At 35.1% G+C, this 144,179-nt stretch overlaps 4 protein-coding genes, 1 long non-coding RNA gene and 1 pseudogene across 14 annotated transcripts; 3 read left to right on the forward strand and 3 right to left on the reverse strand.

The window, feature by feature from the left end:
- The first annotated feature begins 228 nt into the window (after positions 1-228).
- LOC116168172 lies at positions 229-3,894 on the forward strand (annotated as a pseudogene).
- Positions 3,895-11,541: 7,647 nt separating this feature from the next.
- Positions 11,542-47,489, reverse strand: LOC116167779 (tubulin-specific chaperone cofactor E-like protein). Of its 4 annotated transcripts, XR_004144644.1 has the most exons (7): positions 26,297-26,478; positions 13,263-13,524; positions 12,521-13,210; positions 12,286-12,470; positions 12,162-12,234; positions 12,003-12,112; positions 11,542-11,953 (listed from the first exon to the last, which is right to left on the reverse strand). XR_004144644.1 is itself a non-coding variant. In XM_031483292.1 (6 exons), exons 2-6 carry the CDS (start codon positions 13,515-13,517, stop codon positions 11,843-11,845), a joined length of 1,473 nt encoding a protein of 490 aa, XP_031339152.1. In that variant the 5' UTR covers positions 13,518-13,524; positions 47,344-47,489; the 3' UTR covers positions 11,542-11,842. The 4 variants fall into 4 exon arrangements, 3 of the variants coding, with proteins under 3 accessions (XP_031339152.1, XP_031339150.1, XP_031339151.1); XM_031483292.1 differs by lacking the exon at positions 26,297-26,478 and adding an exon at positions 47,344-47,489 and having other exon boundaries at positions 12,003-12,234; XM_031483290.1 differs by having other exon boundaries at positions 12,003-12,234; positions 26,297-26,477.
- LOC116167780 (gastric triacylglycerol lipase-like) lies at positions 36,866-42,280 on the forward strand. Of its 7 annotated transcripts, XM_031483294.1 has the most exons (9): positions 38,184-38,946; positions 39,003-39,156; positions 40,238-40,519; positions 40,591-40,783; positions 40,836-41,185; positions 41,241-41,399; positions 41,446-41,673; positions 41,727-41,918; positions 41,970-42,280. In XM_031483294.1, the coding sequence occupies exons 3-8, from the start codon at positions 40,349-40,351 to the stop codon at positions 41,898-41,900; spliced, it is 1,275 nt and encodes a 424-aa protein (XP_031339154.1). In that variant the 5' UTR covers positions 38,184-38,946; positions 39,003-39,156; positions 40,238-40,348; the 3' UTR covers positions 41,901-41,918; positions 41,970-42,280. The 7 variants fall into 7 exon arrangements, with proteins under 7 accessions (XP_031339156.1, XP_031339159.1, XP_031339158.1 ...); XM_031483296.1 differs by lacking the exons at positions 38,184-38,946; positions 39,003-39,156 and adding an exon at positions 36,866-36,919; XM_031483299.1 differs by having other exon boundaries at positions 38,182-39,156; positions 41,727-41,924; positions 41,982-42,280.
- A 3,706-nt stretch (positions 47,490-51,195) lies between the features above and the next one.
- Positions 51,196-67,633, forward strand: LOC116168343 (persulfide dioxygenase ETHE1, mitochondrial). Its single transcript, XM_031484117.1, has 5 exons — positions 51,196-51,364; positions 51,418-51,562; positions 57,262-57,473; positions 66,406-66,676; positions 67,355-67,633. Exons 1-5 carry the CDS (start codon positions 51,269-51,271, stop codon positions 67,408-67,410), a joined length of 780 nt encoding a protein of 259 aa, XP_031339977.1. The 5' UTR covers positions 51,196-51,268; the 3' UTR covers positions 67,411-67,633.
- A 14,793-nt stretch (positions 67,634-82,426) lies between these two features.
- LOC116168177 lies at positions 82,427-83,302 on the reverse strand. Its single transcript, XR_004144725.1, has 2 exons — positions 82,842-83,302; positions 82,427-82,759 (listed from the first exon to the last, which is right to left on the reverse strand). It is a non-coding gene; the product is annotated as an uncharacterized LOC116168177 (long non-coding RNA).
- A 9,429-nt stretch (positions 83,303-92,731) lies between these two features.
- Positions 92,732-96,442, reverse strand: LOC116168178 (ankyrin-1-like). Its single transcript, XM_031483858.1, has 3 exons — positions 96,374-96,442; positions 95,124-95,331; positions 92,732-95,074 (listed from the first exon to the last, which is right to left on the reverse strand). The coding sequence occupies exons 1-3, from the start codon at positions 96,374-96,376 to the stop codon at positions 93,081-93,083; spliced, it is 2,205 nt and encodes a 734-aa protein (XP_031339718.1). The 5' UTR covers positions 96,377-96,442; the 3' UTR covers positions 92,732-93,080.
- Between the last annotated feature and the right edge of the window lie 47,737 nt (positions 96,443-144,179).

Below are 144,179 nucleotides of genomic sequence, written 5' to 3' on the forward strand. Positions count from 1 at the left end.
GTGAAATAAAGGTCTTTGTTTGTGCACATTTTTACCTACCTTTATGGGTTTTTAAGTACGAATACAAATTATAACAGAAATGTTTAAATTAATCCCGGAACAATTAGCGACATCTACAAGACAGTAGCTCGACTACAGCAACACATTTGACAGGTTTCATTTGCATGCTGTAGAAATTTAGAATTCACCCGGAGAATGCTGTAATAAATTCACCCAACGAACCAATCGTATTCAGCCACACGATTATCGCGAAATAATCAGCCGGTTAAACGTCAACAGCTGTAAAAACACATGGCTTGACGTGGTTTTCTTGACCAATAAAGTGTGCTTTTGCTTACCAATAATTTACCAATTCTTTTCTATTACCTGACACCAAACTTGTGGTAACTGTAAGTATGCTTTTTTACCCCAATTGTTATCTGTTTGAACACTGGAAGAATTTACAATTTCTAACCTCTTGAGTTTGATGCTATTTTGATGCAATTTCTTTTTTAGGAGCAGCATGAATTTTGTATTGATAGTTTCGGTGTTGGCTACAACACTGTTAACGGTTACACAAGTAAATGGGATTGCTGTCATGTCGATTGACTTCGGTGCTGAATGGATGAAAATTGGAATTGTGTCTCCGGGTGTGCCAATGGAAATTGTGCTAAATAAGGAATCAAAGAGGAAAACACCGGCTGTTGTAAGTTTCAAAGATAACACTAGAACTTTCGGTGAAGATGCTCAGACGATCGGTATTAGGTTCCCTAGCAATAGTTATTCTTATTTAATAGATTTGTTAGCTAAAGACATTAATCACCCCATTGTGAAATTATATCGGTCTCGGTTTCCTTATTATAACATTGTGGAAGATACACAACGTGGAACAATATTGTTTCAACACGATGATGAAACATTGTACAGTCCTGAAGAATTGATTGCTCAACTTTTGCACCGTGCAAAGGAGTTTGCAGAACAAAGTGCACAACAACCGATTAAGGAATGTGTGCTAACAGTACCAGGGTATTTTAATCAAGCGGAACGAAAAGCCCTAATTCAGGCAGCGGAGTTAGCTAATCTCAAAGTATTACAATTAATAAACGATTATACAGCTGTAGCACTTAACTACGGTATATTTAGGATTAAGGATTTCAATGAAACCGCACAGTATGTTATGTTTTTTGATATGGGGGCGACTTCTACAACTGCGACCATTGTCGGTTACCAGACAATCAAAACAAAAGAACGTGGATACGTGGAAACCCATCCACAGCTTACTGTAATTGGGGTGGGATACGATCGCACGTTGGGTGGGTTAGATATTCAGTTAAGGCTGCGCGATTATTTAGCTACCAAATTTAACGAAATGAAGAAAACTTCCAATGACGTCTATAAAAACCCACGGGCCATGGCCAAATTATTTAAAGAAGCGGGGCGCGTTAAGAATATTCTGTCGGCTAACGCGGATCATTTCGCACAAATCGAGGGGTTGTTGGACGAAGTTGACTTTAAATTGCAAGTGACTAGGGACCAACTTGAAAGTCTCTGCGGGGATCTGTACGGTCGCGTGGCTGCACCTGTGAAACAAGCTTTGAAAATGGCCGGTTTGTCTACAAGCGTGATCGGTCAAGTCATCCTCTTTGGGGCCGGTACCAGAAGTCCAAAGGTTCAAAAACTATTGCATGATATCGTTGGGCAAGAACTCGCTAAGAATATTAACACGGATGAAGCAGCTGCAATGGGCGCAGTGTACAAAGCAGCCGATTTAAGTACAGGCTTCCAAGTGAAGAAATTCATAACCAGAGATGCTGTTCTGTTTCCCGTCCAAGTCGTATTTGAACGTGAAACGGAAGGCAGCACTAAGCAAGTCAAACGTACACTCTTCAGCTTGATGAATCCGTATCCGCAGAAAAAGATCATCACCTTCAACAAACACACCAGCGATTTCAGCTTTAGCGTGAATTACGCAGAATTGGATCACTTACCAGAAACCGAAATTTTGAGCATAGGCGCCCTAAATTTAACATCAATCAGTTTAGACGGAGTCGCCGAGGCTATCAATCGAAACAAGGGCGAGAATCGCGAGAGTAAAGGAATTAAAGCGCATTTCGCCTTCGACGAGTCGGGCATTCTCAAGTTGGTGAATGTCGAATTGGTAATCGAGAAAACGGTCAACCCGGAAGCCGAAAACGACGAAGAGGGCACACTGTCAAAGCTCGGAAGTACAATCAGCAAACTGTTCACCGGCGAAAGCGATACCCCCGAAGCCGAGAAACCCGTAGAGGAAGCTAAACCTGAAGAACCCAAGGAAGAATCTTCCAATGCTACTAGCAAAAATGAAACGGCTCAAGCGAAAAACGCGACGGAAAAAGAACCAAAAGAAGCAAAACCGAAAATTGTCACAATAAAAGATCCAATCAAAGCGTTTGAGAAGACGCTTTATATTAACAAGCTCACCAAACAACAAATGGAGGAGTCCGCCAACAAGTTAGAAAAATTAAACGTAGTAGAACGCGAATTAAACCGAAGGGCCACCGCCTTAAACAACCTGGAAAGTTACGTCATTGACGCCCAAAACAAGCTCTACGAGGACGAGTACTCCGGAGCATGCACCGAGGAAGAATTGGAAAAAATTCGGACATCGTGCAGCGAAATTTCCGATTGGCTTTACGAGGACGGATCGGAAGCGGACGCCGAGACGTACGAATCCAAACTAGGCGAACTGAAACAGCTCACCAAAGACCTGTATTTGCGCGTTTTGGAACACAGAGAAAGGCCCGAGGCAATCAACGCCCTAAAATCAATGCTGAACGGTTCCGTTCACTTTCTCGCGTCCGCCAAAAACCTAACCAAAGAAACAAACCCCGAGAAGGACGTCTTTACGGAAGTGGAGATCGAAACTCTCCAACGCGTCATTAACGAAACGCAAGAGTGGATGGACAAAAAGGTTGCCGAGCAAGACCAATTGAAAAAATCCGAGCCCGTTAAATTAACCGTTAGGCTGTTGTCAGAGAAGATGGCGTTGTTAGACAGGGAGGTGAAATACTTGGTGAATAAGATTAAAATCTGGAAACCGAAGAAGACTGAGAAACCTAAGGAAGAGAACGTGACGGCTGAACGTGAAAGTAACGTCGAAGCGGAGGCACCAGAGGAAACGATTGAAAAACCTGAAGGCGAAGCGGAAGTGACTGACGAAACTGAAGAGTCTGAGAAATTATCGGATGAAGAAAATCATGTAGAATTATAAATTTTTAGTGCAATTATAGACTGAATTTTTTAAATTTTTTTACCCCGTTCATTTTTTGGTAGTGTAGTAGGTAATCATATTTGACATTATTTCAGTGCATTTACTGTTATTAATTTGATTGCAAAAAGTGCACAATTTTTCAGAATTATGATTGACAGTATGAGGCGTGTACATTTTTTATCATAAGTAATTGTTTGTCAAATTAAAGTTAGTTTGGGAACTTGTGGAGTGCGTAGTAATTGGCATTTATTTATATAATTTAATGCAAACCAGAATTCTTGGCGTGTGATGTTCTCAAATTCATCCAGTGTGTTTATATACCTAATTAGATAGTTTCAAACACTGCACTAGTATGAAATAATTTGTACCCAAAAGTTAATGAATCAAAATAGTATAATGTAATACTTTCTATTTTTGTATTTTGTCTGTTATAGTGCTAGATCTTAATTCCCAGCTAATGCTTACTGCAATTGTTTGCGTTGTGTGACAGTACTTTTGTTATCATAGGTAGAAATCGTTAATGTCATTTGGATTAATTACTACGTTTTTCGTTGTACTTGTTTTCGTGATTTTTTATGATTAAGAAATTGCAGCAATGTATAAAATTCATTCCAATAACTTAAATTATTTATTGCAAAACGTTTGAAATATATTTATTGAATATATGTTTCATTATTTGAAGAAGAACCAGCAGAGTGACTCCAACTAATATACTTTGAGTATAGAAATAATTAGAAAAGGTAATAGGTATAAAATAGGTAAGTAGGTAATACAAAAATATAATGTAATATATTGTGCTTCATTTTTATTTTACTATAGCCAGCAGTTAGAATTTGCCTAGCTGTGGGTATATTTATAAATATTTATATTACAAATACCGTAAGGGCTTAAACACGTGTCGATTTTTTCTTAATAATGTCCGCGAAAATTCATTTGCCAATTTTAAGATCAATTTCAAGAAAATAACATTGAAGGAAGTTGAACAAATTCTATTTCTGAGTCACAATTTACTGTCATATGATTATGATTGTTATATCACTTTATCAGATTCACATGCAGTAGAAATTGTGTGAAAGGTGGAAGACGGTTTATATAAATTGACAAGAAAAAGTAGTAAATAGAACTTGTTTCAATTTTAGGTACCTACTTGAAGAAAAGAGTTATACGTGCAATTTAATTTCGGAATGCGTAAAGAAAAAGTAGCAGAACTGTGAAAGCTCTCATAACAATAGTTATTTATGCAACAAGTGAGTAAAGTATATCTTTTTTTCACGAGAAGGAGTGCAAAAACATACTTTACTCACGAATTGCATACAAAACTTTTTTCACGTTCGTACCTAAAAAAATTAAAGCAATAGAATAACAAAATACTGATGGATTTTATTTATAATTTATAAATATTAATATTAAATGTGCAATTAGTGGGATTAACAATTTGAATCTTTGAAGCTGATGCTGGATTTACATCCATTAAGAGTCCTCTTTACCTAAGCGCAACTTTTTTACATTATAGTGTATAGACGATTATAGCTGCAAGAGATAAGATGATATTCTTGCTTTGTCAAGTCCTGTCTTGGTCCTTAGTTAGTTCCCACCGACACTGTGCAGCGGCGCCACTTGTTACACTCAAATTGTTGATTTAACGCCCGCCAAGATACAGACTTTATTTACAAAAATTATGACTTCATTTTTTGGGGTCATGTTTAGAAGTAACTTATCTAAAAAACTGTCGGTTTACTTTTTCCATAAATCGTCTTGATCGAGAGTAAAAAAATAAAACAGATTAGCGCAATAATCGATGCGAAACATCTAATCTTTAAACAATCGGTATTCAGTTGGTATAAACTTTAAAAAGAAAAAATATTCCGAACATTTTGTAGATAAAGGTCTAAATTTATAAAATAGTTCTTTAAAAAAATTGTTTTTTGAAAAACAACTATAGTTTTTATGGCGGGCGCGCTTATGGAAATTTACATTGGATGCAGTGGGTACAGAAGACTCTTAAATTTGTATTTGTATATTGCCAGTACATTCAGTACAGAGATGTATGTGCAATATTTGTCATAAATTATAACAGCAGAAATTACATAGAAAAGAATAACAACTAACAAGATTGACAAATTACCAATATAACATAATGTAAATATAAATATAATGAAACAATATAAATAAAAATAAAATTATCTACAGATATACTAACATGCCAACATAACTACGGAAAGCGTTTTCTTTTTATTTCGATAACGAGATGTAGTCACTTAAGCAATAAAATGTGTATTGGAGTAAAAACTGTTTGAGTTTTAACCTAAACTGTCTAAAGGTAGGGATATTTTTAATTGCGTCTGGTAATACATTAAAAATTTTGCAGCAGTGGTAAATTAAATTATTCTGGAATAATGCTGTCCTATGTTTACCAGGGTTTAGATTAGTTTTATGTCGGGTGCTATAATTATGTACAGGTTGAATAAAGCGAGTCTTATTTTTATACCCGAAGCAGCATATTTCCAAAATGTACGTGTCTACAACTGTTAATATATTTAATTCTTTAAAATATGATCGGCAGGAAGTTCTGAAGGGTAAATTGCAAATGGTTCTAATCGCCCGTTTTTGTAGTATCAGCACGCGTTGTACTTGAGCACTACCACCCCAGTTTACTATATTGTACTTAATGTGCGAGTGAAAGTTCGAATGATACAGGGTGAGAAGCGTAGATCTAGTGCAAAGATTTTTTAAAGCATTTAGCGAATAGCAACAATTTCGCAATTTTTTACATACGTTATCAATATGCAAGGACCATGTAACATCCTGACAAACAGTCAGGCCAAGTATTTTTGTCGACTCTAGACAGGTTAAGCCTCCAACTCCAAGATCTTTTGTATTACAGATACTACGTACGTGTACTTCCAAAAGGAACCAACACAGTTTTGTCCAAGTTAATAATCACTTTATTATTAGTGCACCATCGGTGTAGTTTATCCAGCGTATGTTTTATTATAAAAGTAAGATCAGACGTTGTTTTTGCCTTAATTAAAATGTTAGTGTCGTCAGCGTATGAAATGACGGTTATATTCTTACTATTGTTATTTTCCACAAGATACGGTACAAGGTCATTGCTATATATTATAAACAATGTAGGGCCTAAAATTGAACCCTGTGGTACCCCTGACTGTATAGTTAACGCGTCACCACGTTCACCACTTGACACTGACAGATTCGTCAACCTATTTAAGAATATCATCATTATGCACAGTGGAGATTATTGGGTTGGAAATATTTCGGTAAGTTTGATTTGTAACAATTTTACTTGCGCTGTCTATTTTAGTTTGAAAAGATTCATCGACGTATCCTTCTGCAACGGCGCTCGACTTCCAACCGCCGTGTTTCTTTAGTTGAATTAGGTGTCCTCCAGAATCAACTAATAAACACGCAGACGATCGTCTAAATGCGTGTCCGGTATAATTGTCGGGATTTGGTAAATTGAGGTACTTAGGTAGCAATAATTGATGGAATTTTAGAAAAGGTATTTATACCGACAACTTGGGTTTTGTAATTGCCGTTTCGATATTGTAAGAAAAAGTGTTTTATATTTTTTGGTCTTTGAGATTTATACTTCCGGTAAATATCGATTAAATTGAGGTTTTTCTGATTTGTTTCGCCAATTACGGTAATTCGACGTTGAATATGTGTTTTTGAATCCGGAATAGTAATGATAAGCACATGTCCGGTATCATTAATATCTTCCACAGTCATCTTGTATAGTTCTTCACGGCGGAGGGCACCCGCGATTCCAAAAATGAGAGCAAGCTGTAAACGACAATACATCATGAATCGTATAATGGTCAAATTGTTAATACCTTGTGCATAAGAAACTGTTCATCGGGAGCATTGTGAAGGAACTTGTACATTTCATCTCGAGAAAATGTCCTTGATTTCTTGGGTTTGTGGCCAACGGACTTGTTCTTCAAATAAGCAATTAGCTTTGTGTATTTCCGTATATCCACATTATTATTGATTAACAGTGTAACCTTTAGTTTAGAATAGGTCGACCAAAGTGTTGGCGGCGTCCATTGTTTTGATTTTTCTTCAAAATAACATAATAACACCCTTTCACTAAAACTTCTAACGTGTTTTTCGGTTCCCCATTTCATAAATAAATCATATTCCTTCAAATATTGGTCCTTGGACTTTTCGGGTAACAGATTGGAGGTGGCGATACCTGCCGCGTTCACAATTTCTTCGGGGGTGCATGAAAAACTCGCATCACTGTCCATTTCCATCGTTCAAGCACACAAATTACCCAAAACACAACGAGATGAACTTAATACGTACTTGTAATTTTAACAAATGTCAGCGAGTATCATAGCAACGGCGGCCTCCTATGTTTCTTGTCTAAATAGTTTGCGTTAAAAAAATGACACGTTACGTTACTTTTTGCGCGATCGGTCATTTCTGACTATTTACCATGGGTGTTTCCATGACAGTACGTAGAATTTACCAGTTGCTATGATTACGACGACGCCAAAATTACTTACCGATCTAAAAACAGAACAGCAAAAATACTTACCGACTCCTTTTTAAAAATCAACAGTCTTACATTACATTTAATCTTTAATTATTGTTAGGTACATTAAACGTACAATTTGTGCTGTTGTTTCCTATAGCAAGACGCTCATAAAGTCATAAAGGAAGTGCAAAGGTAGTAAACTACATCAGACACATGCACATTTTTCTGAAATTATTAATTTCAATTTTGACATTTAAACTGGTTGCCTAGTGATGTACACCAGACCACTTCGAACATTTCGATTTATTCTGCTCGTTAATTTCTTAGTGCATAGTTATATATTGGTTGGATAATTTTAATTTCGATCGCGCAAAAAAAGTTATAAGCACGTCGAACGTTAAGGGTTACCGTTCTCAGACAATAATTGGAGTCGTCACTTCGCTCCTCCTCCAAACAATTGTCTTCGAACGGTAAAAATCCCTTACCGTTCTCCATACTTAATATACTATTTTTCACTCAAATGCGTTAAAAAATGAACCGCTACGGCACTTTTTTTCACGCTACTAAGCGGACGAAACAAACGCATCCTTTATGAACGCAAATTGATGGAAAATGTTGTACTTTATTTTATGTCTTACCACAGCCGTCTATAATTACAAGCCATGCTGAGAAGTTTGGCAACGTTGTCCGAAAGTCAATCGGTGGGCCGATGTAAGTTTTAATGGCGTTTTGTTGCTCTTGAAAAATTGCATCTTTCCTCTCTCCTGTGTTTCGCCTTGGTGGTTTTAATACAGAAGAAAGATACTTAGACAGCTTACAATTGTACATATATTTTATTCATTTACAAAAATGGATAATAACATTTTTATTTGACTTTAAATTTCGAAACGCTGTAAATCGGTAACTGCATCATAATGTGTTTTCCATCGAGATCTCCAAAATTGGTGAACTTTTTACGAAAGAGGTCCAGGTGAAGCACACGTTTGAGCACTTAATTTCGGCAAAAGGATAGTAAATCACTGTGTATCAGAGAAGTTTTATCAACGACCAGGTGCGATTCGGAATGGAAGATTTTAAGCCAGTCGCTACTCCAGTGGGTCTAGTCTAGGTAAGAAGCTTTTAAAGTGGGGAGCCCCGTAGACTTCAAATTCCCGTACCGTGAACTCCTGGGCATAAGTCGGAAGGTTCCTTCATAAAATCGACTTGACATGTCCGTGCTAGAATACCTTAAATTCAAACTAATTGTGTTTTTTCACAATAAACACTTACCGTACTTACGTACCACGTACTGTGTAGGTCATATTTGAGCTTGTACAGGTACTTCGAACAAATACAAGTGCTTGTAAAGGATCCAGTAAGGAGTAGCCTGCTTTACAGGTTATGACAACAAATCGATATATTTCGTTTAGCAACTTACCTGAATAATAATTTCTGTTCATTCCGTACGGAGTAACACAAATTGTCGCAATCTCGTTCTATTAAAACAGGTAAATAGGAATATTACACCCAAAACACATATAAAATACACCTGAAATCTGTCAAGTTGAATTAGGAAATCGGCCTACCATGCAGTGTTGCCATAATTCTCAGCACGGCTTGTAATTATAGACGGCTGTGGTCTTACTAACCTATCATAGCACATTTTATATCTGTGATACTTTATGCCCTAGGGCAATAAGTATCACCATAGTAACTCATTTATACTTGACAAAACAAACAAATATTTGCAGGTCATTGAAAATTAGAAACGTCAATTATTAATTGTCAATATCTACTAAATCACAAGATTGGCCTTATTTCGTATAGTTTCTGAAACTTCTTCCTCATTCACGATGAATTGAATTATTTAAAATTACGTTTGACGTTTGGATGGTTTCAATCACATTAACAAATTTGAACGCATACTCGATCAAACATAATGAATTATTTTGTAAACGAATTTTGACGAAGAGAACTATTTGTAAAACATAAAATTGTGTATGCACCACGGGCATAAACTGATGTTTATACTCTCGGGGAGTTCCCAATGTTATTGCTATAATGGTATTATTGAATTTGCATCTTAAAATGTAAGGGAAAACCGCAGTTCTACGGTCGAAAGTTGTTTAATACAATCCTTACGCAGTGGCGGATTTATACTTTTGCCGCCCAGGGGCTTTGGGAAACTTGCCGCCCCTAGATCACTCTTACCACAAAAATAGCCCACAACTTCATAAATCCTATGGCTAAAAAATAAAATCGCAATCTAAGGGAGTTTATTGGTTCGTGGACTATTCGACTACAGAACAAAATGCTTATAAGTAATAAGTATTTTTATTAGATTATTCAACAATTTATTGGATTAATCAAAACAATTTTCTCCGTGAACTTTCTTCAGAAAATGAACGTATCACATCATCGAAATCTAATTTTCTGGTTATTTCCGATTCGATCGTTAGGATTGCCAGGTAATTTGCCGCCCCCCAAAATTTGCCGCCATCATGGGCCCGTGCCCTTAGTGCCCCCCTCTAAATCCGCCTCTGTCCTTACGGCTTGTTTAAATGAATAGTATGATTGGTATCTATTGTTCTATTCATTTAAACAAGCCGTACCTAAGGATTGTATTGAACAACTTTCGACCGTAAGAGTGCGGTTTTCCCTTACATTTAAGTCAATGCATTTAAGATTCAAATTCAATAATATCATTTATCGCAATAACATTGGGAACTCCCCTAAGAAATGTTAACTTTTTCCCTGAATCCACATTATTTCAGAATAGAAACTATTAAAAGTATTGCAGTTTAATTCTGTGCTGTCCCTTTGAGTAGACTGTCATCGTGATTAGGGTCTCACTCCCAGACGAAGACATATGTCATAGAGTAAATATATTATTTACTCTATGCCTGTATATTATTTATGCTGGTAATAGGACTGTAATAACTAAAAAAACATATCTTCAGGGCGCATTTAAATTGAGTGGGATAGCAGTTGATTCGTTGGCCATAAGTACTATATGAATTGGGAATGCAGCAAAAGACACGATTGTCCACAAGTTTACAAATAAAAAATGACCGTTTGCACCATCAAGTGAAAACTGAGTTTGAGGCTGCCATAAATTGATTAGATTAAATTTGATGGTGGAATCGGTCATTAGGTAATAATGAACAAACTCAGTTGTATAAGGCAATTGGAATCTTCACTGGAGCGGTGCGAACGCCTACTTCCATTGTACTTAAGGTCGCCGCGGTGAAGCGGCTTTTTTGCTCACATTGATTTAAGGAGGCAAACACTCAGTTGCAGGCGCAGTGTTTTGAAATCAATGTTAGCGAAAAACGCGCTTCGCCGCGCCGCGGATTAGTGTGCGACGACCTTTAATGCGCATTACGTTCAAACATAGACCAAAGAATACTTCTTTGCATAGACCAAAAATACCTAGTGTAAGTAGACCATGGTTCAAGTAAATGCATCCTCATACAATATCATTTAAAAATATTTTCCTCGGCGAGTCCCGCTACGTTTCAGTGAACGCTTACCTTTAGACTGATTTGTCTCCCTTCTTTTTTATTTTTATATATAATTGAACACAGCTTCTGAGCATTTGGAAAGGTTAAAAATACTTTAGATTTCAAATTTATTGTATGACTTTTCTCTAACAACTAAATCAGCACATTCAATTCTTTCTCTAAATTTTAAAAGAATAATTCTCACTAATACTGCTAAGCAGTATTTCACATCAGTTTGAAGTTTACATCTTCAAATCTCACTAGAATCTATACCACAAATTATCACTAAAACCTAAATGTTATATCACAAAAATAGTGTACAACAGTTCATCATCATGATGTTACTACTATATTTCACTTTCATCACAACAAAGAAGCGTATCAGTTTCATAGAACTAAAACTGATCGACTTCGATTCCCAAAAATTAATTGGTAATAAACACGTATATCCAACTAATACATAAACGCACTTATATAATGTTATGTAGGTATACTTAGGTATATTTACATTAAAGTATTAAGATATTTAATTTTACAATACTCTTTATATTTGACAGAATATAAAAGTGGCAGTTAGTGGTTAATTGCGTAATATTTCAATAGGTGTAAATATTAAAAAATAAATATCTATACCTTTTCCCGTTTATTTTTTACTTTATAGTCTATGATGATTTCATCGCCTGATTGAATGTTGTAACTGTACAGTTGTTTATGTGGATATCGCATTTCCTCTGGTCCCTGAATGAGAAGAGGATAATTAAAATTAGTTAATTTACTAAGTACCCACCTGATGATCACGTAAATCCTTATCAACATAAAATAATCGCATATTTGAAGCAGAAAAACCTGCAAACGCCTCCAGTTTTAATTTGAGATCACTGACTGTTCTATAGACATCTAAGGATCGAATCTCACTGTTATTACCGCATGTGAATGTAACTTTTACCCTTTTCTCTGGACGTAAATCAACATTTACCAAAGGATCTAGTTTTCCATGTACTGCCACTAAATCGAAGTATCTGCAAGTAATTATTACACTCACAAAATATTTCCAAATTAATATCAATTACCTTTCAGGCCGCTCACTTTCGGGTTTATCCATGTAATAACGTATAAAGGCCCTCTCTGCGTCTTCTCTCTCATCTGCCTCAATTATTCCACCACCATTCAAGATTTCAACATTAGGCAATCGGGCTATTAGCAGTTGCCGCCGCTCGTGTTCCGTGTACTCGTGGCTCTCCCATAAGCGACAGCCCTGGAAAAGAGTTTGGTTAAAAGAATAATTACAGAACTCATATACGTTACCTGAATACGTAAATAATGAAGATTTGGAAATTTGGCTAATCGTTCTATATCGTCCCATGTTGATATAGAAGTGGAATTTAGATTAAGAACTTTTAAGTTTCTGAAACTGTCATGTGGCGACTCCGCTCGCTCACCAGACTCGCACTCACTTTCGCTCCTGACGAAGTTTGGGTTGGTTTCTGAATTTTCCTCGCCGTTTTCTATATCTAGTGATTCAATAGGACAGTCTGCCACAACTAGCAATTCCAAATTGGGGAACCCATAACCGAGTTTGCATACTTCATTCCATTTCGATATGGGGTTTCCAGTGAAGTGAACTTTTTTAATTCCAGTGTGTGTATGTTTTTTTTTATAATCAACTTGGGGACAGCTACACTTTAGTATATCATCGTTGGCACGGTCCTCTTCGACATCATCAGCACCATAATTGTTGCATTCGCAACAACATTCTGAACACAAATTGACGTGGTCGTATTCGTTTAGACTTAAATGTAGTTCCTCCAGTCGCGGTAAGTGATTAAGGATATGCTGCACGTTTCGCCACGGCACTTGCGTTGAATTTAAAACAAGATTACGCAAATTTTGCCATTGCGTATCCTCTAATAGTTCCGACTTCAAGGGCGACGACAATTGATTGAAACTCAAATTAACAAATTTCAACTGGGGCATTTGTTTGAGTATCGAAAAGACCTGCGAATCACAAAAATACGCTAGAGGCTTCATTTGACAACGGCACGCTTACCTCGGGCCAGTGTTCCAGTTTATTTTTCGCCAAGTCCAATTCTTCTACGCCGGAACATTTGTCGACCAACGCTTGCCTATCGCCAGCCGAAGCGATGTTGCAGTCGTTTAGTACCAGTAATGATGGAACAATCATGCGGGGTGGTTTTCTTGGCACGTATATCGCAACGGAAATGCCCTCCTCCTCTTCTGAACCTTCCGAATCGGTACTGCTCTCCCCATACTTCTGCTCCAGGGCCTCTAACAAAGTCGGCATGTTCACCCTAGAAAATTATAAACGTTAAGTACTACCAGTCCGTAATATTAATTTTGTGAGTTACATTTATCCTCCAATTTGTAGGTGTACAAATTCGTAAATATAAAGTATGTATATGCAATGACGGGACCTACAAATGTCGCGAATTCATGACAGGTAACGACTTGAAAACAAATCGTATCGTGGCAACCACGATTACCGAGTGTTTAGTGTTACGAATTAAATTGCAATGCTAGTTATGTATTCAATCAAATAGACAAAGCAATCCAAATTTGGTATAATTTATTACTATACATAATGCATAGGTAGTAAGACTTAAAGAGAGAGATCAGTTACACAAATGCGGTGTCAAAATTGTAATTCAACGGCTGATTTCAAAATGATGTAGGTAATGTATGAAAAGTTCGCGTTGGTATGTAGCTGTTATTTAAACAAAAAAAGTAGCTAATAAATATTGTTTTTCTATTTCGGTGTCACAATGATGATTTTGTACAACTGTTTTCGGCCGAAAACAGTTATACAAAGACAGTGATTATAGTCGTTTTTTTTGGTAACTCATCTCTTAAGTTGGCAGTTACTAGTTAGTACAAGTAGGTACTTCGTTGGGTACTTCCATGTTTGAACTTCAAAATGTCAGTCTTACTACGCTGCCAACCTAAAACTTAACGGCATAAAAAGTGTTCCCAACATAAAACATGTTAGTTCTAATGTTCCCTATAGTTTCTGATAATGATTTTTTTTAATTAAATTAAAGCACCGAAATAGAAAAAATAGTATGAAAAACGCGTGTTACAATGCTTTATTGTAATACTCCTATCTTGCGGACACTCGTGGCTACGCTTCGCATCGCCACTCGTGCCACAAGATAGTCGTATTACAATAGGTCGCATTGTAACACTTGTCTTTCAATATACTATTTTGTGCAATTGAACGCGAAACAACAACTTCGCGTTCGCCATGGCGGCCGCGAAATTCACTTTCGCGGCCGCTGTCATAGCGACGGCCGTTAAAGTAAAACAATGTCACATATATTTTGACAATCAGCATGTAGGTAATTACAAATCTTTTGGATAAATGTTAATATTAATCGTACAGTTCGTATTGTTACTTATACTTACTCCTGAAAGAAAGTCTAAAGTGTTAGAAGCGTTATACTTTGAAACTGTAACATTTTGATTTTCATTAGAACTCAAACCGACAGGTACACTTTTTTATACACTCGTTTATATTAAGCATGCACTTTAGCATCGAATACACACTCCATAAGCTTGAACTTTTTAAGGTCTTCGATTTTTCCATAAGGTAAGCTAATAGTACATTTTCAGACAAGGTTCCGGATATCGAAGAATCACTTTCGGAGGCACACATTTTGACTTTTCTTTCACGAAAAATTATTCATTGCTTATCTAATTTCCATGGTAAAATGAAAACTGGCCGTCTTTCTATTTGCGACGAAAATTATTATTTTTGAATTCTCATTTTTATTTATTGACCATTCTACACAATTGCACAAAAAATGTTGTGTATACCACGGCCGCGTCATTCTTTAACATCCTCAAAGTTGCCTTGCCTCGGCCGCAAGCGGCCTCGGCGCCAATCTTTTCGGTACGTTAAAGAATGACTTCGCGGCCTAAGTATACAAATAACTATTTGTGTACTTAAACATTGTCAGTGAGCCTTTGTGTACTTGTAAAAATCTCCGAGGTACCAAGGTGAACGAAGATGATAAATTGTAGTTTTAATTGTTTACAAGATGGGTGAAAATTACAATTTTTGAAGCAATAAAGACACCTTATAGATTATGACTAACAGAAGGAGAAAACGCGGCGATATCTATAGTTCTCCTTTCGCCCATGCAAGGTTTGTAAGCGAATCACAATTATTTACCTAAATATACGAAAATAAGAGATGATATTACATTTTAACCTTCATATTCTTAATATGAACAGTGAAGGTAACGAAATTATCTAAAAAATCATCAACAAAGCGCAATTAATTATAACAAATATGCTATAATTGACGTAATTCCCTTGAATCACGATAAAAACTTTCATACTTCAGGAAATTATATTTCGTACTTCATTCGAAGAGAAATGCGGCTTTTGCAATTACTAGCAATTAAATACAAGAAAACCTTCCAAGACGGATCTAAAAATTGAGCGATGATTTAAGAAAGATTTTGTAACAATTTCATATAGGTAAAAAAAAAGGCGTTAGCTCCCTCTGCGCCCAAATGCATATTGCGCTCCGGGCGGTTACCTGGGTCCGATTATCCCAAGGAAAATGGGATCCTTGATACTTGATACTTTGATATATGCCTGGCGTCACCGTCTCTCCCTACAGGATTTAGTTAACTGGAGTGGGGATGCGTCTCTAGGGAATAAAAACAATTGCATGTTGCAAGAAGTAGGTACTTTTTAATCATTCAATTGTTTATGTTTTTAGGCACCTAACATTGGTCCGATTTTCCCTCGGATTTTCCGTAAATTTTTCGAATATAGGTGACACTATAAGAATATCCATCCTAGTTATTGCCAAATGTTACCGGTTACAGGTTTTCTCGTGCAAATCACGTTCTGGTTGTCGACAGTGCAATCTGCTGTATCAAGTACAACAAAGGTAATAAGCATTTCTATATTGTCAAGTTTAAATCCGCATCCGTAACTTAACACAATGCTTTAATTTTTGTTGCCTAAAAATTGAAGTGAAAAATTATAGTTTCAATCAAAATTTCACGTATAAGTTGTCTAACTTTAATTGTATCTCAATCAATCTTTATTAGCGACATTTGGTAAAAACTTTTTACAATCAATCAACTCCAAATACATTAGACATCCGTTTTAGATTAATTAAAAAAATTAAATTATATAAGTTAACGATTAGAGTGCATCTCAACTGTTTTTAAAGATAGAGCCTTACGGTTTTCGTGACCCAGGTCAGTTTTTGTGAAACTTTTAATACCACAAACAGACTCAATCCAGCTAGAATTCTCAGATACAGAGTGAAAGCGATAAGTTTGCCTTTTTTGGGATTTTACCATATCTGTATAGCACCCCTGTAAGATAAAAAAAAAGGTGAAAGGTGTCTATTTTAGATATTTTTAGGTAGAATCCAGTGGCGTAGTAAATAATGTTTGGACCACCGTTTCTGAGCCTAAAAAATAAAGTTATTATTTTTGCCTCATGGCTAAAATTTAAAAAAAATATTGCAAAAAATTGACGTAAAAATATACAAGGTGTTGTTGCATTTAAAAATTATCAACTTTGGGTCACAAAGTTTTGTTTGCATTCTTTTTCCTGATTACACTGATCCATCATAACGTATATTTTTTTAAATTTTAGCCATGAACCAAAAATAAAAACCTTATTTTTTATGATTTTTAAATGACTATGCTATTTAACTACGCCACTGAGTCCCCCTACATCTAAGAACCAAACGTAGTTTCACAAAAAAGTGGCACAGGGTCACGAAAAACGCAAGTCTCTATCTTTAAAAACTGCTGAGATACACTGCAGTCTCAACCAAAATGACACACGGTACAACATCACTTTTAATTGCTTTTCTTGACTTTGTTAATTTAGTTCGTGTATTTGCGTGGGCTATGCCAGGGTTTTTGTCCCGACGGAGGTTTTCCTTTCCTTTCCCATTTATGTAGAAAAAGAACAGCCAGTTTTAATATGACTGCTACCCAGATTCGAAAGTGCTGCGAAACGTCCGTCGTTTTGACATGAAAGTAACGGTAGCTCTGCTTGTGAGTATGGACCAAGTCAAGATTGTTATTACGAACAAACAGTTAAACTTATTTTTTTTTTAATTTTTTCTTAGGTCCAAATAATGTCCACCTTGTTAGTAAAAGATCGCGATAACCGGTTACAAACAACTACCGAAACTTTTTTAAGTATTTGGTCAATAAAAGTCGTCGATGTAATTGGTATTCTACCTACAATGCAGCACTGTCCGTATGACTGCCTACATACGTATTCTCTTCCATTGATTGCATGATGCTATGTAAACATAGTTAGTGATGACGTCATAATATCCAGACTAAGGAAAATCCGAGGGAAAATCTATATAAAGGTTCCTAATGATACAAGATCTTTTCGTTCTGTTGTTCGTCCATCTGCTCCTCGTCTAACTCGAGAACGAAGAGACAGCGATGTCAATCAATTTCTAAGAGTTCAGAAATGAGTGCGATTGAATATGAGCCGGATTAAAAGTCTTGTTTCCCAATGCGAACTGAGGGTCAAAAAATTCCCCTACTTGTAAATCGTATGCGATTCTTCGTATCTTGTTTTATCTTGTGATTAGATAGTATGTCGTAGCTTTGTCAACATTTTCGATTTGTGTATTAATCACTTAGGTAAATAAAATAAAGGAGTCGCATACACGACGATCTTAGTCTATTGCCACGATTGTAAACTCATTAGAAGAGTCGATGGAGAATAATATAAATAATTGAGTGATAGATGTAGCTAGTGTTCAATATTGGTTGTAGTTTCACACTTATTTCTTTTATTAGAAAAAAGAAAGAATCTTATTAGCTAGATTTCGCCTAGCCACTCAGCTTATAGAAGAATCAAGAATGCGTCTTATTTTATAAATTTTATTAAACTTTATTACGTGGGTTTATAAGGACTTCACCCTGAGTAAATTTAATAGATACAGTGGGTGCATTAAACTAAAACAATAGCGATTGTCATTTCATTTGTGTGATATGTAGAACTGCTACAGTGCAGTAGCCTCCTTTTTCCGTTGGTTTGAAAACCAACATGGGGGAGTTAGTCAGAACCTCTCAAACATGATAGGCAAAAGAGGAAATATGAACAAAATCACGTGCAGATTTAGAAATAGACAACTTAAATAACACTTTTTGCATTACGTAATCGGAATAGAAGAATGTGTGAGAAGAAGGCATGCCAATTTGTTACATTCAAGTGAGTTGTTGGCACCAAATCTTGGCAGTAATGTCTAAATTTCTAGATCACTCGTCCGCTTATAAATATTAACAATGTATGGGTCAGTAAATCTCCACGTACCTTTCAATTTTCTTACTGATTTAATTAGGGGATAATCCAACCACTATAAAACTAAAGCTTCTACATGAATTGATATTGACTCCACTTTAAAGATAGATATATTAATTCAATTAAGCCGGATGATTCATAAGGTGACCGTGAACGACGTTCAAACCGACAAAGACACACACCCTGATCCTGATACACCTTTTATTGTTGTGACTTTACGGAGGTCAACAACTTCGAGCCCAGGTAGAAGTTGTTTCTACATATATGCGCATAAAAGCCGTTATCATTTAAATTCCACTTCTAAAAGTTATAAACGTACTGGCATAAAAAGTCTATCAGGATATTACTGAAACGCAATTTCCTCCGCTTCTATTGATTATTGATTTGCATAATAGATAAGATAATAGCGTTGCTTAAGTTTATAATAAGGAACATTTTACATTTATAAGGCATTGGATCAGTACCGGATTCGCGACTTACTTAATTGTTATAAATGCAGGAAATAATTAATAATTAGAGAAAACCGCTACGGGTTGATTGGTATTTCTCTCGGTATTTCTACTTATTCACTACCTATACATGCGCATATATCATTGATTAATTTTTTTGAAGACTATAACTTCGATCTGCAGGCAATATGGCATTTAAATAAATCGTGTAAACATATCTCACACGAAACAATAATAGGTGCATTCCCTTCGTCGAACAATAGAGCTATTGTTAACAAAATTATTATACAATGACTACAAATTGCGACAAAGTGAAAAATTTCTACCAATTTAAAGGTTCTTGCTACAATTGTTGGGGCATTCTAATTTTTTGAGTCGCAACAATCCAGATTTTCGTGAAAAACGTGTGGCAGAGGCGTGATAACAGAAAAACCGATATTGTTCCATCTCAGTAGTTTTTGATAACAGCTGAAAAACTGCGCCCACCATAATTTTTTTAAAGCACAAATGCCACATTTTGCGAATACCAAAAAAGATGAACCATCTCAAACCATTTCGAAGGCTGTTATTCGCCAAAAAAGATATACTATCTGTTTGGTGGGATTTCAAGGGGATCGTTCTTTTTGAGCTTCTATCAGACATTACTACGATTAATTATCAAGTGGTCAACTGGACCAATTGAGTGATTCAATCAAACAGAAAAGACCAGAATTGATCAATAGAAAGGCATCACTATAATCCGCAAGTAACTCACTAAAAGCTTTTACACCTTGAATGAGATGTACATCCACACCCATTTATATTCTCCAGAATTGGCATCTTCGCACTATTAGGTACTTGGACGGGAAAACCTTCACTTCAAATCAGGACGGCAAATATCACTTGAACCAGTTTTTTGCTAGCAAAGACCAGAAGTTTTATGAACGTGAAATCAATCTCCTCCCCACAGTGGTACACTCTCGGCGACCCTGGAAGATACACAACCAGGCCCATCAAGAGTCCCTCAACTCTGATTAATTATATTGGGAATTTAACTGTGGTAACTTTGTTCTCATTTCATTTCAATGTTAGCAGTGTGTTTTATAATTCTCATTTCATTTTATAGTATGCATTTAATTGTATTATCTTATATTAGTTCATTAATCTTTTTATTTTTTTATTATAGTTTAAAGTTCAAGTTTGAATTATATATACAATTATTTAACTGGATACCTCCAAGGAAAAGAAAGTGCCCAAAACGTTCGTGAAATAAAGGAATAAGGTAAAATAGATATGCGCATCTTCGAATGGATTTATCATATGATTCTGAACAGCAGCATCAGCAAAATGATTCCCCTACCAAGGTGTTGTCAAAAGGATTAAAATAAAGATGAACTTAGTTCTGATAGTATTCGAGCTGAAGATTTAGCGTTCATTAATGTATTTCATTCTGTAAATATTCCATTTGTTCGTTCAGTGAATTAGTGGAGCAACCGACCTTGTCGTTGTCGGCCAATCGTTCTGTGAAATAGCATTTTGACTGTTGTATAACTATTTCTTGCCAATGTATACTTGCCCCATTAAAGTTAATTAACTTTTATGTTTATTTCCTTTTCACGAAATAGGCCAAATTAACAAAGTGGACATCCTGACCTTTGTTAATTTGGCGCAATTCCCATTTTTATGGTGAAAAGTCAAATCGTACGGTTTAATATCAATATGAACTTATAAACTCACTCTGAGCGATGCTGTCAGCGTCGTCCTTCTGGATATTGACCTCAACTATTTCCTTTTGAATGAATGAAATGGGGTGTTTCACTATTTCCAACGAAACTGTACCTCTTATCAAAAAAGCGAAATGTACAAGTTATACATCACAAAAAGATTGTATATAACTGCAACTCGTTTCAGTATGGAGTGCTGCAAAAGGAGTGCAATTAAAAAAATTAGCTCCTTAGACTTTAGAGTCATTATTTTGATTCATGAAACTTTGTATGATTATATTAACAATCATAATTTTTATGAGAGATTCTTCTGAAATATTTTAATGAAATACCTATGTGCATGTTTAAATAATATTGAGAAAAGTACCAAATTTATCACTACACTACAAATTTTGTAACTTGTAAATTACAACTTTTTTTAGTCAATTATTCGTAAGAGAAAAACAATTTTCAGTATCCAAAGGTCAAGATTTTTAAATTCTCTCTTATAAATTTCTTCATTTTTTCATCCCCTGCTGCACACTTTTCGCATTTGTTCTTGACGTTCTTCAAAATATTAAGGATCTTCGGATTACACCGTTTCTTCAAACTATTCAAATTCTAAAGTTTCTTCGGAATTTTCAGTCTGGGAATTCTTCCGACTTTTCCCATTCTACAAATTACACTTCCGTTCTTAGTATACCGGGTACTTCAGCTTCTGCAAAATTTTTCTCGTTTTATTTTTTGATTTTGATTTCATCTTCTTAGATTCCTTGAATGCTTCAGACTCAGACTGTGTGATAAATCTACCTTCCGCGTGTGTCTAGATAAGAATCGAAAACGAAAAGCGAATCGAAATCAATGTAACCCAATCGAATTGTAAACCAAAATAGTGAAAATGGAACTAAGTTCTATCAAATTGAAAATTTCCAACAGTTTTCCATAGGGATATGCGGTGAAAATTTAAAGCATTACAGAGATGGTGTATATAAAAGATGTGTCTAAAAATTCTTTTGTTGCTTCGTGCTTTTCAGGCCAAAAGGCAAAAATCGTTAAAACCCGTCTCGGCGCTGCGTCTCGTTGAAGATTTTTTGATATAAGTCAACAACCCTTTCAGCTCGATTGCAACCTTTTGTTCTGCGAATTGTGGAAATCTGTAAATTAAATTTTGAACAGGGCAAATTATTCTATGATTGCATCAGGTCGAGTGAATCATTTAGTCGTACAATAAATTGGAGCAAATCCGCAATCTGTGTATTATTATTAGATCCCGTGTATTGCAAAATATCTTCTCGTTGGGAAAGTTAAATTACATCACTGACGTAGCAGATGACTGCTTTTTATTTATATCGTGCAATTACCCACATGTACGAGTTTGAGAGTAAAATCATATGTGAGGATAAATAAATTAATTAAATTTACTTCGTTTGCACGAAACGTTTTTACTTACGCTAGTTATATGCGCTATAAGGAAGTAATCTACTGACCGCAAACGGAAGTACACAATTGTACAGTTTTTCTATAGTAAAATATTCCTTTGCATCTGCATTAGCGATTATACCGAAAGTTTTATCGAAAAAATTCTTCTAAAGCCTATGCTGTACATTAAATGTGAAAAATGAGTAACCCGAAATGCCATAATTATTTGTTGCTAATTGATGACACAAATCGAGACGAACTATGGATGTCTCATTTGGTGTACATGATGGAGCAAAGTGGATAAAGTTGAATAATACAATGAAAGCTCTTTTGAACTAAAGCTCTTTGGGGTGGTTTTCCGTTTCTTTAATATAAAGGATCTAATTACTCAATTTCAAAAATCGTTAGGAGCCAAAAACGACTGTGAATCATATGCAACTTCTAAGCTTTACACCATGTAACAGAATTAGATTTTTGTCAAAGGGCACGCGAGAAAACTGAGCTTTAGCCAATCGGTTAACACGGGTTTACACTTCTCTTCGTTTTCGAATAAGAGATATACATATTGGGCTGTTTATTTAGTTTAATTTTAATTCCTTCAAAAAGTTATTTATAAAGTAGGTACTTCGGTAGGTATTGTTGTTTTTCAGGAAGATACGTATATCTGCCCATAATGATAATGTATTTAACACTGGCAGATGCCGATACCGTTAAGAAGGGCGATATTGCCGATATACCGCTATCAGTCGTTTCCTATTTAAATAATTTTTAAAGTTCATTTTGGCGACCGTTTCTATCAAATTATATTTAAGTTATCCTCAACTTCTTCTGATGTTTCCTTCAAGTTAATCTCAAGTAAAGTAGGTACTAGTTTTCAAATCCTGTTCATGTGAGCTTTATTCAATATCTCCCAGGTTTTAAAAATCCCTCGTTATGACGGCAAGTCACTTTCTAATTTCCTGCAAGTTTATATCAAATTCTTCTTATTGGTCATATCAACGTTTCCCCTCCCCTCCATGTTTCCTTCAACTGACTTTTGAGTTTCTCTCAAATTCTTCGCAAGTTTTCCTCAAATTACCATCATGCTTACCCTAAAGCCTCTCTGAATTTCATCATAAGCGGCTCTCAAGTTCCCCTCAAATCCCTTTACAGCTTTCCCCACATTCCCGTCACATTTTCATCAAACTCCCTCAAATATTCAATGTTCCTCCCATAAGTCCCATATTCATATTTTTCTCAAGTGCCCATTAATTCCCCTTCAACTTCTTCTCAAATACCTATTCAGCTTCATTCAGTTTCCTCATAATTCCCCAAAATTCTTCGCCTTCAAAAACGACATAATCTGTAATCTCAAAAATAGACAACCTTGCAGGGAATATTTTTAACTCGATTTTTAATTCCCTACCTTCTACAAAAAAGAAGATCGGAAAAACGAAAAATTACCACGTTAGTATAACACGCTTGGAGATGGCGCCTAGGTGTCGCCGACCCCACATCATGTAGTCCCGTCCCTAAAATGTTGTTAATTACACGGCTCCAATAGGTGCATGTACTTATTGTACACACCTCGTCTTTATAAAAACGGGCTCGCATTTTCTGCCAGCCAACCAGCCAGCCAGGCGGCCAAAGTGAGAAACAAAAATTCTGGTTCCTGTACGAACAACAAAGGGTGCCTAGAATTTCATGCTTTTAAGAATAAAATTAAAAAGTTTTATTTTTGTATTGTCGAAATCGCGTGCATGTATTGGCATGCCTTCGCCTCACTCAAAAGTGAGTGAAAACTAAAGAGACGCAAATTTTGGGGTTGCAGCTCCTATACATGAAACATTTTGGATCCTTATAGTATATTAAGAAAGGAATGTTTGTTTTGAAGCCCTCTACCTAAAACAAATATAGTGCAAAAAAATGCCGCCCTCTAAAGCTACCGTTTTTTGAAACTGCCGTATATCCTTTACCAACTGCCCTTTTGGTCCTTGTAGAATCCAGTAGCCAAAGAAAAAATGTTTTACCTCAGTTTTCACCTTGGTTTTCACAGAGGTTGTCACATTTTAAAAACTGTTGTTCCACATCATGTAAAGCACAGATTTTGTTTAAAAAATGAACCTGTTTCATTTGCTTTAAAAAATGTTTTTAATTTTGTAGGTACTTTTAAAAATCTAGAAAAGTTTCACATAATCCTCGAACTCGTCCTCGAAATAATCTAAAAACCGTTTGGTTTAGGCGTTTGGTCTCTAATGTTACATTTGTTCCAATTTAGGGTACACTTTGGGGAATATATAAAAACTAAGGGATGTGTTTAATATAGGGAAGTCTGAGGTAACCTGCGATAAAACTGAGGATTTAAACTCATGGTCGTATATCCAAGAAAACGAATCAGTTCGTCGCTGAAAACCCTGTAGATCTGGAAATGCAGATATAGGTGCGCTAATTGTTTAACTTGCTCTCTAATGGACCAGGGATTCTACCAGTTTTTAATAAGAAATTAAAAATATATAAAAAAAATGTAGAAATGGAGGCTTTCGCAAAAGAGAGGTTAAATTGATTTTCGCAAATCAAAATTTTTCAAAATATGTAGTTTCGAGGGATGTTTTAAAGTTACTGTATTCTGTATATTGAGAGTCTTGTATTGATTTGTATCTCGATTTGTATCTTTTTTGTTATAATAAATTAATTAATTAAAAAACACAAATTTTGCGACCATTTTGAACCCTCGGTTGGCCTGGAAAAATTTTGATATTTTACAAAATTCTTTTACGTACTAAATGTAATGTTACACCCTGTGTAACAGCAGTGAACAGAATGTTCTAAACCTAAGCCATTTTACACTACATGAAATGCCATAAATATGCTACCTATTTTAATCTGATGAAACTCCGGAGTAGTAGAATTACAATTTGCATTCCCAGATTACTTGGAATTCTTCAAACTACATTTATAATTACTTGAAAATGACGAGAATTATTAGAATTATTTATTGTCAAAATTGACAGTACTTACGTATTTAAAAGAACAATTTTAAAAGTGAATCCGAGAGTGAATCCCTCGCAAAAATAATTTTGCAAAAATAATTTTGCTTATTAAAAATTTTAGCATTTAAACCCAAGGTTTATGGAGTAATCGAGTGTGCAATAATTTCTTTAGATGAAGATAGGGTAGGAACAATATTGCTTTAAGCATAAGCCTTTAAAGTGAGCCTTATTACACTTGATAGGGTAGAACTGAGTCGATTTATGGTACATTCCATTTCCAAGAAATAATTAATGCAGGGATGATATCGTAAATTATAGGTACGATTTAATGTTTCCAATACCAATCATTTGAAGGAATTCTCTCGATTGACATTCTGTTTAGTATCAGGAACCTAGCGGTTATTGGTCCATTAGTATAGGTAATTATTATTGAAATGTCGATAAAAATGGAAATACGGTCATTACACCTTTGCAACTAAGACAAAGAAATTCTTTTAGAACAAGGTAACAGGAAAATTACGTTTTCTTGTTAAATTCAAAGGTTTACGAGTGAAGAATTTTTCTGTTAAAAACGTTTTGTGTACCCACCTACGTACAATATGTAAACATCGCTGCCTTTAATAATGGCATAAGCTAAATTTAAACTGCTGTGCTCTAACACTAATGTAGGTCGAACAAATTACAGACATCGCTTTTTAGCTACGACTAAGAATATATTTGGCCACATCTCTCGAGATAAAAAAAGAGAATGTTCCTTATCTATTTGTGTCAAGGTCAGTTTACTATAAAGGCTACAACCCAGATGAGACAAACTGATCAATATCTGCAGGTCAACAAAACAAGGAAGATTCAGCTTGAAATGCTGGAGCTCCTAAGAAAAAAGCCATCGCTGCGTTACCCAATCGCCAGCAGTAGAAAGTTCTCTTCTTGCAGCTTGACGTGAAAATTGTAATTTTTTAGACTAAATAAAAGCAATACTTCCGCAAATTATTTGAGCATAAAATGAAGTTGGTTTACATAATAACCGATTTCGAAAACGCCAACGCGTTATCCAAAATGATGTTGATTCGAACAAATTTTTGCGCAATAGATATTTTTTCATTTGAAAAAAAATTCAAGGTTTTGTGGAAAAATAGAATTCGGTGTTTACATAACAACCGATGTAAATCGACCGCATTCGTACCTCGTCGACTATCCTCAATATGAAAACAAAGAACGTAAAGGTGAAATACTTACATTAAATTGTATTAATCCTTAGTTTCTCCGCATAAATAAATAATCACCTAACAGAACTGTACGAGAGGAAATAAAGGGTGTATCCAAAATGTGTAAATTGGGTTACAAAAAAGGTTACAGCTACTTATACGATAACAAAACAGAGTGACAGTTCGACGCGAACTGAATACGATTGGTGTTTGTTATTGCGATCAGCTGGGTAGGAACTTTCAGGCGTCAGCTGATCTGGTATACACATACACTAATCTCCCTCCTACTTACGCAATTAAAACAACTTGCCCGACTTCAGTTTTGACTACGAACTCGTAAATTTGCGTCTTTAAATTGGATATACGATGGCGTTCCAAATGTAACGCAGATTGTTTGAATTTCGCCGGGTATAGTTTCCCCTATAATGGTGGAGGCTGAAAATCAATAAGGCGAAAAGAGGGTGGGAGTTTCCACAATGTACAAAGGGTCTCATCGCGGTACAGTGTTGTGCAAACATTGCGATACGATGATAAACTTGAATTGCGCTGCACGCATGCCCGTTTTTCCTTGATCTTGAGGTCTCTTTGATTTGTTCCAAAACATGTCTGATGGAAAGGATTTAGACACCCCTCAAATTCCTATAAACCGCTTCTTCCAAATTGTTTGGAAATACTTAACCAACGTTACTATTCAGTATTCACTGAAGGGTAAATGATGTATGTACTTCAGGAATATCGAGCAGTGCAATATTGGCCGTTTTATTGGGAGTGGACGACAATAAGTAAAAACTTCAATAAAATGTCACTTAGGGCATAACAGCGTCTACTAATTGACACCGATTCCAAAAAAAACCCTACAACCCTTAGCCACTGAAGGGCAATAAGTTAGATGGATGAATGGAAGTTAGGTTTTATTTTTACATGTTTAGGGCGAAAGTGGAAATTATTTCTTTTTAAGGGCAGAATGTGTTCCGCTCAACAACTGTATAAGGCGAATTACAACGGCATAACGCAAACGACCGTAAATGGAAATATTGCTCCTTGAAATCCAAAATGAGGAATTTAACTGGATAATGAAATTCCTTCATCTGCTAAGTCGCTTTACTCCACAATAAAATCGAAAAGTGCTTAATTTAATTTATACGCGAAGGCCATAAATATACACTCATGTAGCGACTATTTATTAAACGGCATTCATCAATAACATTTGAATTTGATTTAAAATTCAGAATGAATTCTCCCGTCACACGCTGTATTAATCAATAGTCACTTACTTTGTGTTCATTCATACCATAATAACTACAACAAGTGCTAATACATTTTATGCTACGAAATTTATCCACCCTAATGCACCTGCTCTAGTTAAATGAACCATAGGCAGTAGCGTAACATGGAACTTGGAACTCAGGCGCCTCGGATCAAAAGAATCATCGTTTTGTTTTTCTGTATATTCCAAAGACAGTGTTTTTTATTTACACAAACTAAGTTTGGTTACATTATTTAATTATTTTCATGTTGAAAGATACCAATAAGTATACCAATTATCGTCGAGTTCGGAATTTTTCCTGCACGTTCGTGGGTGGGAATTTTTTGAAATTGAACAAGGAAAGGAAAATGTACAAAAACCTATCCAAATCGGTTAAATGCATTCCTCTATGTTAAAAGAAAACCACGCTGGATCTAGCCCTCCCTTTCCCCCTCCCACTATTGTGAATCAATTAACGAATTGCATCCATTTTATGAGGTGTTTAGGAGTTGCTTTTAGAAACTAAGAATCCATCCTTCCAAAATTTATTATGGGGTGGTCGAGTCTGCTTAGATCATGGAAAATCTAAGAAGACTTCGCCACCCCATATTATAGTTTCAATCCCTTATAGTGACTACAAAATTTAATCCTTATGATATCAAGCCTCTGGATTCTGGCAATGATGGTTACATCCAGTAAGGAAATTAAAAAAAGAACGCACGTTTTGTAACTTTTAGGGAGAACGAATCGCTCTGTATTAAGATGTCATGAATAGAGACCGGATTTCATGCTTTTATGCATTACGTAAATATTGTATGCAGCTCAAAATAAAAGAATAATTTACACGAAGTAACAAAAATGAATCACATTGGCGCAAAGAAAATAGTGCATATTTTGCATTTTTGGGGTTTTTGTGCATATTTAAGATAGATTAGCATTTTATTAACTTTTTTAACCATTTTATTACAAAACAAGCTTCCAGGGGTAGTAATTGCAACAATTATATTTTTATTTATAAATTATAAAGATGAACGAATAATAAATCAAATAAACTAAAAATTATAAAATAGAAACGGAACAAAAGAAAACAATAAAAATAGAATAAGAAAAAAAGAATAAAAAAATAAATGAAATACAAAAAAAATATGGCGCCCAAGTTTGTCAAATTATAAAACGTCAGCGGTGTTCAATTCAGCATTAATTGGCTGAACATGTTACCCTTTGGGCTTGTACCAATAAATGTATTATTATTATGGTCGGTGTTTCTTGTGAGAACTCAGGTCTAGCCTGGTTAACTAATCGCACGGATTAAAAAAGTAACGATTAGTGTCTGTGTCTGTGTCTGGTGAAGTTATGTAGGGTCCTCAAAAAAAAAAAAAAAATTATCACACACGTACATTGGAAATCTAGGGATAGTATATAATTCATACTTACCAACATACCTATTGATGGGCACAATAGCCAACGCTATCAGGAAAGAGGAAATCAAACCAAAAAAAAAATCATTATAATAATTCCTGTAGGAAAACAAAACAAAAAAAATCATTATAATCATTATTAGTATTATTATTATTAATTTATAATGCAAGCTGGAGATAATTTAAATGTAAAACCTCCGCTGATACCTCAATTAAAGTACGCTCCACTTGGTAGTGTCGATGTGGAAAGACGTTTCTCTGTACATAACCACGTACTAAGTAATAGGCGCATAAATTTTAAGATGGTTTTAAACAGCTTATGTTTAAATAGTTTGAATTAAAGAAACTTCAATAATTGTTTGTGCATTATTTAATTTTTCATGCATATCTTGATGCTTTTTTGCCATATTTGTTGTGCATATATATGTGCATTTTTGATGTGTTTTCATGCATATCAGTCCGGTCTCTAGTCATGAACCTTAAAATGTACGATTCTGCGGATTCTGTCATTTTTGGTTGTCGTTAATTGTTTTCGCACATGCAGCGGTAAATGCCGAAGTTATAAAATTACTTAGCGAAATTCATCTTCATCTCTTAGTCTAAGATTTACCGTATCGAAGCCCATTTAGATACCTTCTGAACTGAAAGATTTCCCCCAATATATTAAACTCTCTGTGAACAATGGTACGGAATTTTCTTCTGCTCGATTCTTTTGTCCGATGGGTTCTAGGGGAACACGGCATGATGTCTTTAATTGCATTCTGTCTAAATTTGTAGGTATACTCTTTCGGCATTTTGATTCGGTTTGCACTTTTGATAATTATTCAATAAATACCTACCTTGAACTGTAGTTGTAGAAAAGGTGGGTTTAGCACTTTGTCGCAATTGTCACGGTCAGGGTTGTTTAAATGTACCTATCACCCGATACATTTAATGATCTTAATAATGATTAGTGACATCATTTAAGAAATTAACAATTGAAATTAACAATCTAAACACAATTGCAAATATTCAGATCACTTTAAAGCAGTAATGGTACCTTTTACATTTACCCAACTCTTGATTTGCACAACGGTAATTTCGATATACAATGTTGCATAATACAATCGTTTTGGCTGTGCAACTGTAAGTGGTAATTATCTTCCCATGCATAAAAGTGGAAAATTATGGGTTATAGCCAAACACAAAAACTCGCAATTATTTTTGATTTAATTTCAATTTGTCTAGTTCAAAGTGAGAACTGACTTAATTCGCGTAATGTAAGTGTAAAGCGTTGGTTTCTTATCACAGTGTGTAGAAGGCACTTGCGATTTGCAGATATTTTGATTTGATTATCTCGTATGGAAAATGAAACAATAGGGCTAAATGAAAAATTGATTTATTTCTAAATTCTGGATCATTATAAATAGAGAATCGATCACATTCTATGATAAACTTGAAAAAAAACCTTCACCAAAATCCAACAAAACAAATTTGAACTTGACATTGACTAAGGATTAAATGCTTCCGTATTGTAAGTTCTACATAGCATAGTATTTTTATCAGAGAATATTTATCAAATTTTCCCCCAACTTTTTCTTTTTTCCGTTATAGAACACGGCGTTTTTAAGCGGAAGTTCCGATAAGTGCACTCACTGCTCGAATAGGAAGTTTATTTCTATTGTGATAGGATAGGATGTATTAATTTGCTTAGAGTGGAAACTATTCCACGCGTTCGCTTTCTATTAACGTTTGTTAATGGAATTTGCGTTGTAGCTACCTACTATAACGCTGTTGCTATGTTTCGTAATCAAGGATAATACATAGCCGCATATATGCAGGTTATCGTCTGTTATTACTTTCAAATTTATAAACCGTATCCGAGTACGGTTATGCCTGACATTTAACAAAATGTTAATAATATATAGGTCGGCCGGTTTAGTGTAATTGAAATTATAGGTCAAGAGAGAGCTATTTTCAGTTGCGGCCGATGTGAAGATTTTATTTACCGAAGAACTATTTCTAAAAATAATATTATTTAGATCATGTTCACTTATGCAATTCTTAAATAGACAATGGGTTAAATTTGTGTATACGGTATGATTTTGAGAATCGTTCACTATTATTTTAACTGACGACTTTATTTTATTTTACGTATTGTTGCACGACTTGTAAATTAATCGCAGTAATTTCAAATACATCTCCATCTCCTTTCGTAAGTCAATATTAACCGAGCCTCGGTAACACTTTCCGAGCAATTTCTCAGCACGCTAAATTTTTCACTGGACCTTACCCCTGTAGCGGCACCCCTGAGCATCTCCGGTCAAATTCGAACACAGATATGATATAATGTTTATAATTTTGCAAACAATTGTGCAATAATACATACATAAATGGCTCAACCAGTATTGTACATTGTACATTTTTTGGAAGAGTCATTAATTGATACTCTCGTGCTCCAGATTAAAACAAATCAACAGAACACGAGCACAAATTAAATTATTGTTAAGGGCATTTCTGTTTTTGAATGCGGGGAGAACAACTTATTGCAGTATTGAATGCGTGTCAAAACGTTGACCAAAATGGTTTTATTCGCAAACCATACTACAATATTTCTAGTTAAGAATACTAGTGTAGTGATAGTATATAGGGATCTCTAAAGAACCTTTGAGGAATCTTGGAAAAATCTCACAATCTCTGAAAAATGTGTATGGAAAGAAAAAAACATAAGCTGACTTTCGAATACAAATATGCCCGCAAAAAGTCTGGACAAATTTATCTAAAATCGGTTCTGATCAATCTTGGAAATGCTTGGACAACCTTCCTTGGAAAATCTTTAGAGGATCTCGAAAAACTACTCCTCTTCGAAAGAATGTCTTTCAAACGATGTAGAGAACGATTAAAAACAAATCTTTGAATAGGTAGTTTCTGAAGAATTTCCGCTCCCATGGATTGGATTGGATTAATGAATATATACTAGGTACATATTTTCCAAACTTAAATCCGTTATTTTACTCTAATACATTTTTGTTGTTATGTGCGGTGTGAATTATTTATCAATCAGTAATAAATTCTCTTATGCTGTATCCTAAGGAATTCGGTTTTGCCAATAAGCTACAAGCTAACTATCTATTAATAAATAATCATTTATTTTACATAACATTGTGGGCAGGTACCTAATTATATAATTATATTAGAATATAGTAATATTTACAATGATAAATTAGAATATTGAACGATCTCATTAGCCAGAGGCGCTCGGATTTTTGAATATTATAATTTCGAAACTGCAACTCGAATATCTATGACGCTGATATGATTTGAATTTTTCAATTGTATTCTAGACATCGAAACCACAACGTGATCAAATCTTCATCACGAAACATGAGGAAATACATGCATTAACCTTGGTATCGGAAAGTGCACGAATTGGTCCTTGAATCGCTGGAGAAAATGTTATACGAGAAATGACGTAGACATTTTGCAAGTATTCTCCTTTTTTAAAGTATAGATTATATTAAACGGAAATAATTTAATTATCTACCTAACTAAGGATATCAGCTGCCTCTAAATTTTTACGCCGCCGTTTAATTGTAATGGTAACCCGATTACGTCTCTTTATTAGGCGGCTTAATTTGAAAGGAAGTAAGTGGGTCACTGATAATGCCAGTGAAAGTCAGCAAACGAAACAATAGTCACAATAATTTATACTTATAGTTGTAATGAACAATTTAAGTTGTCTGATCACATTACAAGCGTTCTCTTCAAGTTTGTTTCAAATATGTTATTTGGCTGCCAGTTTATAGTACGAAGACAAAGGACCTGTGTGAATAGTGTATAGGTTTGGTCGCATTATCAAGCATATGCCATGCATTGAAATTTTTAGTCTATGGGTTTGTTGCGCCAAGCCATTGATTAAATATAATTCATTTTTTTTATCAAAGGTCAAGCCACGGCGAGGTTAACTACAAACATTTGCTTCGGAAGATCCCCATAAAGTGCCAAAGTTGTTGATAATTGTGTGTTCCTCGCGTTCCTACATAAAAAATTATGGGATGGGGTTTAGAGGATTGAACCCTGCTTCTGTTCAGTATTCAGTATTCTGTTACAAGTCAACTTGTTCTAAGTTATGAAAAGACCGTCAGTAGTTAAAATAAACATACGCAAAGGCTCTAGGAGGTTAGCTCCCGAAGCCCAAAATTGCAAAATATAATCATTTCTGTCCCAAGTCATGATCTATCTGTGTACCCAACTTCAGCTTCATATGTGAAAGCGTTTTTGAATTATCCATAGAGCTTATCCGAATAATAAAGTTATTGGAAGGTGGAAAAACTTTAGCGAGTGGTTTCAGGATAATCTTTAAAAATGACTTTGGATCTAAAAACATTTAAGGATTTTTTGAAAAAATTTTGACTAATACCTATGGAATTTTTGAAGAATCTTTGGGATCTCTAAAAACCACTTAAAAGTAAAAGTTTAAAATGTAACGGAATATACTATAAGTAATTACAGAATACAGATTACAAAAAAAAAACCCGGTTGAAGGGTACAAAAATTGTCTTGTAACAAAAAAAAAGCAAAATAAAATTATCATATAAACTTGGCCGCCATTTCAAAATAAACGAATTAAATGTTTTCAAATTCGAAGGTTAAATTAATCATAAAAAGAGTATCAAAATAAACTTTCAGATGGCCTAAATATGCCATAGAAGTTGTAGGAAAAATTCATTCATTAACGATGTGCCATACAAGGTAATTAAAATTTTAATATCGTTTCAGGTTACATTTTAGAGTCGCTGAAAGCACTGTCAGAGTCAGAGTTGTACGTTGATTAATCGTGAAGACTTTCTTGGCTTAGGTGTCTGAGCTATAACATAACCTACCAAATACAAAAAGAACCATCTAAAATAAAAACGCCCTATTATAAACTAAGTACTAAGGTCTAAAAATAACAGTCTAAGGGTCGACTTATACAATATCGTTCCTGATTGTATCAAAAAAAGTCGTTAAGGCGCACTATTAAGTCATTCTTTTTATAACGTTACTGAATATTTACTTGCTTGGAGAAATATTCATTAATTGTAATGATATTTATTTATTTCATTGTTTGTTTACTTTAATTTTGTGTACCTATGTAGTAGCATTATCTTTAGTCATTTTTACCTTTCTTGTTTATATTTGATCTCTGTTTTGTCCTTTTTAACTAAAATTTTAAATTGTTTATAATCTATATTATTCTGTTTTAGCCACATGGTTTGCCTAGCTTTTATTTATTTGATATATTAAACTGTTTTTATTATTCTTTTTATATATATGCATTGCACTAATTTAATATTTACTATATTTACTGACGTGTCAAAACCTATGGTATACGGACAAATAAAGATTGATTGATTGATTTATTGAAAACTGTAGGAGTAGGTAAGGCTTCTTCGTACCTTGTTTAGCACAGGTACGGTTTACTCAGAAAGAACCGCACGTTTGTATGTCGACCTAATCCTTTGTGCTCACATAACTTGCACTGGAAAGAGGATAATTCACTCCGCAGAAAACAGCCCAAAACCTTTGGCAAAAGGGAGTAAGCGGTCGGCGTGTCACTTTAATAATATTTGTGGGAACGGTTTGAATCATTAATAATAAATTCGACCAATGCAAGAAGAAAACTAATTCATTTAATTTAATAAAAGCGCATTAGACTTACTTGACCGTTGGTGGGTCAACATTCGCGCTACAGAAGGCGTAGGAAGGATTCTGATCCTTGTAACGGTCATTCTAAGAAATGACCGTCGTTTGTCGGCGGGAAATGTCCGCAGCATGAAAAAGAATGTGGATAGGATACGAGTATGTTTAACAGCTTTAACTAGAAACGCGCGGAGAAAGACGGACGCTGGACAAGGTTGTATCAAACGACGCATTTTTTTTGTTTTTTATTAAGCAAAGGAAAATGCGGATACTAAGGACATAGATAGCTTCAAAGTCAAGGCTGAGATTGTAAATAATTTGATGTTGTTTGTTAGCAATCTGCTTAAAACGCAAAAGATGATGGTAATCGTGATTAAGTACTTACATATTCATGGTTAAAGTTCAAGTGGAGACAATGGTTTTATAAGTTACGTAGTTAGGCTAATTACAGCAATCTGAATCTCGCAATGTATCATGCAATTAAATGACAATTATTAGAAGATTTTGTTCCTGTATACTCTGTACTGTATAGTCGCGCATTTTACCAAAGATAAGCGTTATCTATTGTTTTAATTATACTATACACATATGCTGCGAAAATTAAGTGAAACGTAATTACGCCTGCACGTGTAAGGCGCGTTTGGATCAACTCTATTAATATTAAAATATTTACAAAAATTATCACTGTACTATTAGAACATTATGATGCTAAAAGTTTTCTCTGCGATTGCCATTTGGCAATATGCAAAGTGTTGATGTTTGATGTATATTGACGTAACACTATCGAGTACCTGTTGTATGTTTTGAATTTGACTCGGAAATATTGAAATATTCATTTGTAGGCAAATGTAAACATATGCAAGGACACGAAGATCGCCACGCTACGCGAGTAACTACCTATAGTTTTTTACGTGTAATCTTTGACATAGAAACGTTAATGATGTATAGGACTACATTTTTACCTACTAAGCATTGAATAAAGATCCAAATTGTTTATTCAATGCTGGTCGGAGCATGTGCAACCCTTAGATCATACATACATATACCTATGATCTAAGGTGCAACCCCTATTCTTAAGTATGTGAACAAACCAATAAGTAAAATGACCCTTCAAATTACTATCGACCCATTCCATATGAAATCAACAAGTTTGAATAAAAAAGTGGACAGCGCGATTAAAAGTTGTATGTACCTACCTATTCAGCCTCACTGGTCCTCGGCCCTCTTAAGCCTTGAGGGTGATGCAAATAAACAACTCCATCCCAAAGAACCCTCGGATCAACGATCGTCGTCTTTGCCTCTCATTGCCCTCCCTGAGTCCCTGCATCACCTTCAGGTCAAGTTCACCCTCTAACTCTAACTCTCTAAGGATAATTCACCGACCTCCATATACATGGGTGCCTATAGTATACTCATAGGTATTGCAGAGTTATTACAGCAAATCCACTAATAACCCCGATATCTAGTAGCTTAACAACCCTACGATTTGAATGCGAATCCCACGAGGAAGGAAAAAAAATCTGATATTTTCATCAAATATACCTATACAGATTATACATTCATAACACTGCATTATCTTTGACGCCCCGATTAGCAGAATAATTATTGCATTTATTTGAAAAATCCATCCACAAGAACAGTTTGGCCACACGCAACAAACCCTCTTGCGGCATCGGGTAAACTAGCTAATTTCTGAATATCGTTATAAGAAATTACATAATTACCTAAAGTTTACCACGATATTCGACATAAATTTAACGACCCTTTAAAATTCCTAAAAAGATCGTCACTGCAAAATTATTAAGGGACCTTATTACTTATTAACTTCGCACGCGGGAACATCCTGATTGTCTTACACCCTCGAGCTGGGTTGGTAGGTAGGTATTGTTCAGCGGAGGTTACCCAGAGGACCCTCTCTAACGACACGAGAGGACATAGAACCCAATTAATATACGAATATACAGGTTGTAAGATAACTAAATTCGATCGTCGCAACCAACACATACACACATTGGATGTCACTTGTGAAATTCCCATTCAAATCCTCATAACGAGATACGTGCAGTGCAGTGCAAATCGAAACAAACCCAATTTCGAAATCACAACTATGGGTGAATCGTTAGATAGAAAAGCTTCTTATTTAAAAGTTCAATCCACCTTAAGGCGATTAACACGCCATTAGTTTTCGACCAACGTGCCGAACGAAAAGTTAACGGAACAAGAAGGAATGGAAGTGCCTTATTACACCATATTAGTCCTGCGCGCGCTAGCGTGAAAGAAAGCCGACAAACGGCATTAGTTAAACTTTAATAAAACCAGCGAATCCCAAGTAGGTATACCTTTATCTATAAAATTCAAAAAAATAAATCCAAATTTAAAGCTACCGGTACAGTGTTGCAAAAAAAGTAATAAATCTGAATTTTAATTATTGTTGTGTACCTATAGATATTGCTAGAAACATAAAAAATTTAAGCTAAGAAAAGCGACAGAACCTTCCGCATATGAAACTATACCTATCCCTACTATTGCTGCTGGCAGCTACGAAAACTTTCTATTTTTTCAATTTACAAAACAAGAATTTTGAAGTTAAAAGAACTTCCCAATACCTATACAAAAAGAATTGTATGCTACCATGACGATGAATTTTGGATTACAAGCAGCGCAGCTCTTAGCTACTTGTCATAGCAATACTTAAACCTTGTGTGTGCTGGAGACAATCCCACGAATTAGGTATTAAAAACTCCAGCTTGCAACGGACCACAGGTAATTATATTTTAAGTCCTCGACTAATGTTCCTATGCTTTTTTGTGAAAAGAAGATTCCAGGTTTTAAATTGTTTTGTATCAAAAACACATGTGCCGAATCGCACTTATCAGATCGATTTAATTTGCTAACAAATGTGGGACGAATTGAATTTATCCATAGGTACGTTTACAATCGGATTTGAAGGTTTTATCTATGATTATGTAACTAAAAACCATTTGTTTTGAACAATTTTCAAATTTATCAATTTTCATTTTTTTTCATATAAATTCTATAGGATAATGATAGTTACGTCACATCAATCTTTAATGTGCAATAGGATAGGAGGGTTGACACAGAATCCACAGTCACCATTTTGTTGCTAATTGATGCGTAAAAAATACCTACGAGTAAAGTAAATAAATACCTTTTGTAGTTACTTTTACTTAATGCTGTGTTTCTTTTTAAATAACGAATAATGATGCAGTATTGCAGTTGCCTAAAGTTAGAATACTCTTAGTATAGTTTCTATAATCAGTAAATATTGGAAAACGTACTCTGAAATATTGATAGTGATTAGTGAACTTAAATGGCCAATGAGGAATTTTGAATCAGTGTTTTATCATTGGATATACAATCGTATGCCTGTTATAGGTTAAAAATTATATACCTATTTTAATTATCTAACACGCCTTGCAGGAACACTTGTGCCTGGGATATTGATAGGGAGCAGCCAATAGAGAATTTTAAATGTGTTTTATTTTAAAGAAATGTATATAATATATTCGTTCGGTATTTCCATTGGCTGATGCCTTTACCGAAACCAACATTTCACTTTACTAGTAGGTATATTGCCAATACCTATTCATTGTTTAGCAAAAATTGTGAACCGGTCATGTAATTTGATGTCGTCCGTACTCTTTGTCACATCTCACATGTATCCTATCCCCACGTTCCTCTCTGCGATTACAAAAAGCAAATTCATTTTCCCTATTTTCTAGATGTGCATTTCCTTTTTTTTTTCGATCGCATGTTTCGAATCGGCTCATACTGGTTCGGGCTAAGGCTAATGCTAAACAACGTTTTGCAGCAATACGGGTGCAGTCTTACACACTTATACCACAGATTTAAATATTTAAATCTGTGCTTATAAGATGTGTTTTTAATACCTATAGAGATTGGGAATTTCCGTATCTTACTTCGCACGATTCTATTCGTAAATAACGCTTTAAATATGTTAATTAATGTTTATTGGGACTACGAAAACACATGCCAGACACCAAAACTTGCATTATTACAATACACGCTCAAACCGAGTTCTGTAGACTGTCGACAAAGTCGCGTTTATAATAATATACCTAATATTTAATCCGAGATTTAATCTTTGATGGTCTTTAAAAATCTCCAAAAGATTTCTATTCACCAAGAGACTTTTAAGACCTTTAAACGTGAAACTATGAAGAGGTCTCTTAAGAGTTCTTAAGAGTCGCCTACAATCTCGAAAAGTCCCCAGGGCCTTTATTGTTTTTACCAGTTTTATAAAGTTCAAGGATCTTTAAGAGCCGACTCGCTGAATATTTCGTATAGTGCGTTCTCTCGTGTAGACACGTGTAGGTATAGGTACCGCTCAAAACTGACGGCATATTGCTTAAAGTTACTTTGTCGCATAGGTATCATTCTGCATATGATATGATGATATGATAACGTGAGTCGAGCAACCTCTACTACTATATTACCAAATGCAACCGTGTGCGTCATATTGGAGAACCAAAATTTGTGACGACTAAAAATGGATAATCATTTGTGTCAATGACGATTCTGCAGGTATATACAGGGTGACAATTTGAAAACTTACCACCCCTCATATATCTTAGTAAATAAACGAGATATTTAAAAAAATCAAAATCCGTTTCGGTAATTCGGAGGGGGAATCACAATGACATAGTTGGCAACGCACCCCCTCCAACCCCCTGCGCCCCAGCCACACCAACTTTTAAATCTTAAATAGTGACCCCCCATGTGTGATACGTCGTTGGAAAGCTCTGAAAAAATGCTTTCCAACCATACCAAATAGCATTACATTTAGGTTAGTAATGATCGTGCAAATCAAAAAATAAACATGGAAAATCGTATTTAACTTGAACTTCCAAAGCCGACTTGACAGCAACTCATTTTTGATCGCCAGTTATAATCTATTCTCAAACTCTTGTCGAACCTTTTCAAATGTTGGTTTTACAATATTTCGACATTCTTGAATTATTCTCTGTCTTAGTTCGTCTATGTTCGCCGGTTGCGTTTTAAATACGACAGATTTCAAATGTATCATATTAGTTTATTTTTTGATTTGCACGATAATTACTAACCTAAATGTAATGCTATAATGGTATGGTTGGAAAGCATTTTTTCAGAGCTTTCCAAAGACGTATCACACATGGGGGGTCACTATTTAAGATTTAAAAGTTGGGGTGGCTGGGGCGCAGGGGGTTGGAGGGGGTGCGTCGCCAACTAGTTCATTGTGATTCCCCCTCCAAATTACCGAAACGGATTTTGATTTTTTTAAATATCTCGTTTATTTACTAAGATATGGGGGGGTGGTAAGTTTTCAAATTGTCACCCTGTATACCTATATCAATTTTGTTAACAAAAAGGTCAAACTTGTTGGGCAGGGTAAAAAATCGACAGATTACTATGCTGGTCATTATTTAGTAATACCTAGGTATGTTTATCTGCTGCATTTAATGTAGTATTGTTTGTTGTTATATTTATCTGCTGCCCTTCGCCCATTAAATCTCAGCTTTGCTCGCTTATGCTGAGATATTATATTATATATAATTTTCAACTGAGTTATGTAATATGACGTCTCGTTTTGGTGTTATCGTATAGTAGGTCTAATAAATTGTTGCAGGATCAAAGTACATTGTCGTTTTGTGATTTCAAAAATTAGTGAACGGCTGAGATTTGTGCAGCTCAGCACTAATGATTTTGTAAAAAAGTTCCGAAAACGAAAATCTGAGCCATGACTGCCATAAGATGGAGATTGCTCATTACCGCTTGTGTTATAGCAATAGCCGCCTTTCTAATAGTAAAGTCTAACAAAAATAACGTTTGCACAACGTTTGAGGACTATTACTCGGATAGAGATAAAAATCCAAACTGCTACTATAATCCTGATCACGAATTAGAAGTTGTAAGTATTAATGCAACATGACCTAATACTGAGAGTGTTTTCCATACTCACCCACTGTAATATGCTTTCAGCCTGATATCGCAAGACGACATGGATATCCAATAGAAATCTATAACGTAACAACATCCGACGGTTATATACTAACGGTATTTCGTATTCCTCACGGACGATTGAGTAACAAAACTTCCAAAAAACCACTCTTTTTGCAACATGGCATAACATTAAATGCGGGTTCTTTTCTAATAATCGGAAAAAAATCCCTAGGTCTGTGTCTGTAATACATAAACATTATTTCTGTACCTACTAATGCTTGTAGGTTTTATGCTAGCCGATGCAGGGTACGATGTTTGGTTAGGGAATTTTAGAGGATCTAGATACTCAAACAATCATACCCACTTAGACCACCGAAGTGAGTCTTACTGGAATTTTAGTTTTCATGAAAATGGAGTGTTCGACTTAGACGCGCAAATAAACCTCATCAGCACAGTCACTAGGCGAAAAATTATTTATGTTGGATTTTCAATGGGCACTACGGCCGCCTACATTTACTTTAGCACCTATCCGGATCAAGATAAGCTGAAATTCTTCGTGGGATTAGCTCCCGTAACATATGTAGAAGATGTATGGGTGATGAAAGTTCTTTTGAGACCTTGGACATTAGTTGCCGTAAGTGCAGTTAAATTGAAAAAGCAAAATCATACTACCTATATCTGCTCCACAGGGTTTCGTGCAGCGTCTCACCCATGGTAGGATGTACCCGAGACCTTTCATGCCATTTTACTTATACAAACTGATCTGTTTTCCGTATCCATTTCAAATCAAGATGTGTCAAATGATTGATATGCTCATCATGGGGTTGAATTACGAGGAAAATGATCCCGTAAGAGTGATACCGCTATGATTTCTGTTCTACGGTAGTATTTTAGGAAACGTTACCTGTCTCTTTGCTATACAACTCTGATGCGGTTAGTGTAAACACTTTCTGGCATTTTTACCAACTAGTCCATGCCAATAAATTTCAATACTTCGACTATGGAGAGTCGGGCAATCTTGAAAAGTATAATAGGTCCACACCCCCATTGTATGATCTGTCGAAGGTAAATGTCGAAAATCACTTATTTTACGCGGAGAATGACAAACTGGCACCGGTTAAGGTAGGTACATGCAACGTTCTTTTGCCCTGGATAATGATACACTTTTTTTCCAGAATGTCAAAAGACTTTTCGGTGATTTACCGAAAACCCATATCCATAAGTTCTATCAGGTGAAAGACGAGCGTTTCAATCACATAGATTTCGTTTCTGGGAAAAATGCGGATCGCCTCGTGTACCGACCTGTAATAAATTTGCTGAACGCTATCAAAGAGGCAGAAAATCCGTAACAGTGCTGCATTTAGAAGGTGGAGGTAGGTACTAACATGTAGCGTATTATGTTGGAAATTTTTCAGCAGAATATGATTTAGTGGTGACAATTGGTACCTAGTAAGTAGATAAAGGAAGTGCGTCAGCAGCCATCCCAGGCATTCAATACACAACCCAAGTTTGGAAACACTAACCATCGGTGTCGATGGGTCAAATATATACGCACGCATGTGTATAGTGTTATGACGTCGGTCTCATGGGCAAAAGTTGTAGTTATAACCAAAATATGAAATTTGTAGAAATTGTATACAATTTGTATTAATAATGTAATGTAAGTAATGTATATTTTAGTCGTAATATCACATTAAATGCCTGCGACACGTCCAACTACAGCAAAAATAAGCAGTTTACAATAAAAAAAAAGTACAAAGTACAAACAGACAGAGAAATTCATATAAAACTAACTAACAATATTAAAAATAAAAATAAGTCAAGTTAAAATCACAAATTAAAAACAATAAGTGTACTGAGGTATTTCTCGATGGAGTAAAAGCAATATAGGTACGTTAAAAAATGACCGAAAGAATATCTTAACTTCCATGGTGTCGCAGTGAATATGTTATGTATGTATTTATTTATACAGGGTGACACTTTTAAAACTTTCAATGAGCGATATCGTTTTTTATATTAGAGGTATCACAAAATATGGCCAAAACCGTTTCGGTAGAATCAAGGGGGAAGCAAAATGGTCGTATAAAGAAGGAACCAACTTCAACCTCGTACCCCCCGCCACCCCCATGCCTAAATTTTGAATTGTGACATATCACTTGTGATACATCATTGGAAAAGCTCTTAAAAAATGCTTTTCAGAAATACCATACACTGGTGCATTTAAACTGCCCATTCACAATTTATGTAATAAAAATGAGTAATTTGAGTATTTGATGAATTTGTCAGTTTGAAATAAAAAAAAATTTCTTAGATCTAGTGATGCTTCGGAAAAACATTGACAGCAATTTTTAGTAAATAATAATTTTCTATTGCTTTATTTGTTGATCGGTTATTATTATTTTAGTCTCGTTTTTAGTATTTCTTGGCAAGAAAATTACAAATTTTGAATTTAACTAAAGATTTCATAATGGTGTACACGTTAGCCGAAAGAGTTGAAATTATTTTCATCTATGGTTCTGAAGCGCGATCTGCATTTAGAACAGCAGCTGTTTTTAATGCCCGACACCCAGAACGACGTGTCAGTCACACTTATGTTGCTTATGTTAGTGACTAAATTTGAAGAAACTGGGTCAGTGGAAAATAAGAAAAGAGACGGACCAAGAATAATGGATGAAGCTACTCAGATTGAAGTTTTAGGTCATTTTGGTGCAAACCCAACATCATCTATTCGAAAAGCAGCGACTATGACCGGACTTTCGCGAGAAACTGTACGACGAACTCTTAAGGTGCACAAATTCTACCCTTATAAGATGCAGATTGTACAGGAACTAACCGAAGACGACTCCGATCGAAGAATCCAATTTTGTGAAATAATGACCGAGAATATTCAAAATAATCCGGAACTGGTGAAAAACATTTGTTTTAGTGATGAATGTACATTCTTTTTAAATGGAAATGTGAACAAACATAACTGCCGGTATTGGGACGATAAAAATCCTCATCTTTTTCGCGAGGGGCATACTCAACGGCCCCAAAAAATTAACGTCTGGGCAGGTATCTTAGGTGATAGCATTATTGGTCCTCTGTTTATCGAAGGAAATTTAACTGGAGATACTTACCTAAACATGCTACAAAATACCGTCGAGCCTTTCATCACTCATGAAATAGAGAATCAAATAAATCCAATTGACGGAAACATGAATTTGATTGAAGAGATTTCATACATTTTCAACAAGATGGGGCTCCTCCTCATTATTCTGGCTGTTCGTGAATTTTTAGATGAGAAATTTCCGGGACAGTGGATAGGACGAAGAGGTCCTATAGAACAAAACGGTGAACATTTTATTAAATAAAAGTTGTTTATTTGCGGAGTTCAAATTTTAGTGTAATAAATTGTGAATGGGCAGTTTAAATGTACCAGTGTATGGTATTTCTGAAAAGCATTTTTTAAGAGCTTTCCAATGATGTATCACAAGTGATACGTCACAATTCAAAATTTAGGCATGGGGGTGGCGGGGGGTACGAGGTTGAAGTTGGTTCCTTCTTTATACGACCATTTTGCTTCCCCCTCGATTCTACCGAAACGGTTTTGGCCATTTTGTGATACCTCTAATATAAAAAACGATATCGCCCATTGAAAGTTTTAAAAGTGTCACCCTGTATATTATCCCTCTCTTGGATTTTTGCATGTAGCAGATTTCGCCACCGAACCAGCGAATTTTAAATAAGCAAACAAACTCTAGCAATAAATGCTCCTACGGTTGTTACATCTATGGGGTGTAATTTCACCCTAATATTCTTTTATTGTGGGTGATTTAATTTAGGCTCGATCAAACAAAAAACTAACCATTTACAGATGAAACAAATTTATTCGACATAAATCTATCAAATAAGCTGAAAGAAAAATAGGCACTCAGGGACAGAAAAACAAATACTACGCAACAATTGCAATCGATAGAACAAATTAATTAAATAGGTTAGGAAACGAAGATCAAAAAATCCCTCAATTCGGAAATAAATAGTGCTCTTTTAAGTTGTAGGATTGACCCTTAGAAATACCATAGCAAAAGCAAAATTTTGCAACGAACCTAAGAATTGGGTGCCAGAAACATTGTCCTCGTTTATGGAAATCTTGTTGTCGAAAGAAAGGGCCAAAAGGGAGGATAGAACAAAGATCAATAGCCATTTCTCATTCACTTACTGCTGCCAGTCGTTCTCGCATCACCCATTCAATTCACCGAAGATTTGGGTCACCTTTCAAATTTGGGATTTTCTGGAACATATGATGTCACCCAACTGAAAATATCAATACTCAATCATCCTGTGCAGGCTATTCCAAATTCACAAAATACGTATATATGACCAACTACAACACCTCGAAGGTTGATGAGTACAATACAGTCCACAGTCTAATCTTTTAACATGTAATAAAATTGAACAAATAATTGAAATACAAGGTGATTATTTAAACAAAATTAACAACTAATAATTCTGATACAAAACAAAATTGACCTCGAATTCAACTAATATGCTAGAATCTTGTGTCCAATCTGAAATTACAATCAACTTTTAACGTTCAAAATAATGGAAAGGCACATACAGGGTGTTACCATCGTTATTGCAGATGCAGAAGCCAAATAAAACGTCCGCATGGCGTAGTTTACCCAACAATGTTTGAAAATTTCTACTTTTAAGCCGAAAAATTTTCGGGTTTTGATGACTCATTCTTTTGCCTTCATTCTCATAACCAAAAGGGTATCTTTTTGCGAGTGCACATCTCAAAAATCATCAGATTAAAAAAAATGGTATCAAGTTGAAAGTTGGGATAGATAAAAAGGTAAAAGAGTCCTTGTGTGTGGACCACTTGGGAATCAATCTGACCCCTAAGGACCCGCTTTGCTTCTTCTCGGTTAGGAGGATGATGCGCGCTCGAGGAAAAGCACGTGTGATTAAACAGTGCCATTTTCAGAGTGAGGAAAGTAACTGTATATGAAACGAAAAATGTGCTAAACTCAGGCTCTTGTAGAGATATTGACGTGGTATCAGTATATACATCAGTAAATAAGCAAGATGGATATATCGATGCATAATCCCCAAAAAGTCCTTGTGGATTATAGTGAACAAAAACTTAATCCACTCAATTTCCTTAACTGCTGCCCTACCCGATTCTGTATAATTCATTCACCAATTACGTGTAATATCGTTGATAAGCGTAATTGAGATCATTAAATTGAAATCGGCGAACAATGTTTTCAATATTATGTGATGATTGAATCACAATTGATTTATACGCTGGTTGCGCTTTATAAAAAGAAACTCCATTCTGTTTTTTATTATTATTATTTTTGGGAAAAGGTGGGTAGGTAAGGCTTTATTTAAATACCAATAACCTTCAAATAAATTAGACAATATTTGATTAAAGTGCAGTGATCCCCAAAGTGACATCAGGGTCGATAGTACTTAACTCAATATTTTAAAAAATGCATTCAATGATTTAACCAATCATAAATAGGAAGTTGCAAGTATACGTACTTGATAGAGTAATCTAATTTGATACATTAAAGAATTGATTTTCATTATCGCTTTAGTCACTGAAATTAATTTTAAACGATTCTTTGCATTTAATTTATTATACAGTGCTTTAGGCCCCACCCAACAAAATGTTATCTTAACAAGGGCAGATACAGTGGTTTTTCCTTGATTTTATCTACAATCACTTGACGTTACAGAAAAGGGATGTGCATGTTCAAAAGCCAAAATTCGACCACGTTCACGTCAGCATCCTTTAAGTGATCTAAGTTGTATCCCCCACATCGAACATTGTACAGATTTCTGTTCAAATTCAAAATATTTTAGATTGCAAATGGTACATAGTGGTCATGCATGCCTTTTCATCTTCAAGACGGGGAGCAAAAGCTCTTTCAGTTCGAACCTCAGCCGCTGGTTTGGAATATTTTATTGGCAATTTAGGGAAAGTAATATGGATTAAAAGCGGTTGAAACTCCTACAAGAGCAAATTGGCCTTAAATGTGTTGCCAAAGGATATTCTGTTAATTTTATTGAAAAAGGTCAACTGTTACTCTCCAATCACTGGGGCAAACTAAAAGCAACAAAAATGAACATAATTCAAACACAATCCAGCACCTTTTATGTCCCCTTTGACTCCACCTGTTTCCAAAGAACGAGTTTCAATTGATATGGGCGATACTTTAAGTATTTGTTTAATTTTTGTTGTATAATTTGAGACTTAAATTGCAGGTTACGTTTGTTGCGAACCAAACTAGTCGCACACTTGCAGGTGACCCCGGCGGAAATTACATTTGTTCGACAAGGATCTTCTGCAGGTAAATTAAAGATGCTCAGTATACGGATATTAGACCGTTATCTAATACAAACCGTTATAAAACATACTGGTATTTTTACGTAAAAAATACTAAACCCGAGTTCTAGACAAATTCTCCCATTCATAATTTGGAAGTTGTTAAATAATTTATATGAGATCAACTGAAGAATGCACTGCTGAAGGCACTTCAATCAATCCCATTAAGGAGCGTAACGACGTACTCTTAATAAAATTCGCAACATTCGCCTTGTGTTAAATATTAACAACGTGGAAAGATGCGCAAAATATCCAGACGAAATCCCACTCAGCGAATACGTCAAACTCGTTTTACCAAATTCGGAAGAACCACTTGTAAATCGGTGTTACTGCCTTTGTTCTCTATTAGAAGGAGTTTGGGGAACTGGCCTCCTTGTACAATTTCTACGTCCGTTAAATATAAAAAAACTTACCTTTTTTTCGTAAACGAGTTCTTGCAAATTTTCAAATTAGACGCGCAAAGATATCCAATACGTGGGTGAATAATTGCGCCGGAACGTATCTTACACTGTAATTTAAATTATTAATCACTAAAATTTTGAAATACTGCACAATTTTGAGACGTCAAAATTTGGACATTTGTAATTTAGTAATAAAATTCTAGTTAGTGTATTTTCCGCAGCTCACAATACACGGCATTTCGAAGGTGAGTATAGCTGTCGGTTTTTTCTGAAAGCAAAAATGTCCTAATGTTGCGGTTTTCAATAGATTTGGTTTGTAGCTCGAAATTATCTACTTAGTTACGCAGACATTAATTTTTCATATACGACACTGCAATGTTTATAGTTACATACCTGTACCACATACTGTCTGTGCCTGTACAAAAGACCAATTTACTTGTTATCACATAATTTCCACCATTACGGTTGCTATATACGGCTAAAAATAAAGACCTCTAGGTTTTTATGTCATGCTCACCCTCAAAGTTTCATCGAAATTTGAAACTACCCTTAATCAAATTTCGAAACCGTCACATGGGGTTGAATCTCGAGGCTGACCCGGAAGAGACTACTCTTTCTGAGGAGAAGGCACCCCCATATGGTAAATATGTGTTCATTGGTAATTTTGGTAGTTAATCTTTATACCAAAAACAATATTTTTAAATTTTGAATTCACATAAAAGTACGGTTTTGATTAGAAGTAATGTCTCTCGATTACCTACCTCAAGTGTAGCACATAATGAACGTACCAGATCTTCTGTGAGTTCTGAGCTTGTTTTCCAAATGAGGAAAGTCCCTAAGAATGAAATTGAACTAGATCACGGAGGAACTAACATGTTAGTACTGTTTCTACATCTACAATTGAGGTATCTGAGAGAGAACATTACTTCTGACTACGACTCTATATTCAGGAACAATATGAACTCAACTTTAGGCCGGAGACAACGTCTAACCAACCAGATAGGTGTTTGGTAGTTCTGAATACTCTCCAATAGAGCCTTTCCCGGTGCATCCGTTGGAAGTTTTAAGGAACGAGAGTGGTTTCTAATTTATTCATAACGGTTCAGTGGCGAATTATCAATGATGCACAATATTCTATAGCCTATAGGAGCTCAGAGAGGTGGAGAAGCCCTAAATGTACTTTCCCTACATTAATAGCCGTTTGAACTAAAAAATGTAATATAATTTTTCTTAATTGTAGCTCAAAATCTATGGGAACCCTTGCGATGATCCTAGCTTTAAACTACCATGGAGAAAATACCAACCTCTCCTCCTCTTCATTACATTCATATGAATATCTACTGATTTGTGCTGTTTTTTTTTTTTGAAAACGTAACGTGATTTATTTATTTACAATTAATTAACAATAATGCATTATATTTTTTGAATGCTCTTAAATTAAGCTTTCCAGAAATATGGGGGAGACTGTGGCTGAAAGTAACAGATTTTAAATTATTACCAATAACTCCAAAAATACTAAGAAATGCAGTTCCCGTAATCCACAACCGCGCATAATGTGTACTCCCGTTACTTTCAGCTCCAGCTCCCTTAACATATGCCCCGTGTGGCCCTCGAAACCCAAAATCTTCCTTAAGTCATGACCTCTGTCACTGTACACCAAATTTGAGCTTCATATATTATATGCGTTCTAAATAATAATTTGTACACAATCATCAGCTTCTTAAATTGACATCTATTTCATATTTGTATACTTAGGCATCGTAACAATAATGAAACGTTTATTGGTGTTAGACGAATGTGTGGCTCAGTTCGACTACGGTTCTAAAGTCCCTGGTCTGAATCCGGCCTCGGACATGTATATCTGTAAGTTTATAGCGGGTTGGATTGGTAAAGTAACCTTGGTTGAAACTCCGCCCTCTTAAAAAAAGGTCAAATAAAATAAAATAAATAAATTCAAGCATAATAGGAAATTAACGAAAATTTAGGATCAATTTACCAATTACGGCGTATTCGCTTTACACTGACGCGTCTTTTAATTATTGGCGATTAACATCTACGGAGTATGACTTCGATTCATTTATTGTAATGCGATCTTTGTCAATAATTCTTATTAATTTTGACGTTACGATACAATACTGACATTAACTAGTATCTTGATCATACAAGCAAAAGTCTTGATGAGAAATTTGCACTATCGCTAAGTAGTTAACAGAGTTAGCGTACTGGTACCATAGGACCAAAAGTTGGAATTAAAACATGCACTTTGGTCCCTTAATTGTCTATGAAAAATTGGGCACTCGTGCTTTTGTTTTTTGATAGCAACTCTTTGTAATATCACTATACTACTAAAATAATTAGCAGGATGCTATTTCTCTAATAAAATAATTGTTAACTCTCAGAGAGTAGATATGTGTGTAGTCTATATTATTATCTAAGTACATTCAAAAGTTTAACTAAGAGCTTAACAATCACGCCTCTCAGAAACCCACTTCGTTTTGATCAAAAGATGAATGCAGCCAATGAGAAATTTCTTAGATTTGTTACATATATAGAAACTATATAGAGAATCTATCCAAATTCGCCATTGTTTCCATTGCATAGCATTCGTATATTACTGGTTGTCTGCATGGGCAACATTTGACATGGTATAGGGAGGGATACAGTCAATTCGCTTTTTAGAAACGATTGGTCAATGAGAAAATAATCGTTCATTATTATACGTCTTTAGTGTATAATTTGTGGCTAATGTTAAAAGTGTGTCCACTATCCCGTCTGTAACGATTTCTCAGATTCTTTTCATATAATATATGCGTTGAATGGTTCTTTTTTGCATCTCATAAGATAAAATTTGAGAAAAAACCTTTGTTATTAGAAAGTAGCGTGAACATTGTGAGCAGTTACTTATTAACAATGTGGCAAAGTCTGAACATTCGGTCGGCCGGCTGTACATCCGTCCGTACGACCGTTCGCATAAATATAAAAAACGCTTTGACACATACAGGGTGATTCCTATAGTACCTGCCACCGTTTGGGAGCGTGTAGGTGGTGCGTAGGGGAGTATTTTGATATAGGACACTTGGGGTCGGAAATCTAAAATAAGGGTGCCAGAGCCAAATTTACCTTCTGGAATTTCGCGCCTGTAGGTAGGCAACCCAACCGGCCGGCGGTGCACACGGAGCGATCTCAGGCGGCGATGTGTGGCTGACACTTGATCAGAATTTTGTTTAAACCCACGAAATCCCGTCTGCAACGACGCGTATCAAGTGAATAAACACTATGGCAATAGTATAATAATAGTTGGCTAGATGTAGGAAGTGCATTGAGAACAACGGTGGCCACGTTGAACACTTGTAAACGTTATTGCTTTTGACTGTCGTTTTCCCTCCTTCCCTCCCATGTCGCTTCCTCGCGCTAACTCGCTCTGCATCGCTCCGCGCGAAACGTCGGTCGGTTGGGTTGCCTACATACAGGCGTGAAATTCCAGAAGATAAATTTGGTTCTGGCGCCTTTATTTTAGATTTCCGACCCCAAGTGTCCTATATCAAAATACTCCCCTAGGCACCCCCTATACGCTCCCAAACGGTGGCAGGTACTATAGGAATCACCCTGTATACCTCGCTCAAATTTGGTGAATAATATCATTTTGATTCAAATTTGGCGATAAGAAACAACAACTGCAATTGTCTTATCTTAATAGTTAATAGAAACTCCACATTGGTTAAATATTGCAATCTCACTGCAAAAAGTCTTTGAATATAAAATTAATTTTATATTCAAAGAAAAAGTAGCGTGTCGAAACTGATTAGATTAAAATAAGGATACGCGCGACATCTGTGCGGTACTTAACGAACTGCATGCCTTATAAACAACGTAATTATTCAAACGAAAGTGTCAGTGCAAGGAGATCAGATAGGAAACGGTACTTTTGCTAGACAATATGTTTGCAATTCGTAATACGCTTCATTTTTGCAATATTTCGCCTATTCGTCACCTATCAACAATTCCATTTTCTAGTGACTTCATTTTTCGACAGGTCATTTGGTTCCAACTGTAAGGTCTGTACGTTTTAATTTAATTTAATTGCAGTTATTCGACGCGACGAGCAGCACGTACACTTATTTACTTGCGGATACGACGACGCGGGAAGCCGTCCTTATCGATCCGGTGTTTGAACATGCCGGGCGGGACGCCCAACTTTGTAAGGATTTAAATTTAAACCTGAAATATGCAAGTAAGTTTCATTTAATGCCCGTATTATAAGCTCATTTTAACACGATTTCGCCAGGCTCAATAAAATTTGTAATAAATGGCTACTTGACCTTAACCCATTGGTGATACTGATAAGTGGTTTATTCGTTGATATCCATAAAGAAAATTTTATTTCTTTCGCTTTTCATTTCTTATTAGTAATTATCTAAATCAACTGCACGAATCGGAAAGGAAAACGGTCATTAAATAATAGAGCAGTAATACAAGTACAAGCTGACAGTGTCTCGAATTTTGTTCAGCTCGGTAAATGCATTTTTGAAAAATTCGTATATGGGAAATTTAAACGTCACGACTAGCACTTTTTTAAGAAGCTTTTTAGATTTTCTATTCTACTTCTCAATCAGGCAGGAGTAACGGCTCCATTCTCTTCCTGTGAATTCGATTTGTACTATGACGTTATAAGTGGCGCACTGGGGATATTTGGCCCACAAGAAAAGCCAATTGAAGAAGACATTCATCAAACACCTCGAAATTGGAATAAAATTAGAAATGAAAAATTTGGACCTTAGTCAGCGGATGTTTCGGTGGTGAATTTTACTGAAGAGATCTTAGTTGGTCTTTACTATTTCCAATTTTCCTCATCCTCATTTGTTGTAGGTAGTAGGTAGTTATTTTGGTTGCACAAAATTAAGCGTCTTTCAGGAGACTTTTATGTAAAAGTAAACAGGAAATTCCTATAGGAAATCCATATGTGTACTTCTACATTGAATATCACTGTATACAGGGTGGTGACTTGCGGAAAATTGGAAAAATAAATCCCGCATCTTTTTCAATAATCTGTGATGCCATGTAATTTTATAATACAAAACCTACACCAATATCCGTCATGCCATGGAATGTCTGCTATAAAACAAATCAAATTCTATCAAAAAGTATTATATTTGGAACTCGATTTGGAACAGCGAATTCAACATAAAGAGAGACCTAATTACTAAAAACGGTTTCCTTTATATAACAATTTACAATAAATGTTCGAATAAGTCACCATTAAGTGCAAGACAGTAGTCGATCATAAAATCCATTTCGAACTGCTGCTAATTGATAACTGGATATCTTTTTGTTTTAGAAAATTCCATGGCATCGTAGATTATTGAAAAAGATGCGGGTTTTATTTTTCCAATTTTCCGTCTTTATTATGCAAAAAATTGAAACATTAGACGTCAAAAATTTTTTTTCTTCAAAAAACCGTAATACATTTTTGCTCTAAAATAATTTGGGGAGCCGATAATCGCATGTTATGAATTTTACATTGAAATCCCTATGATGCGTTACGCAAGTCACCGCCCTGTATAGGAAAGACAGCATTCGGACAGGTGAATGCCAATAAAAAATGGATCCAGCAGTGCATTAGTTAGATATCTAAATCAACCATGCGAAGTCCGAGGGGTTGTTTTTATATTTCTGGACTAAGCTGTTTTGAATCTTGATGCAATTTTCCATTATGCTGTTTTTTTTATCACATATACCATGGTGTGGAGATTTACAAAACAATTGCAGCATTATTAATATTATTATCTGTCAGTTTCTGTCGTCGAACGTCGTATTTGTATCTAAATGAATAAAATCGAATACCGGGCTGTTATAAAATTCCTTAAAAAATAAGGAAAACCTCCAAAAATAATTCTTGAGGTAACGTTGGTAGTATACGGAGATGATTGTCCTTCTAAGCCAACCATTTGCGAGTGGTCAAAATTCTTTAAACATGGTCGAGAATCACTGGATGATGATCCCCGTCTAGGGCGCCTTGTTGACGTGATTACTTCAGTTGTTGAAAAAACCAAGCGTTTGGTACTGGAGGATGCAAAACTAAAGAAGAGACAATTAGCTACTTCACTAGGAGTTTCTGAAACCACGGTGTTCAGAATTTTACATGGGTGCCTAGGGATGACGAAGCTTAGTGCATGATTTAATTCAATCGACTTGTCACTGGAGATGGAACCTGGGTTCATTATTATGATCCATCCCTCCCAAGTAGTAAATTAAAATAATGGCAACGCCATGCAGGTACATTTGTATCATTAAACGGTTTCACGAATGTCATTAATAACAATGGTGTCGCCGCGAAGGCAACCGGCGAAAGAACCGACGAGAATGCAAAAACTTGAAGCTCCTTGAGCTCAAGATTTTGGGGTACCTACTACTTTAATGAATCATAGTTTTCCAATTAATTTTGATTTCGTCCCGATTTACCATGGTTATACCTGGGGAGGAACAGCTAATGGGTAGAGCACACTGGTCATAATTTCGATCAAGCTAACCATATACATTCCATATGGACCTGTGCTATTAAACACAGGTTGATACCTCCGGCCAAAAAATGGTAGTTCAAATTGAAACAGGAATTAAAAATCGTGTGAGTGGGGTGAGCAGTAGGAATCGGGCAAATGGAGTGGCATTTAGAAAAATGTAAATATCGGTCTGTTCCTATCGCTCCCTCAAGATAGTTAAATGATTTTATAACTGCTTTTTTGGTAACACTGACTCGGAAAACGATTGAAAAAGGAATGGAAAGCATCATTAAATGCATCATTCATTTAAAATTTCCATGAATTAGGTAGGCTGCATTCAGTGATTGTCAAAAACTTCATCGTATACAATAGTTGTGACCTTTGCGTCACTGGTTTGTGAGCAAATTTCGAACGAGTTCTTTGTTAGAGGGAATGGTGACAATTTTAAATAGGCAGTTGGAAATTGGTCCACAATCAAGTGATAAAAATCATATTTCTTTGGTTAAAACGACCATATGAATCTTTATCTTTCCAGCCTTTGTTAAGAGACTTGTATAAAATACATCAACGATATTTTTTTACCCAAAATCGTCCTGAAACCTCCATTTTCATGTCTACTTTCTGTCAAGAAATTTTAATTTAGAGGCAGACTACTTTACTTCACTGACTTCACTTTACTGATTGCACCGTCAATTTACCGGCCGCATTTGTGACAATTCCAAATGTCTATAATGACTCCTGTCATCACTGACAGATTTGCATTAATCAAAAGTTCTATATAAAAATTGAAATTTTATATTAAAATACGATTACGGATAAAATTTATTGAACGCCAACATTATTTTCCAAAAATTGCGCAAGTGTAAAAACAAGTGTGTAAGTTACGCTTTTTTGCTTCTTTTAAGCATCTTGGGCGTTTTTTTGACATGCGCATTATCGCACTTCAATATTTCCTCGCCAGTAAGTAATGTATCATTTTCTTGACTTTTATGCAAATAACTATTACGAAATATTTCCACATCAGAAAAATCACTTTATGTAATTAAATTTTACTTGTTATCAAGAATGTTTAAGAGTGATAATAAACTCACGAATCAGGCTGGGTTATTTACTAACTTTCTGTAATTAATGTCGCAAACGACTAACATAAAATATTTTACTACCCCGAAAAGGTCGAATAATTTTGCGTATAATATAAAGTGCTTTACGTTAGCTACAATTAAATTAGTACTTTGTGCCGTATTTTTTCTCGTCTTTCGTCATTGTGCTAATGCTTTCGTACAGTTAATGAAAGATGCATACCATAAGCTCAAAACAAGTATTATAATGGTCATATGCCATTGTGTGCTGTTTGGCTGTCAAGATTTTTATATCTATTTCGATTTATTTTTTGCACAACTTCCGTGGCAAAGTTTATTTTTCCTATCTTGACAATTTAAAATTTATAAACACCGTGCGTATGTTGGCCATAAATAATAGTGGCATGCACTAAAGTCTAGTTTATAACCTGTACTTGCTTTTAAGGGGTGCCTATGCCATTTACTCGCACACGAGGCTGTAAATTGATGGTGGCGTTTTAATAACGAGCATACTATAAAATAATTCCAATATAAAGCACATTCTTATTGCACATGATTAGTTCTAAGCTCTAAGAGGAGGGCACATGTTTACGATTAAACTGCACCCATTCATATTTTTGAGCTTTTCAACGCGGCGGTCCGCAATTCTCGAGTTTTTATTCAACTTTCACGCCAACACTACAAATAAACCCATTTTATTATTATACTAAATTAATAAAGCCTGTAACTAACAACATTTTTAGATTCTTCGAGGCAGCTTCGTTCATTTTCGCAGAAAAATTATTCTGCGTAATGCAAATCGTCTTTGAACATTTTTTTTAAATAACCCATTTTTGAGTGGACAATGTTCACCTCATCTGCCTCAGTAGTTCTTTTCGTAGGGTATTGCGCAGTATGCTATCCTTTTTATTATATTTTAATGAATTCATTTGCAATTCTGGCTAAAATATAGTTACGAGAGCTGACTGAATAAATTTGCACTATTCAATCGAGTTATTACCTAGGCGAAATCAATGAATCGGCAATAATTTCGAAGTCCGGCGAGTTTAACCCGCGTCAAGTATTAATAATTAGGTGTTTATCAACCAAAGTGGATCGAAAGTTTTTTGCCGCATGCAAGAGGGTAACTTGGTAATTGAATTTCCTGCTTTGCATTTAAATTTCGGTTTTGAATGGAATAATGTATAAAAATTCGAGGCATTGTTTTGAAAATAATTGAAAGCTACAAAGCTGCAGAATGTTAATAAATTGCGTCGCTTCGTTAATCAATAGTGCGTAATTATATAAATTTTGTTGGGGGAATTTAGGGATCGGCTTTAGAAATCTAAATAAATTGAATATTGGAAAATAACCGTAACTTGCAAATTTAAACCTCTGCAGTTTGCATTTTAATTTGCTAATCTTACTTATATAGGGTCTTTCATTCTACTTATGCAAATCTCTTTATAATCAGATGAATCTGTATATCATTAAGTTGATGTTTTTAAATTTGATTTTGTAAAATGTAAAACTGAGTTCCCATTTTGAAGCGCAGTTATATTATGTTAGGTGATCCATGAAAAAGGATTATACGCTTTGGAGTGGCGTTAGAAATACTGCATTTGCTCGACAAGCAGGCCTCATACCATTATACTTCTATTAATTAGCAAAATTATAATATGCAATACCGGGCTAACCGTATTAATAATTCAATATCATCTATGTACGTCGCGAGAGTATGCAAAGTATGTTTTCAGCAATAACGCGAATGGGCATGGCACGATTACGCGAAGTTATTAGTAAAACACTTTTTGGAATAATAGCATAGCATGCATACGATTGGTTGAGCTCAACAAATAATTTACCCACTTGATTACACTTCAGGTTACATTCTATTTCAAATTGCTTTTTGATGATACGCGACCTGAGAGTAATTTTTACGGCCCGTGGGTTTATCAGGTGAAACTTTTTGTTAGCTAATATGGAGTAATAAGGGTAAATATTGATCTCTATCTTCACTGCACAGTTACAGAAACTCGTAAAATTTCACAGCGTCGGTCGGTTATTATAGATTTGAGAATCCATTAGTTAGATGAGTGCCTTATTTCTTATCTATGCACTAAGCTTTCATATTATGGAACAGTTGCGTAAATTGAATTTCGGGAAACTCCGTAATTCTAGAGTTAGTCAGGAATACTGTCCAGGAAAATTAAATTATTGAAATTCGAACCAACAGAGTTTGAGAAGTAGTTGTTCAACCGGAAATTACGTCTCTACTTTATCATATTTCGAATGCGCCGATTAACTTCCTGAATGTTTATGATTGAACTCTAATTAAAATCCATTTTTACCCTAATGCTTGTTTTTATTTTCAGTGAATACCCACATGCACGCTGACCATATAACTGGAACTGGAGTGCTTAAAAAATTAACAAAATGTAAAAGCGTAATATCGAAAGCGAGCGGTGCCGATGCCGATGTACATGTGAACGAAACTGATGTTGTAACTTTCGGTAGGCATAAATTACAAATTTTTGCAACACCTGGTCACACTAATGGTTGTATTACTTATTATTCACCCGAACAGGTTTGTACGATTTTAATGTTTCATTTCGATTCCGAACAAGAATTGGAAAACACGAAAATACGATAACATTTACAATGTTTCTGTTTTCCCTTTTACGAGTTAACAATGAGGCACTGATGCAAATTGTAAAGCTTTGTCAATACCCTTGTTTTATTCTTTGGCGATCTATTATTCCTTATTGCTGCGAAATGTTTGTGCCGTCAGTAAAATAATAAACAACTCCTAACTTATTTATACTCTGTTTTACATTGTCTTGTGTTTATAGGAACTTCGTGATTTTTACCAAATTTTCTATGCAAGTGCATCATTTGGCATAAATTATGTAGGTAATATCCCTTAAATACATTCCTGTTAGTGTAGGAGGGTGAAATTGGAACTTTCTTTCAGGCTAACTTGCATTTAAACGCTAAATATGGCTATCAATTTGTGTTTCACTCAGAACCTACGACCGATAATCCTAAATGGACCAATAAATTGTCATTTAACGTTAAGCCTTCAATTAAATGACCCATACCTTCTGTGGAGAGTCTGCGAATGTTTATCCAAATTTTGACTCTCAGTCATCAATCATCATGTAAGAGTCCCGAGGAACCTAACCCAGAGATGCGGTTTCAAGGGCTTCCTCTGTCACAAGTAGTTCTTAAAAACGATAGGCCTGCAATGTGGATTAGGCCAAATGTTATCTCATTTTTCTTTTACAATGCATTCTGTTCTCATGGAGGGTACTAAAATAAAAAGTAATCGTAAATCCTTTGGCTGACTGTATTAAATTTAGATTTTGATTTCGGTGTTTTCTAGGAATTTTTATAAAAAATTGGATTATATATAAGTTAATCTTGTAAAGTTTTCTCTGAAGAAAGCACGGAAATATAACGAAGAATTGATCTGCGGTTTAAGGTTGCTATAAAATAAGCCATTACCTATACATTATTAAAGATCGTCAAACGAGCTCCTGAGTATAATTACAAGTTGCTTGACTTACATTATTATTGTCGACTGTGATACATTATTCCGTTGATAAATATTTAGAGCCATGTACGACCTTTTACGTTGATGGTATTCATTTTCACGATAGTAAACTACAGTACAGAATGGCAGAATGGCAGTAAAACAGTTCAAATAAATCGTCGAAATGCGAAATAGTTATTGATACGGCAACGAACCTGATTTAATCATATATAATACCATAAGTAGTCGAAGTATTGTCGAATATTTTTGAGGTGCTGTCACGAATGCTAGTTACGCTGATTAATACCACGAGCGCTTGCGCGAGTGGTATTAAAAGCGTAACTAGCATGAGTGGAGCAGCAGCTCAAAAATAATCTACAAATACTTCGACTACGAATGGTATTCGGAGGACTATTCAATGAATCAAAAGAAAAATTAAGCATAAGTACCCACGCGACGCGAATGTATTTCCATGACAACAACAAACGTCAAAATAAATTATGGAAGTTGCTTTTCATTTTGCTATTGATTCTATTCGAACTTTTGTGCTCCAAGCTAATTCGTTATGAGTGATTAAATTAAAAGATGTGGTGATAAGTCGGTTGTCGAAATTGATTAACAAACTAAGAAGAATGTTCCGGTTAATACGACAAAATTTCGCGTCATTTCACTGGTGGAAGTTTGACAAATGTCATTGAATAATCGCATTGAATTGTCACTTATAATTGCACAAGAGGTTTGTATTTTACCGAGTAAATTTGGGTTGTTTAGGTAATGAAAATCTGTTGCCTAGCAATTAGACGAGAAAAACTGTCAACTAATAAAAATGCGACACCGCAGGTGGAGCATTTTTAGGTTGACAGTTTTTCGAGTTCAATTGCTAAAAGGAAACAGATTTGAATTGCCACAACCCAAATTTACTCGGTTTAAATACAAACCTCGAGTGTAATTCGGCAGGACAATTTAACGAACAAGAAATTCACCAAACTAATCAATTATTGACAGACGTCAAACTAGTCATATGGGTAAGGATAATGCGATTATTGGTTCGAAAATGAATAAGTGAAAAAACCACTAGTGCATTTGTCGCTGGAAAAGTTGCAGGTAACTTTTGCCGCTGTCAAAGTGACAATTACACTGCGGCTTATGTGATTTTTTATACATGAGTTGAATTGTCGCTGAAATACCACACGTGAAATTGTCACTTATAATTGCACAAGAGGTTTGTATTTTACCGAGTAAATTTGGGTTGTTTAGGTAATGAAAATCTGTTGCCTAGCAATTAGACGAGAAAAACTGTCAACTAATAAAAATGCGACACCGCAGGTGGAGCATTTTTAGGTTGACAGTTTTTCGAGTCCAATTGCTAAAAGGAAACAGATTTGAATTGCCACAACCCAAATTTATTCGGTTTAAATACAAACCTCGAGTGTAATTCGGCAGGACAATTTAACGAACAAGAAATTCACCAAACTAATCAATTATTGACAGACGTCAAACTAGTCATATGGGTAAGGATAATGCGATTATTGGTTCGAAAATGAATAAGTGAAAAAACCACTAGTGCATTTGTCGCTGGAAAAGTTGCAGGTAACTTTTGCCGCTGTCAAAGTGACAATTACACTGCGGCTTATGTGATTTTTTATACATGAGTTGAATTGTCTGTAATAATATCACAAGAGAGTGAGAATAAATTGAAAATAATTCGACAGGTTTTAGAAAACTTGTTGCCAGGCAATAGTCACGAGAGCCCAAAGGGCTCGAGTGGCTATTGCCAAATGGCAACAAGTTTGAGAAAAGACCTGGAGAATTATTATCTAATTTATCGAACTCTCGTGTGGTATTCGATAGATTATTTTTTCACGTTACAATCAAAATCACTGTTAAGATTTTCTTTATAGTCTTCTCCATTCTGTTTCTTCGCATATTCAACCCATTAGTCCTTCAAAATAACGACTAGTTTTGCGGTTTCTTCCAATTTATAGCCCCTCAATTCGTCGCAAAATAATTGGAATTGTTTCCAAACAGACGCGTTGCTTATTAGGGTAACTACATATTCTTAAATGCACTTACATTTACTTACAATGATTATATTACTTATTTCATCGACTGATGATTCACTAAAACGTTTGCGATTCATTTTACGAGCTTCTTGAAAATTTATGACAGACGCGTCAGATCAAGAAAATAGTTGTCATGTGGTTGTCATTCACTAAAAACAATGTACATTGAAAAATTCTCGCTGGGAATAATGTAAGTAGATTATTCTCACTATAATAATGTTGTGATTGGCTAGAACGTATATGAATGACTGAAATTGAACATTTCTATTGGTTTCGAGAAACGTCAAAAAATAATCGATAGCATTTTTAATTCAACAGAGCGACACTTAACAACGTAATTCAGAATTTGTTTAGTGTAGTTCACATAAGATACGCTGAGAACGTTCACTACTACCTAATAAATTGGCGGCGAAGCCAATAATTCCATATTTCAAATTAGCTGAAACAATAACACCTTTTAAAATATGGATTGCCTATTAGGTAAAGGCTACTAACTTTACAAAAAAATGTACGGCAAGCAACTGACGCCCTTCCTACACTTCTTTACTTTTTTCATTATTTGCGTTACTTGACTGGAATATTTCTTCTCTTTTAACAATAACTACCGAAACTCGCGTTGTTATATTTTACGTTCCAAACATAAACACCGGTGGTAACGGGTGTCCAAAAATTGAATGTGGTTTCAATCTTATTAAGTGTTCCGCACCAGTAGCAATGGCTTCCCAATTGGAATCGAGAGAAAGAAGTTGTCCTTAGGCACTAAAATTCCGCTTACTCGTCTCTCATGAGCAAGCGAATGACCTAATGCTAAGCTAACAACGGCAACCAAATAGCACTAATTAAGAAAACGAAATGTGATTTAAATCGCGGACATCTCGGCTCGAAAGGCTTCTGAAACAAATCAAGCGGCGCAAAAAAACGCATCACTTCAATTTCCACTATGAGTATCATTCCAAATTTTCCAATTCAGCCCGCTAAATTTGGATATTCTATGAATATCTACGATATGTAAATCCCAAACTACTCAAACCCCTAAAGTTCCAATTTACCTAAATCTCTAAAAATAAAAAAAATTCAAATTCAATTTAAAAGTTACATCGTTCTGCCTCATGTACCGAGGATCGCTCTTGCTTCGAGTGAATGTAATGCACTAATTTTGTTTGGTTCGAAAATAAAAATCAGTTCCACACTGAAACCTAACAGTGTCTTTGACTTTGGGCGCAATTTTTATGGCGGTTTTGTGATCATGAATAACAGTATATTTTAGTCATCTCTGATCTTCGAAATTCGAACTTTATCCAATAAACTTTAGGCGCCCCCTCAAGGGATGCATGCAAGGATGCCGACATTATGTTTCACAATGTTGTTGTCTTGGATTTTGTACTTTATGAACATTTATGCTAATTTTCCATTGTTTTTGAAGCCTTTTTGCCATCTACGGTCAAAAATCGGCTGCCATCTGCCGTCTTTAGCAGCATCTTTTCTTAAAAACATAAAAAAAAACATTGTCAGTCGATTAAAAAAAGTATATTTTTGTGAGTAAATTACAATGTTTTCATGTTGTTTCAAACATTGTCTAATGTCTACTCTTAAAGTTAAACGGAAATCTTTTATTATAACCGAAAACCTTAACCAAGAGTTTTGCCCCTTCTAAAAGTGGTGTAATTTAGCTGTGCGAATTAATTAAATTACTCATTGTCAGTCAGTTATCTTCTAAAAGTAGAGACGCTTTAAATTAAAAGAAAACAGTTTTGATTTAATACATTTCAATTCACCTTTTCTACAGTGGGATGGATACCCCCGCCTCCTCTTTTAATTCTATCATCATGGAAACTTGTTGGGAATAGCGCAAATGAAAGTTTAATTAACAAATTCCTGTACACCTTTTGTTGCTAATTTAGTAGATACTATATTAAAATCGGTTCGGTGTACAAGGCAGATCGATGCCTTAAAATATAAGTGATCTTATCTGTTCAGGGATGATAAGGGTGTAATGTAAAGTCCTTACCGAAAATCGATCCCGCTCGCGTTTTTAGAATTCAACTACCAGTAGTTCTAATCTTGACATCTTATAAACATAACGTATAGAAATTTTTCTCGATAAATCTTTCAAGCGACAGCATTATTTATAAACTAAATTGTTTATAAGATACCTGATTATGCAGACGAACATAATCAAACACAAATGGTACAAGCGTATACAAAGCAGCTCAACTCACGGCATGTTTTATTAAGCTTGTACGTTTGGAATGGAAAATAAGCCGAACTTTCGTCTCCTATGTATGTTTTACTTGAGGATCTGGAGAGAGTAAAATACTTTAAAAACCATACAGTTTGGGAGTAATAATTCAAGTTTCATCGCCGCCTTACGCCTAATAAGTTAGAAAAACAGTGAAAAAGTGTAATATTCTGAAAATCAGTTCTTGCCTTACAGCTTTTTGAAAAGTAAAGAGTCTCTTATCCTTCGGAATTTAGAAGTTGACTGCTAAGAGGAAAGATGTACTATCTATGAAAGCATTCTCTCGTAAGCTGCACGAGTAAAGAGGTGCTTTGATACGAAAATCCTTTTCAAAATGTGACATTACCGAAGACAAGAAGGTCAAGTTGGGAACGGCGTTCATAACTAAATTTTGCACAAAAAACGGTCAGCAAAATAGAGATAAGAAGTACATTTACAAGTTTTATGCTCGACGAAAAATGGGCGCACGTGAAGTAAAATTCTCGCGATCTACGGCTTTATGTAATAATCTCAAGTAGCGGTGATTCAAGATGGCACTCAACACGTTGTATGTGCACACAAGTCATGTTTGAACATAAACTTTATGGGACGGCATCCGCTCTTTAAAAGTGGCCCACGATTGTAATACCTTTTGTTGTTGGCAGTGCTTAACTAAATACTCTTGTTTATATTGCAAATTGGAGTACCAAAGAGGATAACAGATGGCTTTCTATGATCTACCTAAGGACTTATAAGATAGATCGTCACCTAAACAAGAACTGAGAATTTTAGGGTCTTACATATACGACACAAAATTAATTTGAAGTTTACGGAGAGGGCATGGATAAAGGTGCTATTTTTGAGTCATTTAACTTCTTAGAGTAGAATAATTCCATCATCACACACAGATTCCCTGATGAGAATGGCGCTTATCTATCGAAAAGTTTGGTCTAGCTCAGTGTTTCTCAAACATTTTTGTCTGGCGGTACATTAACATTATTAAACAAAATTCGCGGCACCCCTAAGTGTAGACATTATTATTTTTTACAGTTAGTAAAGATATGAAGGATGAGAAGTCTTTAAAAAAATAATTTTTTGTTAGTAAGTTTATTTCTAAACACAAATACATACAAAAGTTACTATTTCAAATGTGAAGGAATTTGGCGATAAATTGTGAACTTATGCTACTGATGGGGTGTGCATTTGTTGCTTGGTTATTATGTTGTGTTTTTGAAAGACGTATACCCTCATCTCATTCTCAAGGACCTTTAAAATTCCTTTGTTAAGGTGACTTGTTTTGGACGGGAGTAAAATCATCTCATGCGTAAAACTCGGCAGCCGAGTGCGAGCTCGACTCGCTCGCCTAGCTCACAATTGTTTTAAGCGAATTTTTCCATTTGAAAAGACATATGGCATTAGTAATTCGTAATAAATGAAATGATTTTAATATTATTTTTAATTATACAAGATTAGTTGAATATATATTGAAAGTGGGAGTGAGAAAGTGAGATGCAATGATCCAGCGTATGATTAATTAATGAATTATTTATGAACCATAGAAATCAATAAAATAGAAACTCAAAAACAGAATTGTAATAAAAAACGAAGATTCATTTTTTATAATTGTTTTAATTCCTATTCTAATTTAGGTACGTAAGTTTAAGTTAATCATGTATTTAAAAATGTCACGGCACCATTATTAACTACTTGCGGCACTCACTTTGAGAACCACTGGTCTAGCTAGTGCATATGGGGAGGTAGACGGAGCGGGGAGAGATATTTTGTCGTGCCATGTGCATTACTTTAGAGAACTTTTTACCAACATTTCAGATCTTCAGTAAAAGTAGAGTGCGTAGTAGAAAATCCGAGGTCCCAAAAAAGTTGTTATGCTGCTTAATTATTTTTAGAATATAACATGTTTGTTTTTACTTTTTGAGAATTTTAAAGAGAAGGCATATAGTAAATTAGTGTTATATTCGCCCTGTCAGTTCGCCAGGTCTGTGAACCGACATCGAAATAACCAATTTTTGACCAAATTTTCGCATTTGGGAAAATGCGCTAAAAAAAGATTCTTCAATAATTTTTCAATGATTGCCGACGGACTCTAAATAAATATGTTTTAAGTATATTTTTCAGACGTTTTGTAGACTGTCTAAAGATTTGTGGAGGGATTTTTTATAAGATTGTTGTGTTTTAGTTCATCTTCAGAGATTCTCACTAAAGGTTCTCCCGAAGTTTTTTCAGTGCTTTCTATATAGTACAAAATTAAGAGGCACATTGCGAAATGTTTATTGTTTTGCGTTATCTTTAAAAGATTTTTATCCGTTCTTGAGCGATCTTTAGGAAACTTAAGATTATCTTATTATTATAAGATATCTTATAATTAAAGAAAAAATTTAAAAAATAAACACTGTCCTAGTCGTTGGCAGTACCTATCATTAGTCTGTAAAAAATCAGCTTCCTTCATCCAACCGTAGAAAGTTCGTGAAAAACCGACTAAGAATTATTTTCTACAGAGTTATCATATGGTCGCGATTTCTTGAAATATTTTTTTAAGGCTATTATCAACGTTTTCATTTGGTGTATTAACTTATTTTCTCGAAAAACAACCTTTTAGAATTGGTACCGCAAGAAGTACCCGCAGCGCCTTAAGTAATATTACCTGAGGCGGCAGACGGTCCATTTTAGCATACTCGGATAGGTCAAAGTAGAACTCCATGGGTTAAAATTTTGATCACTCTCGTTCAGTGGATTTCGAGTTAGCTCCCTTACTATGGAGACTGGATGTTATTGTCATTTACCTAGTAAGAATATATACGAGCTGTATCGCTTTCAAATATATACCTATACAATGGAGCAAATACCGGGTGTTCCTCAACACATCAGGTAGTTTGAAAGCGGAAAATAAGTAACTTCGTTACAATTTACGGTGGTTTACTTACTTGAAATTGATAATAATAAACTCCGTCATAACTCATTTGGCACTGTGTTCCCCCTCTCGAACAGTTTGATAGGTCATAAACCAAACTTTTTTTTTCCTGTTCACATTAAGTAATGCAGCTTGAAATGCACTTACAAGTATTTGTATACCAGTTCCAATTGTGATTCGCCAAGATGAGAATCCGCTTCCTCAATTCAAAATTGACCATTGTCAACGAAACGAAATTAAATGTAACATTGCTATTTTTTGTTTATGAATTTACTCATTTGTTTAGGAGGGAAGATATGCAAACTTGATTAAGGTTTGTCCTAAACCGTAACAGTATTACTTACAACCACTTTAATATAACTTTATTACAAAATGCGGCATCACGTTCATTCTCTTAAAACCATGAACTGGGAAGTTCAAAATTCAAATAGTCCCTAATAAATATCTAAGTAGTAGTTTCCTATCAAAGCAATACTCAAGAGGAAACCTAAATAAATCAGCTCCATTTACCTACCGAAAGGGGCATCCCTAATCCTTCTTATTGATATATAGCGGCTGTATCTAAAAAAAATTAAACATTCCTCACACTCGCATTAAAATAAAAAAGTTTTACTTCCTTTCATCGAGACTTCGATTAAAACAGAACTCGTAAAGTTCATAATTATTCTTTGTTGAATTACAACCTATTCTTGTTCGGCAAAAGAAAAGTCTATAATACTTCAAATGAAAATGGCTTTGATTCGGCTCAAACCCTAATTAAGGCTTCAATATCAGGGTATCGCTTTCACTGGGGATACGCTTTTAATTCGTGGCTGCGGGAGAACCGATTTCCAAGAAGGGAATTCCGAGATGCTTTACCACAACGTGCACAAAAAAATTTTTACATTGCCACCTGCTACTCAATTATATCCAGCCCACGACTATAAAGGTTTGACTAGTACAACGGTCGACGAGGAGAAACGCCTTAATCCGCGTCTCACCAAAAGCCTCCAAGAATTCGTCAAGATTATGGACAATTTGAATCTGCCCTATCCAAAAATGATTGGTAAGTAAGTTTAATTAATTTCAGTTACGTTTAGAATTAATCGATTTAGGGGAAACCCTGCCTTTTGTTTCCGTGGCAGATTTATCGCGAGTGCTGCACGTGTAATGCGCGGTAGTGTATTATAGAGATCATTTTTTACTTTTATTAGGATACGCTGCGGTTCGCAATTCTTGCCTCTGTTTTACGCTCGACCAAACAGATAATATCCTGCGGATGTTTAGCCGCTTTCAGTTTGGAAACTAGGCGCCCTAAAACCACCCCTGCAACTGCCAGATGTATCGAAACAGTTTTGCTATTCGCGAACATTAAGGGCTATTATCTGCCGTTTAGTGCCCTTTAATTGATCAAACATGCTGGTGAACAAGGCGGCTCACATTTTGTACAGTATGGCGTCTCTTTCGTGTCAAGCATATCAGTCTACGCAATCAATCGCCCATTTTGCAGTATCGTTTGTCGAATTGTTTGTTTCGCACCCGTGAAAATCAATTAAATTAAAAGTTTGAACTTTCGAAGCTCTTTATTATATAACGTAGATGGGACCTTTACTTAATTACGGTGACATTTGCCAGAAATTATACGTTACTGGCGTCCTTTTGCAGTAAATTAAAACGGGGAAATAAGTTTCGCTCAATAGATTGTACGTGTGACAGTTAAATTACACTTTGACTTTTGTTTCAGATAAAGCGGTTCCTGCAAACAAAGTGTGTGGGGTTTTTGAACTATCCCCTCAATAGATCAATATGTATCCGGCATTACGACCTATGGCTCATGTAGACATCGGAAATCCATTGCAATATTCTGCACTTTATGGCATTTAGTTTGAAAGGGCGAGTTTTGTGGGGTGTTAGTTGTGATTTTCTTTATTATATGTTCTTGTACCTTCATTTACTCTTATTCTTGTACTCCGTTATATAAGATGTTAACGTATTTTTAATAAATGCTTTACAGTTTGCCGTTTTCGGCGAGGTTTGAAGTGCACGCTTTAACAGAATTTAATTATATGATGCTAAAGAAGAATTTGCAGGTGCAACTACGTTCATGACTTCGCGTCACGTCTACATAATTGAATTCTAATACAACTTAATTGTACGAGACTCGGTTGCATTGCAATTTCATCAGGCGAAATTCCACGCGAATAATGAAATTATCCAGATCGGTTTTGAAGAGTGTGAGAAAAGTAGCAATCGCACTAATTTTTCAAGTTGATAAATTAAACCTCCAGGTTTGACAAAAAAGTAATCTCCAATCTTAAATGTAAGTCTTATTGCGAAAGAATCAACGATAATCAACCTCTAGACTCCCGATGAATGAGTGCAGTATTTAATAGCTCATAGACGTTTATATGTTAAATGTTCCACTGTATAATGCATTAAAGGAAGTTGTATAGATTCATAAGATATACTTACAGATCATGTCTAATTACTCTATCCATTTATTGATTGACCTTGCCCAGTTTCATTAGATTTCAGTTTGTCAAATTCAGGAAAACACCGATGTATTTATTTATTTATTAATTTAAATTGCAGCATAACGACCTTTCCTTAGACCAGCCCCATCTAACAGAGCAAGAGGGAATTCTGATTGTACGTTGAATTTTAGTGAAATTCAACTACTCACTTGTTTATTGTTTTTTTTCACTTTGATGCTTTTGCCGCATTTGCGGTTAGCACATCTGACTTTTCAAAGTCAAAAAAGTCCATGTAAATAAAAAACCAATATCACCACTTGATAAGAAATGAAAAATTATATTAAATAGATATGTCGGAGCACTATTTTTGCATTTTCCAAAAGTTACACGAAAAGTAGCCGTTTTGGCGCGGCCGCTGGCGTCGGTCTGGTTGGTCCTACAGATTTGGTTGTTACACGTTAAATGTATAAAATTTTGTGGACTACAATTTTGTATAGAATAGTTTTTCTTTTAAAACGTACCGTTTTTGAGTTATAGGCGAAAATGTAAAAATGCCGCAAATAATTTGCGGTTATTTGCGGCTGCCGCAGTTAGCTCACCTCTGGCGTGTTAGCAAAGTGAAAATTCGGATTCAGCGGTTCAAAATACATATAAAACCGTTGAGAAAAAAACTTCGGGAATTTTTTCCTGGAAACGTCAGTTCTGGAGCCCCCGTTATTGTACTAATAATATTATTGCCGTTACAATTAGAAAAATTAGCCGGCCTATCACTTCTCGAACAGCCATTTATTTTATGTCAAATTCAAGGAAGTTTAGACCTCAAGCATTTAATAATTTGCGATGACGAACAGAATAACATTTTTTAAATACTGCAAACCTCCGTTGGCCCTTCCAGTTGATCTTTCCATGACAGTATTTGCGCTCTTGCAAACACTATTTTGCAGTCCTTTTGGTAGTTGTTTGGGATTTTTGTTTCGTAGAAGAGTCAGTTTTCACGTAGACTAAATTTCAAAATCAGTGATGTCATTAAGGAATATTGGTAAGTTGTGGTATCCGTTGACGTTCCAAGCTAATAACCTTGACGATTGCTTGAAGACTGTTGTGTAGGGATATCCTTTTTTGAGTTTTTTGGAGCATTTTTTTCAGGTGAATTGTACTCTCGACTACGTTTGCCCACTATTGTTCGGGTGTTATTAAAAAAGCGCAAGGAAGCATTTTCGCCTAGGTTCTTTCTTCTTTCCATTTCAGCATAAGCTTCTTTGCATTCCTTGATTTGAAAGGGAGTTTTATCATTTTTCATTTGGAGAACAGGAAATTGGTGGTATTTTGCTTTTAGATTTTAGGACTTTTAATGCATCATTGGCATTTTTGAAAATAACTTAATGGTCTGGGTTTTCCAGCCGTGGGTTTTCCTACCCTAAGCGCATATTCAAAATTTATATGGCCAAGGGAAATATCCTTCAAGATTTCGTTAATCCGGTCTTCCTGTTGGACGGGTTCAGTAATTCCAAACATAATCACATTTTTTTCACGGATCATACGGGAATGCACCTCCTGGACAACCTCGGACTTACTTGAATTGAGTTTGGTTTCGAGTACGGCAATTTTTTTATGAAGAACGACGTTTTCTTGCTTCAAGTTGTTAATGTTTTGTACGCATTTGTCGATTTTCTCCCCTTGTTGCAAAATCGTGGACTGCATTTCAGATATATTATAGTTTAATTGGGTGAGTTGAAGTACGATGGTATTAATATCGTCCAGTTTAGATAAATTACCTACAATAGCTTCCAGCTGTAGCGACAATGATCCATTGCAAAAATATTTATTAACGGAACGCTAAGGTCAAGCGCGTTATCAATTTTGCACTTGGGCTTATTATTGATAAACTTCAATTAGATGTAAATTTTATATGAAAACAAACGATAACTATCTCACCAAAGCAATCCAATCTACTAATCGCACGTAAGTTTAATAATCTTTGTCACTTTTTCTCAGAAAATTAGTTTCATAATTCGAGCGCGTGGATATACGTGTGCACACGACGGCGGTACCAAACGTTCCCCACAATAAATAAATACCAATCCCGTGTCCTAAACTTACGCCCCAACTCACCAGCATTGCTTGCATTTTTTTAAAATAAATTGTTTAATTGTAAATTGTTCGTGGATTTTCTGTAAACATGCAATCTTTTAGAATCTCACACCATAGACTCAACAAATTGTTGTTCTTCTGAATCCGGCATTTATAAAAGTACTTACCTATAGGCCCTATAGCATTGAATATAATTTATTCAATGCCTATAGTGACTGCTCAGCCTGTTGCGGTGGTCAAACTATCCGTAGATAGACCTGCAGAAATATAAAAGGGACTTTTTAGCGCCTTTCATCGAAGGATTGAATGTTATTATTAGCAGACATCAGAACGGACAGACAGAAATATGAGCCAGTATATTGCCTCTTTAATAGCATTTGTTTGTAAACATTCGTGATGTGAAGTCTGTTGCAAAATATTGATTTAAATTATTAATTATATTAAATTAATTTAAATTAACGAAAAAAATAAAACATTTCACTAAAACTTGTTAATCGTATGTGAATTGAAATACCTACACGAAAGTAGTAGGATATCACAAATACTTATTCTGAACTTTGTGAAACAATATTAAAACCACTCTAAACTTGAAGCTTATGCTAATGATACTTTATAAATCATTCAAAATTTCTGAAAGATTCCAAGCTCCGAAGGCACAAATTAAGATTCGAAAACTCACACTGAACATTTGCGAAAAAGTGTATTTATTACGCGTTGCAATTACAAAATGTATCGCTGAATTCCTTCTCAAACAAAGATATCAGAAATTTACAACTGAAATTTGCAGTAAAGGTTTTGGGAAACGCAGCACAATTTCCTGACGCATGTTACCTCGGCAATTTTACCGATGACACTAATTATCACTATTTTTGACCACCATTTTTGTCTATTGTTATAAATAGATTTTCGTGTTGTACACACCTACAGCGGTATAATTAAACAAGAAAATTAAATTTGAAAGTGTCTTTAGTATCAGTGCGCCACAAGTCGGCGAAACTTATTGATCATAAAACTTTACCTACAAAGTAGGAAATGTTGAATTATTGTCGCATTTATTTAAGCTCTATTTGCAAAGGTTAATAATTAGTGAAGTCATCTAATTAGTTAGCTACTTCCTGAAGTTTAATGCAAACATCGGCGACATGTAGTAGGTATAGCATAGTGGTGCAAGTACATGCCATTTAAATTCAGGAAGCTCACATTTACTTCCGGTACATCGCGTTTGCCCTTCGCGTGGAAATTTTCAGCTTGAAGTCGAAGTTATTTATAGATGAATCGAAATTACATTTTGAGTTCGATGTAGAAATCAAAACCTAAAATACGACTAACTCCTTTAATTAAGATCAAACAACACTTTGCTATTTTTGACCACTTTTGCATTAAATTTCGAATCTGGAGAAACTATTCGCATCCACAGAACCTACACAAAATTGGAGATGCAATTACGAATTGTGTAGTTATGGAATCTAATAATTTCTAACACTGTAACAACCCACCTCGGTTCAACACCCAAACCACCTTTTTGTACCGGTTAGGTTGTACGATGTATCTCATTTCCCACCCATTCAATTTATACAACGTCGTCATCTAAATTCTAATTTACTTTCCTTGTGTAGGTGCAAAACGACCTAATTCTTTTATTTCGGATGACAAAAGTTCTATCCATCCTGAAATACTTCAATACGTTTTTAAACACACGGGGAACCAACCAATGGCGAGCTGTCGACTGTATCGATTAAGCTGGAATAAAATTTTGCTGGCGATTTCATTGTATAATATACAAGTCATTTAAAAACAACTATTTTGAAAATCCCTCGATCTAAAATAAGGACCAGGCACGACGCAATGGCCGCAGTTCGGTAGTCGTCATATCAAGGCAATCGATTTGCGTCGCTTGGCAACCTCGTACTATCACGACCCAACCGAGCGTCGCGACGACCATGGCCTAACGCGCGATGCAAGAGTTTCTAACAATGTCATTTACTACCATTTTAGTGCACGAACGTCTAGGAATTTTCCGAATAATTGAATTTCTTATATATACGTTATATCGCACTGCACTTGAACGAAACGAGATTAATTTACTATTGGAATTATACGACTACACAAGGCCGAAAAGAGGGTTTCTTTCGCCCTACGAACGAAAATGCTAACTCTTCGGCTTTGCTCTTTTCTCTCTAAATGAAAACAAAGTCTACTCTGTAAAGGGGAAAACCGTAATCCTTTAACAAGATGTAAGTAATAATTTCGTCTTGCTCAAAGAAAAATCTTTGCTTAGATTTTTGGTACAAATGATTCTGTTATTTTATTATACGTACCGAAAGACTAATTTATCTAATCCCCTCAGAGTTTCATTTTTAGGCGTTCCTACTACATTGCGTTAGTTTGTAATCGCCATCGTCAGTTGGCATATTTCTCATAAATTGAATCGATATACTTTTCAAGTAGCTACCATTTGCAAATCCAACCTGAATCGAATAGAATTAATTTAAGATTTGCAATATCGAATTAGCCACAAGTAACTTAAGGCAAAAGGAGAAGCCGATTTCTGTCGACTTTCTATCACTTTAATTAATTTTTACGAAGAGTAGGCTCGAATGGCTTTAAGGAAATTGAAATAATTAGCAATTATTTTTACAAACCCCGTCGTTTTAACTTAAGCTTTTAGGACAAATTTGTTGATTATCCTCTCATAATCCAATTAATTTGGGCTCGTGAGCTTTTTAAATAAAATTTTCATAAAATTTCATGATGAAAGCGAAAATCAGTCGTCGGTCGTTGAACCTCGACGATATTTTTTATTGGGTAAAGAATATTTTATAAGCAACAATGAAAACCTTTGTTGAAATATTTTAACTGAATTTGATCTTTTTCAGTTCTTACATTTGTATAACTAATCCTAATTAATAACTGCGTAAACATCGACATAAATAATTATTTCCAAATGAAGTAAGTCTCAAAAATGTAAGTTATTTCATTAATTTTTATAACAAATGGAATGTCGCACGCAGTGTGCTTATTTCAAGTACAGATGGCGAGGGAAGCAGTGAAAAAGTTCTTTTGATGAATAATAACAACAAGAATGTTGTCGTGTAGAGTACCTACTTACTTTTGGTATTGATGGTGGAATAAGTGGTGTAGAAGTAACTGTAAGAACTGTAAAAATTGTGAAGGCCCAGAAAACGCCAGTTGATCCCAACATTCTAATTACCAGTTGTGCCAATTAAAAACGATTAATGGATAATTAGCGGACCTAAATCTTAATAAGATTGATTCTTGATTTTTTGCCTGGTTGGAGAGCTTTCGGCATTCGGATTAATGGGTAATTAACGAACCTAAAATTAAAAAAAAATTGAGTCTCTCTCTTCTTCCCAGGTAAGAGGGCTTTCGGCAGCTATAAAAACGATTTAAATATTCTTACGGAAACGGTTGCAAACGGAAAATTACATACGGCCTCTTATTTTCCTTAACGAGCAGCTCTACAAATTAACCGAGTAATTTCCACCTTATATTTACATCTCCTACACAAGAAATAAATATTTTCGGAGCGAGAATCTTCGTAACGAAGCGCCCAACTTAAAACGCTTCTTGATACCGGGTGTTCATCTACAGAGTGATTACTAAAAGTGGTAATTTCCAGGCGGAGAACGGGTGGTTCGTTACACCGAAAACGTTATTACCTTAATGTATTATCCTAGAGTTTGCGCGATTATAGTGACATTATTATCTGTGAATCCCTCTGAACTAAAAAAAATAAGTATTTTTAAACAACAACGACCTATGTTCTTTCAAAACGTTTTTGAACCTTTGTTTGTTTTGCTTGAACGCTTTGGATTTTCATCTTTCAATATGTAGCAGCAGGTGTAGCAGTGTTGTGAAATTAAAAATTAATCTAAATAACAAAAGCTCAGTGCAAAACACTGAGAAAGCCATTTACGGAATGTTAAAGTTTTTCGTTTTTGATTTGACTGTAAAAGATTAATTATTTTGATGTGATTAACAGTTCTTAAATACGGCCAACGATCATTTAATTGTACGGCATACAATAAAATCCCCCCAAAATAGAGTACTGACGCGAGGGTGTTCTCATTAAATTACTTTTAATTACAATGATATAGATTGAATATGCGCTGTAAAAGCTATTTTATTGCGTTAAATGTAATCAGTACATGAAATAACTCTTAAGGGACTCGCTCATAATCCATATAACTAATTACAAGGTAAACCGTTCGGCGTTTAGTATGTAATTACATTTCATAAATAAAATTTTAACTCAACCGTATTTAAAAGTATGCTGTAATTACTTTATTTAAAGCATTGTCCACTTGAATGGCCAGTAGGTATTTCTTTAATTAGTAAATTCGTGCGTTATGAATAAAAATAGGTATTGCCTGTGTAACCGAAATAAAAAGTACGACATTGAATTTTATGGAGCAATTCGTTGCAATTTGAATTTAGAGAGATACAGGTGACTATAAACTGAACGTTTGCTTTATTGCCTTGGGAGATTTATTTCTAAAGAACGCCACATACACAAGCTATCTTGCGCAGAAAATAATGTTACTGAAAACTTTGCACTAACAATAGGTTTCATAGTTTCTTTTCTTTGCCAGATCTGTACGAGTCACCTCCATCGTTTTTATAGGTGGTTAAATACAGTAAAATTTATTGAACCGACTTCATTTTTTTGGCCTAGCCTCAAAAAACGATGACTATAGTAGTATTGTTTCCATAATTGAACTATTATCTAATGAGAATCTGCAATCGGTTTCAAACTATCACCAGCACGCATTTAAAATTGTATGCAGAAGAGGGAAGTGTCTACTGATCTGCAAATATGCCAGATGCCAGATTTATACAAGGAGGGATTATAAAATTCTAAGTTTCGATTTGGATTTGTTTTGAGCTAGCTGGTCAGGTGCTTTGTGGATGACGTACTGACCGCACGCCATTGCATACAGCAGTACATACTCCCGTCTACAACAATACTCGTAGATGCTGTAACTACGATTGGTTATCAAAATAATAACAAATTTTAATTGCATTCTATTTTTCTGGCTATTTGAATAACTTTCTATTTTGCTAATTAAATTTAATTGGCACTTCCCAGTTTATGAACAGTATCTATTTATCTGTATCTACACTTTATTTTGAATTTTAATTATATATGTACCTACAGGTTTAAAAGTAGTACATAACGGCATATTTTTTGAAGATACAATTTTTGAGTAAGAACGGAAACATTTTTTTCTTATGGAAGCAGACGTTTTTGGGGTTACTACAAAAAATATCAGTAAACTTTTTACTCTTTAGTAGAAGGATCCGATACTTCGATCAGTGTCCACATCTTTGTTATTATTATTACCCACTTCAGACAAAAAGTGTAAAGGAAAAGTTCAAGATGAATGGAAGAGGAAATTTTAAAATTATCAAATGACGAGTTCGTTGAGAAATTGCAGAAAATATTGAAGACTCTAAGTCGCTCTGGAGAACATTCCAGAAGCCACTTTCTCAGAATCCATGTGAATTTACTTAAAGAACGTCTCATAACTTAATCAAAATTGGTGCATTTTTAAAGAAATTAAAAATAAAAATTGAGAACTTGCTTGAGTTTAGAAGGCAGCTGACGTCACAATCCTAGTCTACTGCTGAGGTACTTTTTTCTCGCCTCTTTCAAATCACGTAATTATTGTGTCCATTACTTCGCCAATTATTTTTTTTCAACTTTTTAATTTGTGCCACGTGCCCAATTTTCCGAATTATAGGACAATTAGAAAGTATAAGACCTGACTATTGGCGTAATCATAATTCGCTAAATACTTTAACAAACACAGCTTTTCAGAGTGCGCAATTTATGGATTATTTATTATTTGCTTAACTAAACTAAAATTAGTGAAATTGAAATACTTTATGAATTACATTTACATTCTATTTACTATTGTATACATTAATTTGCAATCTATTCGCTCGCTCATTGCAATTAAATCCAGCATTAAATGAACCCACTGGGAATGTTAAACAATGCAGTATTTTTTATCCAACTTTGAAATTTAACTGACCAGGGATATCTGCACAGTTAAATTGTGGAACAGATGAAGCTCCGACGAGCTACCTCGAGTAATCCTCAATGAGATGGATAATTGTTGGATTTTCACTAATGAGTGCCAATCCAGCACCCTTTCGTGAGGGTGTCGTAGCGTAGTGTATAGTATACCTACCGCTAGCTCGTTCTTCATAGCCGCATTCGTAGAGTACGTGTTCGGTTGAGCTGACAACCCCACACTCACAATATACCTTAGCTGTTCTTAAGGAAACCAATTAAGCCGGGTGGACTTTATCGACGAACAAAAAAAACTAAAAAAATGACATGTAACTTCCCTACGAACTCGAAATTTAACATACCTCAAATGAATAAGAGGGTTATTAGAAAATATAAACGGCAACGGTTGACATGACCATTAAACTGATTCCGACTGTGAATGGTGTAATCTTAAAAATGATACACGAGATAACAAAGGCGATCAAGCAAATTGCAGCCACTGACGTATTAACAAATTCAAATTTATATCCTCAAAATTGGGAGAATTGCTGGCGCCGATCAGGTACTTCAGCTTTTTCTCTTTTCAAAACCGCCTTCTCATCTGCCGCACACATCCCGGTTCGTAACTTGTGTTGGAACTTGCTCCTTGCCGCAATGCAGGCCTTACGTTGGTCGGAAATCTCGTCGGTCCACCAGTACACCCCTGGTGATTCGCTATTCTTCCTCAGAAGCATCGTCTTGTCACATATGCTCACAAGGGTATGGGTAAAATTTGTTAGTGGTAAAAATGCACCGGTAAAAATGGATTGGAAAAAATCTCCTATAGCTGGAGTAAAATATATATATTTTTCCCGATTTTCCCGATGATATCAGTCAATTTCGTAGAGGAAGGGTCATTTTGGCTTGGACTTAAGTATTCGAAAAGACTACCCTTAGAATCGTGTTCAAAATTCTTAAGTGTTTAGAGGAAAATGAAAAGCTTTATAAAAGGGCGTTTTACTAAATTTAAATACTAATAATTTTTTGTTAGCGAAAGCAGGGGGCAGTGACACCCTTAATGCGGTACTATCTTTACTTTAGGTAAGTTAAGTAGCGGTAAATGTCTATTCAATGGAATTAACCTAGCAGGTTAGAAACCTTCCTGGAAGGCTAGAAGTGTACCTGGCATACACGAAACTGTGGTATTTCGTTTGATCTTTAGAGTTTTACACCTTCACTATACGTACTCTCACTGTAGGTACGTGACTTTGACAATGATCGTTGTAAATATTTGGAATTTGACCATCTGTTCTTCTAAGTATGAGAAATATAAGAAATATATTTTCCTTATTATTGTAATAGAGAACACAGATAACATTATAAGATTCATCTTGAAGCTCAAACTGTGTTAAACGGTACCATTCTTGTATTGGTCGCTCGCTGCTTCTTTGAGAATTTATTCTCATCTATAGCTTAAAAGCCAATGGACAAGCTTAAAATGAATTAAGGGACAATTTGAACTCAACGAAATTATTTAAGCCGACAAGTGAACATTTTAAGCTATAGGTATAAAAAGTGTCGACTCATTAAACTTTTAATGATTAAAAGCTCAGTTGAACATTTTAGTAAGCATACTGGACGGACCATTCATTTTCCGACCACTATAATAAATAAATTCCCACATACCTAATTTTATTTTCACTTATTCTAATTACGTTTGAATGTGTATTCTAATTCCGCAATCATATCTAAAAATAAGCGCTGTGTTTATGTGCAATAAAAAGCTTAATTATGTAAAAAATTGGCATTCATTTTTCTTTAAACTAAATAAATCGTTGATGTCAAGCAAAAGCGTAGAGGAAGGAACTACATATTTCAAACTGATCTTTCCAAGGAATGTATAAAGCAATTTGCATAACCGGCAAAAGTGCACCTACAAAGGTGAGCAATAGTAAAAAGAAAAACTTTGACCCTTCGTGTTCGCAATAATTTCAAAATGGCACCAAGGGATGTCAAACTATCCCTTTAGGATTGTGACAAAACCACACCGGTGTTGTTAATGGAGCGTAACTTATTTTCGGCGACCTTAATCTTATAAAGGGAGAGGTGACCTTACTAGTATGCATCTGATCATTTTTTCACTTTGCATATTTGCGGTTTACTAGTTGTTAACGCAAGGATTAAAGTTTCTAGTGCACACTAGTTAATATTTCTACTTGTGCAGCAGCCAGACGTGCACCTTTTATCTTTTGCCATCTATAAAATCTATCTCACACCTTCTATCGAGTCCAAGAGACGTACAATTGTCGCGAATGACTAATCCTGCGACTGCGCCTTTATTTCCTTGTAGGTGGAGCTGCCTTCAGTTTTGAATACACCCAAGTGGAATAAAGACGCGTTTAGTGCGGTGAATTTCGGTGTTATTTCACCAAAATGCTGCGTTTAACGACGTTTATTCTTGTAGTTTGTCTCTTCGATAGACTTTTAAGCTCTTCACTGGTAAGCTTTAACTAGATTTTATCCATTTTTCCATCTCTTGCACCCTTAATTTCATGTTGTAAGTGCCATGAGGAGGCGCATTGATTTTTAAGGTTCGTTTCAGCTCTGTAAATATGAAAAGAATGTTTAACTAAATTTGTAAAGAACTTATTTTTGGGCATGTATTCACTTACATTGGATAAATTAAATGCAATTAAGCCTAATCTGTAAATTGGGACTTTTAATCCAACATGAAAATTGATGCATTTTAATGTTGTATTTGACTTAAAAATAAAAGGGAATCCTTTGGAGGTTTAATGTTTCGGGGATCCTTGGACGCGATCCAATGTTTAATATTCAATGACATCTTAAACTTCATTGATCTACGCGAGCAAGAAGCCGGATTTTTGAAATAATTTATAATTGCATATTGAATTTGTTGCGTTGCGCAATCGTGAGCAAATGTTTAACCGGAACCCAATTTGATAGAAATTTACTGCGTAAGTTATGCAATCGATTATCAACGATGAAAGTCTTCCATGCTACAAATTGCAAACTGAGATGCGTTGTCTAAATAATTCTACTTCCAAGGAGTGGGTGCAACATACCGGCTATTATTGTTGGAGCGTCTGTAATACAATTGATAATGATTGTTTATTAACTATGCCGGTATTTGGGTTAAATGAGATAAAAGAAACAAGATTCATTCATTCAACATATTTTTGTTTATCGGTTACTGGATGATAATATTTTAAAAAATCGCCAAACCATAAACATTCCATTGTAAAATTTCACTGGTGGAGTTAATTTTGATACAAAAGGATTAGGATAAATAGGTTAAAAGTCGCCTTATGTGGTACCTCGTTTATAACTGTCATAAATTAATTTCCTCCTCACTTAGGTCGTTGAACTTATCACAGTGTAAATTGCAAAAAATGTGAATATCAAGCTAGGTGCATATAAAATTGTTTAATTAATTAAATGTGAACGATAAAAAGGGCGGTCACTAGTTTTCCCAAGATTTTTACGATTATTTAAGGGTAATAAAATCTAGTCAGGAGAATGAGTCAATAAATTCTACGTTTCGTTTGACTAAACTCCTATTAATCAATAATTGGGTTCTTTGTGGTAGACTTGGTGATGTCGACACAGAGTGAAGGCAACTAAGGGCGGTTAATGATACGACGAAGGTTTGCACTTGTATTGAAATTGAGGTGCAAATCAATACTCACTCATGACCTCTCAGCTTAATTTTTTTAAATGCGCCCAATTTTTGGTAGATAATTCCCAATATTTGCCTGCGTCTTAGAGAATAGTATATAACTGTATAAAATCAAATGTATATGATAGAAGTTATTAGATACCTAAGCATATTCCTCATTAAATTCGAACATTATGCAATATGGTTTATTTTTTATTGTTTGTGTAAGCTCATTAATTTGGGATTAACTTCAACATTCAGGATACAGTTATATTATGCGGGTTCCAAACTCTAAAGTTGCTATTCTCAACTTTTTGTTGTTTGTCATTATCTACAATGATTTACAATTAGCGTGTAAGCCAAGGGGACAATGCGTGTTTCCACAATAAAAATAAATCTTTTCAAGTCTTAAAGCAACTAGCAGCAGGCAATATTGTTTTTAAGGACAATAGGTGGTCCGAAAATAAAGAAAATTTATGTTGCACAAAAAAATCGTAAATAAATTACTCTATACAAAAGATGTACCTATTTTTCGCTTGTATATTTTCCGAGATATTTTCCAATCGTGCACCTATATTTTACTTGCAACTTCAATTGTTTGTCACTGAATTTAAACCGATAGCAAAACATGCCTTCAATGTATGAAAATTTTAATGTTTCATAATAAATAATTATAAACTATTCCGTTTCCAAGTCAGTATCAAGTCAGAAAAATCGTCGGTTTCCCAGCACTTACGTGTTCTTCATACTCTCAATATTCATGTTTACCCACATTTGCCTCAATTTTTGCATTCAGTAGACATTTTTAATGAATCGAGTTCGAACAATCCACGCGCTATAATTATTTTTCTACATATCAATATCGACGTTTTTACGCTCTACTTGTGCAACTTGCAAAATTACCCACTCATCTGGCAGTCGATACTTGCCATTACGTGTATATAAAGTTTGATAGTTTATTGGAACCTACATAGGTAGTTGTACAATGTACAGTCCTAATTTTACTAAGTTCCGTTTACTTACTTGAAATAATCACAGTCCAAGAAATGAGGTGCCAACTACAGATGGTACCTCATTTTTTTAAAACTGAATTTTTCTGTAATTATGTACCTATTGGTTTTAATGAAGTTCTATAGTTTACCCCACAAAAAACACTTTTACTTATTTCAAACTGAAATTTTCAAAAATCCGATTTTCGACTGAGATTCTATAGATACAACCAAACACCCAGTTATGCAGTTGTACATTATTTCAGAAAAGTGATTTTTCATTTAGGCCCCAAATGTAGAAAGCTATGCCAACTTTTGTTCAAACTGCAGCCTCCCTCATTTTCCTCGTCATTTTCAAAAAGGAACAATTTCCTTATTAGTTCTATTTGAGGTCATAATTATGCTATAGCTGGAGATATCTGGTAGATATGGTTTTCATAAAAGTTTTGTTAGGTTATTATTTTATTAGCAATGGTACCATGTTCTCACGGTACCTCTTTTGTTAAAAACTCAATATTTTTTGTTAAAAACAGCATGCGCAAACTGCTGAACGCATGTTTCAAAATTACACCAACCGTACTGCAGTTTGTATCCCATTATATTTTAAGTGGTTTTTTCAGAGAGACCCAAACAAACTCTCTTATAGCGGCTCAATGTTCTTCAGTATTCAACTGCGATGGAACTATCTGCTACGCTTTTTTAATTTTTCTTGAAAATTCCCCTGAGCTGCAGAAATCTCTTTTTTCGATTCATCCTTTTAGCTTTGGAAGGCGCTATTATGGCCACTTTCTCCGTCCATCCGTCCGAGACAATAACTACTCCTATAGCTTTCAAGATATTTAATTCGTTCTTTTTGCATTTGGTAGCTGATAGCTCTGGCACCTCAACCAAGAAAAATCGGGATGATTAATGTGCGCATGCGCAGACTGCCAACTTTCTTATTTATTGTGATATTTTTTTGAAATTTTAGCCTAAGATTCTTTTAGTAAAGGCGAACATATCGCATATTTTAAACATCATGCTAAGTTTCTTATTTAGAAGAATATTTATGCCATAACTTATTTTCCTTTGTACACATAAATAGTTCGTTACATGACCTTTTGGGACGTAGTGATCAATTCATGGAAAACAGGCTAAAGTTACTCACCTGAAGGCGAAAACTTTTTTTTTTTTCATTTTTTTAACTTTAAGGCGTCAGTAATTAGTGGTGGTAGATATGGAGAATACGCTAGATAGGAAACGAGATAGGAAAGCATTTGGAAGCTCATTTTGTGTAATGTATGTGAGTATTTCCGAATTCTTTGGCCATTTATGGAAGTCGTTAGCTATCATTGGAATTCCTCTGAAGTATTTCACACTGGGAACTCAACCACTATTTTTTATAATCACGCACTGATCGAATTAGGTCTTGCTAAGGTGGTGTAGCGATTCAGAGTTTCAGTGAAGTCACGAAAACCTTTGTCAACTTTCTTGAAATCTGTTTGGAAGATCATGAACTTGTGTGCAGCTTCTGTAGAAGGTCTTTCGAACGCTGGGTGAATAAACACTTCAGTTAAGACAACAGTTTCGGAGCAAAACAGAGTTTAATGAATTTTGTGAAGTGAGGTCATTTTTAGCAGTAACAAAAACTGAGAGGAAACACCAAGTAACGAGTAAAGCTGTCATCATCGGCAAACAGTTACTCATCCAGCATCCTCAGTGGAAGGTGGCGCAAACAGGTTCGAGAGGGGTTCTCTTCACCGTAGTCCGCAAGAAGAGGGACGCTGCAGAGATACCGTCGATTTATGTTTTCTTTTGTAAACATTCTCTTATAGTCATTTCCTGTTGTTCCAATAATATTGCACTGGCACTTCTTCCAAATTTAACAAATATACTTCTTATTAGGGCCAGTTACGACCTCGGATGGGCATTAAAAAGGATTGTATCAACTTACACCTAAATTATTGGACAATCGTTCCTTAAAATAAATAATGACATACCGGTTGGTCCACCCTCGACCATAAAACCTACACGAACATTAATTGAGAGGTAAGTTTTTGGCTTCTGTCTTCGATGTTCCACACACAAGTTCAAACAGAAGTTCTGTAGTTTCATTGAAGCGCCTGGAAACTTGTAGGAAATATGTCGAAGTCCTGTTGAGGTAGGTGTATTGAAGTCTTCCAACAGTGCAGTTTGTTTATATACGCCTGCGTACCGTGAATTATCCCTTTGTAGTCGGGTTCATAATTACTGCTATGGTAAATGGAAACGTTCAATCAGAAACAAGTAACTATGTCATTCTTGTTGTAAATTTTGACAGGTTGCTATTTTTCTAAATAATAGGGACGCAATAAGTCAACTTCCAAATTTTCTATTGTCCTGACTACGAAAGAATAAACACCATTTGAAAACAATTTCCATGGCGCGCGATTCCTAGGGCACAGAACGGAATTTACTTACAATGATTTTTTGTATTAATTTATTTCCAGGTCCGAGGCTGGATTTCTCTTTGGCGAATCTTAACTGATTGTGCCCAATGATAAACATTTTTAAAGAATATCACCCTATACCCGTACCCGCTCCAAACGTCAGCTGCGTTTTGGAAATTACCGGTAATTTCTAGTTTTTCTTAGCCTAGGTTTATTTCGTTATGGTTCTCGATCTTACTTGTCCCCCTTCCCAAGATTCTTTTCGTTCTCCTAATATTTTCCCAGAAATTCGCTTATTTACTTCATTGCCTTAAAAATTGCCATGAGTTTCCTTAGTAGTTTTCGCAATTATTGCCTAAAATTTCTGCCTTTCAAGTCTTATTTATTCTCAATTTTTATGCCCTTGTGTATTTTAAAATGTTCTTACCTAGGTTTTGCCGGAATTTCCTGGATAAATCGTCAGTTAGTTCAAATGACACTTAAATTAAACTTAAATGATAGAAAAATGCGTGGAAAATCTATTAAAAAATTCATCGAGGGTGTCGAAAGAGCATATTTTTCATTCAACAGTGAGCGCTCAGTGTCTGTTTTATGGAACAGAAGTTTGCATCAGAAATTACTTTATAATTTATTGATGTTCCGGGAGCAAATCTATTCTGATTGCCTATTTTCATATTTCATAAAGAAGGGTGCCCGAATTTAATCACCCCACAATCGTAAATGTGCGCGCTAATTGTTACATAAACGTTACGTAGTAGCACTATTTAAACATTCACGTAGACAATTACGGTCGGATTGTGCTCCATGAAATTTGTCTTTTTCGTTTTAAAACTTACAAAAATGTCCCGCGCAAATCAAACTGATGCGGAGAAAAATAAACTCTTCCGCACGAAGAACTCAATAAAGATTGAGCGCCATGCCAACTTGAAAGTTTTTTTGTTGCTTTTATTTCAAAGCTTTAAGATTGATGAAGGCGTACTCACTCAAATGCTGCTAATGTAACTTTTCCAAAGTTTAAACCTAAATTCATTTATTAAATTTCACTTATCCTTGTTTTCGTCGATAATCTTTGATTAATGTTAATGCATAAACAAACTTTTCAAATTTTAAGTATACCAGATTCAGTCACTTCGAATTATGGTTTCGACTTTATTCGTCTATTTTATAAGGGAAAATGACTTACGTTATTGAAACGGACGCAGTTGGCGATTTTTAAATGTAAGCATACAATCAAAGGAACAAGATAAAGGAGAATTGAAACTATGTATGATATGATCACCAAAATGTCTTTAAGTGCTAGGTATAACGTTTCAGCGATTGAAATTTGATTGCATCAAGATGGATTATTGTATCAGAATTAATTTCGAAAATTCACTGAATGCAAAAACTTGTTTTGCTGACTATAACATAAAATATAGCTGTGTTTCTTGTTTATTTTATGCTTTATGTTATTCTATTTAAGGAATTTCTATACGATTTGTAACCGAGTCATAAATTTTATTGAAAAAATTGTGCACGAAATTATTTGTGACATATCAGCGACTCAGCATGTGTTTTATGGCGGATACTCAATATCTACAATATCAAATTTGGTTTATCCGCAAATGGCTGGACCAAAACACTTTTTTATTGTCCAAAAGAAACAAGTGGCATTGACGAAAGTGCACTCAAATGTAAACTATTAATTTTTATGTTGATCTTTAGTATTCTAATCTAACTTATAGCTCACATTTTGCAACGTGCAAGGAAGGACAAGTACAAAGCGGTACAAATTAACCCGAAAAAAGGTTTCGCAGTTTCACGAAAATTAGTTCAGACGAAAATTGGAAACGCTGTTATCCCTTATTCATGTGCCACATATATATTTTATATCCTTCCATGCAAGCCTGTTACACATCAGTTCGGTTTCCGATTTATTAATTTTGCGGATCCTGAAGGAAATATTAAGATCTTCCTCATATAAAAATCGCTTGGATTTCAATTGCTTTTGTGCGTGCGGGCGCGTATTTCAAGAATGTTCGCTTTTAATTTAACGGCGAGCAATATATTTGACAAGCTGCTTAATTATTCATTACAGTACTTTAATAGACTGTAATGGCGTTAAACGACAACTTTAATTTCCGTATGGTCAATAAAATGATTGGAGATTTATTTTGGCGAAAGTGAAAAATGTGAAGCGTATTAAATGAAATTAGCATACTTTTTAATTTGGATTTTTGCCAGATGCAACAGTTTCAGGTAACTTTTTTGTTGTCTAACGACTCATATACAAAAAACAAAACATTTTACCCGCATCACAAAGCGGCAGGTGCGCCAGGATGGGGGTTTTTGTCATTCATCATTTGTAAAAAATCTGAGTTCGTAGAGAAAAAACACAAAGATAAAATCGTATTGTATATTGCGGAATTTAGGAGGCTCGTGTATCGCGACGGGCGTAAAATTAACGACCCCTTTTCGCTTGGAAGCTGGTGAAGGTGTTGATATTGGCAATAATCAGAAAAATGACATCGGCAGTTTTCGCGGTTTGCGTGGATTGTGTGGAATTGTGTACATTACGGAGGATCAAGAGACATCGAAGTACGTATTGATCCAGGACCTCTCCTTCAACATATCAATTAAGGGTTGTATTTTATTATTCGTATCTGTATAAATTTTTTGGGAGTATGCCGGCAGAGGCTATAGGTATTAAATTAGTAACAGAGCTTATTTCGAGTTTTGACCTAAAATCAAGTTAAAACGCTGGCCTGAATAAAAAGTGACTTCGAAGTGGTCCCCTTATTGCAACTGGAATATCTACCTACGTTTCAGTATACAATGAGTATGATTAACGATCTCCAGAATGGAAGGGTTCGCAAGAAAATCCATATTTCGAAATAGATTACACAGTTTTTTGATGTATTAATCATGGATGAATATTAAGGCTTTCCTATTTCTCGAGTCTGTGAACCTTTTGAAAAACTGGACTTTTTTATGACGAATCCTGAGCGAAATCAATAACGGGAAAGTTGAATGAGACAGCTCACGTTATATCTTTATGCTTTGAATATTTACGCTTTTCAGATTTTATTATATGTTTGTCAGAAATCGAATACCTACGTTTTGTAATGAAATTTTTTTGCTCCAAATAATTCTTGCCTAAATTTTCCTTTAATTGAGTTGAAATAATGCTAATGCACTATAGTCAACTTGCCCGTAATTTTTATTGAGCTTTTTTTTGGTCGTTTTTAAGTTACATGCAGATTGAAATACGGCGCTCGGTGTCATTTTCTTTCTAAATTGAATGAAAAGGGTCTTCAAATGTTGCTTCCGGAATTCGGATATACAGAGTCGTTTGTTACCTGTTAGGTACGTAGGTGGGCTGTTCACAAGTCGTTTTCCAAAATGTATTCTTTAAAATCGGATGTGATGTCATAATTCATCTTCCGCAATGTGCTGGTCGTACGGGTTTAGCAAGATTTAAATATTAAAATAAAATAGTAGCAGAGATCCACTATGACTAGAACATTCTATTAAAATAATTGCAAATTCAGCTTTGAAATACTGCAAAAGAAACAGTTGCGCAATGGTACATAACACGTACTCGTATATTTCCCAAATAAAGCTAGAGATACGAATCAATATTGCGTAGGTATTTAAATTACATTAACTTTGTTCAGTTAACGGAACTCCATTTACTAAATTCCGAAAAAAATAAGGTAGATTAACATTAATGAACATTACACTGTAATATATAAAGTGTGGTAATTTATCTCGCTTTCGGGCGTATACCTTTAGGCAATGTGTACTTACTCGTAGATAAAAATGCCCAACACTAATGTTTGCCCCATTTTATTTAGAGCCACAAAAAAGATTAATTTATAGTCGAGATGGTCTGGAAGACCGAATCTCTTATCATTAAAAAGATGAAACAATGCCACGCTAGAGTGGAAATACTTCACATTCTTTGTTTCTAGTGTTTACACGTCCTTAGGTACATCGCTTCGTATACTTTTCTGCGACAGCTTATTAAATTAGGGAAAATGACATTTTTTATCTATGATTTAACGTAAGCAATCACGAGAGCAATCATAAGATACTGATTTATTTACAAATGTGCTATCATGCGAGGGTTTCGAGTTGTCTGGAATCTCACGCAAAAGGCAGAACGAATTTTTACCTTACACGGTAAATAAGTTTTAGGCCTTCGTATTTAATAATCTGCTTATGGAATTAGACAACAAATTTATTAGTTATACTGTGGGAATTTTTAACTTTTAGAATCAAAACAAGTTGACTACAAATATCACTTTAAATTTAATCTCAGTTCTCATTGTTTAAATTTGTACATTATTAAAACACTTTTTTGGTAACTCCGATTGCAAATCGATGTATCGTCAAAAAAGCGACTCATGGACCACGGCGAATCTCAATCTGCAACCCTTATCGGATTCGCGGTGGAGTTCGCTGGGCCGTCCACACTTGGTGCGGCATGGATATCGATTCCAAAGCACAGACGGCTGCTAAAATTCAATCATACTCAAGAAACTATAGGAACTAGGTATTTGATTTTCGCATGCATGAACAACATACTTGGCGATTTCGCAAGGTGTGAATTTTTTAGTAGGGTGTATCTAAAAACCATTTTAAAGCTTTAAATGCATTATTGTTTGGTGCAATTTGCACAGAAAAATTTAAGTAGAGTTTAGCGGAAACGCAACCGTTGTCGCAATAATTGTTGTCATTGATTTAAGTATACATTTTTCGATACAAATGGCTATAAGAGTGTCCACACCAATTTTCATGAGTCTCTGGTCATTTTTTTGTCCGGTAGCTATTACGAATTTCCAAAAACTATCTTTGGTTTCTTTTTCAATTTTGTTGCGACCAAAATTTAGTTCCTATTTTTCCTTTAGGGACGAGCTACCTTGCGATACCAAAAGAAAGTAAACAAGTTAAAAAGTCAATTATGCAAACATAAATGACGAGGGCGTATTTTCCTTCTAATAATATTAATGCTAGGACTGGGAAAAAATACCGGCAGGGACGAGATCTTTACCCCTTCTCTTTCAAAAGAGCCGCCTATCGTCGAAGTCTAATACAGTTTGTGGAGCGTATACAAATACATACAAATAATTTTGAAATTGGCATTAGTTTTATTTTGTGATGAAATTTTGACTGTTCATTAATTATAGCGTTGAAATTTGGCTTCAAATTAGTGGAATAAATTCGCAAAACGATCTCAAGATGTTCCTCAGTCATCCTGTTCATAAATTTGTTTTTACGAATTTAGATGACTGGTTTGATTAACCGCGGGCCGAATCGAACCATGTTGGGGGCCGAATTTGGCCCGCGGGTTGCTATTTTCCCATCTCTGATCCAGCTACTGTCTGGTAATACAGGAAGTTGGCAGCAACTTTCGCATTTTCACGGAACTTGCATTTTCTGATTCAGCTTCTAATTTTCGTAAGGTTAGTAAGTATATACGGAACTTTTTAAAAAACTTATCTAGAACTATTGTGCGATAAGAATTGGCATTAAAAATTTAATTTTGTTAGTAATGATTGGTGTTTTTATTCAATGATACCACGGATATATTGTTTGTGTATTATATCTGCGCTCATTGGATTGCGATCATTTCAGGTAAACGAACCGAACTATTACACAGCGTTGTCACAATTCCCTTACCTGCTTCTATTGTTGAAGTTGAAGTACTTAACTTTTAACGAAATTGTAGGTAAATTTCTTCTCTCCTTGAAATAGATGTATTCGAGGATGTATTGTATTATTATCGGTACTTAACGGTACCCACCAGTGTTATGATAGGTTTCTCCAACTTGGGCCCTTTGTGGCACAACAACATATTTGGCAACTCTTCCATAAGACCAATACTGAACTCTAAGTGTGAATCGCACTATAGAACTATTATGGATGCAATTCAATTAATCAATCTTTACTAGACGCCAAAATGGCAAAACTTTCTACAATATGAGTTATCCTCAAATGTAAAATGCGAATTTTTCGTCTCTTTTCTTTAGTATCCCACGACTATCTCTTCTTCTCTCTTTCAGCATCAAACTTCTGCTTCTCGATATCTTTTCCACCTCACCCTTTTCTATTCTTCCTCTCTACATATTCCGCATTTTCTTTCTTCTCTTTCCCTCTCCGCTCATGTCCACATCTGAATCTTGCCATTATTTTAATTCCCTCCCATAAATATTTTGCTAACCACCCCCTTATTACGGGCAGGGACAATCTCGCCGTCGGTTAACTCGCCGTCACCGGAAACAAAATAAAGATTATTTTTTTTTTAATATTTAAATCTAACACTTAGATGTCTATAACTGCAATCAGTTTAGTCATATAATATTATTTAGCAATCTCGTTTCATCATTGAGATGCTGTAGTTATTTGCAGTGTTGTGTAAGATCCTTTAATTCTGGATCTAGATAGAGATCCAGATACATTTAAAAATCATGATTTGATCCAGATCCAAGAGTCCCCCAAAACGATCTAAATCCTTTTATCGTATGCAAAATAGCCAGAAAAATTGTACCTAAACCGTTGTGAAAAAGACCTTCCTAGAAAATTAATAACCGCCTACACCCTTTTAAGAATTCACAACAGTTGTAAATTATAATTGCACTTCGGTTTTCGTGCTTGGACATCAAAGTATGTTATCCTTTCTTTCTTCTAATGCTGACAGACTAATCCTTTACCTGTACCCGTCGTAAAATACACGGATTGATTGATTGATTGATAGTGATATTTCGGAATATCTTAGGGGGTTAGCCCATAATTATGAAATATAAATGTGTAATGTATAACCAAAAATATTTTTGTAATTTTAGAGTGTTTTGTTTGATAAGAACAAACTGATTGCACTAACAAACATTTAGTAGTATTTTTTATTATTTATTCTCCTGACGGCGACTTGACCGACGGCGAGTTTGCCCGACGGCGAGTTTGTTCGACGGCGGGTCGGCGACGGCGAGTTGTCCTAGACCCCCCTTATTAACGTGCTCCTAGCGAGCTAGAGGTGCCTGTTCGTCTGTCCGTTAGCACGATATTTCAAAAATGAATGGGCCGATTTTACAAGGCCTTTTTGACATCTCACATTTAGGAGCTTTGCTATATTGGTTTAATTTCACCCTCTGTTGTTGTATTTGTACATTCGGGTTCCTTTTTGTCAGCTCATTTTCCATTTTTCTCCTACTCTCCTCCTCTTTTCCACCTTAACCTGTCCATATCCGTTTCTTTCATAATATTTTCCTCTTTGTTCTTCCTACACTACTTTTGTGTTCATCCTCGTTGTCAAGCATTCTTTTACCCATTCGCTTTCCTTTTCACTTTTCTCAAACCTTACCATCCTACGTCCCGATGCTTATCTTGATCTTCTCCATTTTTGTTTCTTCCTCTAATATACAATTTGGTGTCCTTCCATTTAGCCCTAATACCCATTTATAATACCTTCTTTGTATTCCTTCCAGTCCATCCCATTCCTTCCACCCTCACATTTCCGCTCCATACGTGAGCACCCCTGTCACTATTGCATCGAACAAGTATTTTCTTAGTCTGAAATTGTTCTTGAAACTCCTCTTTCCTATTTCCCACACTTGTCTAATCGTTACCACCTCCTTTTTCTTTAGTTAGATTTGCGCATTTGCTCCAATATGCTCTGAATCAAGAAAATCCGATGTCGTGTGAGTTTAATCCACTGTTTTGATTGCATCTATGATTCTGGTTTTATAATTATGAATTCCTGTTTGATCCATGATAGTGAAAGTCTCTTGAATTCAATCAAATTATAACTACTCGTTCACAAGAGATGCTCAGCCTTCCTAATATGATTAACTAATGGTTTAAAATGATGGAACCAACTACATTATTATTATACTTCGTGATTACTAATAAGTAATAAACCACGTAAAAAGGATTCCGGGCATTTTCAAAGTATTTGGACACGTTACATAATTGTCTTTTGGAAAAATTTGCTATTACATTCATGCACGGTTTAAGAGTGAATTGTAGAAATAAAAATAATGAAGAGAAGAATCGACTTGTTCAATGAAGGGAAGGAATTCAGGAAAGTAGGTCTCCCTACTCCTATTGTAAAAATCGCATTGTCTGAAAACTATTATAATTCGGCGCTTAATACTGCGTAAAACGATCACGCCCAATTTCATTTTCCTCGGATAATTACGAAGTAATTTCCGAAATTGAGGGAAATAACCTTTCCAGTTTAGACTAACAAATATGATTGAGTATTGATTAGCAACAGAACACTTATTTCTTCCTCAGATAATCTTTACATTTGCAATAGACACAAAAAGAATTAATTCCTTTAGAGCGGTCCAAACACGGAAATTTAATTTCTAATTTACAACAAAACCCGGGGATTTAATTGCTGAAATTTTTTACTTGCGGCTTTGCTAGTGCTACCGCAAAGTATACGACGTTTTTTAATTATAAAATTTTCATTTAAAAACTTTTCCTTTTTGAAATTTCTTAGATTCTAAGTGCAGGGTGTGCGACTTCATTGTTTGAATTTTAATTTTTAATTACTCTCTAGAACTTTCCAGATCCCTTCTATAATTTCGAATTAATTTCGCCGAAGTTAATGAGGTGTATATTTTGTCCATTTACGTGAGCGATGAGGCTCGTATGCAAATTGCCCATCCCATTGATGCGCTTTAGCAATTTAAGAGATAAAAGCCCGCAAGTTTTCATCTTTATCTTCGAAAGTTCATGGAGTGTGTTTTTTCTATGATTTAACTGAAACTGTTATACTCACGAACTTCGGGACTTTAATCTGCGAGCTTAAGGTGGGAACTTTTTCAAGATCGCAGGCTCAACGACGGGATGATAGGTTTAATTATTCAGTAAGCTTTTAGTTTTGGAATAAATAAGCGATGGCTCAGTAAATGTTTTATTTCTCCGCAATCATGGCATTTTGCCACCGTCACCGTGGGTATTAATTGGGTGACGTTTTCCTTGTCACCGGAATAAAAAAACCGAAACTGTGAAATGGATTGACGATATAAACGTGGAGAGCTGTAATAGGAATTAATTTTATCCTTAACGCTTAAAGGCTTTCTTTTTGTGTTAAACGTGTAATTATCGTCATGTCGTAAAAACTGACACGAATTTCGCTTGGGAACGAACAGGAAAAGAAACGAACGCAGAAAACAATATTTTTCTTTAAATTAATTTTTAATACTCGAGGGATTTTTCTCCATATTTCTTTTTTGGTGTCTACAGAATTGACATGGTCTTTATTGTCGATAAGCAAAAAGAAAACCATTGCGAACTTCCAACTTCATTATTTCATTTGGACTTTGAATATATAAATTGAAAGATTTGGATATAAAAGCATATTTGTACTTAACTTAATAATTGGACAATCGTCTTCTGGTCTTTTGCTAATAACTATTTGCGATAGGTACTTTTTCTACTGCGCTTACGGCCTTAGATAGTAATAGTAATAGTAATTGATTGTGTTAATATATTGAAGAAATGCTTACACTAGTCCGAAAATCGTATAAAACATAAACATAAAATACATGAAACATATAGAACAAGATTGCATAAATAACATGAAAATTCATTTAGAAAACAAATAATTAAAAAATACAAACAACAAAAAATAAGTTAAAGTGTTAAAGTCTTGAGGTCGCCCAATAATTATATTTGGAATGTTGCAGCTGATAATAAATAAATCTGAACTTTATAAAATTGTTTTTAATACAAAGTATGATATTGACATAACACCAAAGTAAAAAAGATATATAAACAAAACGAGTCTTTATGCACAAAGCACAAGCAATGAAGTAATTAATTATCCACACCAACTGTAAACAAGGGCAGTACATCGGCGCAATGATTGACGGCTACCTTGTATGCAGTAAATCCATCCCTGTTTTTAATATCAAGAGGAAATTGAACGTTAATTAGATATTTTACCAAAGAAGGGTAACATCGTAAAGCTGCTAAGTGGAGTGGTGTATTTCCATCCTTATTTGTGACATGTTTTTTGGCACCTGCTTCTACCAAAAGGGAGACAATTTCTTCAAGGCCATTCCATGCGGCCGTAGTCAAAGGCACTTCTCTGTCTTTGTTGGGGATCTCGGTGTCCACCTTCATGTCTAGAAGTAACCTAACCATTTCGACGTCCTTTTTAACCACCGCCAAATGAAGAGGTGTGTTGTTATCTCTATTTTCAATGTCCTTGTTTGCTCCCCCTTCTATTAATAGACGAGTAATTCCTCTAAAACCCAGCCAAACTGCTGCGAGGACGGGGGAATCTCCGTTGACACTTTTCCTGTCCTTGTCGACTCCTTGCGAGAGTAGTAGTTTTACCATTTCCTCGTCACTATTGAAAATGGCCAAATGAAGTAGAGTATTTCCATTTCGGTCCTGAACGTTCTTATTGGCGCCACGTTCTATTAAGCGGGAGACTAGTTGCTGAAGACCATTCGACGTGGCAGTCATGAGTGGAACACTTCCGTCCCCGGTGGCGGCCTCAACGTCCGCGTTCTTCTCAAGAAGCAGATTGACTAATTCTGTGTTATTTTTAATAATTGCAAGGTGAAGAGGTGTACTGTTATCTCGGTTTCCTCCGTTTACATTTGCTCCCCCTTCTAAAAGCAAACGCGCAACGTCCTTGTATCCCCACCAAACGGCCGTTACCAACGGAGTGTCTCCAATGTTATTTTTTAATTCAAGGTCAACTTTCTTTCCTATAAAGAGCTTCACCAATTCTCTGTCGTTGTTATAAACAACCAAATGAAGTGGAGTGTTACCATCACGGTTTTGAACATTTTTGTTAGCACCACCATCCATTAAAAGCGAAATTATTACTACAAATCCATTGAAAGTCGCCATAGTAAGTGGAACATCTTGATCCTTATTCACCGCTTCCGTGTCCACTTTCTTCTCGAGCAGCAACCTAACCATTTCGATGTTGTTCTTCGACACTGCCAAATGAAGAGCGGTATTGTTATCCTTATTTCCGACATTCCTATTCGCTCCGCCCTCTATTAGCAGACGAGTGACCTTTCTAAAACCCCGCCAAACTGCCGTTATCAGAGGGGTATCTCGAATATCGTTCTTAACTTCCAAATCAACTTTTTTGGCTATCAGCATCGTAATCAATTGCGCGTAATTTTTATGTGCCGCCACATGAAGGGGAGTATTTCCATCGTGATCTTTGACATTTTTGTTTGCTCCGCCGTCTATCAAAAGAGAGGCGACCTCTACGAAACCATTCCACGCGGCTGTAATGAGAGGAACGTCTCCGTTTTTGTTCAATGCTTCGGTATCTGCTCCTTTGCCAAGAAGTAACTTAACCATTTCGATGTCATTTTTTGTCACTGCCAGATGGAGAGGCGTATTGTTGTCTTTATTTTTCACGTTTATGTTCGCACCTCCCTTTATCAATAAGCCAGCAACCTCTCTAAAACCAAGCCAAACTGCCGTTATAAGTGGAACGTCTTGAATTTCATTGCGTGTTTCTATATCGACCGTTTTCGTCATTAAAAGTTTAACCATTTCCGGGTTTTTTCCATAGACGGCCAAATGAAGGGGAGTGTTTCCATTTCGATCTTTCACGTTTTTATTAGCTCCACGAAATTCCTCAGCTTCCACCAAGATTGCTACCACGTCCAAGCAACCTTTGTTCACGGCTACATGTAACGGAAGATCTCGTGCATTGTTTCGAATGTTAACCATTGCGCCATTATTAATTAACCATTGCACTTTATTTGTATCGCATCGATTGGCAGCAAGATGCAAAGGCACGGCGCCATTGGGATCTTGAGAATTAACATCTACACCAACAAATCGTCATGCTATCGAATTTAGCAAAATAATACGTACCGATAATCCTAGTGCTATTTTCAACTACGTTATCACTATCAGCAAATGACACAGTAAACATTAATAAGAAAACAACGTACATTTTGCGGTTACGATACGTAGCAGTATCACGAATCAATGCAAAAACCAGTTTGGAAGCATTTATATATGAGTCGGTTTCTACGATCGTCATAAGTGGTGTGAGAACGGAAAATCCAGAATGATGAACCTTGTTTGGGAAAAATATGTAATGTTCGTGTTATGGAAATAGGAGTTGCTTTTCTCCGAAGTTGTAGATATCTACTAATAAGAACAAGCGTCCAAGCCTGCACTTCTTAATTGTGATGATTTACTTAACGATTTAAACGCTTAGGCTTTGGCTTTAAAAGTGAATATGATAGATTGTGCTGTAAAGTGTGAAGAAGTTTTTAGAATCCTCTTCTATCAAAACTGTGTCAAGAACGCATCTGTAAACTGCTGTCGAGTTCTCCAACTCGTAAATGAGATGACATTAGACATTTTCTGTATGCCACCCTGTGTATCTTAGGTTTTAACAAAGTATTTGAATGTTCTGTAAAATGCTAATTATCTATACGAGGTGTCAATTTTAAAACTTGCCATATTTTCCAAGCTAAAGAAGATATTGAAAATCGCGCAAAACCGTTTCGGGGCTATCGCGGGGGAACCAGAATGACGGCTATGAGTGACAAACGCCCCCCCTCCTTAACACCCCCCCTCCCTCTTCAAAAATCCTAAATGACAGCCCCATACTTGTGACACATCGTTGGAAAGCTACTAAAAATTGCTTTCCAGTGGTACCAATAAAGTCAATATTATTAAGACAATTTAACAAAAAATTTTTAAAATAGTGCACACGGACGGCAGTACAAAACGATAAAGGATCTGAGGATCCTTAATAATATATTCGCGCAGGCGGCGAATATTACGCACTCTTATCGTAGAGATGGAATGTTAAATCGTAATTGATTGTAATTCAACAATTTTTCTTGTTTTAGTAGCCATGTGTAGGTGTTCTTATACAATATACAGGGGGAAATTTTGTCTGGAACACTGATTTATATACTGAAAACTACAACAACATGGTCGCAAGGTTACAGGGGGGGGGCATATTTTTTTAGTGGCACTGTTTCCGTAAATACCGATTGTTGGCGCCATAGCGGATTTTTTAAAATAGAAACACCCACTTGCGCATGCGCAATTCTGCCCAAAAGCTTTTCAGATCTTCGTTTTATGTCTAAGAATATGCGTACCATATTTTGTTCCAAATGGTTCAGCCGTTTAGCCGGAAATGAGAGTACAGATAGACCGACATCATCGAGATTTTGTTTGATTCGCATTCCTGGTGTTTCAAAACGTGTATTTTCGTCAAAAAAGTGGGGGGTCATTCTTTACCCCAATGCCTTAACAAGAATACAAACATGAAATAATTTTTAATTTCTGATCGAATGACACAAATAACAAGTCTGTAAGTGTCAGACAGACAGACAGACATCAAGAGCGCAAAAGTGCACTTTTTATTTGTTGAAAGTGCACTAAAAAAAAGTAATGATGGAATATAATGGTTCGATTATACCTAGTGTTTCAAATGTGATCAAGTTATTACGAGTACTGTGTTTAACCCCCTAATCGAGCCATGGCACCCACTACATGCATCGCAAAAAAACAGCCACAAACTAATTGGAATACATTCAAAATGTGTAGGTATATGAAGAAACCTTATTACCTCATAAAGGTGTCGTAACGAAAATAAATATAGAGGTGAACGTTACGCTATACAAGTCATCAGCATATAATGCGCTCATCATGTCACCAAGATTGAAAAAAATCCTGCTACGTATCCTTCGGCCATTACTTTTATCTCTCTTCCTTCGGCAAAGTCTCGTTCGAATGCAACACACAATGATCGCAAGTCATTTGTAGTCGTTTTGCTTCGCAGAGAATTTTTCGTGCAAGTATCAGGTGGTAATAAACATAAAACAGTGATTGGATTTTAAGTTAGTACACTTTTATGGTACGTCGAAATTTTAAGTGTCGCTTCGTGACTATATCAAAGTGGATCATAAAACGAAATTTTCGATAAATAATTGATTAAAAATTTATTAAACAAAGAGGCTCATTTACTTTGACGATTATTACATAGGATTTCGGCGAACGTTTCGTAATTACCATATTTTTGGAAATAGAGCCCGCGTTTCCTGTATTTTCCTTGTTTGGCTTACTGCTGCGCGGCAATAAAATTTTATACCGTTACAGATATAGGTATTTGTCAATATGTCATTGGTCCTTTGTCAGCAAACAAGTGGAAATGGGTATACGTCAATAAATTCAAATTTAACCGTATTTTCCCCCTATATAAATGTAACAACGCCTCGGGGAAAGAATTGCTATAGGTACACATTTCGGAGCCCGTGTTTTCTTTGTATATGCTCTAATCGATTTGCATTATTTTAATAGGTGCATAGTTTAAAGAGTATGTTACCCTAAATTTACAAGGGCTCTAGTTCCGAGCGGGTTCAGTTACATTTATTTAGATCATTTGCCTTTTCTTTACACGTCGAATGAGTGCGTGTAGGAATATTTAAAAATATTAAAGTGCACCTGTACGCCTGCTTGCCTGGACAGATGGTTGCGCGTTTTTTTGTCTGTTGAAATGTAATTTTAAGAAAGTTCTTCGTTTTACGGACCAGCTGACACCAATTGGGCGCTTTATAAAGCATGTAAGGACCTATAACCTCTTACATCACTGAAAAGAGCATTTCTTACTGAAGTGCAACGAATGGATTATTCGTTTAGCCTTAAGACCCCACTTACCTTGTCAGATCTAAAAGAATTTTCTGTATAAAATGCTTCGATAACGCTCAGATCATATATTCGGAAAATCTATTTTTCACATTAATCTGCAACAGTCTGAACGGATTTATGTACCTACTTTCCCAAGCTATAAAGTTCGTTTACAATTAGAACAGTGATGCATTGAAATGGTAAGGTCGGGGGACTTCATTCCTCATTGTCTTCAACGGCAAACTATTCGCATAAATCTTTTGCGGTGTTAATGAGAAATTACACGAGTCAATGTTTATGAATTAATTCCAAATACCTCAGTCTCGATGCAAAATTCTATATTAGAAAGGCCGAATTCTTTATTCTTACTAAAACCATTGAATAAAAACACTATTTTATTCAATGCTAAAACTTAATGAACAGTTTTCATTTGAATTGAGATGCATTAAAACTGGCCTTTAATTAAAATACAATTACGTATTCACATACAGATCCCAATTTGCTCACAAATGTTCATATCAAAGTGGTATCAGAAATGAGTACGTCAGTAATTCGTGAATTAATTTAATCCTTTTATTACTGTCGATTACTACATCTTTACCGAAAATTCCAAGGATATATACATATATTAATAATATTTCTATTTAGATTTATAAATCAATTTTGGAAAAAGTTCCGTAAATTCCCCCCAAAAATCATGATCATAGTTGTAAATGGTTCAAAATTTAAAATTTCTAAAGTAGGCTTTGTAAAGGTTAGTTACATTACCCGCGGCCAACTCGCTAACGTAATTTAATTACCCCTTACCTTTTATCTCCTGAAAATCAAAACTCGACACTCTGGTTTGATTGCTGACGAATAAAAAATACAAATTTCCAAATAAATAAATAGTGAATATATAAATTCGATCCAATTCCATTCTACATTTTTTCTGATTTAAAAATTTATGTTTCCTATAAATATTGAAATTGCAACTCCTACCTGGTGGTTACGTTTCGTCCTAATGTCCCGTGTCTAAATTTTTATCCACAATAAACTAAATTTTTTACACAAAATACTCGCCTTATGACTAAGGAATATTATCCAAATTCCCAACTAATTAAAAAATAACCAAATTCCTTTGTATGAATGAGACACAATACAAATTTGTTCCATGCAAAGCATTTCCACAGATCAGTTCGGTAACGATATTATGATTACGTTAAGGTTAAATAAACATCCGCTGCAAATTCTTGAATACAACCGATCAATACTTTATACTGTTCAAAAAATTAAAATAACTTACAGATATCGCTGGAATCGGTGTTTTTTAGGTTCTGGAAGAGGATGGGGCTAGTTCCGAATTTACGTAGCAAGGAATGGCACTTCTGTGTAGGAAGTGACGACGTACAGATAAACTCCACCACTATGTCCGAGTTGTCTACGAAACAGTCATTAGAACCGAGTCAACTTGTTGATGAGGTCTTCCAAAGACACATCGTCCGAGAACTAGAAGATGTACTAGAAGCAGGAATCAACCTCCAAACTCACCTTGGACATCGCCGATGGAACGGATGGGACTTACCGATTCTGCGTGGATTTATGGAAACTTACTGCGGTTACTGACTTATGAAAAATTGCCACTGGCGATTTATGTCCTTCAGTACTCGTTCTCTGCGGCGATCTGTCTTAACCTTCTCGGCCCGGTGTTCTAAAAAATTACGTACTCGCCGGAGTTGTGTTACCCCAGCTACAATTTTGTCTGTTAGCAACTGAAGCGGCTTTATTTCTCTTCTGTTTACATTTTATTAACGAGCGACAAAAAGCGAGATCGTTATTTTGGACTTTCTGTCCGTCCGTTCGTCTGTGTGCATGATAACTCTGCCCCAAGATCTGCCAGCTTGTGTACGTGACAACTCGCGAACGGTTTCGAATTCTTCAAATCTTTTTTCAGTAATAGGTAGACATTTAGACAATGGTCAAAGAACTAACTGATTAAATTTTGATCATTTGGACTTTTTGTCCGTTCGTCTGTCCGCCTGTATACATGATAACTTACGAACGGTTTCAGTTTTTCCAATTCTGTTTTCAGTAATAGGTGGACAATGGTCAAGTGTTTAACAGATTAAATGTTGGTCAACCAGTCAACCAGAATTGTTGTAACTCGTAATCACTATCGGAATTCCTAACGTTCTCCGGAAGTTCTCATAGCTGCTTTCCTGTGAGATATTTTCTGGTCACAACAATAAACTAAAACTTAACAGCATTTACCGTGCGAAAAGCACAAAATCCAACTGACAATCGATCACAAACGTAACCACATTTATGCAAATTTCGACATGCAGTGACTGAATGACTTACGATATATGCGACTGAGCGTAAAGTAAGCATCACAGGAACCGAGGGGGTTAATCGACCAACCCCGACGGTTTTAACCTTATTTTGATTATTATTATTATCTGCTCTAGATGGTTTTGGCGATTATCATGGTCAGATTACAGGTTCTAAATACAGCTTAAAAACACTTTCGCCAGGGAATCCTCAAACATCACGATCATAAAAAATGAATTTAGGACAAAAGGAGAATACTGAGCGACCGCTTGATGGAAAGCTGTATTTCCGCTCTATTGAAACACTGCGTATAACAAAAAATGAGAAGAAAATGACAAAAGAAAGAAAGGTAAAGATCGCATTGCGTTATAAGTCTCAATGTCTTAAGGATAATTAAGACATACTCTTAATTTTCCATAGACTTTTTTCATCAATTTGCAACCGAACTCGCGAAGTTGTTCAAATGCGGCTGCGGTTTCTGCTACTGAAGAGCGTGATTTTTGCAAGCTTACCCTTCAAACGGATAACTTTCTTGAAATTACATTTCACACAAAAAACGCGCCTTCTGTCCAGGTAACCTTACTATTTTAACATGGGTGTACAGGTGTACTTTACTATAATTAAATACACCCGCTCATTCGGTTTGCAAAAAAAGCAAATGTTCTATAAATAAATGTAGTTTGCTCAAAATTCAAGGAAAATAGTTTTTAAATAAAGTACCAAGGCATAAAATAATGCAAATCGATAATAGGGGATGTACAAACAAAACGCGAGCTTCGAAATGTGTGCCTAATGCGATTCTTTTCCCAAAGTGTTGTTACATTTATATAGATAGTGGAATATAGGGTTAAATTTAAATTTATTGAGGTCTATTTCAAAGGACCAATGACATACTGACACATCTATATCTGACTACTGAAGGATGTAATTTTTGAAAAATTCACCTCTTTCAACCCGAAACCTTTTCGGACAGAACGCTTTGTATGCTGCTGTATTCATTCTTTGACTTAAAAGATATTTTTCGGCTTTTGAACTCATTTTGGACGCACTTCTGGAATTAAATTCTGTACCTTTAAATTTTCAAGATCACACACAAAAAAATGTCTTTTGTACATAGTGCCACAAGGTAGGTGATCAAAGTTTAGGGGAAACGTTTGGATTTGAGGCATATCGGTTCAATCTCCTCTTATACGGCAACCGCATGGGTAAGTATTGCCTTTGGTACTGCTATTCTATATCACAACTACATCAGACTGAAGTTTTATTCTTTGAATACATTAATTTTCCGCTGTGAAGAACACGAGTTTGGTTTTTTGATAGGTGCTTCGTCGATAAAAAATTAGTTCAGAATGAAATCTATCTGGATGAAATTTCTTGTTCTTACATTTTAAAATGCAGTCATCATTGCTCTGCTGTAAGAAGTAAGACATTAAGCTTTTCGCTCCCGGAAAGTTTACCGAAAACAGTTTACCGAAAACAGTTATCCGAAAACAGTTTACCGAAAAACAATTCACCAAAATGGCAATATACCGAAAGAACAATACGTCGAATTTCAATTGACCGTAAAGCAGTTTTGCCGAATTACACTTTACCGAAAGGAAAGTTTACCGAATATTAACATAACCATCGAGGTGGAAATGTGCTCGCCCGAAAAGATGTTTTTTATGTAAAATTCGCCATCCTCAACCAAACGATCTTACGCCCAATTTGCAAACTTTTGACAGTTCAGGTGGTCCTAGCCAGCTCATAATTTTGCAATGTCTGTTCGTCCGCCTGCCTGTCCGTTAGCATGATATCTCGAAAACCAACGGTCCGATTACAATAAAATTTTGCAGGTGAATTCTTTATCAAATTTGTAGATCGGAGTTCGTGAATTGGCAATGTAGGTCAAAAAAATGAAGGCCACGATCTTACTCATGGTTGAGTCAAAACTTCAAACGCGAATTGCGACTGAACGAGACGTCGGAGTTTGGAATATTGTTAATGTACAATTATATTAAACACGAAAGGTCCAAGATGACATTGCTGATGCAATTATTACATTAATTATATCAATAGTTAATACTACTATGTTTCTAACAACTTTTCCTTCACACTTTACCAAGGCTTAGGACTTGCAGCTCAAAGTGGCGTGTTTAGAAAGTCAGAAAAGAATTCCTTTGTCGTTTTTTTTTGTTGTTTAAATTTTTTTGTCTTTGTTCCGGAAATTGAATTCCTTTTTCGTTTTTTCTTTTGTTTTTTGATTTGTTCTTGTTTTTTTTCAAAACGGGAGAAATTTTCGATAAACTCTCCTTTCGGTAAAGTGTGATTCGGTAAAACTGCTTTTCGGTAAATTGAAATTCGACGTATTGTTCTTTCGGTATATTGCCATTTCGGTGAATTGTTTTCGGTAAAGCTTTTCAATGTTACTGAATTTCTCAGGAGGTTAGCTATCAGATAAGCTCAACTGAAACATGAAAAATCCTACTTTAGCTTATTTTTAATTAACTTCGAATGCAACTAATTTCACGCCGTACGATTGCACCCATTGCGCCTGGGCACAGTCGTAAAATCCACTCTTTGCCTTCCCCAATTTTCATCTCAACACGTCGTATAAAACAATCGTTAAGACTTTGACATAAACTTTTTATAGTTCCAAAAGTTACAGCGATCATTAAACGAAATGATTTCCTGTTATCATCAATCGCTTCCCTTCGCCTTCAGCTTCTGCTTTATCTCATAACTAGAAAGCACGGCTAAACTAAAAAAAAAATCCCCATAAATTTCCTCTTATGAATCTACCTTCAAGGTTCGTTAATTCCAAGTTCAGCGACGAATTAATCACGTCTGATAGTAAAGACTATGGAAGCGATCCTCTTGTAACGAGCCAGACATCTGCGTATACAGTCAAGGCACTTTATGCAAAGAACAGCTTTAGTTCCTTGACCTTATTGGATTGTACGATGTGTTCGGAAAGGATCGCCCGAGGGCTATGTCTTAAAACTCGTAAAACCTACCGCAACCAGAAGTCGTTAAGATCTCGCTTTATGCCACAATGTGATTATAATTCATTCTTTCTTTATACTGGCTCAAAATAATTACACGCTTGCCCGCTCCCAGTTGATGAATCTATAATGATGCCGTTCAGTGAATTAATTTTTATGCAGAGATAGTTATTACTGTTATACTATTGACTAGTATCGTTTCGTTTTTATCAAGGAAATGGACTTGGTTGTTTAATTACTTCTGTTTCGCGTGTATTCTTCCGTGGATGTTTCAATTCGAGTGCTTGTGTATAAACTGGCCTAGTTAAACCAATCTCCAAAGCACGTCCACTTAAAATCTTCTAAGTTGTTAGGTACTAATAAATGAGATAAGCGATTTTCTTAAGGATTGGAAATTTAATTTACTGTTTATGGCGAGCAAACCGTAAACTTTTTAAATTAGCATTTTGATACATTTTTTCAATTCATTTTTTAATACATCAGTATTAGAGGCGGTTATGCTTCCCCCTTAAGTTTGAAATTCTTTTCGAACAAGTTGTTGAAAACTCTCCGCAGCTTTCAGATTTCATTTGATTCTTTTGTCATCGTTAAGATTTATGTGTATCTGAAAAGTGTCTTCAACTTTTAGATGTATTTCCTGTTGCTTGAATGGAAATTTGAAAATTGTGTAAGTTTTCTGCGTACACAGGTTGTATCCTGTCAAAAGAAATTTATTAGATGAATTTATACCGAAGTCGTTTTATTTCTCAAATCCAATGAGTGATAGCATAACTTTGAAAATGTGAAGGTATTATGTTTCTATATCTTTTGATATAGATTTTGGGGCAAGTTCATTCAAAAATGACCTTCTTTAAGCAAAATTGTCCAACTTGTATGAGTAGTAAAAAATAATAGTATGCTCAAGGGAAAAAGAAAATTGCATAACTTCTTGACATTGGTGACGTCAACTACAATCGCCTGGAAATTTCCTGAAAGCATTAATAAAACGGTTCATTAATGCAAATTTCTTTTCAAATGAGAAACTGTAACTGTCAAGCGCTTTCTAGAATTGCCCATTTCCTTTTTCAGCACACGCACGTCGTTTCGTACCGTCATCTGTCTGTCTATATGTATTTTTTAATGGGTTAACTTGAGGGATCAAATCCCAACAATAAGTTGATTGATTCAAGGGAAAAGTAAGGACGTAACTTACACGGGCGTTAAGAAAATAATATTAAATTTGTTCTGATCAAGGTAAAACTTTTGCGAGAGATCCTTGAAGAGAGAATTCGATTGAAAATAATGAAATTCTTAAGAGAAGGATAATGTAATGAATAATTAAAAACTTCACTGCATTTGTATTAGACCAAGAATGATAAGATTCTAAAATTTAATTACCCTAATTCGTAATTGCAAGCAGCCAATACTGTCAAGTTGTACAGTTGCGACAATTATAACTTTGCTCAAACTTCATCTTCCATTGTATTGATTTTATCAAATTTGCGCGACGTGCTTTCCCCGACAAGCTTGATGATAAAACAATTGCCAGCCATTCCATCTCATTATTTACAATTCTTATTTTATTTTACGCTGAGCTTTACCAAAATGTGACGTTCATGCAAATACCGAGGGGGAGGGGGTACCAAGACGGCGGAGTATTCTGTATTTTCCAATTTGGAAGTATAGCTGTTAAATCACATCAAAGAGAAAAGATATTTAATATCGTCTGAATTCCTGGACACTCCCCAACCCTTACATTCCGGCGTGCTAGTCTTTTTCGAGCATTTTTTAGTCACTTGCGTGCCCATATCGTCCTTATGGACTTCAAATTTCAATTGGGAAGTCTTTTATTCTTACAGACGCTGTGGGTTAAATAAATCTGAGGTATAAGGTGCAAATTTCAATCAAGGACCTGACAACTGAGTTGTTGCTGTTGAAACGCGTTCAAGATTTTAATGTATGTATTTACGTGGTTTATTGGTGTTTTCCTTTTACTTTTGCAAATATATAAAATATGCTCAGAATGGCCTCTGCTAGTACAGATTTATTATTATGGTCGGTGTTTCTTGTGAGAACTCAGGTCTAGCCTGGTTAACTAATCGCACGGATTAAAATCAAGTAACGATTAGTGTCTGTGTCTGTGTCTGGTGTAGTTATGTAGGGTCCTTAAAAAAAATTATATATACAAAAAAAAATCACACACGTACATTGGACATCTAGGGTGATGGGCACAATAGCCAACGCTATCAGGAAAGAGAATACGAGTGGGTTGTGATAACGTGGTGTGTTTCTGTGAAGAAGGAGTCTTGTGTTTTTTAATTGTATTTATGGTGTTTCTTTGTTCCTGAGGGCGTATTTGTGAGGTTGCTTGGGTTTTTGGTGGAGATATTGCAGTATTTTGTGAGCCTGTGGTGCTGTTAGGTTTTTGCGCTTCGGTTGTATATTATTATTATTATTATTATTATTTCTTTTATTGTATCTAAAGGATTATAATTTTCTATTATAAGGATACGGTTGCACTAAACGTGCTAAAACAGTGCGTAATACGTTAACGAAAACAATTTAACGAAAAAAAAATAAAAATATTAAGATAATTAATTATGAGACATGAGAAAAAAAAGGTGAATCATTGTGGTTTTACAAATTATATAAAAAATTACTCATTTAATAGGAATAATCGCGCTCTCAACATAGAGGTGACAAAACCACCCATCGAAAAGAGTATGTTATATGAGTCCGATTCCAGAGCATTGGCAAGCTCAACCAGGGAGTTTATCTCTCTTACCTAATATATACTAAAATGAAAGACTCGTTACTGTTTATAGAATAAAATAGGGCCGAAGGGGCTTACCCTCCGGAGTGGAAGGAGACAGTTGTGATACCAATCTTAACACCCGTGAAAGAATCGACGATCCGCAATGCTAACTTACATTGAATAATAGCATTGAATAAGTAATCATTATTCAATGATAATAGTTATTTATTATACAAGCCGATAAAGAGATGTTTAAACCACCTAGTGAAATAACATTCACTAGATGGTTAATTTCCCTTTATCGTCGTGTACAATACGAAACATTATTTTATAGCAGAGGCCCTAGAAATCATTATAAAACTTCCGAAAATGTTGTTGGTAATTAATTTAGACGTTCAAAATAGCAAGTTTAGGCTCTCCCTTCGTTTCCGTGGGAACAAAATGGTAAAACTACTACTACTACTACTAATCTCGCAAGGAGTCGACAAGAACGTTATGGACCGAAATAAGGGGGGGGGGGGGGGCAAACAAGAACATGGGAAATAAAGATAACAACTCAGCTCTTCACTTGTCGACGTGGAAATAGTTACGTTACTTCTAAAGATGAAGGTGGATACTGGGATCCTTAACAACAATAGCGTTGTTCCTTTGATCACGGCCACATGGAATGACTTTGAAGAAGTCTCCATTTTAATAGAAGCAAGTGCCAAAAAACATGCCACAAATAAGGAAGGAAATACACCACTCCACGTAGCAACGTTGCGATGTAACTCTCCTTTGGTAAAATATCTAAATTAACGTTCAATCTCCTCTTGATATTAAAAACAAATATGGGCCGACTCCATATGATCAAGCTGGCAATCATTGCGCAGATGTACTGCCCTTGTTTACAGTTGGTGTGAATAATTAACTGTTATTGCTTGCGCTTTGTGCTTAAAGCTCGTTATCTTTTATTTTAGTGTTATCTTAATATCATATTTTGTATTTAAAACCTTTGTATAATGTTCAGAGTTAGATTGTTTACTGCTAGCTGCAACAGCCCAAATATAATCATGGATTATAAATATCATTAATTAATAAATAAGATATGTACATTAAAAATTGAAACCAGGTGTCAAATTCTTGACAGAATAGCTTCCTAGCTGAAACCAAAAATTGCCAACATATGTACGCACTTGCGCATGCATTTTGTTAGCTTTTATTAAAAGGACCTACCATCTAAATTTCGTTAAAATTGTTCCATAAATAAGAAAGTTGCATTTCTGCGCATGCACAACACGATTTTTGCGCATGCATTTTGTTTGCTTTTATTAGAGGGACCTACCATCCAATTTTCGTTAAAATTGTTCCATAAATAAAAAAGTTGGATGTTGCACATGCGCAACTCGATTTTTTGCGCATGCATTTTGTTTTCTTTTATTAGGAGAACCTACCATCCAAATTTCGTTTTAATTGTTCTATAAACAAGAAAATTGCATTTCTGCGCATGCGCAACACGATTTTTGCGCATGAATTTTGTTTGCTTTTATTAAAGGGACTTACCATAGAAATTTCGTTTAAATTGCTTCAGAAACAAGATCGTTGCGTTTTGCACATATTATGCAACACAATTTTTTGACTTTGACAATTTTTTTCTCCGTTTTTTGATAATATAACCCGGCCCAATTTTTGTAGGTTGTACACAGGAAAATAAGGTCTTCCAAATAATAGAATAAAAATTTTAGGTTGCTATTTGAAAAAAAAAAGTTCGATGCCGTTACGGCGCTCCAAAATTTCTTTTCAAAAATCCGGCCCGTTATTTTTCTGTTCGGTATGCCTAAAACATATATACAAAATTTCAACAAAATCCGTCGAGCCGTTTTCTCAGAAATTTGCCAACAAACGTACGTACGTACATACGTACGTACGTACATACAGACGGAAAAAAATTTTATTCTTTAAAAGTTGCTTAAAATGGTCTAAAACGTCGACATTTGATGAAATTTTGAAATGTTCAAAAAACGTTCCTAGCACATGCTAGGAAGCTAAAAATTTTATTCTTTAAAAGTTGCTTAAAATGGTCTAAAACGTCGACATTTGATGAAATTTTGAAATGGTCAAAAAACGGCTATCGCAATAGCTACCTAGCACATGCAAGGAAGCTAAAAATGATGTAGGTACTTAAAATTACTAACGGGAAAATTGTTCGGTGTCTAACTCGGGAAAAGTAGATAATTACTAAATTTGTGCTTATAAATATATACTGAAAAAATACCATCGCAGCTCACTATAAGGAAGCTGGTGAAAGAAATGTCTATTGTAGATTGGCTCTACTCCACTTACTATACCATGACGTTATCGTAGACGGGCTATCATCTTGCGAGTCCCAAGTCTATACGAATTATGGACGGTTGAGGTAAATTAGGTGAACATTCGACATATCCCTAACCAAAACATTTTGAAAAATTGGTAATCTGCCATACCAAACCCCAAAGGGTGTCCGATCTTTGTACGCCAGAGATCCTTTTTATGAAAAGTCTTCAGAAAAACTTGCAAATCCCATGAGATCCCCAAAAATCGTATGAATTCCTGGTAGATCCTGTAAAAACCTGCTGAAACCTTCGATATCCCTTAAAATTCCTTGATATTTTAGATACATTGCAACGACACCACTAGAACTGAAAAATTCTTAAGAGCACGGTCACTTTTAACTTACGCGTAACTATTGCTAGTGATAGTATGACAATTTTACACCGCGATATTGATACTTTGGCATATGCCTGGCGTAGCTGCCTCTTCCAGAATTTGATCAACTGTCAATAATTGTTAATGATGCGAAAATATGTGATTACCAACCGATTTGTATAAATTAAAGCTAAGTGCTATTGTTTATTATTGTTTAAATCTAAATAAATAATGTTTATTTCAAAATTGAAATGGATAAGCTTTATGTATGTAGATTTAGGTGCATTACGTTATGTTAAACGTCCAATCTTTTCGTTTTTTTTCGGTTTATTGAAATATGCCTTCCGTTATGAATTTTTCCATATCTACCATTATTTATGTCTCCCACTTTAATTTTACTAAACGAGATTTTGTAAAAGTTGCCTTTGTGAGAAGAAAATTGAAAAACATAAATAACGAGCACGGAGACAGTTATACACACGTAGGTCTTACTTTTTTACGCTGTGGGTTTACATATTATAAATTACCCTTAATGTCCAGCTTTTTCGGTCCCAGTGCAACTATGCGACGTGCTTTGCTGCAGCATAGTTCGAATGGAATTTTGAGTTTGCGTTATACTTGGAAATCGATATCACAACGCCATTAAGGAATGCTTTTAAAGGTCCTGATCTAATCTGGGAAATGCGATCTTGATTCGAAAGAACTATACGAATGTGGCCATTTAGTGACTAAAGCTGTTTATTGAGAGGAAAACTGGAAAAGTGAACTTCTTTGAAAGCTCCCGGCGTGCGATGCTAGGGAGATCCCTACAAGAATGTAATGCCGAAGCAGGAAACGCTAATAAAACGCACCTGCTGTTATTCGACACCCTGCTAACTTTTAAGCTAGAATGCGAACAACGATATTTCCCGACTTTTAGTTTTATACATTTCCATCTTTTATATTGTTACAATTTTTTACTAACTTAGCTGCCTAATACTTCAAAATCAGGAAATTAATGTGTGCGTGTATGTGACAGGAATAGTGTTACCGTTAACGAAGGAAATAATGTCGAAACGACATGGGGTAATGTCGCACCGAACACCCACAAGTGTACTACGCTTACTTTAAACATACACGCGGATGCTGCATTTCGAAAGGCACTACAAATGAAACTGTTTGTTTTCGATTGCGGTTTTTCATTTCCGGCTTCTGCGAAACAGTTTTTATTTAGACTTTGGTCGTTTTTGTTTTACGCGATCGTAATGGATTACGCCAAGAGCGGTCCAATTGATTTTCTAAATTTAGGGCAGCACTATTTTTATTTAAAGTCAAACTGTCATGTCGGTTTAGCCTTCGCTATTGTGAAAACAAAACACGAAATTATACTTGACATTTAATTACGCTACTAATTACAATTGTCCGGAGAGATTTGTCTTTGCATTAATTATATTCTGACATAATTGTCATCATCGTGACAGTCGAATCGACATTGACGTGAGTGGCGAAAGCATAAACGAATCATAGCAATTTGTCCATTGCTTTCCTCAGGCATCCGAATGTATTTGCCACTATTAAATTTTTTTTAATTGTTAATTATACGAATACTTACATTCGGTATCATTAGCGATGTGTTAACAAGATAGTAATTAGTTTTGTTGGCGTCTCATTGTTTCCTTGAGATCAAAGGAGGGTTGTTGTTGACGGTATCGTGGTAGCTCAGTTTGCATACTAATTGCTTTTATTATTGCATATTATTAATTAATTACTTTAGTACATAGAGGATTTTCTTTTTGAGCATTAATAAATTATCAGTTCCCGGAAGACTTCCTATTAAATGGGGCGTGAAAGTTTAGTAAATTTAATACTATTTACCGAACACAATGTAAACGCAGGATCCCGTTACGCGGTTAAACACACAGATTATTAACAACATATAGAAAGTAAGTTGTTAGTACAGTAAATCACCTGAAATATCGTTATCCCACTTACCTACCCTTTGGAGCTGTGACAGAATATCCATAAAAGGGTATAAAGATAAACAACTTGACTTCCACATACCGACAGGTTTCATTCAACTTCGGATTAACTGTCGCCCTTCACAAAACTCGGACCAGGAAAGGTCTGAGCACTAAATCCAACACATATTTTGTAAAATAGGGGCTAATAAATTAAGTGCTACTTCTAGCTAAAGCTAATTAGATGTAAGAAAAATTACGATTGTATTTTGTTAGCGAATTACAACGATAATGATTTGCGCACAACGTCATATAAAATTACTGTATTATTGACCATTTAATTGCAAGAGCATACCAATACACCATTCTAGATTTACGCATTAAACATACAATGAAACGAAAAACGAGAGATCAAAAAAGCAATGAAGACTGAAGAGACGAGTTGCGAAAATCAGGGCTCACTTCAAACAGTGTAGGAAAATGTTGGTCCATTACATGATACAATGTATGTACATGATTGTGAAGTATGTATCTATAATCTAGATATAGGTACTTACATGTTATACAGTTGTACAAAAAAAAGATAACCAATCATAACGTTGAAATTCTTATAGGAAGCGGCCAAAGTGGAGGGGGAGTTTTACACAGCCACAATATATACAAAATATAGTGTGGGCAATGTCGTTGAGCGATTTCCAGGAAGAGGTGTTTTTGAGAATCAATAAATCAAACAACTGGAGTACTTTTTTGTGGGGCGTTCAGCTAAAAGTTTTTTAAAAGGTGAAATCGAACATCAAACTCAAACTGCAAATTCAAATGCAAACGTCAGACTGTGATTTTAAGTTTTAAGCTTCAAATGACAAATTTAAAACCGAAAATGTGAATTTGGAACCTTGCAATTGAACACTTGGACTCTCGGAGTTTTAACTGGACTATCGGATTATTTGTTGTGTGGTATCTACGACCTACATTTTAAATTTGAGGGTTTCCCGTTGAATAAATCTCAGTTTGAAATTTTTTTCTTCACTGCCTGCCTTTTAAAATGGATAGTTTCACATTGAAACTTAATGCTATTGAATATAATACCTCAAATTTGAAATTTCGATTTATGAACTCAGAAATAATTTTTGTAGGGTCGTAATGACTCTTAATGACATTTTAAAACGATGAAATTTGGAACTAAGAATTCCGTTCAAATTTAAAATCTCGGTTCAAGATCTGTTAATGGCCAAAATTTTAAATTTAGAGGTTCCAATCGTCGCGTCGTGGTCAATGCTTGTAGACTACTACTAGCCAAAATTTTGTTGTAAATTATAAATAATTTAAGAATTACAATGAATGCATGATGTGCAAATCATCAGTTATACAAATTTAAAATTTTTTGCAGACAATTCAAGCGATTCTCAATTCTAATTTTGTATTATGAAAGAAAAACTTTCAACTGATTAAACATAAAAAAGCTTTCTGCCTGAAAGAAGTAAATATTAGCTTCGATGAGTCTATACAGTAATTTCTTATTAATTATATACGATTGTTTTCCTTTGATTAAAAATTAAAATTCCGTCCGATATTGATTTCAACAAAATGAACAACGAGTAATAAAAAATTACTTTCCAAAGTGGATTATTTCCAGCCTTTTTAATATTAGAAATTCGATTTCGTTTAATATCGAACTGTTTACGAAGAATGTCGGACAATTTCATCATCACGTACAAGTTGTTATGGTCTCCTTTACCCTATCCATACGCAATCGGCTATTTATAAGAAGTGTCTTGTTCCTTAATTCTTTTATGTATTTGTGGATCTACACATATTGTCAGTCAGTAATGTCTATTTACCAATTATCCAAAGCCATGTTTTCAAAGGATATCACAGATAATTTACGTTTACAAATGATAGAGGATTAATTTCCTACATTATTCTGGAAAAGTATGGATACTATTTTCCTGATGCATACGGTGTTTCTTGAATCTCTTGATATTGTTCTCGAACCATTTTTTACAGTGTGTAAAATATGTCATTAGCTGTTAAACGAAGGTTTATTATTTTCCGATATAGAATAAGAATATTCAATAAAACGTATAGATTTTTATTTGAAAAAATTGGCCGCCCTACACTTGACCCTTAAGGATTTTGGTAGCCCCGCTAGTCCTCGCAACAATCTCAAGATAAATGGAACACCCTGTGTACAAATTAATTAAGTGACATACACATATAAGATTACGGAACTAGTAGTCGCAAAGAAAGTTCACAAAAGAAGTGACCATTACACCCCAATTCGTCTGATGCAGTTAAATCCCAATAAATCATCCCTGAAACTTCGAACTTTTCTAGGCAAAAATACTTGCTTCAAAACTTTCTTATATAACCTTGTACACAAAAAATAAGGTCTTTAAAATACTTTTTTATAACACTGGCATTTTAAACCGTTTCTAACATTCATTAACGCTCACAGTCACAGTTTACCGATTCATATGATCAGCGACTAAGATGGATCAATTCATAAAACATACATTTAACAGTATTTGATGGTAGGGGTACTAAATAAATGTAATAGCAAGTTTAATGCCGCATTTAAAAGGAAGAATAATTCAAAACTAGCCATGTAGACTTCTAAACTACTGCAACAAATTAATCCTAGTAATTGTTAGCTTCTTTATCATAAACCAGGCTATATTATTTTATATTTTATGGTCGTTGGAGAATAAGTACGCTGAAGGCTAATATCGTAACAAATTCTGATTCACATTTTCTGCGGTCGTTATATAGAGTTAATGGCAATTAGCTCACAGGCAAGGGGGAGTTGGAGGCGGACGTGAGCAGTTTGATTTTCAATACCCCAATATGACTATTCAGAAAGATGTTTCCTTACCATTTTCCTATGTAGCTAATGAGTTCGAATTTTTCGCGAACATGAGGTCTCTTGAGCATTAGTGGTAGTTTCAATACATTCCGAAAGCTTTGAAACAGAAAATTATATACAAATACGACGTTTTAAAAACAAGAATAGTTCTTTCCATTGTTGTGGCTTTTTTGTTTTATAAATTGAGGTAATAACTAGCGAAAGGGGTTTACAGAATGCTTCGTCTTGTCTTATTGTGAATGCACAGCGCAATTTAAGCTGGTATAAACTGTATTCATATTGCATTTGTCTGAGCTTCGCGTACACATACCTTGCTTAACAAAATAGGAAAATAGCACATGCAAGAGCCACAAATGTGTTGTTTTGAATTTGTTGGCGATGTTATGGTTTCATTTGGTGGTTTTCGGTACACTTTGGATATGCGCAGTTTAACCGCAAAGGATATTCTCTGAATGAGGATTATATAATGTCATATTTCATTTGAACTTGCACATTGATATTATTTCGTCTTACCCACAATCTACCTCAGATTTTTATTGAAAGAACTTTTAAAAATATGGCAGTAATATTTTTAAAAGAAACACCGTTTTCTTCTTGGGACTAACGATGTCAGTTCCAGGTTGAAAGTAAAGACATGTTTACAGCAATAACACCCAGTCTGAGTCTGGGTACTAACAATGATAAATGTTCACAGAGTTTCGGTCAATGAACGTCGTGCAATCGGCGTTGAAATAAATCAGGAACTCCATTATTACTTCCTCCACCTTATTTTCCTAACGTTTGTTATTTAAAAAAGCGGAATAAAACGCGTTTATCATTAACCTGATAAAAGCGAACCGATCGTTTAAAAGGGCTGGAAATAATTGAAAGTCCTAATTGTAAACCCTTCCTTATCCTTTTCGGTCGACGTCCATTGTTTGTGTTAGACGAAATTGATCCAGAATATACTGCAGTGCCTTGTGTCACACTGTACGTTACACCAATGAGCCGAGCATCCGTATAAATTGAAAATAAAAGAAAGCTCGCAGTTCAGCAACTTTTATCTTTTACTAATAAGACAATTCTGGATAAATTATTCACACGTCAAAAGTATAAAAGTTGAATTGCCCTCTTATTTCTCGAAGAAATCAAATCACGAGTGGAGATTTTGGTTCCTTTATTTCCTGTTATTGTCTAAAATTGAACAACGAAACCCTTTTGAAAGCCCTACTTTTAGCTGATCGAATTTCTACTTCCCGAGATACCTACCCCTGATTTATTTTCCAGGCTGACGTGTTCCCTATTTAAAGAAATGTCAATTTGAATTTCGTAGGAATATGAAAAAGAAATTGCTCAATTTATAATTCTGTTACCGTCGTAAATTCTCTTGTACAGTTTTTTTTATTAGCGAAGTTTTTTCGACGTTCTGCAAAAGTTAATTTAGATTTGCGTTATGCGGTTACACCACTTTATCAAAAGATCTCCACAATTAATTTACAAATATTTTTGTACGCGCAATAAAATTATTTTATTGTCTACGCCTGTTGAGTACGCAATTAGGACACATAACTTCGTTTTTATAATCACATAACGTAGGTTAAATATATGTAAATTGGATATACTAGCTAGAAGATGAAATATGAAGGCACGGAAAGGATCATAAAGGATTAGAAAATATAGTTAATCTCTTGTTAAATAATATCGTGATTTGTTGACTTCTGGTTTAGCTATTAGAGGATAATACACCCACAACCGCAATTAAATTAGCATAGGTTAATGCTTTTCGTTCTGGTGTATGCGTACGTTATTCTTGTATAATGCACCCCCAACACACAGACAGTTTTTATCAGCTTTCAACTAATTATATTTCTGCTCTTCCTATTCCAAAATTATATTTGGAAAAATAATCAGGAAAATAAAGAGGAAGATATGTTAAATGCCCACCCTTCCAAGTTTTGTACGAGCTACTAGCAGTATTCTAAATCACTTTTTTATATGGAACCGCGCATATTTTGCATTGAGTAGCGAGTTAATTAATAAATTTAACTAGTTATAAAAACTTTCTTTGTATTTCATTAATTATAGGTAATCTTTGTTTATCTACCTACCTACGCAAATGTTTTTCGCTGTGTGCTTTACGGTTTTTCTTTCATGTTCCGCGTCTTTCTTCTTGCTGGATATTGCTTCTAAATTGCTCCATCTGAAATACAGTTTTCAGCCGAAACCGAAACCGTAACCGAACATTCGGCACCTGTCCTGGTTTCGGCCGAAACCGTAATCGAAACCGAAACTTCCGTACCTGAATTAAAATTTAGTAAAATATTCCTTACACCATGAAATCTATTGTTTTTCCTACCTTCGCAACAGATTATTAATAATTTCATAATCAACAACAATGCTTACCATTGCTTAAGCGCCGATATAGACACAACTACAAATAACGATCAAACGTTCGTGGTGAAACTAATAAGAGCGTAAGCGAGTGAATCAGTTTCAAAGACACGACAAGCCAAAAATTGACCTCTTGAAATTCATGGAAGGAATTTATGGAATTCTTATATAATTCATGAAATTATTTTGGAATTCATTTAGTCTTTTTACAAGCTATGGATGTAGTTGTGGGTTACTTTTTATTGATTTTAATATAACTAATTGAACAGGTGGGTTAGAACGAGTCAAGTGTTTTTGAGAGCGCCCTGCCACGATAACAAACGCTATTTCTATTCTTGTGTACACTACGTTATTTTGACTTCGGCACCTTCAATAAGGTTGGCAGTGTATATGTGAAATAATTTCAATTTATAAGTGCAAATCTGGTGAGTTATTTACGAATAAACACAAAGTTAGTTTATTTTACTTGCATTTGTATCTCATTGTTTGTTTTTCCTTTTATAGATGTTTGTAAATGCGTAATTCTTGTTTAAATTTTATCGCATTGTTTGTTCAATTTACGAGTATACTCGTATAATGTGTTAGAAGTGAGGCACATCTGGTCGAATTTGCGTGTTTTGTAAAAGGTTTTATTTGGTCGTTGGTTTGATTGTTGGGCGAAATTAAATTAACGCACGGGTTCTTTGCTGATTAAAGAATGCAGGTGTTACGAAGAATTGCGCGTTTGATGTGGAGAAATGGAGCCGTTTGGCGCGTTCGCTTGTTTCATGGAAGGGGTGTTCTCTTAAATACCGGAGACAACGAGAAGACGCTAAAGTGTGCAGAAGAAGTTACAACAATCTTAATTAAACATTTAAGTTATTACGTCAAGTGAAATACCTAGTAAAAGTTCGTGGGAAGTTTTTAAAACGTCATGGGAAAGAGATGATACGCGTGTGGATCGTCCAAGCAATTACGAGTAGTTGCATAGTGAAACCTTTCTATTAAAGTTCTTTTCATTAAAAGTGAAAAGTATTTTATCACTCGGGAAGCCACCAAATTTACTAATCCAGATTTTGTCATCAAGCTCAGTGTTATCAAAACGCAGTGAAGTTCCTGAAGCGTTCAGCGTTTGTGTGTCAGTTTTAGTGCGCCCGAATATCGCAAATTTGTTACGGCCAGATTGATTGGATTGTTTAATAGCTGTACGTAATTAAGTTTTCTTTATTCAATTGTCTGTCGCCCGCTTGCCTGCGGGGTGTGTATAAAAAAACAACGCAATGGGGGAGTAACCACACTGGGAATGCGATCTGCACTACAGAAATGTCACGAAAATGACATAGAAACGTGGATATGTCATGGTCTCGGTCATGGTAATGTACTAATGTTGGGAAATGCAGAAATGAAACATGAGTACCTACAGTTTTGAAATGGTTTATAAGAACATTTTTTTATACCGAAATTGCTTCCTGGCTCGAGCTAGGTGGCTATTGCTATCACTATTTTATGGACATGTCAGGGGAAAATTTCATCAAATGTCGACTTTTAAAGAATACGTTTTTTTCCGTCTGTATGTATGTACGTTGACAATTTTCTGAGATAACGGATCGACGGTTGTGTTCAAATTCTGGATATCTATATTAGACATTCGGAAACGAAAAATAACGGTCCGTATTTTAAAAAAATTTGGAGAGCCGCAACGGCATCGAACTTTTTTTTAAATAGCAACCTAATATGCAGTCGCAACACAACAACGTAGGACCGCCCGAGGTATTTTCGAGAGAATACATAATAAAAAAATTTGCTGTGGCTAGCACAGATACCACCCGTACTAAATTTGATTCCAATTGGTTCAGCCGTTTAGCCGGAAATGAGAATTCGACACACTTGCGCATGCGCGATTCTCCCCAAAACATTCTATAAGAAAATTTTTTTTCCGGGTCGATCTGTGACAATTTTTTTTTCGGGGCTCAAAAAAAGGCAGTGTATATATAACCTTCCTTTTTTACCAAAAATCGACTACACCAAAATTTCTCGGGAAAACACTTTTTCTTATTAATTTGGGTGGGTAGAATCCAAATCAATTCGTACTTTTTCGATCAGACTTCTCAATCAAAAGTTATAGACTAGAAACCAATTTCGAAAAAAAATTCAAAGGGCTGTAACTTTTGAACTAGTCGCCCAATCTTGGAACTGTTTGAAATTATGGATTCTACAGGCCACATTCTATAAGAAAAATTTTTTTCCGGGTCGATCTGAGACAATTTTTTTTCGGGGCCCAAAAAAAGGCAGTGTATAACCTTCCTTTTTTACCAAAAATCGACTGCACCAAAATTTCTCGGGAAAACACTTTTTCTTATTAATTTTGGTGGGTAGAATCCAAAACAATTCGTACTTTTTCGATCAGACTTCTCAATCAAAAGTTATAGACTAGAAACCAATTTCGAACAAAAAATCAAAGGGCTGTAACTTTTGAGCTAGTAGCCGTTTAGTCGGAAATGAGAGTACAGACAGACAGACAGATCGACAGACCGATCGACATCATCCAGATTTTGTAAAGGGTAAACTTTGTTGTTGTCCGAGTATAACAATGGAATTGCGTGTGAGCTGCGACTACCAGTTCCGTAATGTTATATTTCGATGTCACTTAATTAATATATACAGGGTGTGGCGTTATTATATGTATCAGTCCATTAGTGCGGAAGAACCGAGGGTCTCAAATGTTTGCTTCTCCAAAATTCACATAACTTGGGTTTCTTCTATTACTTTTTCTTAGCGTGCTGGCGTTACGTAGGTTTGTGCGAATGCTGTTTTCCATTTTGTGAAACATTTGACAAAATTCCTAGACCCCCCCCCCCCACGAACGTTATTGCAAAAAATTCTTGAAAATTAGGTGAAATGCTTTTCACAGGATCAACGTCCATGGTGTACTTAATTTTGATGGTGGTGGTGGTGGTGGTAGTAGAGAAAGTAGAAGTGGCAAGTTGTAGTAGTTGAAGGTTTCAAAATGTCATTAGATAGATATTATCGTACGCAGAGGTTAATCATAGAATGTCAATTCGTGTCTATTTTTTACGGTGCCGGACTCCATGATGAAAAAAAGAAACGTTTCGTTTGATTGATATTAACCAGAAGTACATGCAATTTAGTAAACTCGACAATAAAGCTGGAAGTCAAGTAGTCACATGCAATATCGTTATTACTGGTTTAGAATCTCATTATAGCGAATACATAAGGGGTATTCAATGGTCCCGTTTTCAGCTTAATTATTTTCAATTCTGTACACACTTCCGGTTCTATAGAAAGTTAATCGCTACCTTCTAAATCAAATGCTAGGTTTTGTTATTTTTTTCAAATATACGCTAAATCTGGAGTAAAATTTTTAATTCAAATAAGAAATAGAACACACAACAAACACATTAAACTATTTTCGCGAACAACAGATGGTAACAATATTGGTCGGATGTTTGAAATGATGCAAAATGGGTAGGGTTTTCGCAATGTCATAAAAACGTGAAAGACGTCTGAATTTTAATGGAAATGTGAAAATATTCGCGAAATTGGAAATGATTGAAATGTCAGATGTAAAGTACAACAATTTTACAGGAATGTCTCCCCCTCAATTTACAATTAGAAAATGACAGATCATCTGCTTTGATTGAAAAGAAACCAAACTTGTTAATGTTTAAATGTTTTTTGGAAGTTACCACAGAGAAAGTAGTAGCATGTTTACTTTTTAGGATGTTAGGTACTTATAAGTTTATGTACCGGCTACTGCTGCTGCTAACTCGAACTATAAGTCCTTAATCATAACCTTTCTCTACCGATTATATATTCCCTTTTGTGTGGTTATGACAAAAATCGTTCAATAATAATGTACTTTGGATGGCAAAATAAAACTTTACCCCAAATAATTACTCTAAATCCAAGCTAAAGCGGATAGCAAAGCGATTTTATTCTTTCAAAGATTCGTAGGTCCTGCTCACTAACGTTCAAACCGGTGGAAATTCATTTTAAAGTTAAAGTTTGAGAAACAATCTTAGAAATGACCAAAGTCTTGAAGTTTTCAAAACGTGAACCAGCTTTTATACTTTGATTGTGATTTAATCAAAACTACGGTTTGACATCAACAAAACATCGATCTGATTCATTTTCAATTACGCTGTCAAAACGTTCACATTCAGTTAGTGTGAAAATAAAGTAGGTAATAAACTGCCACACGGTCCAAACCAACCCCTTTGCGCCTTACAATTCACCCATACAGTATTTGTACGCAATTCTTTTAGCAATTCAACTGAATTTTAAATAGGTCGGTAATATTTGCAAAAAAGAACTTTACCTCCCTCGTGTATTCGTTTGCAAAAGTTCGCAATAAAACAAAACGAAATTGTTGGAAACGTGTACGTGTTATATTAATTCAGTCCCATTAGTATATTAAAATTTGAATTTATAAGTAAAGGTTTAGACTAATTTTAATTTGGGTCAGAAGCTCCATCGTGTGCTTTTTGTTTAAGAATTTAATTATCATTATCCGGCAACGGTATTTGTATTAATTTTAATGAAATAATCAGTTTTGTGTATACCGCTGTGAATGCTTTCGGAATATCTAAACTTTTTAATTGTTTTCAAAATCAAAGGGTGACGTTGTTTGCTTGAGGTCTTTATTTCCGCTTTTGGTACAGTAGAATTACCTACGTATTGGGATAGAAGTGCTTAGTTATAAAATCCTTCATAAATACACACAACTAATTTATCCATTCTAAATTTAACATTTCCTTAAACACGAAAGTAAGAGTATGTATTTATTTTTCGTAACTAAATTATTTGAATTCACCAAAATACGTAACATTTTTGTTTGAGTTGGGAAACTTTTTTCAAGGTGATACTGTCCAACGATTTACATTTGTAAAACGTTTTCGATTTGCACGATCGTTTTTATGACGATTAGCTAGTTTAATTCTCATGCTCGTACAGTTAGTCAAGTAATTACTGAATTCTAAAACTAAAATACGCGGTGTTTGTGAATTTCCAATCTAAAGGATACTTAGGTTTAACGTTCTAGGTAATTACGACCACTTGATTCAGTAGAAAATGAAGCTTCCAATTACTAGAGTTAATTGCGAATGGTCGGTACTGTAAAAGTAAAACTCAAACATGTTGTCCCGTTACTAAGTATACTATCCCATATTTTTAAGTGGAAACTGTAACCAATTTCAGTTAGGGCAAAAGATGGATTTAATAGTTTACATGCATATAAATTAAACATTGCGGTTTGACTAATATTAATATACTAACGTCCGCACTAACTTAATTTGATATTCAAATCAAAACATGAGTTCTGGTGGGGTTAATTCTATTCATGTCGCCTTGTTTGTACGATGAGTGTCCGATAATACTATCTGGAAGTTGCACTCTTCGTCAGGCTGAGGATGAAAGCAAGCACAACGTTATTCATAATATTCATGCAAGGGTTTTTGAATAATCATTTCTGGCGTGTAGAGATTAGGCAATGCAACGACTTCCTCTGTAATTTCCAAAACAAATGTGTTAATCCTCGCACAAAGACTGCGCGGAAAGTTCTTGCGGGTTTAAATAACATTTCGGAAATTTGGCCAAGTCGGTATTTATCAAGACGACTGCGCATTGTATGGACAGCAACCCCTATTGATTATGGTGGCGGTTCTTGGTGCAGTATACGGCTGTAGTCAAGGATATGTCTATGTAAACAAGCGCCCTTTAATTGAAACCGATAATTTATTAAAGCACAAGCTTAAATCATTTGCTAATTACTCATCTTCAATTACCCTTAACACTGGTCATATATCATACAGCCGCAATTGAATTGTTGCAAATTTTTACGGAGCGCTATATTAATTGATTTTGAAAGGTTAGCGAGTTCGATTCATTTTTCAATTCGTATCACACGTATTACATAATTTTTCATCATTTATCAAACGATTTATCTTTTGTTTTGTTTCAGGTGAGTACTCCAAAACTACTTACTTTGACTGACGGGCCCGAGTTAGAGAGAGGTAGAGTATAAAAACGATGTTTTTGTTATTCGACAATCGACAAATGCTATTTACGAACTGATCCATATTTTTTTTAATCCCAATTTATTTGTAACACAAAATTAGTGGGTAGCGTCTCAAGAAGTACTTTCTATTTGTCGTGGGCGTTTTATAAGCATAGTTTTATTGACTGCTGACACCTAACTTTTTGGGATAGAATATCTTTCAGCTTCTCAAACGTACACCATACAAAGTTTTTTGATTTTGTATTTAAACTTCAACCTTTTATATATTCTTTTGTAAGGGCACAAAGAACACATACTGTCTTTGGCAATGATGTCCAAATACAATTTCAATTACCATAGCCAAGAAAAATAATCTGTTCTAGAAACAAAGTTTAAAAACGTAAATTATAGGAAATTTCATTCCTTACATTTCTACAACATTGAGTAAAACCCTCTTGTAGCTAAAATGCACCGAAACAAATATATATGCGAAAATTTAAAAAAAAGGTAAAAATTTTGGTTTTTGTATGGCGGCTTTTGCGGAGGAAGAGGAATTGAACATTTTGATTTTAAACACTTACTAATCATCCTAGAGTCTAGACCTAGACAACATATCAAAAATTTAGAACTACTAATAGACCGTTTGTTTGTAAGGAAACCCCCCTCTATTTACTGATGGATTATTATTTTAAAAAAACGCAAGGGCGTCGATTTACAAAAAATAAATATTTCATTCATTGTAAATTATTTCGATTTTTAGAAGTTCTGCTAACTTTGCACATTTTTGTAGGCACAAATCTCGGGACTAGGTGGGTAGGTTTGTGCTACTTTTGTGTCGGTTTGTGCCGTTTAAAGTGTGCCAGCAAAACTTAGGTACCGTTTGGATTTCCATTTCGATTTTTAGATGTTCTGCTAATAGGCCAGTCATTGAGAATTTTTACTTGGAAATAACTCGGGAAGTTTTGAAATTTTGTAGGTTTGAGTGCGTCGGACTCCAAATTCACAAAATGCACAATTCAAAACTTGCCGGCGGCGCCGCCATTTTGGCCGCCAAAAGCGGTTTTCCGCAAATAGCTTCAAAACTGTGCATTTTTCGAAAAAATATCATATGTTGAGCAAAATTAAAGAGAAGCAAATTTCCCACAAAAAATTGGCACATATTTTTACTAAGGCCCTTACACAGAAAAGCAGAAATTTTTAATAACCAGTGGCGTATATTTTATCAAAATAATTTATTAATCATTGAGATCAGGATCCTTCAAAGAGGGGTGATGCCAGTTTAGGTTTTCATTGTCCTCAATCTGAATAATTCGATCAAATTGGCCAATGTGATGGGTTCGTGAAGTTAGCAGCACAAATTTCGGAACTAGGTGGATTGGTTAGTGCTACGTTTGTGTCGGTTTGTACCGTAAAAAGTTATACCGTTTGGATGTTAATTCGATTTTAAGATGCCTGTAGATGTTCTGCTAACTTCGCACACATTTCTCGGTACACATTTCGGGACTAAGGGGATTGATTAGTGTACTATTTCCTTTGAAACAATTTTTCTTAGTACACATACGTCATGCTCATATTTATTTATTTATTTATTTTGCCTATGTAATGCTGTGCAAATTAAATCGTTGATAAAAGCGCGGCGATCGTTTATTAATTCTGAAATTGTGGTTTTATAATCAAGATTACTTTTTGTTCTTAAAACTGATTAAGGTTTAATACACTAATGTAGCTAAGTGAAACACCACGGATATATGGGGTGCTCCCAAAGGCGATAGCTGTCACGCACAGAAAACCACGCGAACCTAATTGCATTGAATTAGTTTTAGAAAAATTCATTGTTAAGAAAACGAATTTGCTATTGGCGCAAGATTCAATTCGAACATTGTGTGACTAATTAGGCAAACTTTAAAAAAATAAAGAACACGGTTTTTGCGTTATCAGCCGTGCTTAAAATTAACCTTTAATCTATTTCGAAATATCAACGCTTGAACTTTTAGAACTTTTAACTAATACATAATTCAAAGGATCTAGACCAAGTGTTCAACTTTGTTCTTTTCGATTTAACTTGAAACTGACTTCTTGACTCTAGAAATTGAGTTAAAAGATCGATTCCTCTGAAATGCTATTTGTAACGTTCTCGTCGAATTCCTGCAGCTGACACAATTGCGTTTTTAATTGTAAAAGAGGCGGGTTTCCAGTGTTAGTCGGTTGCCCACGGTTTTAATGTTTAAAAATTAAAGCGCGTTTTTATTCAAATAATTTCCTGTTTTTTTTATAATTTGTCAAAAGGTAGCCGGAAATTACCCGCTTATAATAACAGATAAAAGCCGTGCTCTTCCTTTCTCATCGAAGTAATATCGTCGTTTGATACGAAAAAAGACCCTCGTCAATTTCCGATACACTTACCCTAAAAAAGAGCGTATCACCCCTTTTTTTAACGTAATATGCTTTTTCGCCTAATTCTTAATTAAATGACACATACGTTGTCACGAAAGGGGTTGGATAAATCTTCGTAATTAGTTATTTGTTGAAGAAACCTTAATAATTGACCATGCATACCTTATTTATGTGCATGACGTACTTCGTGTAGAATTGCATCATTCAAAAATCTGTGATCATACCTTCTGTTTGGCATTCAGCATAAGTTCACTTAATTATAGCATATTTTTTCATTGTTTTTAGACAGCTTGTATAAATTACATTAAGGTGCAGTTTGCCACATTGTCACGTCACGTTTCCTTTCCAATTGCGTGATTAGCTTACTTAATTTATGCAATACATTTAAATGTCGAATCGGGAAATCGTTTTTAGCCAAACAATTCACTGTTAGCAACGCTTTTTGTCAATATATACTTACGCACGATATAAATAAGAAAAAAATTCGATAGCGTCCATTCCGTTAAGGGTATCACTGATAGTTTAAGTTAAAAAGCTGTAATACTGTGAGTGAGTATCATATTGTCGAAGTTTTTTGGAATTAATGTCTCCAAAACTTGATTTTTTCTTTGATCAGCACGAAAATACGAATTAATTTACAAATAAAACTTAAATCGAACACACTTCAATAAAGTTGCTATTTCGATTCTAAATCTGTTCAGACTATAAGTTGTTACATAAACTACAAAAAGGGATGGGATGTTTTTATAACCCACTTTGCTATGATTTGCCGTATTTATAGCGAAGCTAGGCACATAATGGATTTTTATGACTTTCAACTTTTCCGTTTAGTGCTTTCTTGGTATCGATTCGGTTATTCATTTTTCAAGTTGTTTCCTTCCATTTTGTACATAATTTATATTTTATATTTTCTCTTTTGATTAGTGTATATGCAAATATTATCGATTATATATGTCACTCAAGCGAAATCATTTTGTATGGGTTCTTAAACCCTAGATTTCCTATAGTTTTGCAGGCAAAGGAAACGGTTTATAATTGGCACGAAGAAGGATGGATTGCTCGGGTTAAAGGCAGATACTCTTCCTCACATCCATAAGACTCTCTGTATAGATATACCCATTAGTTCTGGAGGGATTTTAAAATTCTCATCAGCCTTAACTAATTTCCTTACACATTTAATCCATTTTTCTACTTTATTACTCACATATTCTTTCTTATTTTCATCACTTACACTCATAGTTCGAAGGAATATATTATTTGTCACTATACTCTCAATTACAAATCGCCGAATACGGCCTCAGCTTCATCTCGCATTTCCTCTCGCACAATTAAAATATACATTTGGTTGTTTCTGGATGATATCCATAAGAGGCCCTTTTTCAATCAGAAACTATTTGGGAACATTATTTATAGTTCCGCAACATGCAGAATCATCTGCATACAAATTTTGGATCCAATAATTGTGATTTTTGAGGGAATGAATTATTGGTAGAAACCAAGGTAGAAACATCGCTAAAGGATCAACTTGATTGGTACCTTCTGACTTCCTACGAATTGATGAAGATCCTAATCCTTCCAAAAACATCTATAGCAGCGAATGTACATTCTTCGTGAAGGGATTTGTGAGTACTGGTATAACGGAAATCCACATTTCTTTCGAGAAGATCGCATGCAATTTTCACAGAAAATCTATGTTTGGGCAATCATTCTTGGGCTTATTTCTGAAGAAGTGATGGACTTTCTGATCAGACCCAATCTTTGGGGAGTTAAAAGTAGACGATAAAATGGGGACGTGCTGCTAGAAGAAGAAGAAAATTTGATCTTTCCGGCCCTATGCCAATCCATATTGGCAAAGGCATGAATTTGACAGAGTGACATACAACTTTTGTTTTTCTTATAGGGATCAAATTGTACTTATAGATTTTCCAAAAGAGAATTTATTATAATTACAATGATGACAATGTAACTACATCGACGCGCAATCAAAAATGCGCACGTGTTAAATACCCGTTTTGAGGTAGACGAGTTTATACTGATAACGAAATTTTAATTCGGTTTGCGAATATAGGTAGTAACACCGTGACCTTTTCGGGTGAGTGTTGTGCCGTTACAATTTGGCCGTAAACTATGAGCAATTTTACCAATTGCCATTGCCTCTCCAAGGAAATGGGTTGGCGCAAAGAACACGAGAAAAGGTATGCGCCTTTATTTTTGTCATTTTGAAATCTAGAAGAAAACCACACTTTGGGAATAAAGATTAAAACCTTTCCATGTTGTTTTCGAATGAAGACATGGTTTATAATATTTTGTTAGTCATCATCCGATTATGCAGAGAGGTGTGTTCTTAATGCACCTCCGTGCGTTTAAATGTTGGTGGATTTTAAAAATTTGAGAAAAACTCAGCAGCTTTGATCAACTCCACAATTCCAAAGAATTATATTACGCACTTGGCATAACCCTGGGTATCAACATAGAAAATTTAGCATGAAAACTCATATCTAGGTCGTAATTTGGGCTCAATTAAACACAACATACAACTTTTACAGATTAAACAAATTTAATATACAAAATTAATCGAATAATTATTATTACTAGTCAACCAGATATTTGCTTCTTGCAATAAGTTATGACTTTTGCCGTTTGCTAGTGTAACATCTTTGTCCGATACGAGTAACGAAGTATCGTCAGCATACGCAATGCAGTGATTAAGGGTGCATAGGTAAAAAAGTCTTTAGTGTATATAATAAACAATAATGGCCCTAAGATAGAGCCTTGAGGAACGCCATTCTTCGTATAAATTAATTCGGATTGAGCACCATCCATCAAAACACCTTGTTTTCTATTATTAAGGTAAGACGAAAGTGATGTTCCAGCGAGCCCTCTAATGCCATGTAGGTGTAGCTTACTCAACAAAATCCAACAATCACAATCTTTCGATAAGTCACACAATATTAGTGAAACATGCTTGTGTGGTGGAGTGATTTTTTCGATAGCCGTATTGACCACAATTTAAAATTTTATATCATTCAAAATAATATTATAATTTATAAAGTCTGCCGTTTAGTATTATTTCAAAAATTTTAGAGAACATTAGTATAATAGTAATTGGCCGATAGTTGTTTATTTCATTACAATCCCATTTCTTAAATAAAGGTAAAAATAACGAAAATTTTAAAGACCTAAGGGAAATTGCCTTCTGAAATACAGGAATTGAAAAGGTTAACTAAGTAGTCGACGTATATTTGTATAGTTTCCTTGACTAGCTTGCTATTAATACCATAAAAATCAGCACAGCGAGAGTTGTTTTAAATTTAGTAACGGTCTGGACGACCTCGCAAACTTCAATTAAGCCATTGGGCAGGGGAAAAAGGTGCAACGAGAAAGAGTCATTTGTTTGCAAAAATCTGTTCAAATAAAGTCACAAAAAATACAAAAAAATTAGCGAATCCTGCTTTTTCCGGTTATCCCAGACATAATTTAAAGCAGCGTTGGATGTGGTCCCAAAATGCGCAACTTTGGCTCCATTTGCCTCGAATTTGGGAAAGCCTGTACTAAGCTTTTCTTATTACAAGCATTTGCAAATCTTGCATTCTTTTCAATACAGTTACCAGTCACTGTTTAATAGCTAGAGGGTTATGTGACAGAGCTCCGTCTTGCTGAAAATGGTATTTGCTTAATCTAAGAAAACTGAGTTTTTACTGTCTTGACTTACCAAAGATGATCTGTAACTTTGTGCATTAAATTGTATGTTTACGCAGTCTGATCGATGACAGTTATTTCACATTTGTGTCTTGAATGCGAAACACTATCTTTTTTTGTAAAGTGATTCAATTGATTGGTTATTGTTTGAACTTTTGGAATTAATTATGTACTTGAATTTTGCATGCGTAACCCAAAAAACTTGCTGATTTTATTGACTTGTAGATTAGTTCCACGCGCAAATCGGTTCTCAGATTCGTACACGATTGAGGTAGTTACGCAAGAATGTGCAAATTATGTCATAAAAGGTTGGAAGACATATTAAACAAAAACCAAATATGCCCCTTTATGTATCTACATGAACACTCGACAACGGTCATAAAACGTAATCCGCCCAACTCCTAATTTACCAACTTTTCCCGAAGAGTAGGTATCTTGAGCGACAAAAATTAGACAAAAGCCAAATGCAATCGCCAATCGATAACGATCATAAAACCTAATCTACCCCAACCCCCAATTCACTAACTTTAATTAAATTTGAATTGTTCTGTTCCATGGTATTGAGGCATTGTATTGTCTTGAAATTGAGAAAACTGCCTGTCTCTTTAACAGAAATTGTCCTACTATGACATGTAGTTGTGCCCAAACAGCAATATCATTTCTAAATTCTTAAAACATGTTCGATATGATTAACTTTGTGTTAGTTTTGCAGAAAGTAATTTTCCTGTAGACATGTATAAACAAAGTAACAGGATGAAATCTCTTATCTATGCTTTGCCATTCGTTGTTTCGAATTGAAAAAAATCTGACAAAAACGAAATGGATCAATCAGAAATGAAACATAAATTTTGTTCGCTTGAAAAATAATATGTATAGATGGAACGTGCTGCTGGTTAGTGACAAATATCTCTTGGGAAAATTCAATTTAAACGTCTTCTGACAACGTTCGCGTTCACATTCGCACAAATTAGTATTTTGTACATTTTAAAACAGCCTAGTACGTCGGCACTGAAACCTATAAAAGGAAAAATAACATTTCGCGTTATTTTCAATTAGGAATATTGCTTTCAACTACCACGTTAAAATGTATTTTCCAACTGAAAGAAACGCCAATAGGTTTTTTGTCATTTACTTGCGCAAGGATTCTTTTCACTACTAGTCAACGTATCTAATTTTGCATGCGAACATTTTGATAACAACGTCCTCTTATTGGCCTTTGACAAAGTTGACTGCATAGTTTAATTAAACTCACTCAACAGCCGGTGTCTGTCAACAACGGCTTTACATAGACCACTCAATTTAACTTTAATTATTGACTCGATCTAATAGATTTTGGTTAGTATGGGCGATTCGATTAGAAATGTGAAAAAACCGTGCAGAATTTATCGCATTGAAAGCAGTTTTGGGTTTGAAAATTACACATTGTGCGACTCTCTGTAAAAGAGGTACTTTTTGTGACGCAAATTAAGTTTGCAGGAAAGTAACTACAGATTAGTGTCACTTTTTACTGAATTTTTGCAGGAAGAATGGACTTTTTATATCGACCTTGGCCGCTGGTGTTGCAGTTTGAACGTCGTCGAACGCCTCGCGTTTGGGATACATTTCATTTAGTTGCCTCTGCGTCACATTTTATGAATGAATTTCGCATTTGACGATTTTCTATGTGAGGATTCTGCAAACACAAGTTATTACGTACATGTGAAATGTATGTACTTAGACAAATAACGTGCTGAAAATTAAAAGCAAGAATTTATTTACTTTACTTTTGTGAAAAATAGCTACAGCTATCTACATAATCCGTAATGTGCGAATTGTAGTTTTGATAGATCGATACTTAAAATATTTGAAGGTAGAATGTTTGGGGAGAAAGCGAAACGGTAACAATTTTCTCCATTCCGTTCATGGTTTGACCCTGTCAACGGATAAGTATCGTCCAGATCTCCCATTTTTCTTCTCACAGAGGTACCCAATTCCGAAACATTCGTTTTCCAGATGGATGAGCAATATCGTTTACAGTTGATGGGTGTGGGTGTATACTCATGGAACCTATTATTAGAGTACCATGAAGCAAATTTTTATACCCTTTGGATCCAACGTATCGATATATGATACTACAACAAAATAAGGACGCAACAATTTCATAAATCGCTCCTACTGCACTCATCATTTTTGACCCGAACTTCTGAGTTATAGGGAAAGTTCTTGAAACTACGAGATTTAAGATATTAAAATATGAATTAGATGAATTCATGTGGTCAACAGGTGACCATATGTTTAACTAATAATAAATACTTACTTATATTTTATACATACAACTTAGTGTCAGTGGACTGTACTGACAAAAAAACTTTGAAAGGTTGAAGAAGCGAATAAAAAGATTGTGGACTGTAGAATCCAATGTCAAAATTGAACGACCACATAAGAAATAAAGATAAGAAAAGATTTTATTTCCAAAATTTTATTTCTATTTTTCGTTTATCGTTCTAGTCGCCATTTTATTAAACATTATTATCTCTGAAGTGGGCAACCACACAAAGATTTTACTTGTCCGACTGTAATATTAATAAAACAATGATAGTCTAAATAATATTCGAAAAAGTCTCCACGTTAAAATTTGAGAAGCTTTTCATATTGCTTTTTCGCAACCGGTCTTTTTCTCCTATTTCGACCGCGCTGCGACCGAAAATACTTGTTGCCGAAGCGAAATCTGAACCAGAAATGATATATTGAAGATTGCAGAAAATTTGGCGTTTCTTTCCGATTTCAATTCGGAAAAATTCTCAGTGTGTAAAATAAAAGAGGCTTTCACACCGAATTCAAGCTGATGATTCAAGATGATTTTGAAATTCTACATTGTTATAAAAACAATTGCCTAATGCAAGGAATTGCATTCTGTCTTCATTCTTCTCTTTTCGTCACCCTACCTTTCTCCCTGCGCTTTCACTCTTTTTGTTTTTGTTTTTCAAATTTCCCGCTTTTATGTTGTTTTACTTGTTTGTATTAATCGTTTCTAAATTGATGTTAGAATGTGATGTTTTACTTTTCCCGTAGGTACCTACGCTTAAAACTATGATTGTATTTTTAACCTACATTTTTCAGCATGCACTTAGACTTAAGGTTATAATCATCAGTAATGTAGTCATTAGACTGTTTGTCCTTATTTTAGTTTGTACTTTATTATCTTAATGTTTGTTTAACGAAAAAATTTATAGCCAGAAGATGACGGTCACGTCGAAACTAGTCGCGATTTAGAAGTAGGGGAAAGGTTTAGAGTTTTTAATTTTTTTCCAATTTCATCGATTCCTACCTCATTTTGAGTAATAACATGGATACTTCCGATGTATGAACTTCCTAGTAATTAGATATTCTATTAATGAAGTAGTCAGCATACTCTCCAAATGTCTCGCCCAAAGTTGGACAACCCATGGACAATACAAAAGCGCCATTCTCACAATAATTAGAATTGAGTTACGTTTTAAGCTGGAAAGTTAGATTTGATGGATACTTTATGTTTTTACAATCTCCTTTATACTAATAATGATGCATTTTCTGGTGATCGGAAATCGCCCTAATGAAATGGGCGTTTTTTACAAAGCTCATGATTAGAATTTTTCTTAAACGAATGCTTCCTTCATATGCAGCAATTAAGACACGCAGAATGTCTCTCTCTTTCTTTATAATTTCTTTTTTATTAGATTTGTCACGTACATGTTTATAAGAGTGTCACCCTTCGATAAATCAATGGGTAGGTTTTTGTAAAGACAAGTCATATGTGTGTTTGATGTTATGTCTTCCATTACCTTGTTACAAAGTCATATAATATTTTATATTTTCAAAAATTTGGATACTATAGGTATGCGCAACGTTGATCTTAGAAGCTAATAAAACTTGTAGTATGTACCACTGATACGAATTCCTTCGCTGAATATCCATTGTGTGTCCAACAATATCGTATCAAACGTTCAAAGCACAATGCATTCTATTATGGTGTGTATAACTTCCCGAAATAATTACATTCGCGTACTTTGAAACTGAAACCCTAATTTCAGACAGTTTCATAGTTCTAATATTCGCACTTCTGCAATGAATCATACCTCGTAAAATCCCCCAAACAATATTTTACACACGCTACGCAATTAGGTAGGTTACAAGCGGTAGAAAAACCCCCAGTTGACTAAAAACCTGTGGTGTAATCGACCAAAAAAAACTTTTAAACTACTGAAACGAAATTCATCTTCCCCATACTGAAATCGTTTTGTAAATGAGATTAATGAACAACACGTTATCCGTAATTTATCATATCAACTACATACTAAGTTGGATATAATTCAAATACCTTATGATTAATATTGCGGGCGGATTTAATACTCCAGCTTTTTTTTATCTACTAAACCTCTGCCGGGGATTTAGGGAATTTCTATTTTATAACAGAAAATCTGTCAGACGTTATCATCGTAACGTCTCGCTCGCGTCTAAGCGAAAGTGATGTTATAAATTATTGAGTGATCATCTGAACAACAAACAGAACGTATACGTAGATAATTAAATTAGTTCTGGCTTTAAGGGTACTTTTCTGGGCTTCGTTGTTTGTTTAGTATGTCTAATCTAATTAAGATTAAACATATTCGCAACATCAAGCGATGAGTAAATTACGCTTTTTGTTTTTTTTCGTTTGCGCTTTCGCATACACGCAGTACGCAAATTTCCACTGTGCGTGAGCGAGATATAGACATGCGAAGAGGCTTTGTATTACTCACCATGCCAGTAACTTGGGGTGAAAGTTTAATTTGAGGCAAGGTATGTGTTCAAAAAAAATTAAGCGCACGTTATATTTATTACACTGCTCGTTTTACGTGGTTTCCATTTATGGCGAGGACAACAAATACTTGCAATGTTTACGACTTTGGGATCTTACATAATTTATGTACAATGTATTCTGTGTTTAATGTAATAAGTGGCAGGAATAAATAACCACTGCCATCGCTCAAGAAACAACGTTAAATTTCTACCCGCATATTCTTTGTACATGATTGACAGTTCGTGTCTATACAGTGTAATTTTGACTGTTTAAAAACATATGCCAAGGTAGTGGGCGAATCACGTCTGTTGAATTCATCTTGATAGATGGGATTACCGTATAAATAATAATAAATACAAGCACGAACATTTTTCATTCCCCACACGGAGCACTACAGGAATACAGGTAGACGCAAGACCATTTTATGTGTGAAAATTACGTACAGATACTCCTATTTGTTTTGTTTAGTTTAAAGTCGTTCTTTTCTTGTTTTTGATACGGTAAATATGCGCCCTTTCTATGCTCACAATTTACTTTGCTGTGCTCTGTTCTCGGAGACTTAGCAACTTCTCTTGATCTTCTCAGCATCTTCTTGGATTCCCCAACAGAACCTACAGAATTTCAGAGGAGTGTTGAAGGTGATTATCCGTCAATTGGGCTGACAGAACCCATCTTCCTGAAAGCCTCTTCTGTGGGAGTTTCCTTCGTAGATGAATTTTTGCTTAACGCATCTGCGTGAGCATATGATTTCCAGGTCGACAGCAATTGCAACCCCTATCTCGCGATTCTTGGATCGATATCCTTTTTGGTGCTGGTCGGCTTCAGTGCGTTGCAGCCTGTTACGACGAGAAACTCCAATCCCAGGAGATTTCTTGACCGTTTCCACAACTGCCGACGTTTCGAGTTCGTAAGAGTGAAACTTTTGTTCCCGTAGAATGGTCTGTCGACTGTAATAGGCTACAAGGCTGCAGCATAATTCCAGCAATTCCAACCTGGCTGGCATCCGTGTGAACTGTGGTCTACTGGCCAGGACTGTTTTTAGTGTTTCAAACGCAAACTGTTCTTCTGTAAGCTATCTCCATGTTTGACATTTCTTCGTTAAATTAGTGAAGGCCCTTGCAATCCGCGCATAGTTCTTTACAAGTACCGAAAATTCCTTCACCGACAATGTCTTCCTCTGTCTCGGTTTCCCTCCTTATTATCTTAATTGGAATCCCCAGTAGTCCACCGTTGTCATCAGGAACGTACATTTTTCAGGTTGAGGGTAATGTTGTCTATTCGTAGTAGGTTGAGGGTCCAAGGTCCAAGTTTTCACAGAGGAAAAACTGGCTGTCTCGTCGAACCCAACCTACTTAGTACTCACGAAGATTCCGCCTGTTATTAATCACTGAAAAAAACAAAGGCGGTGGCTGCTGGGCTATAAGTACCTCTGGTTCTAACAGCAAACCAACCATTTGATATCGTAAATGAAATTTATAATGGCGTACTGTAATCTGTAAATTTCCAACTTAGATGGAAAGTACAGTACACAACAACGCATGCCAGACGCAACTTATTGGTAAATGGAGCTTTCCTATTTATTTCAAGCCGTTAGCGACTCAAATTGTTCAAGTTGTTAGTATGAGTCAGCATGAAACCGTATTCGAAATTCAACAATTCCAATTAATCAGATTCAAACATACAATCTACACCATAAAGTGAAATATTTTCATACAAAATGCATGTTGCATGATGATGTTTCATGCCGAAGAGAAATAAGGTCGATTTAATAATATTTTGCAAGGCTAAAAACGTACGTGTAGCATATACCGCAATTTTTAGAAAATGTGAAAACTTGTAAAGTATGACCTTAACTCATGACATTTCAATAAAATATTTCATTATTGATACATCAGTGTTAGGCCTGCGGTTAGGTATACATACATCATAATCAAATATTTAGTAGCGACAGAAAAACCTTCGACAAAAGCATCTACCGTGATATCGATTAGACCCAAACAACATAATATTACAAAATTAATGGATGTAGTGAAGCTTAATGGATGGATCTAAATATAAATACGTTTCGGTTGTGCTTCCAGTTCGATTTTAGGAGAGCAGTGACAGCGATAAAACAAAAAGTGCACAGTATTGGTTTTAAGAAATCTGGATAATGAAATAGGGAGTTCAATTAAAATTACAAACTCCCAACATTGGGCGAAGAGTAAACAATTTCACCAGCGCAAGGTTTATTAATCTGCAACATTTTATTTCCATATTTACACACAACTACAACGCGCCAATCAATAGACACTTTAATTAAAATGTGTGCAAAAACTAGCCAAATCGGACAAAGCCTAGCCAAATTAATTTAGCTACAAAATAATGTATTCATCGTATAATTAAATTGTCAAGAGTACTTTTTTATTTGCCGAGTATCCGCAATCAACTGCTATAAATATTTGAAATTATTTTTGTTGGTTTTTTCTTAACTTTGTTGAACTGTCAGGTAGTGTTAAAGCAAGTTTAGATATCTTTCCCCTGAAGTTTTTTGTGGCGAAAAGGATAGTATATAAAAGTACTGCAGCAAAATCGATATTTGATGGAAATTCAATTATAGGTTGGGGATGATAAAACCTGGAGTGCCGAAGTTTACAAACTCATCCTTATTCAGATCATATTTTTAGTACGAACTGCGAAATCCTGCCTTTTGTTTAATTAAAAATACGAGGAGATATTTAGTTATTGAAAATGTGTGTCTTATTACGCGGATAGTGGTGCTTTTGTAAAGCTGAGATTTCAAAGTTTTGAAAGTTGGTGATTCGTGTAATGAACACCATTAGGGTAGAAATTTAGCGACTTCGTTATTTTGGTTAGAAATGTTAGCGTTTCAAGTTTCAAGGGAAACCTTATAGGCTTTAGCGGCGCGAAGACGATTTTTTCAATGCTGTCTTCTTATAATCGGTTTGTGGTTAAGTAATTCGAGAGCTGTTCCAAAATATTTCCTTTTCTGGTGGGTGGGTTCATATTACTCACCTGCCATTTGTTATACATTTAATCGCATTTCGCGTTTCAGTACCTACTCAAAATTCGTTTTAATATGTAAATTGCAAACCAGTTGATTTTTCCCATTTAAAATAAACTATGAGCTTTAAGTGAATCTTAATATAATATTTACATTTTCTTAATTAGAGAGGGTGAAAGTGTTTTACATTTACATCAAGGCGAGATTACAGCTGCAGGTCCTGATCAAGGTATGGCACTTACTGACTTGTTCATAGATATTAGATGAACAAGGGAAGTGGTAGCGGTAGCCACATGATAAACAAGTCTAAATTGCACATCGCTCAGTGTATAAATGTCAAAAACCGCCCCTTCTCACTTGGGGTTTTAACAAACAGATGTTTGAATGAATTGTCTGTAACTTTTTTATTATAATGTTATTAGCACATTGTATAAATAAATTAGGCGCATAAGTACGCATGAGCACCTCTGCCGAGTTCCGACACTTCGTTTTCGAGATGTTGGTTTCGACTTCAGTAATAGATATGCCTCGTCCAGGCGATTCATTTTGGGTACTTTTCTCCGACAAACCGTTTTCGAGATGTTCGCTCTTAAAGTTTTGAAATCACCAATGGATATATTTTTTCCAGACGTCCCAATAGCCCTTTGCAGAGTTATAACCGTTCACGATGGAGTTGAGGAGGACTGTGGCTGGTACAAATTAATTCCTTTCGTTGAGGCGTTTCATTAGAGTACCATGAGTACCTTAATTTTAAAAAAATGCGTTTAAAATCTTACAAGGAAAGTACTCGTGCCCTTTGGTCATGGGATTCAAAAAGTACCGTAAATGCTTCAGGCACACCGTAAAAGACAAAAGATTTTGTATTCATTGGCCGTAATTGTTTTTAACTCGCTTCATTCCTAACATTTGCAATCAATTTTCTCAATTAATTCTAAATGGGACACTCTTTAAGAGTTTTCGGGATAAAGGTTGATGAATTTTGAATGAATCCAAATTTGAGGCTTTGTATTTTCATAAGTATATCAAATAGAGACTGCTTTATAGCTTTAATCTGAAAAGCGCAGTTTATTAATCAAATCAAAATTATAATCACAAAAGGGCAGTAAGAGGAGAATATTTACAATTATATCCCGATCGTGAAGCACCAAGGCTTAACACTTTCTTTATAATTTATCTAATTTATCTAAAAAAAAAACGAATAAAGATAGTATAGCTATATAGACCTATGTTCGCTACACTAAAAATGGAATTTAATACAGGGTGTCCCATTTAGAATTTTCAAGTTGGGATTTGTGAACCGCTTTTGAAATACTACCACATTTAAAAATTGTGCGTAGGTCAAACACCTTTTATAATATAAAATAAGTTTAATAAACTTATTTGCACAAAACCTGATAGAGAAGGGTTTAAAATCTAGTGAATAACCCGGTAAATTGTTCTTTAAATGAATGCTTGACAATTTTGAGTGAATGAGGCCGAAGGAAGAAAGTCCTGAGGATGTAAACAGATAAATCTATAAATTATAAAATAAATTTAGTCGACGAAATACTAAACTTGATAGGCGTTTTTCTTTTTTTGTGGAAAACACGAACAAACCCCCATGTTTTAATTGGAAAAAAGGATGCATACAAACAAACCATCTAGATCTTGCCAAACACCTAAGTGTATTTGATTTACAACGCTGAGGAATAAAATGTAAATTCAATTAAATTAGTTAGCGTAAAAGAGAGCTTCCACGTGTACGAGCTTCCCTTTTAACTAATTGAATAGCATTGATTGATTCCCTGAGTTCAGTGTATCGAAAACAAACATTGAAGTACCTACCGTACACCTTTTATGACAGAAATTTGCTCTTAGAATTTGCATTCTTTTTTTCTGTTCTGTTCTGCGTTTGACACGTCTATAAATATGTAAATTAAAGCGAATAAAAAGTGCTTACACTCTTTGTATATCACAAAATTACGTAAGCATGGACGATGTGTTTGACACTTTCGAAGTTTACGTTTGCTTGAAATCCAAGTGGATTATAAGGAAGTGCTGACTGACAAAGGTCGTTCCCTCTACGGTATACGCAGTTTCCTCTTATCTTTACTTAAGGGCGTATTCTGAATTACCTCCCGAATACCCTTGAGTGTTGTGCTGTTGATGTTCGAAATGGTGGTAGATTATTAGATGAAGAGCCTCTGCACTTTAAACTGATATTATGTACACGGTTTTTATCGTTAAGTTTTTAAGAGAGGAAGGTGTAATTTGCTGTCATAAATTTCTCCTTCTCGTGACAATTTGAGGAAACTTTAAATAATTTTATTATACGCCTTGTTGGTGTTGTTACCCTTGAATGCTAAAAGCTTCATAACAATATACACAAACTATATTAAAGTAAATTAGATGATAATGCCTCGTGTAACAATCAACAATTGAATATAAAGAGCTTTTGTTTTCTTTCACTAGAGCTTTGAATGTGAAGAAATTGTGTTGTTCAGTTTCACTTTACTTGGGTTTCATTTTTGTGTAATGCTGTCGTTTGGAGACGAAAGCTGTGCATTCACGTTTACCTTGTAAAGTTTACTTATAGAACAAAGAAATATTTGGTTGACATACCGCCTACTATATCCGCAGATGAAATCCTTCAATACCGAATTCTTAATGAAGGAACTACATAAATAAAAATTAATTTAATCACGAAAATAAATCTACAAAGTATACAGCTAAAATTTGAACAAGTAATACCGTTACACCATTACTCATTTTTTTTTATCTAAAAAGCAGCCCTAAACAGCTCATTAATCACCTACTCAACTAAAAGATCCCGGTTAATACACAAGGATCTTCTAAATTAATTTTCAAACTGAATGTTTATTTCTCACTAACCACTGAAACATCTTTGCCCGGTACATACGATCGAAAAAATTTTCCATGGACGTACGCAATAAGGGAATCCCAAAAATGTTGAACCTGCATTTAATTAGTTAGAAAGCTTTTCGCCATGAAAGAATATTTGATTGTCTCTATCAGGGTAGAATCGATTTTGTTTGAAAATGAAGAAAATTTGCATTTAATAAAGTTTTCGATGGTCGGATTATATATTAGAAATTTAATTAATTTTAAGTTTGCATAAAATCTTCAATCGGGATTATTGCTAAACATCAACCATTAAAGCTAACAGTATATCACAGCGCCATATATGATTTTCGTTGCGACTTCTTATAATTTTTTTAGTAAAACGAACTAAGTACATGATGCAAAGCTGAAGGACGAAAGCTCTTATGCAAATTAAGTCATTTGTTTAAAAGCATTTTAACTAAAATAAAACGTAGCATTGTTCACAGGCCTACGTTCCAATTATGATTATAGTTAGCAGCCATGGTTTTAAAATGTAAAAAGGACGTTTTCGCACATTAATGTTTTATTTAAGCGTTCCTGCCAGTTTGAGACTCGCATGGGAAAATTACCTTACGCGCTTTTCAAATGTTGCGTCGATAAATCGATGAAAGGTTTTAATGAACATTTTAAATAACTCCCAAACAGTTTAATGGTCTACATAACTTGATTAAAAGTAAATTCAGAGTTCGGGAGTGAAATATCAAACTCTATGTTGTAAAAGTGTTGACAGAAATCAATAGCTGAATAGCCTCGGAACTGTATGACTCATACTGCCAGTTTACGCAGAGCTTTCCCCCTAAGGAAACATCGATTCGCACCCCATCTAGTCTGCGGTGGACAATACCCTAAAAGTATTGCTTATTATACCTCCTTAATTACGTTTTTCTTATGTATATCCCTCCATTTTTGCGTTTTACGTAACCAGCAACATGGTAGTAATGCAGGAAGTTACCCGTTAAAATAAAATCATTAATTACTTTTAAGTGTATAGAAAAGGGACGTGTAGAGGTATAAAAGTTTTCCGATAAGAACAACTTTGCTGCTTAAGAAAAATAAATCAAGACCTCGCTTGATTAAAAAGCCCTAGCTCGAGAACATATTGTGATAAATTACGGGTTAAATAAAATAGTTCGGGTGGAATTTTATTGTAAAGTAAGCAGGTTTAAAAACCACCCATTTTCCTTTGCACTTTTGTCTCGAATTTACGTTTTCCCTGCTAGGCCAAGGCTCTATAATTATACACAACGTAAAAGAGTAAAGCAGTTAAAAAGATGAAACTTCATTTCATCTTTAACTGCCACCTACAGAGCAGATAGTCATCATTTCCACCCATTACACAATATAGACACCCTGATGATATTCAGTGACTTGCCATAACAGTCTCTGCTGATATTAGACCTTATTATTACTTGTGTGATTCCACCTTCGAAATTTTAAACTGTTTGTATAACTCTTGAATACACGGCCCAGGTGACGAACAGTCTGATTATTTTAGGACGAAAGATTTTGCTTTGTGCACCGCCTTGGATTTCACCTGGCATATAATCCAATCGAAAACGTCACGAAGAATTTGTTATTCAGTACTTTAAACTGCATTAGCTGGAAAATAGTCATTTCTTTCTAGTGATTTGAGAGCACGCTTGGCGATTCGAATGGGATACGTGCCAAAATTAGACTTTAGAATATAAAAATATAATAGGATCGCTTCTTGTTCGTCCCTGACACCAAAAAAACTAATTCTAATTGTTTCGCCGACAGCAGTGATCAATGTACGATTGTAAAGTGCTTCCATTCATCGTTTTCAATAGACGCAAATTAGCAGGTAACAGGATGAAGTAGTTGAATTTGACAGTGGACATTATTAACTTGTCACAATTTTTAAATGGAATAAATTATGGCGTGCGTTATTTTTATCTGGCGGAGCAGTGAACCACGTGTTTACAACTTTTGGGAGTATTTTGAAATTAAATCAAAGACCATGACATGGCGGTTCAAAGCATCGACCTTTGTATATGAATCGATTTTAATTAAAAAGTCCGGATTAATACGTAGACACCTCGTACTGGCTTGAATAGAATTTTACTAGCATTTTGTTGATGTATTTGTTATAATTGTGTTTAGCAGACCTTAAACAAACTAAACGGTTAGATAAAGTAAAAAAGTTTCCATCTTCAGACGTTAAATGTATAATAATTATAATAATATAAATTAGTGAGCATCAAACAGCTACAAATGTGCGATGATGGACAGTGTAGCTGAAAGATGTTATATTTGACTGCATAAAAGAAGTCCGAAATCTAAAAAAATCTTTGCATTCTTCGTTTTCAATGCAAATACGTGTCAAACATCTGCTTATAAACTTTTGGAAAAGTGGTGGTTTTCGAGTTCATTGAGAGAGCAGATGTTAAGATAATTATGATATCTAGGAAATTTCGTATCTGGGCTTTTTCAACATGAAATAAACAGATTCAAAATTGGTTTTTCAAAATTTAAGAAAAATACAATTGCAATTCTTGTTCGGACCACTGATTAAACTTTCATGAAAGAATTTTCATATTGAAAGATACCAAATTTCGCCAAGATCCCGGGTCATTACTGTTGGAATATTGGAAAAATCCTTGCAAAATTAGAAAAAGCATACCCAAAAACCTAGGTAAAGCACTTCACTCGACTTTTTGTTATAGTTGGTGAAAAGTCAGAAAAAATAAACGCACCATTTTTAATTTTGGGAGCGTAATTTCCAAACGAATCATTTCAGAACATTTGTTTATTTGGAAATAATGTTTGTGTATGTTCTCCTCTACACATAATTTTGTTGACATTCTTAACTGTATAAATGTTGAGAATTTGAACAAGGAATGATCATTATTTTAGACAATTTATTGTAAACTACTAAAACAATCTTTTGTAAACTACATAATTAGGATTTTAATACTAGGTTGAGCCCCATAGCAACTCGTAAGTACCTTGTGTCAACTAGGATTGACTGTTTCAATTTCAGCAATGCCGCGGAAGGATATGTCTAAATATCACTTAAGGGATTATCCTGAACTCCTGAGTTACGAAATCTTTATATTTTTTTAAAATCTAAATGGACTTTCGCACTTTTTATTGACATCGCACTTAATTATTTTGCCGCAAATATACTACACCTATACCATATCGAATATTCCTCATCAGTATTCATTCTAACTATAATTCCCGGTTGCCCGAAGGGAACTTGAAATAAAGTCGATGACCATTTCGTGAACGGAATACAAGAACGTAATCAGCATAAAACTATACGCCACAACTACATACCCATATTTGACGATGAAGTGCGCCCATTTCATCACTCAAAGCAAACCTCGCTCTACGCGCTTTACAATTTGGAAAAAAAAACAATAAAAATGAATTTTCCTCTCACTAAGCGGCTATATGATGAACGTGATCAGAAAGATATTCCATACTGTTTTATGTGTTAAAAGAATTTATCGCGATATGTTTGAGAAGATCAGGCGAAATTAAATTTCTCAACGTACCTAAAGTTCGTACTCACTTCCACTTTACAAGTCCGTAATAAATTTAGACGGGCCCAACGAGTGGTAAATGGTATAAGAGCGGAATGCTCTACTCTTTGTGATTTAAGCCCATTACAGTTGTGAAGTCGCGTGTACCGTATAGAAGTTCTTGAAAGTGTATAATACACAATTATCGAATTATAAAAGTTTTACGAGTTTTAACAAAGGTGAATGCTAACATTCTCGTTTAATATTTCCCATTTTAGTTAACATTACAATTGGAAATGGAGAACTAATATTGAACTTGGATATGCGAAAGTTGTTTGCTCGTACAAAAAAACTGCTTAAAGCAGATGATCTACTTTTTAAAAGCATCCTATTCTCATGCATTCTTTTGTTATTATTATGGCCGATAGATTTTTAAGTTTTACTGTACGAACAATAGTCACTCAGTAACTCAGCAGAGGTTTTTAAACAGTTGGGTTATGGCTTATAGCTTTATGAACTTGGAAGAAAGTCTTTAAAATGGTTTCAAATATTGGAATTTTTTTGCTCTACAGTTTTCGGAACTTTTGAGTGAATTTTTGTACTTGTGGCCTGAAAACGTAAGAAAAATGTATTTTTATTATTTAGATTTTCTTAAAAAAGTAGTAGTCTCCAGGGGGACAACTAACAAGGAGATTCTTTCAAGGGACCTTCATTTTTCCTAGTTTTTTTTTACATAGGCACATCAAAGCATTAGAGAATTTGTACATCTTCTAGTGAATTTTACTAGGTAGGCTTGTTTTCATAATGGAACTTTTACATACCAGTGTTCTGGTTTTACAATAAGGAAACGAGACGAATGGGGTTGTTTGGTGAAGTAGATCTGTGAATTTACCCCTCCAAGTTGGTGACTCTTCATTGATTTGATTTCGTTTGTTTATTTTTAATGTTTCAGAGCCCCGTTTTTTCTTTTCCTTTTTTCTGAAACGTTTAAGTTTTTTTCATGTTAACCCTGCCAAGAATTTTTTCTTGAAGATCCCTAGCCGCATGGAGGTATCTGCATGTTATGGATTCGTTCCTCGTGCGCACTGGCTCCCCAGATACCAATGTTGTAGTTTATAACTCGGTTTATAATAGCGTGAAAGTTTGCTTATTGATAACATTTTTAGTACTTTTGAAAATCATGAAAGTATGCATATGGGCCTATAGTTTGTTACATCACGAGGGTCACCTTTTCTGAAAAGCGGATTAACAATAGCAGTTTTCAAAGATTCTGGATAGATTCCAGTTAGTGATATGGCAAAGTGGTTTGGCAATGAAATTCTTCGCCAGTTTTAATATTTTCGAGCTAATTTGGTCAAAGCCATATGAAAATGATGAGTTCAAGGAGATAGATTCCATATCACTAGTGATTGTGGGAGAAAAGAACATTGACGGTGTAACATGGGAAACAGCAGAAAGATTCAAGGACGTTTAAAGATTTGATGAGCTTGATTCTGGAAACCTGGAAAAATGTGAATTTAATAAAGTGGCTGCTTCCGAATCGGAAACCTCTATTCCATTTTTTAGTAACTTGATATATGTACTTTTGTTAGATTTTTTGAGGAAATTGATAATATTCCAAGTTGTTTTCATTTTGTTCGAAGAGTTTGTTAACATCTTATCATAATATAGTTTTTTGGATACTACTAATTGCTGTTGATAGTGAATGTGAAGATTTCGATATATTGTACTAAGTACTGGAAAACTTTGAGACATTATCCTGTAATCAATTACTCTATTTTTCAGATCTACACGTCGTCTTGTAATTCAAGGTTGATTGTTGGGATCTTTTACCGTTTTTAGCAATTCTAAGGGTTTTGAACGGAAAACGTAGTTCAAAATAGTATCTGAAACTTTGGAAAAAACAGTTAAAAGCGTCATTTGAATTTGTACATTGATAAACCTGATCCCAATTTTCGTGCACAAGATAAGATAAGATATTGTTGAAGCTTTGTCTTGAGAATAGTCTTCTTTTTCTGTGCCGTTGAGCTTTCTTCGTCATGTCGCACAATGCTCAGAATTCTTAAACGGCTTCTTTTTGAATTTTAATTTACTTACTAAAAAAGGAAAATACCACCCAACAGACACCTACCTAGCTAGCTCAAATTACACC

The sequence above is a fragment of the Photinus pyralis genome, unplaced genomic scaffold, assembly GCF_008802855.1.
Source record: "Photinus pyralis isolate 1611_PpyrPB1 unplaced genomic scaffold, Ppyr1.3 Ppyr1.4_LG4, whole genome shotgun sequence".
In the NCBI taxonomy this organism is placed as follows: Eukaryota; Metazoa; Arthropoda; class Insecta; order Coleoptera; family Lampyridae; genus Photinus; species Photinus pyralis.

Coding starts and splice junctions, on each gene's coding strand:
- LOC116168343 (XM_031484117.1), top strand. CDS start 51,269: ATGTTTGCAATTCGTAATACGCTTCATTTTTGCAATATTTCGCCTATT. Junction 57,474..66,405: donor CTTATTATTCACCCGAACAG/GTTTGTACGATT, acceptor CTTCAATATCAG/GGTATCGCTTTCACTGGGGA. Junction 66,677..67,354: donor GCCCTATCCAAAAATGATTG/GTAAGTAAGTTT, acceptor CTTTTGTTTCAG/ATAAAGCGGTTCCTGCAAAC.
- LOC116167780 (XM_031483296.1), top strand. CDS start 40,349: ATGACTGCCATAAGATGGAGATTGCTCATTACCGCTTGTGTTATAGCA. Junction 41,400..41,445: donor ATTACGAGGAAAATGATCCC/GTAAGAGTGATA, acceptor GTAGTATTTTAG/GAAACGTTACCTGTCTCTTT. Junction 41,674..41,726: donor ACAAACTGGCACCGGTTAAG/GTAGGTACATGC, acceptor CTTTTTTTCCAG/AATGTCAAAAGACTTTTCGG.
- LOC116167779 (XM_031483290.1), bottom strand. Junction 13,211..13,262: donor AACTGGAACACTGGCCCGAG/GTAAGCGTGCCG, acceptor TGTGATTCGCAG/GTCTTTTCGATACTCAAACA. Junction 11,954..12,002: donor AGGATTTACGTGATCATCAG/GTGGGTACTTAG, acceptor CTTCTCATTCAG/GGACCAGAGGAAATGCGATA.
- LOC116168178 (XM_031483858.1), bottom strand. Junction 95,075..95,123: donor AAATAGCACTAGGATTATCG/GTACGTATTATT, acceptor TTGTTGGTGTAG/ATGTTAATTCTCAAGATCCC.